Below are 135,668 nucleotides of genomic sequence, written 5' to 3'. Positions count from 1 at the left end.
GCATGGAAATTAAATTAACTTGAAAGTTGTTTGGAATTAGCTTTTTTAACTTATAATCAAACCCCCTTTTTTTTTTACACCTTTTTCCTGTCTGTTTCAAATTTTTGGACATAATAAATATTTTTTATCTACACAAATCCTCACAGAAACATCTTTTCATTCAGTTGGCTTTTAATAGATGGACCCTAAATCTCTTGTGTGAACCCCCTTCCTACGCATGTTTACTCAGCCATTTCACAGCTGGATTCTCTCCGGGCGACACTAAAATGCCTCCATAAAAAACCCTGAGACACTTTCATATCTTGTTTGGGTTATTCTGCAGTAATGTAAGTCAGAAAAGCTTTGTGTGTTGGAGAAGTCTCTCAGTGAATCCACTTAACACATCCTGGCTTGATTGGATCATCAAATTTAAACAGGCTGTACATATTAAAGCAGAATGCCTTCTTCATCTGTTCCTTGATCTATCTGGCTGAGACGGTGTCGGACTGATAATCCTATCCTAACCTTATTACATCTAATAGGACTAGACGTAATGCGATCCATTAAGGTATCACGATTAGATTCGTTTAAATGACATGCAACTTTCAAGTCCCACAAGGCAATAAATGAGAACTCAGATGTGTGGGGAGGTATTTCTCAGCAGCCTTTATTAGCCTCACTTCAGAGGTGATTTAGACAGCGTTTAAAGGGAGTCTTGTGTCTGAAATGAGTGGGCGGCTCACTGAGAGAGCGGTGCTTGCCAAATGTCATGTAGACCGTCAGCAGGACAATCAGGGAAATTTAGCTCCCTGTGCATCTCTGGAACAGAACCACAGACTTGCATGCAGTTATAGTCAAATGGTACAAGCATTCACACTCAGAGAAGAGGCAGTAGATGCACACTTCCTCTGCTACACAAAGATCGGCCTGTCAGCTGGTGGGATACCATATGTCTCAGTGTTGGCTGCACTGTAAGTTATCTAGAAACCAGTCAGAACCAACAGAAACAGACACATTGCATGGATGCTTTAATATCTGCTTTTATGCCAACAAAACAAAAATCCTTAGTATTTCATTTTAGGTGCATTTCCTGACAGCTCTATGACGTTACGCCGTACAGCTCATACAGATATTACAATAATTTAAAAAATATATCCAAAGCTATCAATTTTAAAGCTGATTTCAGGATAAATTCCTTTGATTTCTGTCATTCCTGTGAGTTATAGCTTAATATATTTTTTTAAATCTGAGACATATTGCAGCATTCCTACCTCCTTCAGACTTTCCGGAGTGGGAGCTTGTGTATTCATGAATTTATTACTACAGATGAAAAACCTCTACTAAAACCTTCAGGAAGGGAACACATTTGCTAATGGATACACTTTAGCAAAATAAAAGAAATGGAATAATTAAACCCTTCACAGTGAATTAGGATTTAAAGAGTCACTATTAGCAAAATAATCTTTTTTGAGTTTTTAACATGTTCATGTGGAATTTTTCTCATAACGGGGGACATTTGTAAGGGAAATTAAGCATAAAATTGCATTACTAAATATTTCTTTATTCAAATGGTTGTAAATCAGGAGCAGATGAAAAAATACTGTTGGAAAAAGCTTGTAGCTGTGACATAGATGCTACAATTGGCAGGCCACAGACTCCGTGCTTCGCTCAGTTCAGATGCATCCACTAGACGACTAGATCCATGTACGTCTTTGTTTTCCTTGTCTGAGCTGACATCTGGCTCTAAACTGTGTAGCTGTAATATTGCTCACCACTTTTGATGCACTGGTAATGTTAGTTTGGAGGTCTAAGAAGCTGTAAGCTAGCAGGAGAGTGTGTAAAAAGGTTGATGATGGGAAATGGGGGTGGGTCTGCTTTTCACCAGAATTTCTAACTCCTGCCACTGTGCAGAAACTATGTCTTAGAAAACAACACTTTTTTTGGATTGGACTAAAAATGACATAATCATAATTAAAAGACCACTTTTATATTCATCAAAAGATGATCGGGCGTTTGTCTTCAATGTTTATCAATTACTGCAAAAATTGGTTTGATAAATAGATAAATAAACTAACATGCTGACCTTCTGCAGAGTTGGTGCATAAAGTACCTATAATGTCTTATCTGCAGGAGATAAAGGCAAAGTTTAGAGACCAAAGAAGACATTAATTTCTACCAGTAAAGTTTCAAAGCAGATTAAGTGAACATTTAATTGAACTGAATTACTAATTACTAATCTGGGCTCTCTTTAACATTGTAACTCACACCCTGTTCCAACTTACATGGAATGCAAACCATACAAGACTCTAAGGAGAGAATAGAATATAAAAGAGATAAATGCAAAATCCAATAAATAATTATAAACATTAGCAGTGAAAGAGTAATAAAACTTGAACTAATTTACACTTTTTAGTCTTAAGTCTCTTTAAAGGATAAAACTTGATCTTTATTTTGCCTTCAACATCAGATTAACTCTGTTTATCCTCACAGAGGCTTAAGAGAAGGAATTTAATGACTTTAAACAAGAAAAAGGGGACTGTGTGTGTTTTTAAAAGTTTTTTACTCTACAAAACTAATTAGGTAAAATATGTCTTGATTACAAAAAAAAACTACTTTGCTTTCAAGGGTGCAGCTTTTCAGTCCATGCACTTGCTTTCACAATCACAAAATCATTTCTAGCTAATAAAATAAATAAACAGTGAAATTTAGTGGTCTAATCATGAGAAAGGTTTTTTATTGGTCCAATAACTCATTTTAAGAGAATTGCATCTTGTAAAATCAACTAAAAATTTGCATTGTTCCATTTAGGAAAACATTTGGTTTTATGATTCTATTTTCACTAGTTGGATGGGAAAAAATGTTCTAGATATTAAGATCAGAAGTTCAGTGTGTTTATTCAGTAAATAAAGCTATGAGGCCTGTAGACATTTATTTTCACTCTGAATCACGTCTTTTTAATAGTCAACTCTTTTTAGTGTTGACCTGTCATGCAGGTGGCTAAGGTCATTCTCACTGTGTAAAATATGGGTTGTTTTGGTCACATGATTGCACGTGTGAACGGTTTTAAAACTGCTTGTGGAATCAATGTTTCATAGGGGATAAAGATCTAGATTGTAGAATCCACATATGACGAAACTGAAGTAAGGTACTTGCATGACAAAGTACGAACTGCCTGTGAAACTCTATATTTTTTTGCATTGTAAGTACATTTCATGCACACCAAATTAGCCTCTGATAAAAGGCAGACTGCTATTCAATCACAAACCCTGCAAATTTAACTACATACTTTTAGAGATCAAATAAATCTACAATATTGAATTAGGTTGTATTAAAAAACACAAAACTCCAAAATGGTAAAATTCAAGTTTTAAACATGAGTGAATCAACATTTTCTCTGTAAAATTGATGCATTCCAGCCAACTGTTTTTTCCACAACCCTCATTGGAGTTCATCTAATATATAGATGCAACTGTTTTATTTTGCAATCAAAAAGGTAATTTAGCTGAACAATAAAGTGCAATTTTCATTTAAAATGTAAAAATAAAATGTATGTATTTTAGAAAGTATTTCGCCTTCTACCCAAGAACAGTTCCTCTTGTTAGGTGTTTAGATAGTGGATTGTGGAACCAGATTCAACACAACTGAATACTTTAAAAAACGTTTTTTTAATTATGCCTGACAGTCAACAATGTCACTTTTGGATCAAGAAATATTTTAGAATAAAGTCCTTGATCTCTGCAAGGGCTTTTGTTTGAAAAAAATAAAAAGATTGGACTGAACAACCCTTACAATAAATATCTTGTTTTCTGCAAGTTCTAACATTGTTTACTTTGAAATTTGTCTGCCTGGCGACCTGTCTGGGCTTTACCCCGCCTTCGCCCAACAGTAGGCGGGACAAGCTCCTGCAACCCTGTGACCCTGTAAGTGATATAACGGGTTCAGAAAACGGATGGGTATAAGCTGTCTGCAACTTGTGAGTCTATGAAATGATACTTTACATTATAACACAACAAGAAGTCAGTAATTTCAGCTTTTGTCTTTATGTGAGGATTTTTAAGCAGATAATGCACATTGTTCATCACAAATTCAGTTAAATATTATGCTAAAGCTATTTCATTTTTAAATTACTTACTACAAACAACTTCTCTTGAACAATATGTCTTCACAAAGCTGTTCATTAACAAAAGTTTAATGTGTTGATCCACATAAAGATTTGAAAACGTTTAGCTAGGAAGGCCGTGGAGTTATCCTGTCCGTACAAGCAGCACCCGCTGGGGGGGCACTGATTCTGTAAAGCATCTCCTTCTTCACCTTTCTCTCATCACTGGAGTTCTGGGAGGACACTTTCATCAAGTGACTTCAAGTTGTCTTCGACCCAGCTTGTAAAAATTATGTAACGTCTCCATGCACGTGTACTTTAACTCTCGCTTTGCACATTCCACATGTAGTCATTCCTTGGAAGGAAGCGGACACCGCCATGGCTAGATGTTCTCACTTTCTACTGTTTGAAACTTCAGACTTTGATTTTTTTTCCCATTGACCTGTGTGTGACCTTCAGGTTGTGTGTGTGTGTGACTAAAACATATGGAGCTAAAATCTTAAATATAGACCATTGGATCCCCAATGACTGCCATTATTGATGTTTGAGGTGAAAGATCACTGAGGTGTGGTGCTGCTCAGCCCTCTTTCTCCCACAAATCTGCACACATACAGAAAGTACTGGCTTTTAGCTTGACCCTCTCTCAGAAATGTGATGTCTTCATTCAACACTTAGTTTGATATGTTATCAACAAATGCAGATAGCCTGAATCATGGGCGGAGTTTGCACGGGCCCCAGTAACGCAATCTCACCAACTATAAACTCTCTGTGATCACAAGACACACTTGGCACAACATTCCCTCCTCTGTAACACACACTCCCTCAGGACATTGTGTTTCTGTAAAATGCATGTTCTACGTGGACAAGCACCTCATGCTCTTGTGTTGCCAGTGTGCTTGCACATCTGTAATGCGACACGTATGTTTGTCTAAGCAGGTCTAAGTAACTTTAAGATGCAGCTTTAGTATTTGAAGAAGACTCCCATATATGTTTGTGTGTATTTATAGTTATGAGCTTGATGCAGAAGGGTTCAAGATGCTTCAAGGCGTTTCAATTTATAAATGATTATAAGGTGTGTCTGCTCCGTATTTGTCGATACATATGGATGCTTTTTGTGTAACTGGTTACACTTCAGCTGCGTGATTGCCCACAATTCCATTTAACACCCCATAATCGGATAAAGTCTGGCACACCAAGATCCGAATGTAACAAAGAAGTGAGAGCAGGTACACAATTGTGGAAAAGAAAGCTAAACATGAGCCATGTGAATGTGGTCCTCGTTTTACATTTGTTATTTAAAAAGTGGGAGATGAAATCAACAATGGGGATCCTCACTTAAACCCGCTTGAATTCCAAATTTGGATTTGAAAAGTGGTACCTGATTACAAGGGACTGGATGTTCAGATGTTCATTTTCAATGTGATGCAAGACTATTCTTTACTCACACTCAGAATAAACTTTATTAATTCTTTAGTCTAATGCAATCTGAGACAGCAGTTCACTCAGGGATTTCTACCCTTAAAATGTCAGTTATGTAAACAAAAACTGACACTTATTGAGATTATTGTCTGCAGTCAAGATTTAAAAAAAAATAAAAAAAATAGTTGTAAAGTCCTGATAAAGCACATGTGTCAAACTCAAGAAGAAGAGCATAAAAGTTTTTCATTTCCTTAAATAAAAAATAAAAATTGGTGTGTATTTATTCATATCTAGGGGGAATCGGGCTTGAAATATCGGATTGGGCAACTATACATTAGGATTTAAACCCTTTCCATATAACCTGAACTGACAGAATCAGTTTAAAAAGGATTTATGCTAAAGTAACAAGCAAACATATGTTTTCTATGCAACTGTAATTGTCACTTTAAAAAGTTATAATAAATAAATAACGAGATATTTAACATTAAGGAGTAGTTACATTAATTTTTCATTACATTTAGTTACATGTATAAGTTATATCTGGCCCTTTGAGGACAACCACTATGCTGATGTGACCCTCTGTCAAAATAAGTTTGACACCCCTGTGTTAAAGGAAAAAAATTAAAAAAGCCCAATGGATTATTGTACGACAGTTAATCAATTATCGATAAATAGCTAAATCTGGAGAACAACCTTTGCACACCCACACAATGCCCATTCTAGTAGAGGATGTGTGTGTTGCAGCAGTTTATCCTCTTGTAGTTCAAACTCCAAATCAGTTGAAGCCCTTTTTTGATCAAAGCACCACCTGAATGCCACTTAAGTAAGTAATTTTCAAAACTTAGTTGTGAATTTAACTGAATTTCTATTGTAATCAACCTGTATTTAGATAGAGTTAGATGAATAGATTTGTCTATGACAGGGGTCTGCAACCTCTTGATACTCTTTGGCTTTAAAGAAAAAAGTTTACAATTGAATTGGACAATAGGTTTGTAGTTTTGGTTAGTTTTACCGATACGAAGCCCATCAAGACGACTGATGTTGTGAATTTGGGCTATACAAATAAAATTGAACTGAATTGAATTGAAGTGTTGTTGTAGGATGTCAGATGTGTAAGATGATGGTAAAAGGTATTATCAGTCAGCATGGTTTGTTATTAAAATAAACTTAGATGAAATATTTTTATCTTTTGCAAAAAAAAACCACTTTTTTTTTGCTGTTTAGAGGTACATTTCTTAAAGTACATAATTGCAATTACATGTACAGATAAAAAAAATGATTCCACACCACTGTTTTCATTTTTATTGACAGAAAACTAAGTGCAAAGATGATCATGCACCACAGTTATATAGATTGAAAATGGCATGTTTGACTTGGATTTCTTACATTTTTCATTAAAGTAAAATCTGCTTCAGCAGAAGGTTGTGTTTTATTTTAAGAGAAACTTGCAAGTGCTGCTGTCAGAATTATAGCAACCTAAAGTTTTTATATATCGGAAAATGTAAGGTATAAATTCAGTTATTGTAAATACTACCTTTTATAAATGAATGTCCAAAAATAAAAATAATACAACATAAATTAAGTTTATTTAAGTGGGACTCACTGGTTTTAGGCAGTAACTGGCCAAAATGACTCTTTTGGTATTAAAGGTTGCAGACTCCTGGTCTATGAGGAGTATGAAGCTTACAAATTTTATTGTGGAGAAGATCACTATACCCGAAAGTCAGATTCCATTAAAACAAACCCAAGCAGTCACTCAACCCCTCACGTGGCTCCCTGCAGAGTCAGAAGGTAAAACTGTGTGTGCGTGTGTGTGTGTGTTACACTGCAGTGTATCTGTCTGTATTTCCTCTGAAGCTGATACTGACTCTGCTGGGACTCCCAGCACCTGTCACTGCGTATCACACATTTACACCAACTCACTCTACAGATCTACTCCTCAGAAGAGCTGACTCTTACTGAAAACACGTCTCATGGCTTTAAAGGAAGGAGTTGCAGAGCATTTCAAACTGCATTGGTTTTGAATAGACTTACCAGTTTACGTAAATTCAGATTTCTTCACAGCAAACCAGACTTTTATCCGCTTAGGTGATGTCAGATCCTTTTTCTCTTCTTCCTCTTTTTTTCTCTGGCATACTTAAAGTAGTTAAAACACACATTTCAAAACAAAGACTGCACTTTATTAAGTCGTTTGGAACTAAAACATGCACCACGGTTTATTTTAAAAATATTTACAGTGATGACATTCACTAGACTCTTGTGGAGGTAGAAAATGAAAAGCATTTTTAGTTTAATCAAAATAAATTGCAGCTTTTTTCTGTAAAATTCCAAAATGTTTATTAAAAATTAAGAGTTACCTATAAACTGTTTGAGTTAGTTTATGCGCGGTGAAATAAGACAAAAATGTGACTCAGTTTTTCCACTTTATTAATCCCCTAAAGTTCTGGATTAAGTGATTTTTGGACAAGCATTGGATCCTCACATTATGTATTTAAGACAGTAAGATTTGTAGACTTAATTTTACACTTAAACGTATTTCTTTTCAGCACTTTATTTTTAACAGCACTTTGATCACTTATACAGAAAAAGCAACACAAGAATGTAATTCTTGATGTATTTATGTTCGGAACACTTGCCCTACTTTATTTTGAAAAGATGATCAAACATTTCTTTTGACTACATTTCTATGTTGACTATCTTTTCTCACAGCAGTACGCTGCATCAAGTAAGCTCGAGAAATATGTGTAAACCGAGTGCTGTGTTTTTACAGTGGACGTAACAGACGACATTATGTAAACAGCAGACGTAGCTGCATAAAAATGACCTCTCCAGCTCTGCCTGACAGGCTGCAGTGTTTGTGGAGCTAAAAGAGAAGAAATAGAAAGCAGAATGTGGATTCCTGCCGTTGTTTGTGGAGACGAAGATAGGTTCCAGGGACTATGTGATGAAAGAAAGTGAAGTACAAGAAAGAGCATACCAGGGAGTCACAAGTTTGGGCCTAACGTCTTTATCTTTTAAACAAATATGGTGCTTTTTTTCCTTTTCCATATCACAAGGGAATTTAGAAAACAAGCTTTTTGTTTTTATCTCTATAATAAAAAGAAAAGGGAAGCTTTGAGTAAAAAAAAATAGCTTCAGGGAAAACTAATACTCCTGCTGCTTCATGCGTGGCTTTTGCTGCAAATGGAAAACACTATTAGTAATACAAACTGCACATATTTCCTGGCTGAGCCTCCTATTTCTCCATTTATAGAGTTAATTAGTAACCATGTGTAAAGAGTCTTTCAAAAAGGACTCATTGCTTTTGCATGTATTAGTTTTTATGTTGTTTTCTATAGAAAAGGCGACAGCAACATTATTAGGTAGTTGGGTTTGGTTGACTTCTTTGACAGACTTTAGGAAGAAATGGAAGATTTATCAAAAGGAAAAGTTTTCAACTTTATTAAAAGTGAAATGTGAAAAAAAAACAAATTAATGATGTAAAGTTTGAGGATAAATCTTTTAAAAAAAAGAAGAGGGGAAACACGAAAAGTGGTTTGAATCTGTCCTGCTACGATGACAAAAAGACTTTTCTAAAAATGAAATAAGACTCATGAAAGATAAGACATAGAAGGCCAACATGACACCTAAACTATTATTTAGAGTGTGTTTCCTATTTTGGCGAATTTAAAGCATCAACATTTCATGTCAAAACTGCAGCAAACGCTAAACTCCTTCAATTAAATCAATTATATACACTTTAATAACAGAAGCAGTGAGACCTGATTGGATTGTGATCGGTGGATCTGCAATCCAGCCATTAGCTCCTGCTTCTTTTGCTCATAAATAACATGTACAAGTCACTCGTTTTTACAGGTAGTTGTGACGTGTTTAGGTCGCTGCCTTTACACCTTCTCTTAAATTAAAATGTGCAGTAGTACTGGTAAATAGGGGAAAAACAGAACATTTCGACATTCTGACCATTGACTGTATTTGAGAACTGGACCGCGTGATTGTGATGTGTATGTTTTCTGTCATGTGATCTTCCTGTGACGTCATTTCCGGGTGAGCTATTCCCAGTGCTAGTTGTGTGACTGCTGTCCTCTTGTTTGGCATTAGCCTTACTACTATTGCTTACTCTAAGGGTTATCTGGGTTAATATTCACATCTAGTACCTTTTATTAGCTAATTCACCACTGTTAAACCGCTTTCTGTTCACTTTTCTCATTTTGCTAAATAAACCACTTCTCTTTACTTAAACACCGCTAGCCTTAGCTTAGAACCTAGTATGGCCACCACCACTCCTTCCGCCTCTCCTCCTCTCTCCTGCCCCATGTGCCATATGTTTAGTGATGATCCTGCCTCCTTTAGTGAAGATAGGGGTAGGTGTGTTAAGTGTAGTCTTGTGTTAGACTTGGAGGCCAGGCTGGAGCAGTTAGAAGCGCGGCTCCGCACAGTGGAAGCTAAGCCGGCTAGCCAGGTCGTTACTCGTAGCGCGGGCCGCGCTACCAGGGCTAACTTAGCTAGCACCCCAGCGCCCTCCCAACAGCCGGGAGACAGTCAGGGGTTTGTACCGGTTGGGAGGAAACATAGTGCTAAACGCAAAAACTTAGAGCACCCGAGACTCCACGTTAGTAATAGGTTCTCCCCCCTCAGCGACACACCCGCTGAACACTCAACTCTGGTTATAGGCTCTTCTGAAGTTAGAAACGTGGAGCTCCCAGCGGCTACAGTCAGGTGTTATCCGGGGGCCAGAGTTGGTGACATCGAGGGGAACCTTAGGATGTTAGCTCAGAATAAGTCCAGGTTCCGTCGAGTCGTGATTCACGCAGGCGGTAATGATGCCCGACGGAGACAGTCAGAGGTGGTTAAGTTAAACGTAACTTCGGTGTGTAAACTGGCTAAGACGATGTCCGACACTGTAATTTTCTCTGGTCCCCTGCCGAACTTAGTCAGTGATGAAATGTACAGCCGCTTTTCATCATTTAACCGCTGGCTTTCTAGATGGTGCCCAGAAAACGGCGTTGTTTTTGTGGATAACTGGAGCGCGTTTTGGGGGAAGCCCGGTCTCATGCGGAGAGACGGCGTCCATCCCACCCGGGACGGTGCCGCTCTTCTTTCTAGAAACATTTCTGCTAGCCTTAGTCTGTTAACCTGACAATCCAGAGACGAGACCCGGGCGCAGAGCAGCAGTGTAAAACGCTCCTCTGAGCCTCCCTTAGGGTTAGTGCCGGTGCAAAACCCATGCAGGGAAAGTCAAGCAGGTCCGAGCTTTAGCTTATGTGCTGAAAGACAAATGAAAGGAGCGCGTCATAGAAACTTAAAAGTGACAGACAGCAGTTCTCACAAGCAGAATTATGTCATTAAATGCGGTTTATTAAACATTCGATCCATTTCCTCCAAGTCCCTCTTAGTCAACGAGTTAATTACTGATAACAATCTTAGTCTTTTAGCCTTAACAGAAACTTGGCTCCATCAGGATGACTATGTTAGATTGAATGAAGCAACCCCCCCCACTTATGCTAACTATCAGAAATCCAGGATTTCAGGGAAAGGAGGTGGTTTGGCAGTAATATCACAGTCTAGCTTACTTCTCAGCCCTAAAGTTAAAAATGCTTATAATTCATTTGAAAGCATCATATTGTCTTTAAGTCACCCAAACAGGAAAACTCGAAAACCTGTTTTACTCATAATTATTTATCGCCCCCCCGGCCCATATTTAGAATTTTTAACTGAGTTTTCCGACTTCCTATCGACTATTGTCTTAGATTCTGATCAAATTATAATATTAGGGGATTTTAATATTCATGTTGATGACCCCAGTGACTGCCTAGGAAAGGCTTTTGCAGCTTTATTAGATGATGTTGGTTTCACCCAAAGTGTGAATGAACCCACTCACTGTCATAAGCACACCCTGGACCTTGTTCTAACCCATGGGATAGAGATCAGCCAGCTGAGTGTCCTTCCTCTTAACCCCATCATTTCTGATCACTTTCTGATTACCTTCCAGTTTACACTGGAACATCCTTCTGTCCCAGTGAATAAGAAACAACTTAGAAGAACCTTAACTGACCGTTCTGTGTCTGAGTTTAAACACACAGTTCAGCCAGTACTTAGTGATATTCTGAGAAAATACTCTGAGACCAGCTCCCATAGTATCAGTCCTAGTATAAATGACCACTTTGTTAATGATGCCTTACAAGCCCTCAGGAGTACACTCGATGTTGTTGCCCCCTTGAAACCTAAGTTCGTCAGACAAAACCGAGTAGCACCGTGGTTTAACGCTGAAACTCGTTCTCTTAAACGAGAAACCCGTAAGTTGGAAAGAGAATGGCGCCGCTCCGGTTCAGAGCAGTCTCTGGATATCTGGAAACATAGCCTATTAAATTATAAAAAAGCTCTGCGTAGAGCTAGAAGCCAGTACTATTCAACCTTAATATCAGAGAATGGAAACAATCCAAGATTTCTTTTTAGCACTATAGCTAAATTAACTCGCAGTCAGAGCTCAGTAGAACCACATGTTCCTGTTTCTCTCAGCTCTGATGATTTTCTTACATTTTTCGATAGTAAAATCTCAAATATTAGACATAAGTTAAATCAAGTTATTCCTATTATCAGCCCAGAACAGGCTGAAGCGGTAGAAATGGAGGCATCCATAGAAACCTCTGTAACATTAGACTGCTTCACTGCTGTGGATCAAGCGGAAATAACATCAATTATTACGTCCTCCAAATCCTCAACGTGTCTGTTAGACCCAATTCCCACTAGACTTTTTAAAGAAACTTTTCCCCTAATTAATGATCCCATATTAACAATGATAAATGCCTCTCTGGAAACGGGTTACGTGCCACAGTCTTTTAAATATGCAGTTGTTAAACCTCTTCTGAAAAAGCCCAGTTTGGATCCTAGCATCTTGGCCAACTATAGACCGATATCAAACCTGCCCTTTATTTCTAAAATCCTAGAAAGAGTTGTAGTTAAGCAGCTTTACTGCCACCTACAGGACAACAGCCACTTTGAAGACTTTCAGTCGGGGTTTAGACCTCACCACAGTACGGAAACTGCACTAGTTAGAGTCTCTAATGACTTGTTATTGGCCTCAGAAAAGGGACTACTTTCTATTCTGGTCCTGTTGGACCTCAGTGCTGCCTTTGACACTATCGACCACGGTATTTTACTCCATAGATTAGAGCAGGACATAGGGATCAGAGGATCTGCTCTCCAGTGGTTTAAATCCTATCTGTCTGATAGGTATCAGTTCGTTAATGTAAATGGCCATTCCTCTCAGTGCACTCGAGTCAACTATGGAGTCCCACAGGGCTCAGTCTTGGGACCGATCCTGTTTATGCTTTATATGTTACCCCTAGGAAACATAATCAGGAAACACAGCATTAATTTTCATTGTTATGCCGACGATACGCAGTTGTATTTATCCATGAAGCCTGACCAGAATGACCAGATAGAGAAACTGAACGCCTGCATCAGTGACATCAAGACCTGGATGACAATTAATTACCTCCTCTTGAACCCAGAAAAAACTGAGGTCATTATACTTGGTCCTAAAAACCTCAGAGATGCTCTGTCTGCTCAGATAGTCTCCCTGGATGGCATAAGTATAGCCCCTAATTCCACAGTTAGAAACCTTGGGGTTTTACTTGACCAGGATTTATCATTTAAGGCTCACATATCTCAGGCATGTAGAACTGCCTTTTTTCACCTGCGAAATATTGCTAAGATCAGAAATATACTTTCTAAGAGTGATGCTGAAAAACTCATCCATGCATTTGTTACGTCGAGGCTGGATTACTGTAACTCCTTGTTAGCAGCGTGTCCTAAGAGTTCCTTAAGAAGTCTCCAGCTTGTTCAGAACGCAGCTGCTAGATTGTTAGCTGGAACCAGCAGAAGAGATCACATCACTCCTGTGTTAGTTTCGCTCCATTGGCTCCCAGTTGATTCTAGAATTAAGTTCAAGATCCTCCTGTTAACCTATAAGGCCTTACATGGAATGGCCCCGTCCTATATTAAGGACCTCATAGTCCCTTACCAACCAATCAGAACACTTCGCTCGCAAAATGCAGGACTGCTTGTGGTTCCTAGAATTAGTAAAAGTACGGTTGGAGGTAGAGCGTTTAGCCACCAAGCCCCTGTCTTATGGAATAAACTCCCAGCTCATGTAAGAGAGGCCGACTCAGTTTCTACATTCAAAGCTAGACTGAAAACATTCCTCTTTGGACAGGCTTATTGTCAGACTAGCTAGTATTCAGAGATTATTTAACTTAATGTTAGTTTGTTTAAATTAAACTTAATAATAACTATTTCTTTTAAAAGGCTGCTAGAAGTTGAAGCTGGGGTAACTATGGTGCACTGGGGTTCTGTCCTCTTTCCTTTTTTACTTCTACCCTTCCTCTCCTCTATTCTTGATCATAATTTATCATTTAGTTCTCCATGCCTCTGTTTGGTGCAGTGCGATTCATGTATTGTCCCTCTTTTCCTCTCCCCTCCTGGGGAGTGGGAGTGCTTCCAGACTCCAGTTGGCTCATCCGTGCTCCAGTTCCTGACCGTTTACCTCGCCTTTGCTCCTGCTCCTACACCTGGCTGTGGATCCTGCCTCTGGCTCATCTCTGGCTCGTCTCTGCTCTGTACCTGACCGAGTACCTCGTCTCTGCTCCTGCTCCTACACCTGGCTGTGGTTCCTGTCTCCGGCTCGACTCGCGCCTTTGACTGTCCCCACAACCACGGCTGGATGAAGCTCGTCTGCTGGACTTTTATATATGTAGTTGTAGATTTAGATAAGTTAATTCTTCTCTAAGATTTCTGGTAAATCGCCTGTCCGTCCTGGGGGAGGATCCCTCCTTCATGTGGGCACCCCTGAGGTTTCTTCGTTTTTTCCGGAATCCGATTTTTTTGGGAGTTTTTCCTTACCGCGAAGGGGGGTCTAAGGGCAGGGATGCCAGTATAGCTTAGTCAGTTTGTTAGTTCATTTTAGTATTTTTCTATTGAACTCTTTGTATTCGTGATCCTTTTGATTTCATGTTTTACTTCGAAGCCCATCGAGACGACTGTTGTCGTGATTTTGGGCTATACAAATAAAATTGAATTGAATTGAATTGAATCTGAAGAAAAGGGCGCACTTCTGGCTCCAACGAAATTAAGTCAACGTAGGCGACATTCTTTCACTATGCAGACTCCGCCATGTTGAAACCAGAAATTGTCAGTAAGCAATGATTGGTCTGAATCAGTCATTCATCATTTCTATGGCAACCACTCTCACCATTCAGAAGTGAGCTTATTGGAAGGTCATAGTCCTACCATTTGTCAATCAAATGTTTTAAATGTTTGCTGTAATACCACATTTTTTTATTGAGCCATCTGATTGGTCAGTTCATACCTTGATTAAATTGCGCCACAAAAAAATGTTGTGAAAAAATTAGGACTAGCAAAAACTGTATTAAAAAAGGTAGCTCATTAAATTCTGATAAATATAATCAACTGTTTATTTTGTAGTAGGAGTTTATGGGATTTTGGCTTCTTGGAGCCATGGTCAATTCCTATTTGGAACTCCAGGGGGTGCGGTCACTCAGTCCAGTTCTCATATACAGTCAATGTTTTTTTTTTTACATATTTTTGATGCATCCTTGTCATGTGGCTTTACACGAATAACTATACAAACCTCTGGTTTAGTGTTCCACAGGGATTCTTTTATTGGAACAAAACTTTTGCTACTTTAAGCCATGGTTTGGTTTGATTTTAAATGGATTTGTTTTCAGAGTCTGTTTGGTATTTTTAAGATGATACTCATGTTTTATTGTATTCCAAGAAATATTTTCTGTATTAAAACATTAATCAAATGTTGCAAATCTACTTTGTGATGCCAGCTTGTCAACAAGATTTCAAGAATCTTTAAAATTGTTTTATATAATCTTGCAGTATTGCCTAAAAAGTTATTTTATGGTTTTGTGTTATTAGGAGAATTGCACTAAGACACGTTCAGCAGCACAGAGGAACAGCAAAGAGATAAAACCCCAATAACATTGACAGGTTCAACGATGCAGCTTCATGGAAGTCAGATAGTTGAGTCAATGATGCGTAGAAAACTTGTGGTCACTGAACAATTGTGCACAATCTATTGATCAACGGATCAAACCACTGAAGCTTTATTTTCCGTACATCTCCATTTTGAAGAACTGTTCGTTGGCCAGGTGGACATGGAACCTGGAGCGACATCTAAAACCTGCTCAGAGCAAGAAGTTTGTGCAACCTGAGTAAGTGACACAGCTTGCTTGGAGGTGTGCGCACTGTCACTCCACAGAGAAATGTTTTGAGTGTCCAGCCTGCTTACTCCATCAGTGTTTAAGCTCCCGTTGGGCCTTTGTTGAAGGTTCAAACGTCGACTTCTCTTGCTGCACCATCCCCATGCCCTCCAGCTCCCTCCTTTGCCCCTCAGGTGGAGTATTTCCTGGAAGGCGTGCCTGAAATCCGGGCTGCGGCAGTAGATGAGCGGGTTGAAGGCTGAGTTGGAGTAACCCAGCCAGTTGAGGAGTCTAAACGGCACATTTATGCTGTCCCCTTTGTAGTAGGCCATGACAATGTTGAGGATGAAAAAAGGCAGCCAACACAAAGTAAAAGTCCCCATGATGATCCCCAGAGTTTTTAAAGCTTTGTGCTCCTTCAAGGAAAACTTAAGACGTTTCGCAGCAGTATGCTTTCCTTCCTCCTTTTGTGTGTTAGCTCTGTTTTCTTCGTTTTTCTCTCCTTTGTCGGACTCTCCGTCTGCCAGCTGTTGCATGTTTAGTCTGTCCTCTGCCATTGGCTCCAACACCCGATTATCTGCCCTGCATGCATTCATGACTGGGCTATCATCCGGGCAAGCGAGCTGTGTGGAGTAATGCATTTTATAGAAGTGGCGCTCTCTACCTCTGATCTTCTTCAGCTGCTTTTGAGCCTCCTGAAATACACGGCTGTACAGGAAAATCATCACCACCAGTGGCAGATAGAAGGACACTATTGAGGAAATCACTGCGTATCCTTTATTGGTGTGGAATTCACAGCAGTCTTCTTTTTTCATGCAATCTTGAGCTTTCTGTTCATCTGACAACCACAGCTTCAGGTAGATGGGCAGGAACGAGATGAGGGAGGCCACCGCCCAAACTGCGAGTATCGCCGCAAAGGCTCGAGCCCTGCCCAGGGGAGGGAGACAGGACAGAGCGTGAGGAGAAAATCAGTAAACAAGATTGTAATTCATTGTGGCCATAAAGCACATACGTACAGAAAAACTTTAAAACCTTAATTATTAGCAGACCAACAATTTCAACAGTTCTACTGTTTAAATTGATTTGTCTTGCCTGGAAAAATCCCTCTTTTTAATCTCAACATTTGAGAATAAGTACAAGGATCATGCTTTACTGGTTACAAAACCACTCATTTAAAACAGAAGATACAGTAAAACTTATTGTTTTACCAAAAAAAAAAGGAAAACTTCAATATCTATTATGTTTATCACAAAGGTATTAATAGTTTTGAACTTTAAGCACTAAAAGGAGAGGCCTTTACACATTCTTTGGGATAGTGGTTTATCTTGCAAGCAGCAGTTGATAGGAACCATTTTGGTTCAAGGGTGTGGTCAAACTACCCAACAACAAATGTCAAAGCATCCGAGAGGTGTACGACCAAGAATTAGTACAGCTGAATTTTATACATTTTATGAATATATCCAGCATATCATTGGTTTTTCAAAATTAAAGCACCATTTGCACACTTCGCCCGCTGCTTTTAGATTTGGAAAAATTCAAATATAGTAAAGGATTTGCCAGAGAATATCTTAAAATAAATATATGAAATATTTAAATGTCATTTAATTTATTCAGTACCAAACATAAAATGCACTGATTGCTTTATTGAGATTATTATCATTTCATATTTACATGGTAGAAGTTGAAGTCCAGGATAGAAGGGGGAAATCATCTCACTGCTGATCTATTCATCTGTGACTCAGCGTGATCCAGAAACACACCCATGTAACATACCACTTGGAAAAAAAAACGGCTTCTTTTTTTAGTTGTTCAGCTTTAGAGGCCCAAGCTGGCCCTCAGAGATCTGCTGAGGTCACGTCTCTGTAACTCTGCACCTCTACATTCATTTCATTTTTAAACTTCTGCTCACCCACATCCAAATCACGACGTGACTGTGATCGGGGGACTCCAACAGGATTATACAGATTTGTCAAACAATAAAAGTAGACGCATCAAGAACAATTTCTCCATCAGAACGGCTTTGGAAACAGGTTTTTCTCAATTGCTTTCACACATATGAAAGACAAGAAACAGAGCTCCTTCTGCAGAGGGAGGAACAAATATCCAAGCTGGGTTTTAAATGGCTAATCATTACCTCGGCTCTTTCCACCCATCATGACCTGATGCCGCTCTGTGTGCATTTAAATGTAAAGTGGGGCTCAGGTCCCTCATGGGTTAATGGGTTTTCCTGTGTGATGCACCTCTTAGCAAACTTGTGATGAGATGGTTTCAAAGTGGACTCACAACACCTGATGTGACTTCCTGCAGACGTGCATCTTAATGTGAGTCATGCTGCTGCAACAACTTTTTCATTTGTGTTCTGCTGAAACTAAAACCGTGAAAACACTCCTAATGGAACATGTACCTGGTGAGCAGGGTTGGGTAGCGCAGAGGCAACGTGATGGCGAGGTAGCGGTCCAGAGCGATCACACACAGAGTTTCGATGCTCGCTGTCACACAAAGCACATCTGCGGCTGTCCAGAATTCACACATGAAGTTCCCAAACTTCCAGGATCTCAGTAGGATGTTACTGGAACTAAATGGAACCACAACCACTCCCATGATGAGGTCAGCCACTGCCAGAGAGGCAATGAAGAGGTTGGTGACGGTTTGGAGTCGATGGAAGCGCAGGATGGCTGAAATTACCATCACATTACCTGCAGAGAAGAACATTCCTGCTGTCCTGAAAGTGCAAGTGGATTTGATCTGACTCTTTTATGGAGAGCAAACAGGAATTCAACTGACGGCTTTGTTACTTACCAAACACTATGGCCAGTACCAGAATTGCCATGGCAACAGCTAACAGCACCAGTTCTGCATCACTGTATTGGGGATTGTTTAAACCTGAGAAGCTGCTGTTTGACGCAGAACTCTCATTTGCCATGATCTGCTGTCAAAAAACAAAAATCCACACAAATCAAATTAGAGTGGTCATAATTGGATTATAGGAATTTACCGAAACAAACTTCCATTTAGTGACACTTAAAGCCTTAGTCCAGGCATGTCCAAAGCCCGGCATGTGGGCCAAATGGGAGCTGTGTCAAATTTCTACCGACCTGCAGGCTCCTGTCATAAAATCATTCAAATTTGGCCCCCAAAACTTTCTAAGAACTACAATTTCTTGATTGCGTTGGGTAAATTACGTTGTAAACCTGAAGCAACAACATGTGGCTACGTGACCTCCAGCGAACTGAGTGCCAAACGAGAGGGACAGATTTATTTGTTTCTGTGATCAAATCCCCAGTGGTTTGTAATTCTCAGTAAGATAAATATTTGTGTTATATTCCTGTTCACATAATTTACGTTTAGAAGTTTACAATGAGCACTTAATTATGAATAATAAATAACATTTCCCATGATCCCAGATTTAATGTTGACAAAGAAATTTCCCCCAGACACTATTTTATTTCCTGTCTTAAAATATGTAATTTACAGTAATTTGGGTAAAAATGTATTTAGATATGACATGATTCTATGAGAAGAAATTATAAGTGACCAATTGCAAAATAAAATTCATCAAATAGTTAATTTGCATTTAATGTTATAATTAGAGTTAAATGAATGTACCAGAAGGCTGATTGGTTGGCCCTCACACATTAAAGGCCCGTACACACCGGGACGAATTTCGCGCGCGATTTTCGCCGACGTTTAATGCCTCGTGACTAAACAAAGGGCACCAATGAGAGTGTGCACACCGACGCGAAAAAACGCCACGCGTCAAAGCGTCAAAAAAAAAACCGCCTCGGGTTCGTTTTTTTTTTTCGACGCGCCGCGTCGAAATCTACTCGACCAATGAGAATGGCGCTTTTGCACACGTGTCTGGAGCTTCTGAAGTTACAGTAAAACACAACTTGGGGGCGCTCAAACACAAAACTGTCTTGCTGAGCACACATACCAGCGAAGGAGATAGACGCCAAGTAGCGTCTACACTGCCGCGAAGAAATAATGACGGACATTCTAAAATATCCCCGAACCAAGCACCAGTTGGAGCTACTGATGCTTGAAATATTCATGTTTTCTTTGTTTGATTCCGACAATCGCGTAAATACTTGCTCTCTTCTTCTGAGTGAAAAGCGACTTTAAGAAGCCTAAAGTTGTGCAGCGCCACCTTGTGTACAGGAGTATTTCTGTTTACATTAAGCGCCATCTAACGTCAGGGAATGAAATTGCATGTTCGCTCGGCTCATCGTCAGCGAAAATCGCCTGGGTGTGAACACAAAAGACGTGGCGAAAAACGCTGGCGAATAATGCCTGGCGAATATTCGTCCCGGTGGTGGAATGTGGCCCTCTTAGCTAAACGTTCGGACTACCCAGCCTCAGTCACATGCACCAGTGGTTGTTTGGTGCATATTTTAATTTTATTTAATTTATTTTGTCATGTAGGTTAAAGATGTTCTTCTGTTCTTCACACTGTTGAACTGTTCTGAATGTCACTTTGTTTGAATGTCTTTGCTGCTGCAGACAAAAGAATTTCCCCATCTGGGAAAATCTTAAGTCTTATCTCATCTTATCTTCACAGGGGGCTGCAGGTTTTTGGGTTGGTGTTGTGTACAGACCACCTGCCCATTTGTCACCTAAAGGCAGTCTGTACCCAACTGTAAGGGCAGTTGTGACCAAGGCTTTTAGTCAGTAACAACAATTTCATAAAAGTCATTTTCAGGCAAAAACACCAGTTTCGTCTACAAAAAGTGTTTCTTCTTGGAAGAGACAGATGTTATTATGTCGCTTTGGACTCAAAGACGGGTTATTCAATCAAACGAAAAGTATGTTTGATTAAGTTAGTTTCACAATAAAATGTAGAAGCTTAATGAGATGTGTTACGCACAGCTCCTTGTGTATGGTATAAAATTTCACTGATGGGGAAATGCAGAAACATCTGGATGAATGGGTTAACTTTACCAACATCAGTTGTACTTTTCATTCATAATCCCAGCCAGCAAGACAAAGTGGGCCCCATATGGTTTAAAATTGGGCAGAAAATGTGGGCCCAGAATAGGTTTGTTTGGAGTTTCTGTGGTGGCCCCACCTGGGTTTGTCCACATTGACTCAAGTGGGCACTCAGAGGGCTGGCTCGATATGCTAGCCAGCTGCCCGGTGGACAGTGTAGCGAGCGGTGCTGCCCAGGGGCCAGGAGTGTTGGGTAACACCCAGGGCGCACACTTTTAGGCCAAATCCGAATTCCTCCACTATTCTGTGAGTTCTTCCTACACCTCCAAGTGTAGGGGCCTTTGGATGGGTAGGGTTGTCCGAAATAGTTTTTTAAGGGCTAACCCTCGTGGCGGAGGGATGCCAAGATCTCCGGCGTGAGGTTGTACCTCATCCCGCTGTGCCGTGAAGGAGAAGGGCATTTCTTCATAAGGGTGTGCTCTGATGAACTGGACCAAGTTACCCCTCCCATCTGGGGTTCAAAATAAGAAGTACATCCTGGTTCCAAGGAGGCAAAATCCTACAGATTTCTCTATAAAAATGAACTGCTATTACTCAATCATTCTATTCATCAGACTAACCATTCTTGCTCTGCTGCCTTTTTAAACATCTCATCTTAATTTTGTCATGATATTTTTCTCTGTAGTTCTAGTTATAAACTGACCAATTTGATACCACAGTAACAATATGTGGTCTTAAGTCAAATATTTAAAATGTTGACAGATTCTCCAGAACCTGCTTTCAATTGGTAGGGGTGTGGACTTTTACTAACATTTCTAGTAAACATTTTTCACTAGAAATGTTGACTCTGACCGTCATGGACCAATCACTACTTGCTGACATTGTCTGGCTCCAACATGGCGGAGTTCATATTGTGAAAAAATGGCGACTGAATTGACTTCATTTTGTTGGAGCATTTTCTATGATGACGAAACAGGCGCTTGGTCCAGTCCTCATTTACAGTCAGTGATTAAGACATCAAATCAAAGGATGAAAACGTTACAAATCTACAACATCCAGGATGAATCACTAATAAATAGCAAATTATAAATATTTTTTGTGTATGGCTTACTTTTAGCCGGCTGAAAAGTAAAATCAGATGAAATAACCGAAAATGCTGAATGTCAATCTTATTTGGTTTTCGGTACTCCTTCAGTTAATTAGCGTTTTTTGTGACTTATTCTTAATCGCTTGCATAAAAAACGACTGCTTTTTATGAAAAAAGTACATTGTATACGAATTTTCTATTTGTTTATGTTCAACTAAATCTTCTACAAACCCCAAACAAGCCTTTAAGTAAAGATTTTCTGGAACAAACAGAATATAAGTAACATTTATACATTTTCGGAGGGGGTCCACAGGAAGAAATAAACAATTAGTGTAAATAGATTGACACAAAGAAAGTTTTATTCGTCTTTACTGATCTCCTGCAAAGCAACACAAACACATTCATTACAGTTGAGAGCCCAGGTCATGCTATCTTTCCCACATACTCTCACATTGTGATGGCATGTGTATAAAGCATCAAGCAAAGTTGTTACAATAGAAAATTTTCATGTGTTAGTGAGGAAGGGTGTTTCCTGTAATAAATGTGGCGAAGCCAGCTCTCGCCCAAAATACTACATTTGTTTGTGCTCTTGTCTGCATACAGACTGATAAGCATGTCTCTATCATGTCATTAAACAGGTTGAAGTATACACTGCAGTTGAACTATTTGTACATAAAGAGATAAATCTCCCCTGAGCAAAACTCATGATTTAGAAAACAGTCTTATCAGACAGAAATACCTTCCACTGCAGCCTGCAGGTCAGTGGGAAAGAGCCTCCTCTGCATCTTCATAGAACATAACATATGTGGTCTCTCACAGAGGGGGAAGTTAAAAGCGTTTTTGGTTCACCAGGTTCAAAGGTGTTTGTATCTTTTTCACATGGTGATAACCTGAGCTTAGAGGCAGCATTTTGTTTTAAGGTGGTATGGTGTTTTTTTCTGTGTTTTTATGCAAACTGAGTGACTGCAACCAAGCAGGAAGTAAACAGCTAAACCCCAAAGCCACCAGGATTTTTACAAAAGAAGCTTGCCATGCGTCTTCAGGACAGATTGTACTGTTTGATTTAGAGCTCTGACCTAATTGCCCGACTTATGCATTCACAAGGTGCACCAGAAGTTCCCTTAAAACATATGCAGGATGCAGAGGTCTTTGCATAAAAACCAAAGTAGAAGGTGTAAACCGTTAATCTAAGCACATTTATATATCAAAATATATTTGTCAGCTGAGTACAGAAGCCATTTTAAACTGACATCCCTGTTTGTAATTATTGTATGTCAGCAGGAGTTGGATAATTATGCTAAGTTTAAGGCTGTAACTCCTTTTAAGGTGTATTTTTTGTGCTTCTGAGTTCATACTTTCAGAGCATCTGTGTTTATTTCATTTGACATCATTACACTTTCTTTTAAATTAATGCATTTGTAAAGCTGTTGGTTCAAATTCTGGCCCGCTTGCCTTTACTTTGGCTTTAACGATTTTCCAGCCCATGCGGGTGGAGACTTTAAAAAGGAGCATTGATTGAGGTGTTTACCTTGTTCTCTGCTGGTCAGAGAGCACAGTGTTGAATTTTGGGATGCACCTCAAAAGGTTCGGGTGTACAAACATGACAAGTTTGTTGCTATACGACAATCCAGTCAGAATTGAGGCAAACTGCGGTCCAGAGTAAGCAGAGCCCGGCTGACTTTCAACAGTGCTTCTGCATTAAGAGTGTTGGAAAGCGGATCATTCTGTTCGCTGAGAATTTGTCATCATTTGGAAAATGTGCCAGCTTCAGCACATTATCCACTGGTGATGGATTAGCCAGAGAGTTAACTGCACACTCATTTTTAAAATCAATACTTCATTAAATGTACTCAAGGGCCTTTTTTTCTTTGACTAAATGATTACGGCCACATTTGTACAGACAACTGCTAACCTTGAAAATGGCTTCAGTGTTCATCAAGCCATAATGTCCAAAGCTGACCTTCCTGGCGTTCTTACTGGTCACCCCTGTACATGGATTTGTGGCAGTTCAGTGCTCCACTGATTAGATCAATTGTGTTCTTAGGGGTTTCCTGCATGTCTGAGCTGCTCAAAAGTGCACATAAATTATGTAGGGACACCTGCTGTCATAAAGTACAGAAAACACAAGGACAGAAAACACCCAGGGCTTGTCAAGCTTAGCAGAATAAACAGACGACAGCGAGCCAGACTTCGAAAGGCACAGACGCTCCAATATCAAAGGCTTGTATGATAAAATAAACTATGCAAGAAAAACTCATGAGCTTGGAGTCTGACCTGTGTCTTAAGATTGAGCAGCCAGAGTTGCTCTGCAGATATCAGCTGTTACAATAAAGAAATGATAGTAAGAACCTTTGCTCTTGCTCCAAGACCTTTAGACAAGTCTCTTCTTTGTAATGTGATCTGTGTGACTTGAAGATTTACGACTAAAATATATGTAGTATATTTAAGGGTTGGGGGTTTGGAGAGCTCACAAAATTGTCAAAAGATATCAGAGACATAATTTATTTTTAAGCTTGTATGTTTTTATTCACAAATTTAATAATTTTCAGACCAGTTACTGCACCACCCAAGTCAAACTCAGTGACAATTTCAGTACCGAAAATAGCCTGGGTGTCATCCTTGGTAGATGGTGGTTTTGAGTGTGTGCGAGTCCAACCTTAAGAGGGCAGTTTGTGCATAAAGCCTAACTCACGTGAGCATGAACCATAATTCAAGTTTCAATAGTCTTACCTCCAAGTTTCGTTTCCCTTTCAGTCTTGTGATTTCATATTCCACATGTGTTTAAATCCAAAACATCCCTTCAATGATCTTGTCAGCAGCTTTGAGCTCCACTTTTTTTTGTGCTGAGCTCTGAATTTCCACTTTCATGTGTGTTATGTGCACACACACACACAGTCCGTCTTGCTCTTCCTCTTTGTTCTCTGACATGTATGTGAACACTCATTCAGGCCCCAACCATACTTAGAGCAACAGCTGAGCCTCCCACCCTCTTTATAAGCAGGGCCTGATGACATCAGAGCTACAAAGCAGCCAATCAGAGGGACAGAGACAGGCTGTAGTGGATACAAACAGCTGGACAGGACCCAATGTACATTAAGCATTAAGAAAAAGACTTTTTGATTTCAAAAGTATCTCTTTTGACTGCACTACCTATTTGGACAAACTGCAAGTCTAAAGCAAAAACAACAAACTTCTCGTTTTTTTGCAAGCACCTCAGCAAAGGGCAACTTACATTCAGTCAAACTCTGTAAGACTATATATTTTACTTAAAGACCTACTCAGATGAAAACTATGTTTTTGGTGTTTTCAACATGTTCTTGTGGAATGTTTTGATGACAAAGGACATGTATGAAAAAAATTAAGCTCAAAACTGCATTTCTGAGTTTTTCTTTATGTACATCTGTGTCATTCAGGCAGCAGATGAAAAAATTACAGTTTGAAAAACATTTGTGCAGAAAAGATTCGCTGGGACTCCAAAAGCCCCCTGCTCCAAGCTCTTAGCAGCAGGGAGTGGAAGGGGGAGCGGGGTTGCTCGATGCCAACTGTCCCGCCCACAACTCAAAGGGGAATTTTTTATGAATTACTGCCGCTCTACAGAAACTGTATCCTAGAAAATGACTATTTTTTTCTTTTTTTTTTTTTTACAATTTTAGACAAAAGGGCATAATCCTAATTAAAAGACTACTGGAAAAAGTTTGAAAATAGAGTATTGCAGTGGGTCTTTGAGTTCAGTTAGGTCAGCTGGTTAATAAATTGGTAAATAAACTGACAAACACTTTTCAAAAAAAGAGGCAAATTGCTGTTTTTAGTTTGCACACCCTCTTTTACGTTTTAATCTCAAATTCGCAAATAGTAGTTTTTTCAAATAAAAAATTATTGTTTGCACGATTTTATTTGGACATACCAATTATTGAGTTTGCAGAAAAAAAGGGAAGTACACATCAAAACAGAGATCTAGCCCAGATATTTTTTGTCTTGGTCACAATCCAGTAGGCCATGTTGTGTTTAGCTATTTTGTAACCTTGTAATGATTTTCCTTGCGTGTATTGACAGCAGGCAAATCCAAATCTGGACTAAAGAATGGAAGAAGGGAGCAGCAGAAAGTGTAAATAAAAGTTGCAACCCTTTTCAGGAATCAACTGAACCTTAGTTTCCTCTTTCGGCTATCCTGCGATATGCCTCCGCCCCATCTGCTCATGCAGAACCTGTGAACGGGCTTCCTGCTTTGATCATGTGGTGTGCCAGCACAGACAGAAACAATTTTACAGCGACACAGGACATCCGAATAAGGACGAGTTGCAGGGCATGCTGCCAAAGTGTAGAAGCTGCCAAAGCTGGCCTAAAAAGCGTCAGAGCAGCAGCTAGTGGGGAACGTTAACTTTGCAATCACGTCATTTGATTTAATTGAATAAAATCGGTTAACAAGAACCGGTTGATCCCCACAGAGTCAATTTGATTGTGGATGAAGTGCTATTCTGTTTCTGGCATAAAAAGTCTTTGTTGATGAGCTTAATTTGAAAGCGTTTGCTCCAGCACTGAACTCTTCCCCCGTTTGTAGCTTGCAATGCGGCCCAGCACACAAACAAGTCATGGCTATCTGATGATGTGAGCATCGATGCCAGCTGAGTCATGCTTTGCGGCTCGAGGGGAAACGGGAAGCAGAAAGTGCAGCAAGTTCTAACCCACTCACGTCTTTGTCCTCCTTTAATAAAATCGTCCCTTTTTACGATGTTCTTGAGGATATGTCTTTGCAGTTCTGCTGCAAGCAACCCCCATGACGGACGGTTATTTTCTGTGTGACCTTTCTAAAGCGGATGAGTCATCTTCTGAGCTTGTGCTGGTTTTGTTTGCATGGTGTTCTTTGAAGAGCAAACCACGGCACGAACAATGTGGCACCACCTTCACTGCTTACGTACTTTTGATGCTTGTCTTGTTCACACCACGAAATGTCCTTTTTTTTTTTAAAACAAAGTCTATAGAGGACGGCAATATCCTGTGGTCCAACACATTCTTCTTGGTGCCTCTTCCCTTCCATGAACTTCTCCTTCCTGTATCCCCCCTCCCCCCTTCTAATAGGATGGAACCATATTTTCCTTTTGAAGTCCACCATGAGATGCCACCATGTTGTTGCCACCCAAACTGTTTCTGTCTCTCAGTAATGTTTCTTTGTCTTGCATCAGCATGGTGGAATCTCTGGATTCAAGCTTAATAACCTAAACTAAAATGAACTTTAGAGAAATATTATTTGAAAAAAATACAATACTAAATCAGCTATCACAGCTTTAAATATATTTCAGCATTTTATATTTAATAAAGTGAAGATTGCACCAGTACACTGCAAAAACAGAATCACAATAAAGTAAAAAGACCTTGTTTAAAGAAAAATTGACTTATTTTCTGATAATTAATGTAACATTTCTTCTGACTAAGAATTCTTGGTAAGACCATTTTTCTTACCCCACTGACAGAATTTATTTCTTGCTTATTAAAATAAAAATAAAATAATCTTGACTGTTTGATTTAATTCTAGGGGTTTGTTTTTGTAGTGTGCTAACTTTGATAAAAAGGTTTGTTTTTTAAGTAAGACACGGCACCAAAATGATGCAATAGAATGCTTTCATTTAAAAAAAAAAAAAAAAAAATCAAACCTGAAGCTGTGAGTCTTAACTTTCACCATTAACTGTCTGAACATACAGAAATGACAGCTTTTTTGTGCAAGATGAATCTTTTTTGCACCATGACACATTTATGTGAATTAAAAAAATGTTTAGCAAGCTCTTGATAGAGGTAGTTTAAAAACCTGAATAAATGTTTCTATAAGTTTTTATATTTGAAGAAATTCCAGTATTTTCACCAAAAAAATAAAAAAAAAAAGACTAAAAGTTTCTTTTATAGTTGTGTTTGTATGCCCGAGCCTTCGCTGGCGTATAAGATTATCTATAATTCTTATAGACACAGGCAAAATGTATAGCTTTTATTTTTTTGAGAAATATTCTGGTCAAAAAGAAAATACATTTCTTTAAAAAGATAAATATTGACATTTTTAATAACAATTTGCGTTTACAGCCTGATAAGGAGTTATTTGAATATGACAACAAAGGTTAAAAGCCAGTTTTCTTTTTAATTTAAGAGGTTGAGGCCTTTGAAAAACTTGTTATTGTTACACCTGTGATCATTAAAAAACTTTGGCAGAAATAAAAGAAGTAAAATCCTCTGATTTAAGAAAAAACTATGAATTAAAATCAGTTATAGCTCACCTGGCAACAATTAATAAAATAAACATAATTTTTTTTTAGCATCCGCAAAATTGTTTATTTCTGATCTAAACATGAGTAAAAACCTATATAAAAAAAGATCTGGTGTTTTACTCATTTATATCACAGTCATAAACAAGTTTTTCTGCAAAAATAATGCTAGAAAAAAATCAATTAATTCTGTTTTCTGTAATGACGATATGTCTACTACTTTCACACTCAGCATGGTAAAAAAGGCATTCCTGGCACTACAGTGCTGCTATATTGTCCAGTCAGGAAATAAAGTCCCAGCCCCAGGTAGGATGTTGATGTATTCCTTCTTCAGAGAAACGCCTGATCTGTACAGCACAAGTATATCCTGTTTTTGACGCACTTTGGGACCACTGAGACTAAGAAAACAGCTTCCTGCTGCTACATCCTATAGGTAACCTGCTTCTCTTGTTGATGTTTTCATAAAACCGAGAAGGAGGGTCAAAGGGCGGGGATGCCCTGTTTAGATTAGTCTGTTTAGTTTAGTTTAGTTTAGTTTAGCAATCAGCTGTTGGATTTTATAACTGATTTTGTTTTTCACAATGAGTGAAGCCAGTGAAGACAACTGTGTTGTAATATTGGGCTACATAAATAAAACTATTGGGCTACATAAATAAAACTGAATTGAAACTGAATATTACGTTCACAAGAAAAGCGGTGTGGGGATACCCATGACCCCATGGCACCAGTAGATGGTTCCCACAGCCTCCTTTTTATAAAAATGAACTCAACCCAAACTGAATGTTTTGATGTGAACGGCTGTTTCAGGTACACAAAGTTTAAATCAAGGTGCTGTTCTCTTACGTTGTTTCATTCAGTTTAAATTAATTTCAAGTAACATTAAAATATGACTTGGAGGCGTTTCAAGGCAGCTTATATTTACGGTGCCTGAAATGTTTAGATTTTTTTTAGTAAAGTCAATTTTTTTCTGTTTTTGGCACCTACATAATACACCAAACTGCATTAAATGTTTATGTACATAGGGATGTTTTAAATAACTCTTTAAAGTACTTTAACATTTTGGAGCCTGCATAACAGAAAGATTAAAAAAACAAAACAAACTCAGGGTCCAGTTTAAATAATTTGGGTAATTATTCAAAAGGGAATAGCCTGTGTTACTGTAGACTGCAGTGCCATCACATTGTCCTCAGGTTGAGGTTAATTATCCACACTTCAGCCATTATTTCAAGCACAGCAGCACATTAGCTGATAGTATGTAGTCTTTTTATTGTTTTCTATATCTATCTATCTATATACCCAGGCTGTGTCCCACCACAGTGGGGTAGCCTAGACAGGGCACACATTCTTAACTCCCTTCTTCTCTCCCCCAAACCCTCCTCCTTCAGTGTGTGCGTGTGTGTGTGTGCGCGCGTGTTTATTGTTTTACTGCCAGTAAAATCAAATAAGAATGGGTAAACACTTTAGACTTAGATTTCTCTTTAAAAAATAGTTTGGCTCCTTAAGTGTTATTTTTGAATGTTCTGCAATGTCAATATTTGAGATGTTTCTTTGAGAGCGAGGTAGCCTTTAATCTTGTGTACGTTGGGTTTTATATCAAATAATTTTAAACTCGCCAGCAACTGATTTGGTATGTAGCATGACTGAAGCAGAATGTGATGAATCCTCTCACCATCTGTTTTACAATGGTTTCTAGAGCAGTGAGGATCACCTACTCCAGTGAAATTTGATAGTGGTGGGCTTGCTGGTTTCCACAATGAAAAAAGACAAAAAGGAAATACAGTTTTAATAAAATATGTATTAATACAATGTTTATATAATTATAAAATGATCAATAATTTTAGAAATTTAAATGTAGCTGCCCTTAAAACTAGGAGGATTTTTTTCCAATCAACAGGAAAACACAAAAACTTTAAGGTTAGATTTCTAGAAAATCCATTAAAAGTCTCAAGACTCTGTGTGAACTGAACACAGTTTTTAAATCTCGAAGTGAAATTATAATAATAAAAAAAAAAGCATAAAACACCAGAAACATCTCTTTTTTTTTCTAAAGGATACCATGTAGATTTCTGTCTCCAACTAAAGGAATAGGAAACCACAGGTTAACATGCATCTCAATGAAAACCTTTGGCACAACATCTTACGGACAACATCAATGTGACGTTGAGGGAAATCTAAACCTTTTCCGTGACGACGAAATGACCTGCTAATATCACCCACAGGTTTGACTTATCAGCATCTGTAAAACACCTCATTCATGTGTTTTTCCAGAAGTGCTGACTGATGGGAGCAAAATGATGACGTGAAAAATGTGAGGTCCACAGAGAAGGAATTGATGAGGTGGGACCCAAATGGAAGACTAGAAGCAAGTTTGATTAAAAAGGAAATTAAACTTTTGAATAAATAAACTGTAATAAACCCAGAAAAAAACAAAAAACATTTAAAAGAAGTCAATCATGACCTGAACCAAATCTGAGAGAAGAAAAAAAAGGATCTAACAAAGAGCAACTGAAATCATGGAGATAATTATGCTGAGGGACAATCAATCAAACTGAAAACAGCTGGGCTGATTACAAACTGCATCCAGGTGTGATCATGGCAAAAGGAAAAAAAAACATCTCACTGAACAAAAAAAAATCAACACAGAAAGCCAAATGAAAACCTCTAACTTTCATTAAAATAAGGGAAAACAACCATCGGGATTTATTTGACATAAAATGACCATGTTTTTTCTGAAAGGAAAGGGTAAATAAAATAAATTACATACCTACTCATTGTTGCCCCTCCCTCATGGTAATATGCTTGGCCTCTTTCTCCTGCCTCATTTCCTGTCATCTGTTGTCCTGATCTTCCTGTCTGACTTCACTCTTCATTTCTCCCAACACTTCTTTTCTTAAACAGCGTCTCTCGTGGAACTGATACTCTCCACTGCCATCTTTCATCTGCTTCTTCTTCTGTCTGTGTCCAGTCTTTCTTTTTGTGTCTTTGTATTTGAAGGTGCTGGCTGTCAGGCATTTCCAATTTTCCTTGGTGAGGATGAAATATTTTTGGGATTTTGGATCAATATCTACTGCATTGCTAGAAAGAGATTAAATTCATCTGCACCCCCTGTACTTATTATTCACTGCATTGATTTCCTGTGGAAAGTAAGAAGATTGCTTTTCGATTCTAGTTTAGTTGATCAAACATTCACCCTGAAGACACATTTGTTCATGTTGCGCCATCGTTGTCCATGGAGCACTTTTGTATGACCCTGCACGGTGCGTATTTGTCACTCTGGAGCCAACTGAAGAACACATCAGGAGCACTGTCAGGTTAAGTGACTCATCCTAGAACGCGTTAGGACAAAACATTTGAAAAAATATCAGGAATTGTTTTGGCAAAGCAGATTCTACCTACTGAATTCTAGTCGATCCATAATATGGTCTTTTGTAAAACACAACCTTTGACCTTTTCAATGGGAGTTAATAAATGGCAACAGATTTTGGACGGTCGGATCTCCCAGGGATTAAAACTGTCAATTTTCCGTGTGGCCTTGATGGGAAACCTGAAGGGCAGATTTCCAATCTCAAGTTGTCATATGTAGACAGCCCGTATGTAGCTGTGAGCTATAGATACGGGTTGATTTGTGACTAATAGATTTAGATTAGATTAGATTAGATTAATTTATTTATCCCATGATGGGGAAATTCACTTATCTGTGGCATCAAAAATAACATTTATAAGTAACAGCAAAAAAAGGACATCAAAAATGACATTCGCATTATAAATAAATACAGCTACGAAAGTGGCGTGTGATGCACTGCAAATGTGATACAATTTTTTTTTTATATACATCCAAAAATAAGTAAGTAAAAAAGTACACACCAATCAAACAACCGTTTAGGAACAAGGACATTTGAAAAACAACAACGACAACAAAAGTGAATAAATAAATGAGTGAATGAAAAACACCCCGTGGGACCCTGGTGTGTCACTGTAACACGGTGTTGTACAGTCTAATGGCCTTGGGGAGGAATGACCTGCAGTAGCTCCTTCTTGCAATGTGGGTGCAGCAGTCTGGTGCTGAAGGAGCTGGTCAGCGCCTCTACAGTTTGGTGCAGGGGGTGGGAGGAGTTATCCATGATGGATGTTAGCTTAGCCAACATCCTCCTGTCCGCCACCTCCTCCATGGACTCTAGTGTGCAGTCCAGGACGGAGCCGGCCCTCCTAACCAGTTTGTTAAGCCTCCTCCTGCTCTGTCTGTACTGCCCACCACCCAGCACACAACTCCATAAAGGACAGCTGAAGCCACCACAGTGTCATGTGTCATTCTGCACACGCCAAAAGACGGAACAAACGGAATGAAACAGCCTCTCCGATCGTCTTTTGAGGTACATTAAAAGCGTTCTCAGTGGTCTTTTAATTATGATTATGCTTTTTTATCCGTTGTTTTCACGGACATAGTTTCTTCAGAGCGGTAGGAGTTCGCTAGAAATTCGCCTCAGAGTCGTGGGTGGGACTGTTGGCGTAGAGCAACCCTGCCCCTCTTCCCTTCCCCATTGTGTAGCGGAGAAGGCAGCTTGTGGCTAATGTATTTCTAATGTAATGTATTTTCTTTACCCGGAATAACTTCTTTGCCCAAAAGCGTCTTTCCGTCTGCTTTTGGCGGCAATTGCTCAGGCCATTGGGCAGGTCGTCCAATGATCGAAGGGTCAGCGGCTTGATCCCCGCTCCCTCCAGTTTCCACACCAGAGGCTGATTTCCTCTGGTGTGGGAACGTGTGAGTGATGGTCAGAGGGACTGTAGGTGTGAACTGGCAGCCATGCCTCTGTCATCACCATGTATGAATGAGGAGTGAATGAAAAATGGACAATGGCGCTTTGAGCGCCTGGAAAAGCACAGGTAAATCTAATCAATATATTCATTTATTATTATCCACAGCAATTTGAATACAGAAATTCTCAGAAATGCAATTATGAACGTCATTTTCTTGATATTTGTCCTACATCATCAGTAAAAACAGAATACGTAAAATGCACCAAAAACAGCATCCTCTGTGGAGTGGTTCTTCATACTAACAGAAAACAGCTGCACTGAATGGAGAGCATCAGTAGTCTGCAACAACAAACACCCAAAACATCACAACTTGAGACACCGACAAGATGGACAATTAAAATGAATAAACAAAACACCCATGACATTCCAAAACTAAATCACATTTTTTGCACAGTTATAAACTATTAAGGTTTTTCTCGGGTGTGTTTAATCAATTAGTTGACTTCAAACAAGTAGAGTTTAACAGAGGGTGCTGCCAAGCTGCTCTCCCATATCATCAGCATAATTACAGTTTGGATCATAAAAGTTCAGAGGTGAACTAATCTTTATAGAATGAGAAGAATGAAATGAGGGGACGATGCCACTGCTGGCAAATTCTATTTGAATGGTGTGCACATGTAAAGATTCTGTTTTATTTAAAGCAAATTGATAATCATTATAAGGAGAATTGTAATAAAGGGCATCAGAAACTATAGGCAGAAATAAAATAAAAAATTTTTTATATGTATAAATGCCCCTCTCACCCTCTGCGGGTGGTTTCTCCTCCAAACTCGGGTCATCTACCAGAGTCCTGGGAGCTTAAGGGTCCTGCAGTATCTTAGCTGTTCCTAGCACTGCGCTTTTCTGGACTGAGAGGTCTGAGGTCTTTCCAGGTATCTGTTGTAGCTACTCCTCCAGCTTGGGGGTTACTGCCCCGAGTGCTCCAATTACCACAGGCACCACTGTCACCTTCACTTTCCAGGCTTTCTCCAGTTCTTCTCTGAGTCCCTGGTATTTCTCCAGTTTCACATGTTCCTTCTTCCTGATGTTCCCATCGCTTGGCACTGCCACATCCACATCCACCACAACGGCTTTCCTCTGTTCTTTATCCACCACTTCAATGTCTTGTTTGGTTTGCCATTACCATCCTATCGCTCTGGAAGTCCCACAGGATCTTTGCCCTCTCATTCTCTACCACTTTTTGAGGTGTTTCCCCTTTTGACCTTGGGGTTTGGGGTTGCTTATGACATTTACTGAGGGGAAAAGCTAAAACAAAGCAAAAGGAGAAGATATTGATACAAATGTTAGTTATAGCATTTTCTTTTTTTTCTCAGCCCCAACATGCATTATGATTTTAATTGTAAATGTCATTTCAGTAAAAGAAGACAACAGTGCCCTTTAAATTGAATTATGTCTTTTTTTTTTAAATAAAATTGTATTTAAAAAAATACAGAACAAGGTTTATCTCTTTTCACACACAAAAATGATGGTTTGTTGTAGGTCATATTTAAGTTCTTTCTGATGTATTTTTATTTAACAGATTACATTACCTTTAATAAAAGCAAAAAAGGGCAACAGTTTGCAAAGTGTATGTGCACTTCAGGTCGAGATAACGCCATCAGTTCTGGGCACAGCTGAAGCTCAAGTGCTTGCAGTTCCTGCAGGGGCTCATTATCTTGCAGCAATCAACGTTTGATTAAAATCTGCATCTCTGATATGTCTCTAGTTTAAGTCCAACCTGAGCGCACAACTGCATGATTCTCCACAGACACCGACGGTGTGAGCTGCCTGGCTCGCCACGTTTCATCTCTGTCAGATGCGTAGAGGACACAGAGATGACATTTGCAGGACTGTGCTGCTACTTATCAGTGCAGAAGAGACTCAGAGAATTCCTTCATGTCCAAACACAGCTGCTCCAGTTACTTTGGACAAGAACCAAAGCTGGGAGCGTCTGGCTCGACACTCATGTTTGAACAATGTGAGACAAGGAAGCCCCAGTCTGCTGAGGGACATTAAAAGCTTTAGAAGTCTAAGTGAACTCTGTATGCTTTAACAGTTTCTAAATTAGAGATTTGAAAGTAGAAGTTTCAGATTTCTTTCTTTTTTTGTTTGAATATACTGTGGCGAGCTTGAAAAAACACATACGGTTCACCTCTGGGACAAAAGGACAGAAAATGTGTTTTAGATTAATTTTCTGAGGCTTCAGAAACAAGATTTGATTTGTCTTTTGTTTAAAATAAAGGGGTGAACATATTTTTGATTTGTTAGCAGCCCTTTTCTATTTTTTATCAATAAATCTAAAAGTTTGTAGGGTGTGCTCTCACCTCTGACCTGTGGACTTGCAGTTGTCAACAACAAATCTTGCAGTAAAGAACAGGATCCTGACAAGGAGAACCCACTCATTCCTCTTTAATCATAGGAAATGGAGGACGATCGGTTCATCTGAACACACACAATGGCTGTGACCTCACCTTCAACTTCATCGCTTCCTGACGGGCAATTTGCAAACACGCTCACAATGCATATCAAGACCTTTGCAGTCTCTCCAAGTGCAAATCATGTCTTTAAATGGTAGGAGAGACTCTGATATGTAACTCAATGGGCAGGGTTGTGTTTCCTTAAGCTATAAATACACAGAATGCACAATTATTGTGCAAAAAATTGTCTTTGGTGTCTGTTTGGGTTAGTGATAGCAGCAAAACTGAGAAAAAAATGAACATATGAAGCTTTAAATCACTAAAATGAAGCTATGATAAACATCTTCAACATAAAGTAAAGCAGATTTAAGGCTCAGACCTATCTGAAGATATCTGAGGAGAAGGTAGCTGCAAATTCTGCTGTCTTTCTGTTTGAAAATTAAAGTCCAGGTCACAAGTTGGTCGTTTCTTTAATGAAATTATGCTACTTTTTGTTGCATCTCTTTTTCAGAGCTCAAAAATCACCAATCCTTTAACTTTTTGTTGTTGAGTGCAGTGGTTTCATTACTGTTTGAAATAACTTTATTGAACTTAGGTTTAGCTGACTCCAGCACAAACTAACAAAACGTCAGGGTGAAGATCCTAATTTACTGACACTAGAATACTGAACCATGAGGATGCTGAGACAGCTAATCTTTTCTTATAGTAAAACCATGAAAAAACGTCAGTTCAGCTTTGTGTGTCAAAGTTGCTGCTTTTATTCGTAAAGCTATTATTATTATTATTGTTGTTGTTATAATCATTTAACAAGAAGGTTATTTGAAAGTTTTCTGGACAAGAGGAGGAAGCAGTTCGTGTCTGAGCCCCTTATTAGGGGCTGCATGGTGGCCCAGTGAGAAGGCTCTGGTTTGAATCCTGGCTGGGACCTTTCTCTGCGGAGTTTGTATGTTCTCCCCAAGCATACGTGGGTGTTCTGTGGGCACTCTGGCCTTCTCCCACAGTCCAAAAACATGCTTCATGGGATGATCGGTGACTCTAAGTGTCCCTTGGTGTGCATGTGTGAGAGTGATTGTGTGCCCTGTGAAAGACTGGCGACTTGTCCTGGGTGAACCCCGCATTTGCTCAATGAAAGTCTTGACAGGCTCCAGCATCCCTATGAACCTGATAGGGATGTAAGAAAACTAAGAAAATGGATAAATGGATGGATGGATGGATGGATGGATGGATGGATGGATGGATGGATGGATGGATGGATGGATGGATGTCTTATAAGACGAGGCTCAGGTGTGAATGTGAGTGGGTGTGGTTTTCTGTCTCTGTGCTGCCTGCCATGGACTGGAGACCCATCCAGGGATAAACCTGCTTTTGCCCAACATGGGCTGGGACAGGCTACAGCAACCCAGTAACCTTAAAAGGGACTAACCAAACTTAGAAAATTGATGGATGGATGGAAAATATGGTCAATGAGTCAAAAACCTGAAAAAAATGAAACTCTGCAAAGTCTTTTTCTGCAACTTAACAAACCTCATTAGGTTCAGGAATTGAACATTGTCAGTAGAGAACAAAACTGGCTCAATATCAGTTTGATAAAACATTTTGAACAATGCATATTTTACTGAAGAAACACAATGCATGAAATTCTTACAAGCTCATGTATTTTCTGCCATTTTTTCCCTTTGCATTCAAAATTAGTGAACTGAATAGCTGACCGTTGGGCGGCAGGTAGCGATATTGGGCCAAAAAGACTTCAAAATTTGCATTTTCCTTACCACAAAAAATAGATGAGGAGGCATACCATGACAGCCTCATGAACATGGATCAGTGATTCTTTTCATTACTGTGATAGAAATGAAGGATTTTCACTGCAACGTCCATTTGGGCCGCCTCTTCGATCAGAATGTGTCATGCTTGGAAACCCTTGGAAAAATGCCTAACGGCTCCATCTCCTGCACACGGGGCTCGACAGAGGAGGAACCGGCTCACCTCCAGAATATATAGTCATCATCTTGACCTAATGTCAGCCTTCAGTGTGCAAACTGAAACCTCCAGGCAGCTCTCTTTGATGTGGAAGGTTACTCCTGGACATTCCTCACTCAGATTACAGCACTAAAGGTGAACTGATTTTGGATTTCATCTCAGGACCCTCAGCCGTATAAAAAAAAAAAATCATGTGAAGGAAATCTATCAGAATAGCACTTCTTTTGAAAACATAATTTTCCTTTTAGTCACCTTTGTAGAACTCTCAGAGTTTACATTTTGTAGGGTAGAAGTGTCATAAAAACTGAAATACTGAGCGGAGCCAAACCATGGCTGCAGAAATGATCAGAGTGGAGGTCTCAGTTGGGTGTATCATCTCTTTATAGATATATATTAAAATTATTTTAAACATAGTTGTTTTAGGTGACAAATGTGGCTGTAATGGACACCAACTACTAATTTAATTTAAAATTAAAATGTAAAGGGTGTGTGTTTATCATCAAACTACAAACAATTTCAATTAAGGATAAGCTGTTAGATGAACTAGAATTGACCAAATCCATTGTATTTCTGTTAGTAAGGACAAAAAAAGAAAGAATTTGCATGGAAAGGTGATATACATCCTTTGAAGAACTGCTGCACCAATAAAAAAATAATACTACACAGTACAATATTTATCTAATCTATGAGTAATTGTTGCTTTGCTGCAGCTGCAGAAGGTAAACCTGTAGTCATTGTGATCGGTGGAGTCGCTGCAGGGATGTTTACAGGCTGGTGCTGTGCCACATATTGTATCCTTTCCAAGAGGACATGACTACTTGTTGCTTTGGCAGCACACAATTTGGGTTTGTTTGATCAGATGTATTTTTACTCTTATTTGAGCCATCACATAAACAATTTAGTAAAAGGGCAGGAAAAGAAGTTTCAGAGGTTAGATAGCAAAACTGCATTTGTGGCATGAGGCCATAGAGGATATTCTGACACTCTGTAATCTCAGTTTGTGTTCATGGGAATGTGATTTTTGAACCCTAAAAAAGTTACGCTTTCCTTTAGAAAATAGTGGGATGATTAGAAATGCCATGACAACAACACAAAGGCTTTCCAGTTGTTTAAAGTAAAGATAATTGCAGCAGCTTTTTGAATTTCCCTTGTTTTTTTTGTTTTTTTTTACTAAAGAAATGTTCCTCTTGATTCTGCCCAAAGTCAAATTATCCCTGAAAAATTCTTTTGAAATTACAATTTTAACCTAAAACTATTTTTTCTACAAACATCAAAAGAATAATACTGTTTTAGTGAAGAATTTTTGTTTAAAAGTACATGTACCTTTGCCTCTCTGGGCCTTTGTGCAGACAGAGTTGACAGCCAATCATTAATCAGACCCACACTGACTGCAGCCATCAGTCATTTCTCTCAGTTTGGACACAGAGCTTCAGAAAAGGGCTGTCAGAGGCAGAGAGGTCACGCTGATTTGACAGTGATTTTCCTGAACGGTTCAAGTCTCCTCCAGCTGATGTTTGCAAGTAAAACAGGTCAGCAGATCAGAGGTCAACACGCTGCTGTCAGATAGATTTATTTTTTTCCACATTCCCTCCTAAGCTTGTTCATTATTGGCAAATGAAACCTGGATGATGTGTTTGTTGTGCAGAAACACCAGCAGGAGGTGTTTGGACGTGTCTCAGCAGGGTTTGCCAGCGTTTTCAGGAAATACCTTGCATGATGTTTTTCAATTACTGGGAAGAAAGCCAGCATGGACGTAAAGTTGACAGTATAACATGTTTTGTTGTTGAAGGGTCTAGCATGGAAGGAATAGTCCAACAGCTTGCCAAGCTATTTACTGATGTTTTGGTCTAAATAAATACCCAGACGATTTTGTAGTAAAAATATCGGCATAGAGATTTGAAAATAAAACATGTTACTGAAGAATTATTATGCAGCCTGGAAATGTTAATTGTGCCAGAGTTTGATGTTTTCTTACCTTTACCTTAGAAAAAAAATAGAGCTTGAGGGACTTTCAACCACTTGATGAAATTTGATGGGACACTGCCACCTGCTGGTTAGTGTACACATGTGCTTTCGTTCACATGATTCCACAATTTTTTTTGGTTTTTTACAGTTTGGCACTTAATGGTTCTGGTGTTTTTTTTAATTGTAATTTTAATTTGAATTCATTTTTTTCTTTATTTTTTTTATTTATATAATTTTTTGGCTCCTGTTAATTGCTGCTACCCAAAAACAAACAAAATGGTCAACTTAACTTTAAAAGCTAGGAAGAAAATTTCCTCTGGGGTCTCAAGGGGTTAAAGGTGGTTCAGAAGAAAATTTTCAAATACCCGTGGATGGACCATTTTATCTAAAAGAATAAACTTTGGAAACAGCGAGGAAAATAAGGACATAAACTTTTAAAATATGGGACTTACATGTATGTCTTAGTCATTACTCAAATAAGAATTCATGTATCTTTTTTGTGATCTTTATACTACTTCATCCATACTACTTCATTCTAAAAATTATGGTGTAAACCGCAGATGACCGGACAGCCAGATGCCAAATAATTCTGGGATGATAACAGAGGATCCTGCCAGGAAACTCAAAACATGAAAACACAACTGAGACCAAATAACACAAACTAAAAGGGCACAATTCCCAAACCTGTATATACTTGCATACATGATTGATCTAAGACTCAACAGCAGAATATAGGTGTAATTGATAATAGAGTTTGAATGCATATAATGTGAAATTTACCGGTTTGGCGTCGATTAAAAATAAAAGAAAACAAGAACCGTTTCATGCAGGGTAATTTTGTCTGTCATTCTTACTCCAAGTGTTGTATGAACCCATTTTAATTAAGCAAACCGAAATACATAAATAAATAAATAATAGATAAAAAGAGGATGTTAGTTAGTTGTTAGTAATTGAGAGCATTGCTCATAATAACCTTTTAGAAGTGTTTCTCTTCTCTGATAAAAGCCTAGTTTGGTTGGTGAATAAAGATTGAAGCCTTTTGAAACATGGTGGTGAGGGTATAATGGTATGGGGTTGCTTTTCTTTTTTTAATATTTAGATGCATATCATAAAAAAGAAAAAAAAAACAGATTATGTTGTTGTTTTTAAAATCTTTAAAGATTTAGCAGCCTGTCAAACTTTCGATCACTTTCAGAGACATTTGAAGACTCAGAAGTTGCTCTAACTAAGGGTTAACTAATAACTAATCAGATGACAAGCTTTTCATTTTCCATCTCCTTCTCTCTTTTAAGTATGTAAAAAAAACTTTTGGAATTTAATATTTATCTTGTAAAAGAAAATAAACTGCAAATAGTAATTGTTAGTCATTTTAGCAAAAGGGGGAGATTTAGTTTGGTTTTTAAGCAAAGATTAAATCCAAATTTTAAAAAGCAGCACCACCAACAAAATATTACTTTTTTTTAATCATAATTTTAATCAATAGGCCTGCCAAAAGTCACGAAATCCACACATTTTAGAAATATAGATATATGCGCTCTGGTAGGAAATTGGGTTTGCGTAAAATGCAGACTACGTTAAAGTCTATTAATGGAAATAGATGGGCCTTTCCAAATTCCAATGAGGAGTTTATGCAGACGGTTGCGGTTTTCCAAACTGCAGTTTGAGGTTCCGCCACTATCCGGCGCTCTCGCACTGAGAAAGGGCAGTGCCCGATGGGCGCTCTCCACTGGCTGCTGGATGGTTGAACCCCGTCAGGCAGCACTTGAGCCTTGGCTCTGGAGCGCGTCGGGGCGCGCAGGCGGCGGCGCGCTGAGCGGCAGCAGTGGGATGGACGGGCGGCTGCGCGCCGCGGGCTGCGCGGTGCTGCGGGGAGAACTGGAAGGCGTGCGGAGCATTAAAACGTCAGTTTCCATTTAATTATTGCCTTCACGGAGGCTGGAGAGGTGCGGCTTTGCCTCCTGTCAGTAATCCGCTTGCAGGGAGGAGCAGAGCAGAGGCTCCAGTCTTGACAGGGGGGAGAGTTTGAAGCCGGACAGGGACGCAAAGAGTTCACCGTCCTTTGGTTCTGCTGCTGGAGGTTGGCATGGACTGAGGTGTTGAAGCCGTTGGGTTTACTCTTCATCATGAGCGGACCGACGAATGGTGAGCAGTGTGTGTGTGTGTGTGTGTGTGGTGGTGGTGGTGGGGGTCTCCATTCTAATCAATAGAAACGTCCCAGGAGGGTTTATCCCTGAACAGATATAGCCAATCCCTGTTGATGGCATTGATCCTTCAGTCACTGACATTTTTAAACCTCCTGTTCTTATAGCTGGTTAAAAAGGAAAGCATTGTTTTGCAACATGGAGGCAAATAATAAAGGGGGAAGAGAAGAGATGCTGACCTTTAAGACTTGAACTAATTTTATCTCACACGAAAGCAGATTAATAAAAAATAGAAACTCAGTTTTAGATTTCTAAAACTAACTTTATTTTAAATGACCAGAAAAGTCAACAGTTTCTGCAAAAGTTTAAGAGATCTTTCTGCTGTTCCATTGGTGGTCCACTGTCAACCTTGTGCCGGCTCAAAGCACCACATCCATTCAAACGTCTGACAGAAAAGACGGCAGTCACCTTTTGGCTGACAGCTTCCCTCGAGACGAGCTGCTTGGCTTTAATCCAGGCTGTTCAGGTCGTAGGTCAGGGTGATGCTGTCAAAGACTTAAGGACACATCTGGCATTAGAGCTACTTAAAGGCCCACGCCAAGAAAAACAGGGTCTTTGGTGTTTTTAACATGTTCTTGCGGCACTTTTCTTATAATGGAGGACATATATAAAGAAAATTAAGCTTAAAATTGTGTTTCTGAGTATTTTATTCAAATTGTTGTAAATCGGGAGACGTGCCAACGGTCAGGCCAACAACTCAGAGATGAATTTATGATGAACTCCCCCCACTTTGCGGAGACTATGTCTTAGAAAACAACACAATTTTTGATTTAGCCTAAAAACGGCGCAATCATAAAACAGATCAAAAGATGTTTGGAGTGGGACTTTAAAAAAATGGCTGAAGGTCATTTTTCCTTCAAATTCAAAGTATTACTTCATTTTCTGTCTAAAGATGACCCTGATAAGTGAGATTTCAGAGGCAGTTTTAAGTAAACATTCTCATGAAACATCTGAGAGGAGCAGCAGCAGGAAACCTGACTCAGAGTTTGAAGCATCAGAAGTGAGGGCTCCTTTTAAAGATGTGAGCAGCAGAACCAAAATGTGGGGAATAGTTTGCGTTGAATTAGTTGGAGACAAATTTAGAGAAGCCAGATGGGGGAGGGGGGTGTTGGTGCAGAGGAGGGATATTCACAGTTTGGATAAAGATGAAGAACAAAAAAGAGCTGTGATAAAAGAGAAGATGCCAGTGCTGGATGCGAGAAAAAAAGGAGGTGGAAACCACTAATTCACCGTGGCGACCCTGAAGGAGTCGCCACGGTGAATTAAAAAACGGAAAAACATTTACATCAACAGAAACAAAACAAAAACTAGAAACGGTTCAAGATCTGCATCTTTTTAGCAGGATTTTCTACAAAATAAATCAAATGGAATGCGTGCACCTAAAAGGTGATTTAACACTTGCCACTTTGATAAAGTAGAACACCAATAAGCGTCTGTAAAATATTAAAAATAACACATTCCTCCTGCAGCAACTCGCAGGTGGTGCCTTTCCCTTGATGTCTGGGTTTTCTGTCCTCCTGTTGCCATCTGGCAAAAACACCAGTGCCAGCCTCCGTGCCGCACACACAAAACTCTCAGATTCTGCATTTACAACATTTTGTGTCCCACTTTCCCCACTTTTTTCTTCCTGCAAATGCACCTACAGGCCTCCGTCTGCATCTCCCTCCAGATGTCAGCGGCTTAACCTGCCAGCATGTATTTTTTTTTATTCTTTGATTGCATAATACTCCAGGATGCAGAAGCATTAACTGTAATATAATTGAACGGAGCAGAATGCATCAGTAGATTTGTTGCTGGTTGTTTTGAACGCAGCTCAGTGGAAATCCAAATTGTCAGTCAACAAAATGTGTTCAATCCACAGCTTTGGTGGTATCTCCCAACCACGATAAGAATTGCACGTCTGTTTCAGGCAGTATAAAGAAAAGACTTGCTTCACTAAGAGGGATTTGACTAGTTTTGTAAGCGAGGATGAAAGAGGTGTAATCCCAAAGAGATCCAGAGTGACCTTTTCTGTCTCTACTGCCATGTAGATATCAGGATTACTCAAAGCTTACTGACATATGCATAAAGAACCAGCTGCAGTTTAGTGTACATCTACCGTCCTCAATGAAAAAATATAAAGATGTTAACAAAAGATTGGTGGGAGGTTAAAAATGAAGTCTACAAGTTGAGTGCATGCAGCTTGGATACTTCACTTCTTCCGTTGATTCAGACGTTTCAGGTAAGACTAGTAATACTTCACAATAAGATTTTTTAGTGTGTTTACCTCGACTGGACTCTGCTGAGCCAGTTTAGCTCGTGCTGGTTTGCGGCGCCTTCCGTCCCTGAAACCAGGGTTCGAATCTGGGCTGCTCCCTATTCCCTTCTCTGCTTCTGTGCCGGTCCCAAGCCCGGATAAATTGAGAGGGTTGTGTCGGGAATGGCATCCGGTGAAAAACATTGCCATGCGACTCATCCTCGAAAGAGAGGTTGTTTCGCTATGGCGACTCCTGATGGGAAAAGCCGAAAGTCAAAGAAGAAGACATTGACTGGACTCAGTGGCCTAGCGGTAAAGTGTCCGCCCAAAAACGCAGAAATCTTCGCTCCATTAACCCTTGTGCCATCTTGGATGACCCCACCCTGACATTGACGTGTTCTCCCTACCATGACGAAGGTGGATAAAGGTGGAGAGGATTTCATGTAATCCATGGACACCAGTGAATATCACAAATCATTGAAGAAAAAAGGTTCAGAGCACTGTCTAGTGGGTCTAGATGACCCAACTCCCAATGTTAAAGTTCCTAGGATAGCACAAGGGTTAAGGGGTAGTGGTTCTCGAGAGTGGATCTGACTGATCCACTTCAGAGGGTGGGTTGAGTGCAGATTACGACAACTGATGGGGCTTTAACAAAAGAAAATTGAGGAAATTAATATTGTCTCTGATCTTACATCAAAAGGCGGTGACATAAAGGAAAATTTGCCAAATAAAAAAATAAAAAAAGAGCATATTTGTTACATAGAAACAACGATCGGTGGGCCACAAGCTCCCTGCTCCATTTTAAAGCATTCGCTTGTAAACGACTAGATCCAAGTACATCTTTGTTTTCTTCGCCAGTATTGCTTGCTGTTTTTGTTGCACTTGTTGTAATGTTAGTTTGTGGGGTGTGAGGGGGTGTGAGCTTGCAGGAAATCATGTAAACAGCGAGCTCTCAGCAACGGGGAGCAGAAAGGCCACTGGGGTTGTTTCATGTCAAGGTCCCGCCTACAACTTAGAGGCAAATTTCTACTGAATAATGTAACATTTTAATAAATATTTGCAAATGTTTATAGAAATATAGGCCAATTATAAATGAATGTTTTTGTCAAACAAAAGCGCATTTTTATAAAACGCATTAGTATATTTTAAAAGTAATATAAAATGACTTGGACTTTAATGATATGACACTAAAGATAATAACTTTGGATGACACTGTAAAATTGCTTCCATAGTTGGACGTGGAGCGGATTATTATTTTTTATCAAATTATTGGCTATTGTTTTTTTATTATTTGTCAAAGTCACACCAGTTTTCTGGAACATAGCCGTGCTTTTACTATCTTGTGTGTTGCTTATTAGGCTGCTCATCCTCATAAACGGTTTCAGGTCCCGCTGTCTCAGGACTTACTGCTGAAATTAAAGCAGCTGCATCACATTCACAGAGTTCAAGTTACTCCCAGTTCCTCTTTTTTATTCCTTTATTTTATTATAATTAAGATGAAATACAGATAAATACATTTAAAAAAGGAGTTTGAAAAGGACATAGTGTGATGTGTTCTCCCTTCTCCAGTTCAGTACCAGGCGGCTGGAGTCTATGGGGAAAACAACAACAGCAGCTCCCCGCTGTCCAGCTGTGGGAACTCGCCCATCATGTGTGACCGCTGTGGGGAGGTTTGCCGTGGGGAAGTGGTGCGGGTCAAGAGCACACACTTCCACGTTCACTGCTTCACCTGTCAAGGTAATAAACAATACAAAAACACTTTTAGCAGGACTTTTAATAGGAAAAAAAAGAAGCAAAATTGTGCACTTTTTTCTGAGTTTCGGAACTTTTTAAAGGAATAATATGTGGCTAAATTTGCAGGAAATTTGTATTTTAGTGAATTATTCAGTAATAAGCCTCCTTTAAATATCTGCACAATATTCATGCCTCAGATTCCTGCATCAGTTTAGATTTATGGGTCCTGTAAAACTCTTTCCTTACCATTTATTTCACCAGTCAATCATGAATTTTCAGACTTCTTCAGCCTTGAGCGGTTATCAATATTCAAGAGGCAGGGTGTATCCAGCCCACACAGAGACCATCCATATGCAGCCAATTACAATGACATCTATGATCAGTTGGAAACTCCCATATCTCCATCCATCATTTTTAAATATAATTTTGAATTCATTTATAAAACAAATGCATGACACAATACATTTTTGGAAACTTTTTAGTTTAATGTTTATCTGTACTTTTTAAATTTTGATAAAAATATAATTAAAGAGAATAAAATAATAGTTAAAATAATAAAATAAAAGTTTGTTAACAGTTACAACTGATGTTTTACCAGCAAAACTGTTTAAAATGAAACAGTCGACAAAATTTTAACAAATTTTGATTTAAAGATGATTGAAAAAGTAGTTTCCTACATTTAAGCATGAAAACACATCTGCTGTTTTTTTTTTTGTTTTTTTAAACTATAAACTTATTCTAGAAAGTCAACCTTAGGCTAATGCATTGTTTACCATGTTTGAATTCCACGCAGATCATTTTGTATGAATGAATATTAAATGATTTTAAAACACTTTTACAGCAATGACGCGACAGTTTGATCGCTAATAGCTTTGTACTTAGTAAAATGAAAATGAATTATGAAGGTCCTACTATTACAGCAGAGTCTCAGACAGTTATAAAGCATATTATGTCAACTGAACGGAATAAATACCTACACATATCAATATTAGATGAAACAAAAGTGTCTTGTTAGTTGATACATTTGAGATAAAGGATGGTGATAATGACGTCCCAGAATTAATTATTATTCTTGCAGATATCCTTATCTTTTTAGATTATGTATGTCAGTTGTTCCTGCTTCTGTAATAAAAACATTTATAAAGAAAAGCTTGGCTTCTTTGCAAAAGAAATTCATTACACGGCACATTGAGGCCTTTTAACTTTTCTTTTTTCATAAAATGTTTTTAAAATTAGGTTTATGACATTCCATTTGTCATAAACACTAATCAGTGTACCTTCTTAGCCGCCCTTTTGACAGTAACTGCCTTGCAGCAAGCCTCTACCGGACCAAAAAAATGACAAAAAAGTGCTGAGGCTGATGTTGACCCAGACGTTTAAAATTTGTGTGCAAAATATAAAGTTTGAATGAACTAAAAGCGCAAGACTTTAATAATTTCTGCCTCTAGTTGCTTTGCCCAACACTAATAATTCCTGACCAATGAGTAAAGAGATCTTTAGTCACATGGTTTTGTTTATAAGCTTTAGTTTGGAACAGGAAAGTCTCGTTGACGGCCGTCTGGATACAGACCAAGCACAGCGTTCAGATCTCGATCTGGACCAAATTTAGTAATCTGGGTCTACTAAAAGAATAGTTTTCCTAGTCTGAATAAACCCTACGCTTTCTAAAATATGTGTAGTTCAGTTTTAAATTGTTTTTTTATTCTTGAGTGTTTTGTTTGCATCTTCATGCTTGACTTCTACTTGTGAACAGATGGGGAAAAAAACAAACTATAGCCTGAAGTCAGCAGCAGGCTTTGCATTGCAGTCAGCAGGTTTTCACCCTAAAGTCCAACTCAAACCAGCCAGCCTCTTTTCACTGGCCGGGACCTGCACGGTCCCAAAGCATGCTGCATGACAAAACAGTCTTCTCTGCTTGATCTGCAATGAGTGATGCTCTAACATTTAGCTGCAAAGCATCAACACAGAAGGTTTTCTCTGCTTTTCATAAAACATCACACCTCAACTGCCCTAGAATTTAACCAAGGCTGAAGTTGAAACAGTGTTTTTAGGTTTGAGTTTAGATGAATGGTCAGTCTTCTGATTGGCTGATTTGATGCACTCATTTCACTTGCAGGGCCGAGGTTCATTGCCAAAAAAAAAATAACAAAAATCTTTTGCTAATAAAAAATCATTATTGTGGATGCTTGATCTTGCGGAGTCATCTCAATGACTTAAAGCGAATGGACTGTTGGCTAAGTACTAATCTGCTGATGAGGTGGACAAGAATTAAGCAGTGATTGCTTCGCAGGAGGAATAATCTGTTCTTAGAAATTGATGTCTAGACCTTTTAACTTATCAACTTTCGCTCTGAGATTTTAAATAAATATGCAAGTCTTTCAAAAATTGTATGAGAGGTTTTTAAAATAATTTTGTAATGACATTTTTCTTTCCATTAGAGCAATGTAATTTCTTGTTATGCCCCGTTTTATGTCTAGGGATACCTAGAGAATCATAACATAAAAGTAATGTGTTTTTAACAGAAACACCAAAACGTTGTCTCCAAACAAAATAACACATTCACAAACTAATAAATACCAAACAACAATAACTGTAAAAAGAAGGTGAAGCAAAAAGGCTTTAGGGTGAACTAAGGCAAAAAAAAAAAAAAACTCCACATAACTGAAATATGTCATCTTACCTGAAAATGAAAGGAAAACCCCCCAAAAAACTACAACATGCAATTAACTACAAAACAGGTGAGGAAGGGCACCACACTGCAGTGGAGACAGGTTGCAGCTAAGCTCCCTTCTCACAGGCTGGACGTCCAAATGGTGCTGTTAACGGCTGCTGCCATCAGTTTGGGTCCAATGGGAGTCACACCTTTTCCAGCACCACACATGAAACTAATCAGACACACCACACACACACAAAGATCCACAAAAACATGAAGTCCCACTCTGATATAGAAAGAAAATACACAACACACAGAACAAAAAAAATGAACAAAAGCAAATATGCCTATCCCTTAACATTTCCTGAAAAAGTACATTCCAAACCAAGTAGTTATTATTATTGTATGACAATTTATTATGTAGGGGAATGTAAAGAGGAAAATGTGGGATGTTTTTTGGTTCTAGTATATATGAACCATTGAGAATCAAACCAACAATCTGGGAGGCTTGTTGGCTGGAAAACCTGGGTTTTTGTTGTGTTGTCAACAGACCACCATGGTCTGCCATAGACAGTTTGTGATTGAGATAAATGTTTTAGAAGGTTCCTATGGTAACCAGTTTAAAGATAAAGTCCCACTATCTGTCACACACCTAGGTGTGGGAAATTGTTCTCTGCATTTGAGCGGTGAGCTGCAGACGAGCCGCGCTCAGGAGGCAGCAGCGTTAAGGGTCTTGTTTACTGGGTGATGTTAATTTTCATTGATATGGTAATTGAACCCTGGATTCCTGCGTGGCAGCCTTCCACCTTACCAACCGAGTTACCCAGCCATATATAGTCCAGATGGGTTGCAAGGCCTGCTGACTGCACTGCAAGGTTTTCTAGCAGAATGTTGCATGAGAGAAACTTTAGTGAATATTAGTTTATTAAAATATGTAATATGTATTTAATACTGATTTCTGCATCATTGCTCATATCACCACTCTAATACTTTTCATTACACCTAAACTGAAGGGGTTTCAATAAGAAAAGATGAATTAAGTCTAAAAGAAAAGTCATTTTTGACTCACTTTGATTAAATCAACATTGATGAAGGAGAGTTCACATAGGTGTTTTAGCATACTGCTGTCCAATCAAATACTTTCTTGTTTAGGAAATAGAATTATAAAACTATTAGCTTTATTTTGAAATGTATTCCCACAAAGCTCTCCTAATTGAGTTGACAAATAAACAGAATATCCACAGTGTTGTTTCTGGAATAAACAAACTGCATCCACTGCTGTTTGGCATGAATAATGTTGTCAGCAGAAATGTACTCTGTCATCACATGCAAAGCACAGTTCTAGAACATCCGAGAAATTGTGGTGTTCCACCAAGAAAGCCACTGAGGCTTGTTTGGCTCATGACAGATTAAGATTGGCCTTCAAAATAAAGGTACCCAAAAAAAGTTGTTTTCAGGGAGAGGGAGTTAAGAAGTTGTTGCAAAATTTTTACCTACAATTACTGCAAACTTGGAATTATTCTTTGGACACTGGTTAATGAAAGTGTTTGACACAAAAAAACAAACATGAAAAATGTCATAAAATTAAAAAGAATTTAAATGTATCCTGATAACAATTTTGACAAAAATGTTAATGGTTTTGCATCAATACTAAAGCAAACATTTACATTTTTTGAAGTTTCAAAACTTGAATAAACAGTGCAAAAAAATCCCCCTACAAACTAGTTTCTCCATGTCATCAGAATGGATTATGCCAATCATCAGACTATTTAGATCTTACATTTTGCCCTCTCAGTGTTGTATAAACCACCCTGATCACGCAACTTGATGGAATTCAAATAAATCCATAGTGGTGTGCAAATAGAATAGAAAAGTCACTGACAGCATGGCAGAGGGGGGTTGGATTGACAGATCGATAGCCTCATTGATACTTCCCTCGAGCCCTTCTGCTTTCCTTTCACATCACATATGATGTCATTTAACTGTTCTGCTTCCTCTGATCTCTCCTCTGACTACTGACTCAAATGTCTTTCTTTTTCTAAATGTTTCATTACGGCTTTGCTAATGAGCAAAATATATTGGTTTTTTTTCTAATAATGCTGGTATTGGGAGAAAAAAAACTCCCTAAAGTGTGTGTGGAACATTCTGCATTGCAGTTTTTGCCAAAATCTTTGCGTTCATTAGTTCTAGCAGCCACTAAAGGCCTGGGGATGTAGATTCTTTGTAGAATTTTAATCAGACTCAAATTGTTCCTTTATTACTCAGTGTTAAAGACAAATCAGTACAAAGATTGACCTGCTCAGAGAGGAAACGAGGTTGGGTTTCAGAATTAAGTGTGCCAAAAGCAAGAGTCTGTGTCTTCAATCTTTTCGTTTATCCTCAGCCAGCCACAGTCACGCATGGCTCCTCGTTTTTGTACGGAAGTGACTTCAAGGACAGACTACAGCATTGCCTACTCTCCGTTTGCACAAGAATTTGAGCCTTATAGTCCTTCCACTGTATGTTTTTATACTGCATGTATCTCAAAAGATTCCTGTCTGCAGGAGTTATTATGACCCATGGAGTTGATCCATTTTACTCTTTCTTCCTGTTGTTTCTGGCACTAGGATATTATTAAGCAACCCAGATTTGTTGTTGTTCTTCTCTTCCCAAATCTGTCTATTAAGGCCAACAAACAGGGAAGTGTTTGAATGATTTTTCACAGGTGAAGTGTGAAGAGAAAACAAAATCTGGACTTATGGAAGAATGATGTGGCTGATAAGTTTGCCTGTTTATGCAAAAGCGAAGGAAGTGATGAGGAATGTTGATGAGACAGGGAGGAGCTACGGCAGGAGGAACGGCAGCACACCTCAGATGTAAATCAAGGAGGACGTTAAAAGTAAACACACAATAATAGAGCTCTAAAGAATAAAATGGGAAAACTGTAAAAGACACGTTTTGGGGTCAAGCTAGATGACATTTGTGGGCTTTTTTTGTTTCTTCTTCATATTTCAACTCACTTGGATGACTCAAAAAACCCAGTTAAATATCTTTTTAAAGTTGCAACACCTATATGTATGACTTTGTCACGTTTCCTGAGTAGCTATATAACATTTAGATGAATTCACAGCACTCACAGATTATACACTGCAGACCGATTGTTTCAGCAGCTGTCCGAGTGGCTGGTCTCAGACGATCTTGGAGGTGGACATGCTGGATGTGGAGGTCTTGGGCTGGTGTGGTTACACGTGGTCTGCGGTTGTGAGGCCGGTTGGATGTGCTGCCAACTTCTCGGAAACGCCTTTGGAGATGGCTTATGGTGGAGAAATGAACATTCAATTCCCTAGCAACATTCCTGCTATCAGCATGCCAATTGCACGCTCCCTCAAAACTTGCGACATCTGTGGCATTGTGCTGTGTGATACAACTGAAGATTTCAGAGTGGCCTTTTCTTGTGGCCAGTCTAAGGCACACCTGTGCAATAATCATGCTGTCTAATCAGCATCTTGATATGGCACACCTGTGAGGTGGGATGGATTGTCTTGGCAAAGGAGAAGTGCTCACTATCACAGATTTAGACAGATTTGTGAACAATATTTCAGAGAACTGGTCATTTTGTGTATGTGGAAAATGTTTCACATCTTTGAGTTCATACCATAAAAAATGGGAGCAATAACAAAAGTGTTGCGTTTATATTTTTGGTCAGTGTATTATTGGTCAACAATTATGAAATTAGACTTCCCAGTGTATCTTTTAAGGTTTCATTTAGATAAACTGTGTGTTTACCGTTGAAGCTTTCTATTGATACTTTGTGCTTTAGAGTTATATGAAGTCGGGACAATTTTAAGCAACAATTTTTAACCTTTTCTTTTTTTTCTATTAGTCAAATATTTTTGTTTTTTTTAAACCACTGATGTGCCAGTTTGTTCAGATTTCTGTAACAATGAAGTTGACAGGTTTATCCATGTCTTGGATGCAATGTTTCGTGCGGATCCATCACCCTGGCCTGATGTTTTATGCAGAAAAATGTCTGTTTGGGACTACAGGGGGAGGTCTGATGATGCACTGATGGACAGGTCTGATGTGGAGATGTCCAAAAAGACACTGAACACTACTTTCCAAACATGAATCTCAAGGCTCACAGACAGGGCCGGCCCTGGTCTTCTGGGGGCCCTAAGCGAAATTTAATTTGTGGGCCCTCTAACTGGTCAGCAGCACCAAAAAACGCAACTGTTGTTGTAATATAAATGAGATATCTCTATTAATACATTTGTGAATTATGGTTGCTGCCAAATAATTGAATACAGTATATTGCCTGGATGTTGGATGCACATTAAGTGGTGCCAAACAAATTTTAAATGCAAAGAAAAAAAATCAATGACAAATGTATATAGATATATATTTTTTAATGTATTATTAGGCAGTCAACAAATGACATTCACAAAACTCCAACTTATTAAAAACAGCAACTTAATAGCAAATCAAATGACAATAAAACAATCCAACATAAAGAAAACAACAGCTCAATGAGGGGGAGTTTGGAAAGTCAGAGTCTTTCTCAGTCTGAAAAGGACCTCTTTGCACCAAATCCATTCTTACTGGATCAGAGAGTGTGGTTAGACATTCAGCTGGACCAACTGGATTTGAGGTAGGTGGAATTTTGGATCCAGTCGGCTCCTCTTCCATATACGCCTCTCTTGGAGCCCCTGGAACATAAAAGACAGAACTTCAATAAAAGCAAACAGTGAAAAGTCAAACAGTCAAATGTTTCCCCTTTCAACAGTAGATGTGGTGACAGCAGTTTCTTCTGCAGCTAAAAAACAAGAATTATTATTATACAATAATCAATGATAAAGCTAATTAAATATCTTTAGCAGAATACTAATAATACTTTAGTGGCTCATTTAAAATCTGTGTGCAGGTTTTTCACAATTTCATGATCTTTTGATATATTTATGAGAGGTTTATTGTTTGATTGTATATTTGCATAAGGTCATATTTCATTAATTTAATTATGAACAGTTTGGAGCTCCATACTCTTCAGCTGCTGTTTATGAAACAAAGGGTTTATGCAGACACTGTTTTTTTTATTACTTTACATGCTTTTAAAATTACCTGAGATGAAATCTTCAGTGAAGTCAGGAACATCTTGGGATGTGGACGCTGCACCACCTCCAATACTTTTGATGCTTTTTGAGAGCAGAAGAAACTGTCGGCTGAGACGGAACTGTGCAAAACATCATCATTATGTAGAATCAAAACTGCAAAATACAAATAAGAAATAAATGTACCTACTTATAAATAATAAAACGTGAACACTAATTTGAGAATAAGTGGAAATATAAGCCTTTTATACACTTATTTTTGTATTATTTTGTATGTTCATAATTTTAAAATTAGTACATTTCTTTTGTTTGTCATTTATAGATGAGAACCTTTATTTCCTGTTTGTATTTGGTAGTTTTTATTCTCCATATTTCATGCCAATGCAAGATTTATGACACACTCATTGTTGTAAAACTCAGACTACCTGACTACCTGTCTATAACAGATAAACAGCAGTTTTTATGCTGTAATAAACCGGAGAATGCAGAACGCACTAAATATGTGTTAGCAAAACAATGAAACAAAACGATAACGTGAGTTAAAACATTTTTCAGCCACCATATAGTTGTCATTATTTACTTTTCTTTACTTTCCGCCGTTTTAGAAGGTCATGTCCAACCTCATCTTGGAAACTTGGGTATCAAAATTATTTTCGAGTTTTCCATGGGAAATTACGACAAAGGGGGTCGTTTATGTGCAAACTTCACCTCAGATCGCTTCGTATTTTACGTAAATTGCGCAGCTGCACAGAAATGCTGGATAATGTAAAAATAAAGCCCCAACATCCTCCAAACTTACCTTGTGATTGATGTTGAAGTTCTTTATCTTTTTTTAGCTCCTGGTGGTGGATAAAGTCTCTGAGGCATGACGTTTTCTTGTTGTCGCTTTGATCAGCGTGACAAAATGTGCTGTTTTTTTTTCTTTTCCCCAACTTTATTGAAACAAAATGCGCTCGTAAATGCACACCGTGCCAGACTCAGATGCAATTATGTTGACCAATCGTTGCTAAATGGTGTAACGTCATTATTTGGGTTGCCAAATTGGTTCATGTGTGCTGACAGGGGGGATCATTAAAGTGCAGGCAACTTTCTTTTGCACAACATTCAGAGCACACGTTGGTAAGGAAGTTCTATGAAATGGGTTGCCAGATTTGGGTCTTTTTTAATTTAATTTTTGTCGCCACTTCGGGGCCCTGCTGGTGACGGGGGCCCTACGCGGCTGCGTAATTCGCGTATAGGGAGGGCCGGCCATGCTCACAGATGGGATTCTCCAAACTTCCTGGGGATAGTAGAATGTCATGTGACTGAGTGGAAATGACAGATGGGTGAAGGCAGGTGCCCTCTCATTTATATTCTAACGTTTCTCAGCCATGGCATTTTAAACTTGTGCTACATTCACACTCTAAATGCTTTCAGTCAAACATTAAGTCAGATCAATCATTTCCTGACAGATACATGCATACATGGACTATAGAGACATGTCCTCCTATGGGACTGACACCCTTATCCAGTCTAGCAAGGATGCTCTGACAGCAGAGCAGCTGGAGGCTCTGTGAAGCAAGAATTGTCTAAATTAGTTCAAATTTAGTGATGAAGAGGCTGTTCTGTTCCACTCAAGATACTTTTTAAATGGTAATCTATTGCAATTTTTGAGCTAGAAACTTTCTGCCACTGAAGCAAACAAATATTTCCATTTTTTAACATTAATAGTCTTTTTTTTCTTCAGAAATATGATAAATAAGTCTTTATTTACAAATCTACTTTAAAGATTGAGTTTATCTGGCATCAAGTTTAGCCACTGAGAATTTATTATAATTGAAAATAAAATCTGCTTAAAAAGCTAAATATATACAAGTTTTGGATCTGTTCCAAACTGTTCAATACATGAACTAAAACTATCAAAATGTGCTTCAGAGCAGCAACTGCTGCTAACTATTGCAAAAAACCTTAAAGATCCCCACTGATGAAAATCATGTTTTTTGAGTTTTGGACATGTACATGTTCACATGTTGCACAAGTTCAAGTGCGGGAGAAGAGAAGATGGCAAAAAAAAAAGTTCAGAACGGGCCGCATGTATTTAGAAAATGACTTACAAATAGTCATGGTGATTTTTTATGGCATTTCATTTTATTTGCTGTGCCAGTGAATTCAACAACCTGCATCAAATCAGTTATGAGCCGCAGGCAAAGCTGCTTGCTGGTGCAATGCAGCTTAAATTATAAAGTGCTTCAAAGCATTTTTCATGGGTTTTTCAAAGTTCTTTTTTGTGTGTAATTTTATTAAACAGCAGGGTCTGATAAACACATTGTTTTGTCCTTCCGCACATTTTACAAAAAGTGCTGATTTGGAACTAAAAAGCTGTCACTTTTCACCATTTCTTTATTGCTGAAGATAAACGTTTGACTATAGAGACTGTCAGTCGGTGTTGCAAGACACAGCTATCATCATCAGAGAGGGGGGATCAAGGGGGGAGCTACTCAGATCAGCACCAACAGCTATGTAGAGGAGATTTTGGAAGCAGAGGCTTCAGATAAACATGAAATACGACTTTTTAAGACATTTAGGTTGTTGATGTGTCGCCACAGAGAATCAGCTTTCACTGATGCGCACAGCTGAGAGTTTTAATCCAGAAATTGCCCAAAGACCCACACTGGGTCAAGCTCATTGCTTTCATTAGGAATCTTGGGGCAAACCTTGACAGTCATTTTAAATTTAAAAAACAGGTCAGTGCTGTGGTCCAGTCTATAATAATGATAATAATCCATTTTATTTAAAGCACCTTTCACGAAACCCAAGGACACTTTACAAGACAAAGGTTAAAAATAAACATTAAAAGCACAATAAATGTAAAAGAAAAATCAAAAGTGAATCAGGATGGGAAGGCAGAAATAAACAGATGAGTTTTGAGTTTAGATTTGAAAGTTGGTAGTCTATGTTATGGAGGTCAGGAGGGAGGGAATTCCAGAGTTTGGGAGCCGAGCAGCTGAAGGCTTCCCATAGTGACGAGTCGGGTCGGAGGAACAGAGAGCTGAACAGAGGAGGAGGACCGAAGAGAACGAGACGGGGGTTTTGATATGGAGCTGGTAGGAAAGATAAGGAGGAGCCAGGTTATGGAGAGCCTTAAAGGTAAACAGAAGGAGTTTGAATTTGATTCTGGAGGTAATGGGAAGCCAGTGCAGCTGATGGAGGATGATGTGACTGAAGGGAGGGGTTCTGGAGATAATGCAGGCAGCTGAGTTCTGGAACTGTTGAAGCTTATGAGGGTTTATGAGGGAGACCAAAGAGGAGGGAAATACAATAATCTATTCGGGAAGTGACCAGACTGTGAACCAGGATAGAAGCAGAGGGGACAGTGAGGGAGGGGTGTTGGCGATGACTATTACGTAGATGGAAATGGGCAGACCGAGCAATGTTTTTGATATGGGACTGAAAAGATAATGAACTATGCAGGATGACACCCAGACTCTTCGCCTGAGGGGAGGGGGAGACAAAAGAACAAAAAAAACAGTCGATGAAAAAAGTGACACTTGTGGCTTTAGAGAGGGTGGATTTGGAACCAACAAGAAGTAGCTCAGTATTATCATAGTTTTTATCACTTGAGGCTAATCAGCAAAGTCAAGCCATATCTTCCATATCATACACTGGAATAAGTGATCCATGCTTTGATTTTCTCCAGACTGGATTACTGCAAGTCTTTGAACAGCGGCATTGACCAGTCTCTGCTTCTCCCTCTCCAGGTGGTTCAAAATTCACCGGCTCGCCTGTTAACGGGGACCAGACGGTGTGAGCATATAATTCCAATATTAGACTCTCTTCACTGGCTGCCTGTGTCTTTTAGAATCATTTTAACCCTTGTGCTATCCTAGGCACTTTAACATTGGAAGTTGGGTCATCTAGACCCACTAGACAGTGCTCTGAACCTTTTTTCTTCAATGATTTGTGATCTTCACTGGTGTCCATGGATTACATGAAATCTTTCCACCTTTATCCACCTTTGTCATGGTAGGGAGAACACGTCAATGTAAGGGTGGGGTCATCTAGGATAGCACAAGGGTTAAAGATTTGACTTCTGGTTTTTAAATGCTAATGGTCTGGCACCTCCGTATCTTTTGGAACTTTTATATCTTTATCGTCATCGTCAAGTCCTAAGATCTGAAGATCAAATTCTTTCAATGGTTCCCAGGACTCGGCTTGTGATTCGGGGAGACGGAACCTCTTCAGCTGCAGCTCCTAAACTCTGGAATGCTCTCACCTTTCCTGTGAGGTCTATCAGAACTGTCTGGGATTTTAAGACCAACTAAAACCAGTTACGAGCACTTTTTGCAGAAAGATGTTGAACAAAATACAAACAAACAAATGCATTGACAGAAACCAAAATAAATCTGTTTAGAATCAAATGCCAATCAAAAAGCAACATGGTAAAGCAGAATACAATAAATTATAAAATAAAAATATTTTTTTTTCCCTTCTTTTTTTTTTAAAAGAAAAATGTTGACTTTGTTTTTCCAATTGGTGCTTTAGGAACTGAGACATTTAGAGTAGAAAAGAGTGACACTTATCAAAAAGTTAATTTAAACTGAAAAATACACATTTGTGACTGAAAATGTATCAAATACTTTAGACCAGATGAGTACAAACTTCCTTTTCCTTAAAGAAAAACAGAATTATAAAGAAATAGAGATATGCATGCGGTGAAAGACACACAACTCTCTGAAGAGGCAGAAACTTTGCGTTTGGTTTGCCTTTTGAAATCTAAAAATCACATCGTCCTCTAGAGAGGTCAAGTCTTAACATCTCTCCTCCTCACTGGTTTTCTTAGTATGTTAATGGCTTTCTGTTTGGTAACTAATGAATGTGTAAATACTGTCAGTCCAGTGAGAAATAATGAGGTCAGAATAATCAGCCCCAGTCCACGAGTTTGTGTCTTTGAGCTTGAGATGAAAGGAACAAGCAGGTTTAGGGGTCTGTTTGGCTTTATTTGCTTCATTAAAATATTTCTGAACATTCTCTTTATAAACAACTGACTTGTTAGATGGGTCTTAGATGGTTTAACACAATGTGTGATCACTGATTAGACATAAGCATGGATATGCTATGCTAAAACTTTCCTCAACAGACAGCCTCAGTTCCAGTCAGGCTAATAAAGGTCAAGCTGGCATTTTAAAGTGGTGTTAAAGCAGTTTTGCCACAAAATAGTGTCAACTAAAACCCAATGAAATACACAACAAACTGTTTTAGAGTTGATACTCCCGTTTCTCTGGGATTTTTTGAAGCACATGAACATACACCAGCATACATGTTCTGGATGGTTTTCTCTTTGGTACTAATAATTATAAGCAAATTGATCCATGTTTTAAAGACCTGTTTTGATTATCTTTTGATCTTTTTTAAAAGCATTTCCAGTGGTCTTTTGATTATGCCGTCTTCAGCCAAAATCAAAAACCTGTCAGGATGTAGTTCCTGCAGTGCAGCAGGAGTTCATTAAAAATGTGCCTGTTGCTGCAGAGGTAGCCTGCTTCCACTCATCTGTTTACACACTCACACCCCCAACCTAACATTAGCGGTACAACAAAAATGGCGAGTATTATTGGAGCTATCCAGTCGTACAGTTTTGAGCCAGATGGACAACAAAGACTCGGTTAGTCGTCTGCTGGTGAATGCATCAAAATGGAGCCGAGCGTATTTTCTACATCATAAATATGCTCTTTTTAAAATGGCATTGTTTTGTCTGCTCCTAATTCACAGTGATTTGAATAAAAAAAATAGTCAGTAATGAAATTTTAAGCTTGGTTTTTTTTATATATATCCTCCATCTTTTAAAAAAAAGCCACAAGAACATGTTAAAAACACCTAAAACTCAATTTTCAACAGAGTGGGTCTTTAATCATTTTTAAAGAAACTGAATAATAATGTCCTTTACCTCTCAAGCTGTACTTTTAACACAAAATATTTTAATCTTTTTCTTTGCTTATAGTATCTTCTTGATTTCAATTAGTCTGATTCCAAAAATCCTGACTGACAAGAAGTTACCACCGTAATTTGTCTAGAAAACAAATGACTGAAAGGCTCAGACAGTTCTGGAGTGAGGGGAAACAGAAGAACAGTCGTGGAGTCCAGTGAAGTAAGGTAGAGGAGGCAAATGAAGCCCTCCGGGTATCAACCTAACAGCTTGCGGCCTGTCTTGGTATCAGACAGAGGAAAGAATGTCAAACAGATTACTCCAGAGCAAATGGGCAGAATCTAGGTATTAAATCAGGTTTGAATTCTCCATGGTGGTTGTGGAGGTTTGCCACATAAAACATGGCCAAAAAGCATCATAAACACAATAAAAGAGATTGGACAGGCCATTTGGAATGATGTAATGAGTATGCACGGACAAAATATAATTCATACATGATTCTGATATTTTTTAGGCCTTCAGAGAAGGCCTTGAAGGCCCCGACGGTCCACCACAGCCAAAAACTTAACAGAACATAATGAGATGAACAGATAAAAAGAACTGTAGAAGTAGAAGAGTCTTTCTGGTCAGAACTTTTCACACGACAACTCAAGGGTAGAGCTTCTACGAAGAAGAGGAAGAAATCCTTCTGCTTTTCACGCTTACACCGCCTATTTAACGATTCCTCAACGCCATGAGATGAAGGTCTGGCCACAATAATCTCACAAGAGAATTTATGTGAGACAAAAGAAGACTAGCATTCTGCCTCATGACGCACCCGTTGGATCCACAGTATCTGTATCTTCCTCCTTCTGTCTGAGCCTCTTAACACTCTGGCTTAGATCTCCTCAGATCCATTCACTCTGGGTTAAGAGCCATTAACTTAATTACTCAATGGGCACTCAATTCAATGTCAGATACCTCGATCGGTTGGCTGCCATTCAGACGGCCAACCTCCTCTTTCACTCTGGTTAACTCATCTTGCTCTTCTTTCAGCTGTAGCTTGAACTCTTATTCCAAGCTTCTCTACTCAGTAGACGTATTACATTAGATTTATTCTGAATAATTGACTCTAAAAGTTGAAGCATTCATTTTTACAGAATCCATCTTGTCTTTGACGCATGATTTTGCAGGATAAGTAACAACTTTAATGGCACGTGTTAATTGCAGTAAAACACATTAAATAAACAGGCTAAGCGTCCTCCAGTTGGAGCAAATCTAGCTGCAGTTGCAGAGAAGAGCAGCAGAGCAGCAGAGCACAGGCCTAATCACTTTTGGCACGACTGGACTAGAAATAATCATTTGGTTGAAGGACTTTGCATTTGCTTAATACAAGTCATATTTCATACTGCCAACACTTACGGTACGTACACAGTACACACTTTTTTTTTATAGTGAAATGGCCTGCCTTTAAAGCTAATAAATGTTTTTTATCAGTACAAAATAAAAAAAAATCTTTAGTTTTTTTCTTTCTTTTTTTTAAAATCTAAGTAATAGCTAATACTAAGGCACATAACATAACAAGGCTTCTTAATATTTACAAGATGCGCTGAAATTATTTTGTTTTATAAAATATTAACAAAATATTTTGTAAAATGTATTCATTTTAAACATTTAAAACAAAACAAGACAAACATAGGAGAACACCATACCTAATGTAAAGCAAGGGGGCGGAAACATCATGCTTTGCGTTTGATTGCTGTCATTGACAACAAAGGGTATATAACAAAGTATTGAGTTGAACTTTTGTTATTGACCAAATACTTATTTTTCACCATAATTTGGAAATAAATTCTTCAATAATCAGACATTTTGATTTTCTGTTTTTTTTCTTTTCTCTAGTTGAGGTATAGTATACCTTTGATAAATATTAAAGGCCTCTCTCATATTTTTAAGTGGGATAACTTAAACACAAATGTTGGCTGACTAAAAACTGTATACTTATCAACAAATAGATTGATTGTGTGAAATCTGCTTTTGAAAACAATTCTAAAATCTGTGCTTTGTTGGATTTTATTTTAGGCTTCACTGCTGCTTAAATTACATTTTGACAGCATTATTTTGAGTCCGCATCATTATTAGATTGTTTTTACCTGGATGAGTGTTTGAATTAATAGAGATTTAATTGAGTTTTGTAATAAAGTATTGATTTGAAGTCAAATACTAAGCCTTGTATCAGTCAAGTCACATGTATAAGCTTTTCAATTTTATTTTTTTACAATAAAAAATGCTCTACTCTTTCAAGACTTGGTTCATTTTGGTCTTGGACAACAGATAAAGTATTTATTCATCTGCTTTTTGTACAAAAAAAAACACAATATATTGTGTAACGTGAGTCTAGAAAGAATTTATTCTTATCCTTAAAACCAGATTAGAGTATTAACCCCTTCAAAGTCAGAATTGACAACAGATTGTTCTTTACAAATCCACCCAAGCAGACTGCTGCCATGCATGTGCAGACAAGCACGCACACACAATTATGACTGTATACAACAAACTGTTAACACCTTTAGTTCAAATGCATCAATTGCTTTAATTAGGAGTGACAACTGAGTGATTTCATTTCAACAAACTACATTTTCTTTACAGATTCAGAAACAAAAGAAGGTCATCTTTCCATTTTTTCTCTTTTAAATGTTTAGTGTGTGGCTGTAACTTGGTGCACTCGGGTTTCTTCCACCACTCTGGTGAGTACATCTGCACAGACGACTACCAAAGGCTATACGGGACTCAGTGTGACAGCTGCAGCCAGTACATCACTGGAGAAGTTGTGTCTGCCCTGGGACGGACATACCACTCACACTGTTTTGTCTGCAGCATTTGCAGGTACCACAAGCATGCACTCTATGGCCATTCTAAACGTTTGGAATTTATGAATATGAATAACTTTGATGATTGATAAAGTCGATCCTTAACCTTTTCCTTGTAAAGTTTATTTTTTCAATGCATATAAAAACTATTTGAAACTACAGACTACTGACAGAGTCTTAAGGTACTATGTGAAGCCAAAACACCATATTAATACGATACGATACGATTATTAATCGTAGGAATGACGCCGACCCACCAATAGTGTTGGTCTCATTAAAGAAATTAATGTTAAGGTTTCTAAAAGAATATCAGTTTTGAAATGTTTGATTTAAAACAAACATGACAAGGGTTATGACACAATAACAGATCCTTGCTACATAAAAACGTTTTGGAATTTAGAAATTTTTCTGATTGTTTGACATTTTCTTTGCTTTAATATGGAAATGTATAGATTTTTAGTTTTACTGCACACTTTCAATATGTCTGTTTTTTCCTATTTTTTGTGATTTCTACAGAAAAAAATGACCAAATGAACAAGTCGGAATTTATTTTCTTTTTGTGCAGTTTCAAGTTTCTTGAGGAATTGATGTATAATATAATGAAAAAAAAACTCTGTAAAAAAGAAGCTGGGGTTGTAATGGTAAACTGAACATCAAACATTGCCACTAAAAAGATTTTAGAGATACATTATTTTCGAAAGTTGTAAATTAATCCCTCAATCAAAGCCTAATTAAGATTTTCTGTAACCTTTCTGATGCCAAGAGCTTCTCCCTTCTGTTCATTGTTTGACTGCTTTGTTTTTAAATGAGTTCTATACCTTTAACACTTTAAAAGGATCTTTGTCTTCATCTTTTTCCATTTTTATTCTTAATTATATTTTGCACTGTCACCTTGCCACAAACTTACAATCTGTCCAGGGTGTACTGTGCCTTCGCCCAACAGAAGCCAGGAAGGCTTCGGCAACCCTGTGACCCCAAAAGGGATACAGTAGTTTAAGAAAATGGATGGATGGATTTTACACTTTTTTAATTGCTGCCTTTTTTATTTGGGATTGTAAAAACAGACACTGTTCTAAGCTTTTTGTTTGAAGGATAGGCGTGTTAGAAGGTGGAAAAATAAGAACAGTTTAGGTAGGTAGTACTTAAAAAACAGACGTTTTTGCATGTGTTGTTATGCAGGAGTCCATTCCCAATTGGAGACAGAGTGACCTTCTGTGGCAAAAAGTGTGTGTGTCAGCAGTGCTCCCATTCTCTGAACAGTGACAAGCCCGTCATGGTCCATGGACCGAGCTGTAAGAAACAAACACGCTCACTCCTATAATCCATATGAGGTGCAAATCCTTGCAAGACCAGACTTATTTATAAATGTGGTGTAGAAAAAAATGACAACCAGGTTACTTTTCAAAAAACATAATTTCGTTTTTAGTTTGATGTTACTGAGTGTTTTTTGGCTTTAAATTCATTCCCCTTGACAAATATTGACCTAGCTAAACAGTAAATAAATAAACAGGAAAAATGCTTTAAAAAGGCAGTTTCCATGTTATTTGCAGTAAATTCCAATGACTTAAACCAGCATTATTGCCATTTCAAACATGGGTAAAGATTCACATTTAAGACAAGTGAGAAAAAGAAAGCGATGGCAGATAAGAAGTGACTGGGATTTAAATAAATAAGAGAATTGTGAGATAGACTTAGCCGTAAAGCTGCAAAACGATGTACATTGTCATATTGATGACCTGGGCCTTGACCATGACTTTGTCCATTGATTATTTTTGGAAAATACCGTGATATCTGTGACTCATCCACCCTGTAAGGCTGTTCTCTTACAAGTTTTTCACCGACCTGGTCCTAGTAGCTCCATCTGACAGAGGAAGTGTGGCTGCCAGCACAGGAAGAGAAAGGAAGGAGGAGAAAAATGAGCAGAGATTGGCAGACCAGAAAGGCAAGGGCAGAGAGGGAGGTTCATAAACACATAAATCCGTTCCGCAAAATGTTCCAGGCATGCCTTTTTTGTGCTTTGTCATTGTGACGCTCTCCTCTCGCCTTCCTCAGACTGTGCAGGCTGTGGGGAAGAGATCAGACAGGGTCAGTCCCTGCTGGCTCTGGAGAGACAGTGGCACGTCAGTTGTTTTAAATGCTGGACATGTGGCTGTGTGCTCACTGGAGAGTACATCAGCAAGTAAGTGGCTTGATCCTCCACATGTACGTTTGTCAGCAAAAATATTATGTGTTTAGTAAATTGACATTTCAAATAATTGTTGGATATTAAAGACCCACTCCAATAAAATTGTTTTTGGAGTTTTTGACATGTTCTTGTAGCATGTTTTTAATGATGGAGGAAATATATGAAGAAAATGAATCTTAAAATTGTGTTTCTGAGTATTTCTTTATTCAAACCACTGTGAATCAGAACCAGGTGAAAAAAAACGCGGTCTGAAAAAGTTTGTTACGTAAAATCTACAGTCGGCAGGCTGAAAGCTCCCTGCTTTGCTCTATTCGGATGCATCCACCTTCAGATAAATAGATCGTCTTTGTTTTCCTCTGAGCTGGCATTTGGTTCAAAACTGTACGGCTGAATAGCTCCAATGCTTCTTGCCCTTTTTTTTGCACCGGCAATGCCAGGTTGGGGTTGCAAGGTGCTGTAAACTAGCAGGAGGGAGAGTGTAATAAAGGGATGATGGGAAAGGAGGGCAGGTTTACTCTGCGCCAACAGACTGCGCCCACAACTCAGAGGCGAATATCTGATGAACTTGTGCAGCTCTGCAGAAACTGTTCTAGAAAACGAGAGTTGTTTTTTTTTTGCCAAAAATGGCATAATCATTCTTAAAAGTGAGATGGCTTTCATAAGAGATCAAAAGATGATTGGAGTGGATCTTTAAAGCTAAAGAGGTTTATTTCTTTTGTTTTTCTTGTTGTTGACAGAGATGGGAAACCTTATTGTGAGACTGACTACCACACTCAGTTTGGGATCAGGTGTGGAAGCTGTAACAGGTATATCAGCGGCAGAGTGCTTGAGGTGAGAGGATTTGTTCTTCTATGTGGCTTTATTAAGAGTGAAGATGTCAGTGTGCACATTAGGATGGATGGGAATAACAATGGCACAGTATTTCTGCTTTTGTGTTTGTGCATGTATGTGTGAGTCAACCCCCTTAAAGTGACTGACAGCTTAACTGATGATGAAGCAGCTTTGGAAATCCAACAAAACAACAATCTGCCCATTCTTTTTTTCTTTCCTATCAGGCCTGTCCGCACTTGTCACAACCAATTTGTCTTTTCAACTACTCATTATCACCCCTCTGTCCTTATTTTCTCATGTGTGTCATTCTAAAGTTCTTAAATTTTTACATTTTCTTAATTACATTTTTCAAATTCAGATATATTTTATCAAGCCCTGAAAGGAAATGTGTAAGATTAGTCTTCCTCGCTTCTCTGAGTCCCTATTTCCTTTGCAGGCTGGAGGAAAGCATTACCACCCCAGCTGTGCCAGGTGTGCACGCTGTCACATGATGTTCCTGGAAGGAGAAGAAATGTACCTTAGAGGTGAGGAAACACAGAAAAGCAGCAGAAACTGTTGTTTAGCTTGCTTTTTTAAAAGTTTGGAACTTTTTGTCTAATCTTTTAAGTCACCAATGTGTTTGCCAATGGCATAGGTTGTTTACAATGAATTTAAATAAATTTAAATAATAAATAAAATAATAATAAAATAAATTTAACGGAAAAGTTTCAAAAAAGTTACAAGCTTAGAAATTTTAGGGTTTGTAGGTCTTTGCTTTGTTTTGGATTCTTACACTTTTCTTGTATCTGGACAATTTAGATCCTTAATATAAATTTTAAAACAGTTTGATGTCAATTGTAGGGATTTTTTCCAGTAAAGTCAAGTCAACTTTATTCATAAAGCGCTTTTAAAATCTACAGAGGCTGACCAAAGTACTTAAAATGGTAGATAAAAAAAAAGAACAATCTGAAATACACATAATACAAAAGTGATGAAAATCAATAAAATCACCAACTCATACTGAGTTGTAAAAAAGACTACTTGAATTGAGGTTTTTAGAAAGTTTCAGGTTAATTGTGGAACTATTGTGTAAAATAATGAAATAATATCTGCAAAAATGTATATAAGGATATGAAGCATCTCCACAAAAAAGCTGTTTTAGATGTACATTATTAGAGCAAATTGTAAAGTAGAAAAAAACTGCTCCAAAAGGCTTCAAACTGGGGTAAAATCAATAGATGTGGTGAACCCGAAGTGTTGCAAAAAAATTGTACATTTGATTATATCTTATTTTTAATATGTTTTTTAGGGAAGTCAGCTACTACTCTACATTTTTCCGTTAAATATATATAGAAATGGTTGCAGCATATTTGAATCGGTGAAGGACTGCTTGTGAGTCGAGGTGAAGGTGGAGGTTAGCAGGAGGTTTATTTTCTAACATGCTAAAGCTTTTAGACTTGGTATAAATATTTTAAGCTAATTACTGTGACTCCATCTCCAAATAGTTCAAAATAAAGGAGATTTTTTAAATTTTCATCATTATGGTAATCATTGAGTGTTGTTGGTTTTAAGCTACACAAGGGAAGAAGAGATCAGAGAAGTTCTCTTCCAAACTGGATTAGTTTATTTGGACTTTTTTTGGTCATGTCCATAAAACAACCAAAACAAAAGATCGTATGTGGGTTTTGAGAAGAGAAAGAGGAAAACTAAAAAGTGAAAAAAAAAATAATTCTAAAATAGGTACTGTATCTAAACAAATGTATACATATCTATCATATATTGGTATGCTTGTGGTTTACATCAAAGCATCCAGTTTGGAATAACACAGACACTGGCACGCTTGTATTTTATTTTTAAATAAGTTACAAGGGTTCATTCAATTGTATTTTTGTAGCAATTTTTATTATAGAGTTTTTGAAGATTATTTGGTTTGTTTAACTGTTTTAAATTGTTCCACATCTTGACTCATTATATTGAAAGTGTATTTTGCTTTTGTTCTGAATTTTGGCAAAGAGAAAATCTCACATCCTTTTAAACTATAAGTTCTTTGTTTTCTTTTTTAATCTTCTTTGTACACTGTGTGGCGGGCAATTCTGATTGCCTCCATACATTAGTTTAAAATACTTGGATCAACTAAATCTTTACATTTTTATATTTTGAATTTACTGAATATTAGATTGGATAGATCTCTGTAATTACTACCATAGATTAGAATAGAAATTGAACTTAAGTATGTTATAATTAAGTTAGCATGTTTAGACTTTCTATTTTCATTTAAAGAAAAAGAAAATCCACCAAAAACTCAAACAGCTTTATTTTGTTGTTGAAAAGCTGACTAATCTATACATACACCTATGGAGCCTTCCTCCATCTGACACCTTCTAGTAAGTCAATTGGCTGCCATTCTTTACCTCCGAGAGCAGAGGGAACAGAATGGAATATCTGGATTTACAAACAGTGTTTGCTTTGGGTTTTCATTTAATAAAAAAAAAAAAATCATGACTCATTTTCTTCAGTTGGAGTTGGCAATTTTTCCAAATGTGTACAAGTGTTACGGCCTCCGACAGGCAAACTTGTCCCAGTCTAGGTTAAGACCAGTTGCTTCAGAGGGAAGACTGGTAGTCCCTTTAAAGCAGTCCCAGAAAAGGGTAAACATCCAAGCGGAGAGGGGCAAGAGACTCTAGCCTCATGGCCACCAATGTGAACATGAAACTCGACTGGCTGCAGGCCAGGAGCTTCAAGATTAGCCATAAAGCTGTCATTCAGGTCTAGAAAATCCTTTTCTGTAGATTCGTCCTGCTCCTGCCCTCCGGCCTGGGCAGGAAAACTTCAGGATGTTTTACAACTAAATCAGAAACCTGATTAACAGAGATTGGAACGACATGTTGGTTTATCAGGGCTTTGTCCCCAGCTAAATCATTTGTTTTCCTGAGACATCCTATAACTCCTCCACAAACCTCAAGCTTTAGCGCATATGCATGTAGCACCACAGCCTTCACCTTCTCATAGTCCAGACTCGCAATGGCTGGCAAGGATACCAGTGCTTCCTGTGCCTTTCCCAGTAAGGACTCTTTGCAACAAAAGTGGCTAAACAGTTTTAGGCCACTGCAACACCCAAGCAGCATTCTCAAACAGAGCAAAATACTCATTAATGGCCCTGTCACCTAGTGGAGGTACAAATTTGACACATTGTCCACATCAAACGGTGGCACACAGAAGGAAGGAGGTGGTGCAACTGGTGTGGCCTGTTGCAGCTCAAGCTCCTTTAGGCAGATTTGCCTGTGGTTGTCCTCCTTAATTTTTCTGAGTTCAAACTCATAACTAACTTCCTTCTTCTTCTTGATTCTCAAACAGAGCAGTTCAACCTCAAGCTCCTTAAGATAAAGAGACCCAAAGCTTTGCTGTCCGGTAAACTCATCCTGCCAACTAAAATACCTCAGATGGGACCAACACAATTTCACTCATATCAAAACTGTTGATCCTCAGTCAACCAACATGCAGGGACTTAACAAAGGAGCGAGAGAGAAAAGAGGGGGTGGGGGGATTGAGACAGGGGCAGTAGATTGACCAAAACCACAAACTGGTGTCCAAAGATGTGCAAAAAACACATTCACACAGATGATCACAAAGGCTCAAAGTGTCAGCACGAGGCACAAAGAAAAGCACCCCAAAACAAAGTGCCAATACGAGTCACAAATGCGTATTCCAGCGCCCAAAAACCCAGGCAGATGACAAAGACAATACAGGCTGTATAAAGACAGACCTCCAAGTAAGTATTGCCAAAAAAAAAAACTCCCACTTGTCAAGCGGGATACATCCCGGATGAGCCCCCAAATATGTTACAGCCCCGACAGGCAAACCTGTCCCAGTCTAGGGGAAATCACAAAGGGGCCATAGCATATGAAAAATGGACACCAATAAGTTAGGGAACATAGTTTATTCAGTGGAAGAAATAACCTGGGTCCTGTAAAACAAAAAATTACTGTGCTTGTCCCAACAAAAGACAAAACAGAGGGATTGGAGCCTTGGCCATAGATAAAATAAGTCAGGGAGACAACTGACCCAGCCACCATGACTGTCGGAGTCAGCAGCTCCCTGCTAAGGCTGCTTGACAAAATCTAACTAATGAAAAGAAATTAACAAAGCCCATAAATAAAGACTACCGACGTCCAACCCCAAACTAAAATAACAAAACCCAACAGTATAAGACTGCTGAGGACCAATAGGGAATAAAAAAAAAAGAGAGAATCAATACACAACTGCTCCTCAGCCTGGTACCCTGCTCCTCAGCCTCGTCCTCTTCTCTCTGCATGTCTGTCTGGTTGAGGCCCCCTCTGACTTAAATACCTGGCAGGTGCTGATCAAGATCATTGGCCACACCTGCCAGGTGAGCAGAATGACAGGGGATGCAGCAGCAGCAGCAAGACGTAACAGTAAGTTAAAAAATGATATGAACTTTCAAATAAACAGATGGACATTTTACATAATAACCAAACCAAATGGACACTGAAGAATTTGAAGATAGAAAGCAACATTCATTCAGGAGTAGGACATCCGTGGAGATAGATGCATATAAAAGTGCTCTGGGAAATGAATTCAGCTTTGAAAATAATTCACCCAGAAACTCTAAAAATGAACAAAAAAGCACAGGAATGACTAAAGGAGACTTCATTTGTGTGTCTAACAGAATTTGAAAAAGTTGGGATCAAATGTGGAACCACTGTGCTGTAACACGTGTCTGAGGCTGTTCCTGCTGCCACCCAGGCTATTACCTCCTGTTCACCTCATTATCATTCTGCTGCTCTCCAGCTTAGAGAAAACAGTTAAACCAAGCATTTGTATATGTGCATGCACACGAGGAGGTTTCCTACGGAGGCCTTTAAACAAACACTTTTTTCTTTTTTGTGTGTTTGCTCGATTTGGGGTTTTCGCATTTATCTGTCCATGTTTGAAAGCCGGTGTGTTGTGTCTCAGTCCATGCTGGGCTCATGTGGTCTGCCCCAAGGTTACATTCACTCCGTTTGATGACTCCAGACATGTAGGAGTGCTGCGCAATCACCCTTGTGAGACCCACTCAATTAGGACACACACGCACACCAATAGTGACTCTCACAGCACATGCTCACACATCCCTGCAATCAATCTCTTGACCCGTGTTTGGAATAAGAAGTGGTGTCAGTATGTGCAGCCATTAGGAACCACTTTCTGAAAATCAGAATGATAATAAATGCATATCATTAAATAGAAAAAAATGTTTATTGTATCCTAATCTTAATCTGCTCCTAAATAAAATCATGCTTTTCTTTAAAAAAAAAAAAAGCACATTTTTAACCTGAATGTCAGAATTGTTAAAGAAAAAAATAAAATTTCAGTGCAGCAGCATTTCTAAGACATGTACTGCTTATTCCTGGTTCGTTGCTTCTATAAATATTTTTAATCAATTCAGTTTACAGCTTTGTTGACACTGTTGTTCACTCAGTAATAATCAAAGCATCACAAATAAGCTGTGCTTACTGAGAAACATGTTAAAACTATTTGCTATCTCCCAAAACTGGATCTGTTGACCTGTTTGTGTGTGAATGTGTGAATGTGTGTGTGTGTGTGCGTGCGTGTGTGTGTGCATGGGTGAATTGGACTGTGACTGTAAAACACTTTGGGCCTTCAAGGAAGGTAGTGAAGTGCTATAGAAGCATACGTCATTGACCATAACCTGATTCCTCTAAATTACATGGCTTTAAAGGATGAGCACGACAGATTTAAGGACTGTTTAACTGTTTACATGAGTTCATATCACATACATTAAATACTATGTAATAATGGACCAAATTGACTGACAGTTCTTGAGCCAAAAGCAGTTGACACTACAATTTTTAAAGCGGTGGTCACTTTGCACTGTTTACGTATAATCTTTACTCTTATATAGACTTTTATATGTTTTCTATAATAATTAAAAATTGACTACATTTATCTAATGCTTGTCCAGTAACAAGAATTCCATGAAAGGAACAATGTATTTTATTGTTAGTCACAGCCAACTGATTGTTGGTGCTAAAGAATCTAGTTTTGTCTGCCAAAATAAGGTTGTTGTTTTGTTTTATTTTTTCTCCAGAAACAAAAACTCCCACACAAATTTAAAAAAGCATTCACTTGCAGCCCTTACTTTCACCTTCTCTTGTCCATGAAGCTCAGCAGAATACGGCTGCTCTAACTGGACATGCAGACGTTTTCTTGTGGCATTATTACACTGTAATAAAAAGAACCTGGGGGTGTTCAAAATATATGCTGTACTTTGTAATGCAATTTCAAAATGGTACAAATGTAGTTGTTGATGTTTTTTGTGGGATGAAAACTGCCTGCTTTCATTCTGTTGTATGACTGTTCTGGATGTTGCATGAAGACTAAACCAATGACTCAGTTAATAACACATCTGCATATAGTAAACAAATGCAGGTCAAAATATAGCAGAAAATAGTTGTATATTATATCCTTTTTTTGCAAAGCAAACAATGTTTGTGGTGGAATTTCTTTTATTTAAAGGGGATCTCAAGGCTGTGTTTAGCTGTGGAGCATGGGTGGGACGGGGGTGGACTGAATCACTGCGCACTGTTTCTGTCGACAGTATTGATCTTGTGTGCAGTTTGTAAGAGAGGACGCCTTCGCGCCGTGTGTTCGTGCTTCTTTTGTGTGTGAGTATAAATGCAGGTTAGATTTATGAGGGTGCTGGTCGGTGAATCTGAGAATGATGATCAGCTGAGTCCATGCTGCTGCTCTGGAAATGAGGAAATGATGCGAGCTGGAGTCTGTCTGCCTTTGTGTGTCTGCAGGCTCATGGCGGAAACATTAGCATCATTAGAACTACCACATCCACATGTGTACAACATCCTGGCATTAGTGGCTTATTGTTTTGAATAGGTTCTAATAGGCTTTATTCATTACCTTTCTCCTCTCCTCTTCGTCTGTTGGTCTGCCTTTCCCTGCTGCCATTTTCTCTGTACTTTTCTTTCAAATTTATTTCATATCTTTCTCTAAGTATTTCAAAAAATGCCCTACCGTGATGACAAAACCAGCTAAATTAATTATATCCAATGTGTTCTGCAGTGGATTTGATCTGAACCTTAAAATGGGTTGAAACCTCAATTCCGAATTTTTCTTTTGTTTGTAATTCAGCCTGACACAATTTAAAATTTGTACAGTGTAAGAATTATATAGTTCAAACACAATCATATTTTTTAAACAAGCTATAATTATTAAATATTTTTTCTCTTAAGATACATGATAATAGATCAAAGTAAAAGCAAAGGTTCTTAGTTTTCCATTCTTAATATTTACGATATTGAAAGTAATAAGTGACAATTTGTTCATCCTAATTTCCTTTTTACTAATTATAAAGCAAATATTTCAATTCTTATGTAATCTTTCTACAGATGAGAGAAACAAACTCACATCACAGGCCTCATAAAGGGAGGTGTTCCTCTGTAATAAATGTGGCTTCCATCACATAATTAGGATAATGAGTCAAATCAATGTTACCATTCAGCCTGAACATTTCCTGACAACAATGTCAACATATAAACATGGCGGTTTGGACTAAATTAGGTTTGATTTGTTAACAACAAATTTTAGAAATGCAGTTGAGTTTAAATAGACAGTAATTGATTGGAATTTTACTGTAATGAAGCTATTTTCTTTTTCTGTATCATACTCTGGCTTTTACCGTACAATACATGGATGTAAATCAAATCAACTAAAAAAAAAAAAAATCAAAGAATACTACAGTCAACTATCTTTTTATATTATATGTACTTTTTGTTTCTTTTTCTAATTTTGTGATACGTTTGTGTTTGTTGGCAGTCTGACAGGAGCTGCTGTTTGGTTCTGGATCAGAGTTATTAGGATGCTAAATTATGCACAAAACAGTGGAAGTGTGAACCAAAACAAACCAGAAACAGGCTTTTTGGCCTCTTTAGCAGCCATCACTTATTCCCTTTAAGGACAACACACCTGCTAAGTTGGGGTTCTGCCTTTTCAGTGGTTGGATTTCTTAGACTGATTTTAAATAAAAAAGATCAAAAAACAAAGCAAAAACATAGAAAATTAAATCAAATTCAAGGCATAGAATCTCTATCTGATACCTTTAAATTGTGTTTAAAGTGTAAACTGACAAGAGGGTGACCATGTTTGTTGCAACTGTCTCTGTCTGGTGGACTGCAAACCTCACCCTCCCCTGAGAGATATACAGACCACCCCAACCTTGAACAGAATGAAGCCAGTACTGAAACCAGGCAGATAGATGAACCAATCCAATTGGGCGTGTACATCAGTCTGAACAGAGTGTCCAAACATTGCTCCCCAGAGTTTATTGTTAGTATAGCCATCTTGTTTATCTGGAAGTGGAGACCAGAAGAGGCCAGACACACAGCCAGGACAGTCATCTTCCTGCCCACCCATGTTTGTGTTGATTCATGTTGGTGCACTTGAGGGATGTTGTTCTACTCTTCATACAATTCCATAAAACTGGTGGTCTGCACATGGCAAATAAGTCAAGAGGAGGTTAAATGTGTGTTTATATGTGTGTGCAGGTTCAGAGGTTTGGCACCCTATGTGTAAAGAAGCAGCTCGGCTAGAGAGAAAACTGAGGGTGAGTGATACTCAGAACACCATCAACTTAACACTTATCTCTACTGATTTTATTTTGGTATTTCCAAACTGCAAAGGTCACATTTTGTGTGGTAAATAAATTAAACTATAATATATTTAAAGTATAAACAGATTAACTCAAGTTATCACAGTTGTTTCTCCTACATTTAAATAAATACTTTAAGCCTAATATCATCCCTCTAGCAACCTAAATCTTTCACATTTTTTATCAGAGCTGAATCCCTTCCTTGTGGTTATATTTTGAGTGGTTACCCTCATATTCTCCCTCTTTCTCCTACGTTTGGCCCACCAGCTGAGACGAACCTCTGAGACTGCTTCCCTCTCCCCCTCAGGCTCATCTCCTGTCCTCGGCTCGCCTCACCGCCTCATCTGTGTGAGCGTCACTGTGGTTTGCTCTTACATACTTATTCTATACGTATAAAATCGTTGATTTATATCTCCTCAAGGGAAATTAGCAGCCATCCACTTTTCTATGAAGCACCCTTTTCTTTTTAATTGCCTCTCTTTGTGTGGATTTGTTTGTCCTCCCATAGTCTAAAGCTAACAGTGACGTCTTGGACTTCAAGCATCTGGCAGCTTTGCCCAAAGTCAAAGCCCTGTATGACATCCAGAGGCCGGACATCATCCCATATCAGACCAACCACACACAGCTATCAGTTGACACCTTGGAGAGATACAACTGTGGTCAGGTACACACAAGAAAATGAGTTGGTTTTAATCACCCGTAATTTCCGGACTATAGAGCGCACCTGATTCTAAGCCGCACCCATTACATTTTTAAACGATAAAACATTTTGTGCATACATAAGGTGCACCTTTCCATAAGCTGTATGTGCCCACACTGAAACATCTGTTGTAGATTGCGGATGTGTTTGTGCTGAAACCGTACGCCACATGTGTAAGAAAGAGGGGGGAGAGCGTGCAGCGGAGGGAGGGGAGGTGGGAGGGGAGAGCTCATGCCCGTTCCTTCCTCCAACACACGCAGCGCGCTGACACACACACATACTCATTCTACAACACCTATATTTTTAGTTCCATAGTTAGATAGTTAGTAGTTAGTTGTTACTATTATTTGTAAATAAAGAATAGTGCGTTATAATTATTACTTGTACATTATTAGCGCCGCCGCCGGAGGGGGGGGGGGGGGGGGTTTAACCACGACGCCGCAACTCCTGCCGCTTCATCAAATGGCATGGTAAATGGCGTATACTTGTATAGCGCCTTTCTTCCTACAAGGACAAAGCGCTTTACAGTCACAGACCCATTCACCCAGTCACACACACATTCACACACTGATGGCGGCTCCGCTGCCAAACACAGGCGCCTGCCTACCACCAGAGGCAAGGTGGGGTTCAGTGTCTTGCCCAAGGACACTTCGACTCATGGGCGTGCAAGGCGGGAATCGAACCTACAATCTTATGATCATGGGTCGACTGCCCTACCGCTGCACCACAGCCGCAGTGATCAAAAATCCCACACCGTCACAGCTCTATTGCAAACAATGCATGTGACGCGGCAGTAACACAGTGGCAATATGGTAGGAACAGCACTAACAGGGCTGGTTTAAAAAAAACATTCCAGTAAAAGTCACTGAGAGCAGCAGTAACTTCTGCGCGGCACGCGCCTCCTTTGCACTGAAACCATGGAAGTCTTCCTCCTCAGTGTCGGATTGGAATAGCATCAGATATTCTTCACCACACACTCTCTCAGTGTCTCCTTTGTTGTCGCTCTCAGTGTCACTCCCATCCTGAAACAAATTTTCTCCTGAGCTTGCGCTGTCCTCTCCGTCACGCAGCAGACCGGCTTTTCCAAACCCGTTGGTGATGGTGGATTTTTTCACACTGCTTCTAACGATTGTTTTTAACTTGAAAGCTGCGTCATATGCATTTCTACTTGCATTTTCCATGATGAGGGTCTGTTCGTGCTATTCATTCACAAAGTGGGAATTTACTTTAAACTTGCGTCTTCCTGACACATATACTGTATTCCCCCTGTCTCACTCCTACCCTGTCTGCTGGAGCGCCCATAGCGGCCGTTGGAAAAAATGCATAAATTAGCCGCATCATTGAATAAGCCGCAGGGTTGAAAGCGTGTGACAAAAGTAGCAGTTTATAATCCGGAAATTAAGGTAATCTAAGATAATAGGAAATGATTAGAACCATAATCTAAATTCTGTTTTCTTCATCCAGTCCTTAGGATCCTTATCACCATACTCTAATGTGAGTATTCCACCAGTGTTTCCTCTCTTTAATTGAAAAGAGTAAATATATTGAGTTGGTCAAGGATCCAAAACCGTGAGCCCTTTAGCTCTTCTAAGAGGAATTCACACTTGCAGGCTGCCTCTGAAATCTGAAATCCCCTGCAGGTCCTTGGTAAAACTCTAGGGGAAAACTCATTGCATTGCTGTGGTAAATCCAAAGTTACACATTGACTGCCTCAGATTAAAATAAATTCTGTAACAGAATCTTGGTTGAAAACAGGCATTCTCTAAACAGTGGTTTAGTTTTCCTAACAAAGCTTCAAAAAAGCTTTTTTTACGTCAGTTCCATCACTCAATAAAATCTTTTACTGGAGTTTTTTATATTCATTGTTAGTAGAAAGATGCCAAGTCTGAATTTGAAATTTAGCAGATGTCTCATAAGTCTTAAAAATTGAGAAAAAAACAAGCAAATGCATTTAATATTTGAATTTGAATTTGAAATGGTTTATTTCAAGCAATCAAATAGAAATGATGCACAAAAGCAATACAATCATCAGTTATACATTCATACAGTAACTAATCAAACTTCTTATAATTAGGCATATTAATAAATATTGCTTGAAAGGGAGTGGAAGGAAGCGAACTTATATAATCCCACTCCGTTATACTATAACAATTTTATTACATTATTTATCAATATCCGGTTCATAACTTTTATCAGACAGAATTAAGAATCGTAAAGTATCAAAAAAGCACATGACAAAGATGAATTACTTAAATTATTATGTAAAAATAACTATTTCAGAAATCAACATTGCAAATGCAGATCAGTTATATAAAATATATGCAGATTATGTTACTTAAAGTCATTCATATGATTAAAATACAATACTATATCAGTAAAATACACAACACTGTTTCAGAGATTTTCATAGCAAAATTTCATGAAGTATCAAAAGTTAAAAACGTGCAAAATTATGTTACATTAGGAAATATTTTTGAATCAATTTGAAACACATGACAAAGATGAATTACTTAAATTATTTTGCAAAAAATAACTTTTAGAAATCAACATGGCAATGAAGCATCTAAAATATATGCAGATTATGTTACTTATAAAAGTCATTGATATGATTAAAGAAATAATACTATATCAGTAAAATAGACAAAAAACTGTTTCAGAAATTTTCATAGAAAAATTTGATTAGAAGTCTTTTGGGTGATTTGAAATACTCCAAATGTCTGCTCTGTCATAATTTAGGGCTGTACCATCTAAAAAGCAGAAAAATGTCCCTCTTAGGTGCACTTTGTTTTCTTTATCTTTATTTTTTTCTTTAAATTAAAAAAATCATAGCTTTGCCCTTAACGTACACATTTGCCTTCGTGGATCAGAAAAATACACTAAGTCATTTGTTGGCTGCACTTAGTTCTTCAGACTTAAAAGAACCAACAATTTTTTTCGTTTAACGGCATTTGCTTTTCTCACACACAACGTTTCTCTGTGTTTCTGTCCAGGATCTGTTGGATGGAGTGGAGCTGAGAACGAGGCGTTCCTCCAGCTCTGCTTTCACAGACTCACCTGCACACAGTCGCCATGGAGGGTCCCCACTGCATTATTACATCCCAGGTAAGACCTCCACCTGTAAATAAACTTGAACACACATTTTCATATTCAAACTTTATTTGGTATGTGAGTGGCTGCAGCATGGTATGGGTCATCTCAGACAGACGTAGCCCACATGTTCATTGTTTGTGTGTCTTTCATTAAATCTGTGTTCCTTTTGGGGGATTTGGAACGTTCATGTTTTGGTTTCTGTCATTGTGCTTGCCTGCATGGACCGCAGGCAGCGAGAGTGGCAGGAGCTCACCTTATTGCAGTCAGCCAGAGCCCAGGTGTACCACACCCACCACCTCCACCTTCCAAACCCTCAGGCATTTCCATGTTCCAGGTAGGAAGTTGTCCATAGTTTCAACCCTTGGCCTGCTTACTAACCCAAAAACCCTGCTTTAAGTTTAAACCACCGTCCATCAACTTTACCTTCTGTGCATTTTGCATAAATAAGATAAACCAGATTAATAATGTGTTTATTTGCTAAACATAAGGTGGAGACACTGTAAACATCTAAATCACTCTTATATTCTGCCAATTGTTGTAATAGATGATAAAAACTAAAATAAAGTCAACACACGTTTTGATCCAAGCACCAGTATGTGTTTCATACTTCTCTATCTCTTCTCAAGTTATGCAACCCTTGTGCTATTCTAGGCACTTTAACGTTGGGAGTTGGGTCATCTAGACCCACTAGACAGTGCTCTGAACCTTTTTTCTTCAATGATTTGTGATCTTCACTGGTGTCCATGGATTACATGAAATCTTTCCACCTTTATCCACCTTTGTCATGGTAGGGAGAACACGTCAATGTAAGGGTGGGGTCATCTAAGATAGCACAAGGGTTAAGACAATACTTTTCAGAAATTAAAATATTATTTTTATACCTTGTGTTATTCTTTTTTTTACTTTGGATTATTTGCAATCAAGGACACGTCTAAAAAGTATGAAAAGTAGATAACTTGCAGCTTTATTTTTTCTTCAATATAGTTCTAATTTCGATTTTCTGAGCAGTTTATATTGTCCTTAGAGTTTTGTTAGAGGAAAATTATTATTTATATTTTTTTTACAAAGGTATACTGCAAAGGAATAAAAAAAGGATTTCATTTTTCTTACCCAAAAGTCCAAAATGTCAGTTTTGCTAAACTATTGGGTTTATTTAGAAAACATAATTTTTACAACTATTTTACTTAAAAAAAAATGTTTTTTTTACATCACATGTGAAACAACAAAAGGCAAGTAAAGTGCTCTGTGTCTAACATTTGCAAAAATGTATTTTATGTAAAACTCTTTTTTAACTCTGTTTTAGTTCAACAGTGAATCCAGCCTATGTCTTACTAGTTTAAATGCTAGTGTTTTCTTTTCTCTTGACATAAAGAGCTTCATCTGTTCACTGCAAGCTGTGCACATCTGTCCATCAAATCATTCATCTGCATTCAGTCTTGTTCTTCACATCTCCTAGTCATGCATGTTTATTTTTTAAAGTATTTATTTCCCTTGCCAAACTGTTGCAGTACTTTTTTTTTTTTTGCTTTCCACAAGAAAGCAAAATGTCTTTGGCACATGCTTTTATCCAGAGTGCTGCTCGGCATTGAAAGGACACGCAGAGGCTCCAGCGGGAGTCAAAGCTCTGGCAGTCGAGTATTTGTCACGCTCTGCTTGGTGACTGAAAACATTTATTTCTGTTTGCTTTTTGGAGTGGTTTTCTTTAGCGTGAAACTCTTGGTCATGTCAAGCTCCTCTGGTACACTAACAATACTTTCATAATTTACATACATGAGAAGTAATCCTTTGAAATCAGGAGAATCCTTTCAACTTATTTGATTAAACTTAACACGTAATTATGTATTTATTAACTTCCAACATATATTTGTACTATTTTTAATGATTCTTTTGTGTTGTTAAAATCTGTTTTTATCTGTTCTCAGCTTCAGAAGAAACCAACATCTACAGGAAACCCCCGATCTATAGAAGACAAGGTAGTTTCTGGCAATATTGGATTTTTGATGTGCTTGGTTGGCCATCCATGGCAGGATTGTTTGCACAAAAGCTTTACTTGACAGATTTAGCTAAACTCTCACAGCTGATGATGGTAGGAATCTGGAACATCAAATGTTTTGATGCGTTGTTCTGCTGGTAACAGTCTAAAGATACAGACACAACAGGCATTTGACACACATTCAAGAACGCACTAAATCCAGTTTTTTGAAGGCATGTTTAGTCTATTGTGTTCACACTTAACAAACAGGGAGGTCTTCTTTTAGCAGCGCATGCACCCTACAGGTGGAATAGGCTTGGTGCAAAATGTCAAAACGGTGCAAATCTTGTAAATCTTGCTTTTCTTGCACAACTCTGTTCCAATATATGAAATATTTGGTGTCTTATAATTCAAGCCAGGCACAAACCATAGTTATTAATTTCTGCTCCATGACCAATTTTCAAACAGTTGGCACTTCCGTGAATTAAAATGGACGCCATCCATATGCTACTATCAAAGCTGAGTCATTACGTTAGTCAAAGTTCCAACTGGTTTAATTTGTGACTCGCACTCAGTGGCCATGCGCTTTGTACATAAAAGCTGAAAATTGTTGTAAAAACGGACATAGCTATGCGTGACCGCAAGAGTTTTAAAATATAAACATCGAAACACTTGTCTACTCACATTTACATAGACTTTTAATTGGAAGTAGCAGCTTAAACGTGCAGTGTCGAGGGAGGTGTAAACGTAATTTAAAGGTGTTTCAGCTTCAAGCACTTTTATGGACCACAGTGGAGGAGAACAGTTTAGATTCAGCTTTTGAAATTTTACTTTGTTATGAGGTACAACAGCTGAAACAAGCAGCAAAGTAGTAGCAGACCTCACTGTAAATGATGGTCGATAGTCAGAACTTTGGCTGTGTTTGAGCTGATTGTACACTTTCATGCTAAACTACACAGATGGCTCCTCTACTGTGGTTAAATTTTCGAAATTGCAACATTTACGGATTACAAATTGCTCCTTTTATCTCATTAAATGACATTATTATCTTATTAGCTTTCAGCGTTGCAAGATTCTTGCGTACAACGATCTTAGAGTTAAAATACAAATCGAGGAAAGGGAAGACTTTAGCAACACTCCTGTGCTGTCCTATTTAACAAATATGTGTGTGTTTATGCTGCACCTTTCATCAAATCTGGTAGATTACTTTGTATTATCATTATAGATTAAAGATATTCTGGATAAAGGAATGATTCCATCAAATAAACAATAAACCTTTTACATTTTTGCTTCAGTATACGAGACACTGATTAAGTGAGCCATGAAAAGCTGTTTCAAGCATCCCAAAGGACGCCTTGCCTCCACTCACAAAGAGCACTTTTTGTTTGCCTTCCCTGAATTGAAGTTAGAAGTTTGTTGCCACGTTAAAATCTGATTTCAAATTAAGCTGATGCCTCGGGGTGGTAAAATAAAACTGATAGAAGCCCTGCCAAATCCAGACTGCAGGTGATCAATCAGTGCAAAGGCGGCAGATCCTACAAAATTACAGTTCATCTGAAAGACCTCCACATGATTTAAGCTCCAGAAAGTGCTGACAAACCGCTCTCCCCAGCTGGCAATCTGATCTGGCATGGATGGATGAATTTATATTTCAGCTTGTTACTGAAGATTTTTTTTATTTATGTATTCTTGGATCAATAAGCAGCTAAACAAGCTCTTTTAGTACCTAAGTGTGAGTGATCATGAAACCTATCTGCAACCCACAAATGTTTTGGGTTTCTTTGATAATATTGGAAAATGGGAAAATAAGCCAATATAGGGAAAAAAGGAGTTTGGTAGAAAAAAAAGGAACAACAGTTTGTTTAGAAATTTGGCTTAATGTTGGGCTTTTTAAATAAAAACATTTTTTTCAAGAAACCCAGTCTTAAAAAACATGAACTTGACTATTCTAATTTTATTTTTATTTTGTGTCTTTCCAAAACTAAGCTAGCCAAAAATAATTATTTATCGATCAAGTGCAGAAAATGTGTGGATTTTAAATAATCCACAAATGCACTAATGATTGATTTATTTCTTAGCTTCATAAAAATAATCTACGATCATGTCACAATGTGATGTGACTAGAGTGGCCTGGTTTATATAGGAGGCAGATGTCTCTTCAGTTCAGGTCCAGGTTTTTATTTGCTGGTCTCACACCTTGGCTGCACCGCTCACACATGCTCTCCCTTTTTACACTGAGCTCCTTCTCTTTTATGGGCTTGCCTGGCCACGCCCAGGAAGGAAGCCATTTTAAACAAACGTTTCAAGTAATTACAACAAAAGATAGACATGTTTTGTAAATCATACAGTTAAAGTCCTGCAAATGAAGACAAACATAAATAAACAAACACCACAAATCATAACAAAAGGCATATAAAAAGAAATCCAAATTTTTTCCACTTCCTGTGCCCAAATACTAAACAGGAAGTGAAGGACTTTGCCACCATTTTGTTCCTTGTGCACCAGGAAGAGAAAGTGAGAAACATTACAAAAATCAAACCAGTCTTAAACATTTTGTATGTGTCTCAAAGTGATTAGCTATGACAGACAGGTGACAAGGAGATACAACTACTTTGTCACAGATCAACTTTAAACTATGAGTTTAATTCAGAGCAACACTGACTTGAACATGTTTGTGTAACCGTTTTCTGGTCTCTGCTCTGCGTTGTGTGATTTTGTGCACCATCAGGAAGCCACGAGACACCGGAGGAACTTTCTTGGAGCAGTTTTCTTTATTTTCTGCATGTAACAAAATATGGTATGGAGAGAAATTAGACTCAGTAGTATTTGTGCGTGCGTAATTCTTGATTTGTGCGTAAATTAGGATTTGTGCATAAATTTGGATTTGTGCGTGATTTGTTACTCACATAATACTTTTGTGTATAAGTTAAAAAAATATAAAATGAAAAAAATACAAAATGCAATTTACGTATGCACAAATTAAGATTACAACAGCTTGAAACTACTTACACACACACATCTTTAAAAAACACGCACGAATCCCTTGTTACGCACACACGAAGCCAAAGTTACGCACGGATTTACCCTGAGACTGTTTTCACGTCTCACAAATTCGTCTGTAAGTGCTGCGTTTAAATACCAGTGGAATGCTCGGTCATTAGAATCTTCCTATCAGCCTTCCCTTCTAAACGTATTTCCTTCAGTGGGTGTAGCAGGCCTTTAAAAAACTTTAAAGGAAAATAAAAATTATTATCTGAGAATATGACGTTCACTTTTAAACGCTAATATATATATTAAAAGTATATTATTCTCCGAGACACTGAATTGATACAAAATGCGTAACAGGAACGACCAGTAGGGGGCACTGTTTTTTTTCTTCCGGAAAAATCAAAGGCAGTCAGACTGAGAGAGTCACGGGAAGAATGGCGGCCCATCTCGGTGGTCAGCGCCCCGAAGTAAGTAGCCTCTATGTTCAACACTAACATCTACTGTCTTTATGTATTGATTGAGTCAATGTCTGGATACGTTTAGAAGGGAAGGCTGATAGGAAAATTCTAATGACCGAGCATTCCACTGGTATTTAAACGCAGCACTTACGGACGAATTTGTGAGACGTGAAAACAGTCTCACGGTAGATCCGTGCGTAACTTTGGCTTTGTGTGTGCGTAACAAGGGATTCGTGCGTGTTTTTTAAAGATATGTGTGTGTAAATAGTGTCAAACTGTTGTAATCTTAATTTGTGCATACGTAAATTGCATTTTGTATTTTTTTCATTTTATATTTTTTTATCTTATACACAAAACGTATTATGTGAGTAACAAATCACGCACAAATCCAAATTTATGCACAAATCCTAATTTACGCACGCACAAAGCAAGAATATGCATACACAAATCCTAATTTACGCACAAATCAAGAATTACGCACGCACAAATCCGACTGAGTCTAATTTCCCTCCATAATATGGCATCAACACGTGCTGCAGTCAGATAATGGCCCAAAACTAAAAATATGAAGTTCACATTAGCACCAACATTGAATGCAAAGAAACAGATCTTCATCATGCTCACCTCTTCCCGATTAGAATGGCAAAAAGGGAAGAGGGGGGGGGGGGGGGGGGGCATCAATTTATACCCAAGTCTAAAGGACCCTGATGGCATGCTAATCAATTGCCAGATATAAAATAAATTAAATAAAAAAAATACAATTTTGTGTAATTATATAATACTTCTGTAAACCCGTTACATTTGCACATGTACACATGCATAAAAACCTATTTGTAAAACACTCAACAAAAATAGATTTAATAAAACTCTTCCATTACTCAATAACCTAACATTTTAAAGTTAGAAAAGTACTACAAAGTCATATTTAAAGTTTTTAAGCTTACTTTAAAGTTTGTCAATTTTGGAGGACCTTTTTTTTTTTAATTCCATACATTATGTGGTACTTTTCTAACCTCTAAAATGTACAGTAGCTTGACCAATCACATCACAAACCACACACACGTTTTCTCTGGCTTTTCAGTTTGTTTGTAACCCAAAGTATTTTTTAAATTCATTTTGTCCCACTGTTTTTCTTCTCTGAAAGAACAAATAATTTCTTTTGGTTTGTTCACAAAGCATCTCCTGTTTTGCTAACCATCCAATGGAAGAAAATAGCTGATTGTTATTTAAAATGAAAGTATTTTAACTTTTATCCATAATTACAATGACAAAAAAATACCAAATCTTGTCATTACAGATAAAACTGGGGAAATGTCTGATGGAACAAGTCTTCTGTTGTAGAGTAAACTTTATGGTTTCTATTTCTCGAATCTTCCTTCTCTCAGATGTTTCCATCTCTCCAAAAGCAAATAAGCTGAAGCCCAATGAGAATCACGTCAAATCCAACCACTTTTCCACCTCCAACTACAACAGCCTTTACCACACAGCCTCCAACTATTATCCATATATAGGCTCTCCCAAAGGTAAATCTTTCTTTGGTAATGAAACAAAATACCACAAGGCCAACTGATTGCTTTTAAAAGTGGAAGTTTTTCTTCCTTTCCTCTCGTTTTACTTTTTATTTGCTGTTTTCCATTAATCCTGCTGAGTTTAGTCTCCAGGATGAGAAGGTTTTCATCTGGAGGAGAGGAAGATGGATGGAATCAAAATATAAACAAGGTAAGTCAGAAAGACATTTCCTTCCTGTTTATAATTTAAGTTATGGTTAATTTTTAATGAGGCTGTTAATTAAAGCTTCTTTTCAACCCGCCTCACTGGACATGACCACAAAACATCCCTCCTCCACTGTTTCCTGCCTCTTTCTGCAAACATTAATTGTTCAATTACAACAGCCCCCACATTTCCGTCTCATGACTCTTTGTTCCATTTTTGTTCTCATCTTGCTTTTCTTTCCCACTCAGTCATCTGTTTGCTCCTTCTGTCTCCCGTGTTGTGGCCTCCTTTCTCCTCTCTTTAATTCAGCTCTTTGCTTCTGCTTTGTGATTTCTTCTCCTCTCCTAATGTAGGGAATTGGAAGGATGATCCTGAAGGAGGAGATGAAAGCGCGATCAGCCTGTCACGAGAATGGCCACTGGGGGAGTACACGCAGCTCCCGGTGTAACAGCAAGGAGGCGCTAAACAATTTGGAATATAACTCTCTAAATGGTTGTAAGTCACTCTTCATTTATTTATTTATGTTGATAGAACCTAGATGGTATGAGATCTTTATAAAATAAAATTAAATAAAACAGGCCACATTAGGGGCAAAAAGACTTTAGTACCAATGGTTGCTCTGTGACGTGTTTCTACTAAGTCCTAGTCACCATGGGGGACAGAGCATTCAGTCGCTCTGCCCCCCAGCTTTGGAACTTCTCCTCTCCAATTCCATCACCCTAACTCACTTTCAAGCTTCACAGTGAAAATAAAAAAACATATTTTTACAAAAGCTTACTCCTGATTCTATCACTTGATCCATCCTTTGAAATGTATTTTAATTGCTGTAATTAATTTGTTATTTTTGCTTTTTTTTGTAAATATCTTTTTATCGTTTTTAAACACATGAACAAAGTTAGAAGCATTGAAACAGTATATATTGAACGAAAAACAAAAGAAAAGAAAAAATCAAGAAGGTACGTGGTTAGTCAGGTTGAAATTTTTCCCTTTCTACTGAACACAAAGTTCACTATATGTCATAACCTTTTCTTGTTCTGTACATATACCATTTTGCCCAGTCCTTCAGAATTGTTCTTCCTTCATTATTAGTTTGTATGCAAGTCTCTCCATTGTTTGGATTTCTTTCACAATATTCATCCATTGCGTGTGTGTTGGTGCTTCAGCCTTCTGGCAGTTCTTAGTCATGGCTTTCTTTGCTGCCACCAGAAGAGCTTTTACTGGATTTTGGTCCGCTTTATGTACAGTTCCCTTTAAGTAACCCAGATACATCACAAGACAGGTTCGGGGTATCTTATACCTGAGTGTTTCACATATAGCAGAGTGGATGGTGTCCCAGAAGAGCTTTATTTTCTCACATTCCCAAAAAATATGTGTCTGATTTGAAAACAGTTATTTTTGCTTTTACTCTTTCAAAATAATAATAATAATAATAAGTATTGTTGTTGTTGTTTATTTTAACACATCTGTGACTCAATCTGTTTCAATGGTCTCTGAATACAAAAAATGCTAAGGAAGAAATGCTTAAAGAAGATGTATAAAACAGAAGCCGTGGTGGATCTCTTTTGGTTTTATTGCTATTCTTGATATTTTGTGGTTAAAACAAACAACACTACTGTTTTAACCACAGTAGGTAATGCTGAAATGTGCTCTTATTGTGTTTTCTATTGAGAAAAGAAATCTGACAATTATATGAAAAGTTTTGTATTGTCTCATGATTGCACTGCATTGAATATAACAAGTTTGTTTTAAGAAAAAACAAACAGTTCAAACCTCAAGAAACACTGGAATGCATTAAAATGACAAACAGTGGTGTGTCATTCCCATAAACAGGTACACTTTTTAAACATAAATGGCACATTTTTGAGCCCAGCTGATGCTGCATAATGTATTCTGCCATGTTTCATAATTTATGTAATGAGGGTTTTAATGTTGATGAGACTTCCTTGATATGTTTGTATGGGATGTATCCTCCTCACACAGCTGATGTTTTATAGATGTCCCACAGCAGCTGGATTTATTATTTCCTCTCCATTAAAGTAACCCTCTTTTTTGTGGTGGATGAGTGAGGCCTTCTGAAGGCAGACTCATTTTCCAATGCAGTTATAGGCAAAAATATCCACCACATGCAGTCAAGTCACAGTATAAAACATTTAGAGGGCAGCCAATGTTTATATAGCAAAAAGCTGCATCAGCACTTGGTTTTCAGGCAAAAAAAATGGTGATTGAAGTGTTCCGTTCCGCACTTTAGCATAAATGTATGATAAATCAGATTGTCCTTTTGCCTTAGTTGGTCAGGTTATCAAAATAAAAAAACAAAGTACATTTTAAAACATGAATGTTTATTTTTTGATTCTACCCAACCATCAGAAATCAAGCCTTACTCAATCTGTGATGATTCAATTCAGAATAAATTGTTGAAGCTTAAATCCCCAAATTTGCAATATTTTTGGTGAAGTTTTGGTGCAATTATGACATCTTAATAGGTTTGCATCATCTACCTCAGTGATTACACCAAGATATCTCTTTTAGAATAGAATACATAAAAGAATAATAGAATACATTCTATGAGATGCTTTGAGGGTCCACTGTGAGTCAGCAGGTGTTTGGGAGCTGTTTTATTATTTTTTCCCCCAAAGAACATAGATCCTCCTGTTCACAGAAAAACAAAAATAAAAAGTTAGTAACCAAATGACTTTAAAACAAAGGGGACTAGAGTAATCCAAAAAACCCACTTTCTTGCTAACACACTGGGGAAGCTTTGTAGCTACAGGTTAGTTCATACAACACACAAAGGGGGAGGCAGAAAAGTAACTAAACAGACAGTTTAACAAATTCATTTTCAACCATAAATGGAAAAAAGGTGATGAATTAACAAAATCTATTCTCCAACATAAACCAAAAAAAACCTTTTAAAACCATTACGAAATCTTCTCACTGATTGTTATTGGTAGACACCTAAAGTGAAAACTCATTACAAAGGAATATATAGTTTTTCTTCTAAAACAAAAATCATGTTGCATGTATTTTTTTTAATAATAAATAGAAATACCAAAATCAAATACTAACTCCTTATTGGTGGTGAGTGGCTCATCCACCTCCTATGCTTTAAAATGTTGGAAACCTATTTTACAGAGGAGCTCTTGATCAAGAACATTTCAAATAAAACAATAAAAGAAAATCAAACTTTGTACATGAGATTGTGTCCTTCTAAGGTTTGAATCTAAATCTATCTCCTTTCCCCGCCCTCCTCTGTGTCACAGCTCCCAGATCCATCTACAGTGCAGACGGCAGTAAGTACATCCTCAATCTGTTTTGATCTATGTGTTTGTCTCGAGGGGGTGGAAACTTGCTTGCTTTTTTTTACTTGCTTTATTCTGTCAGTCCTGCAGCGGCAGAGACTTAAGTGGGAGATTGTTATCAGCTCACACTGACACACAAACACAGCTCCATCTTGTGGGTTACAGGTGGAAAGATGAATAGCACTGATGCTTTAGTACAGCACTTTTACAGGAATCGCTGACTTAAATCTACTCAGTTGATATTAAAAATATCAAACAGATTTATCTTTTTCACTGGTGGGGCATTTTTCTTATTTTCATATAACCTACTTTGTTAAAGATGCATTATTGTAAAGCTAAATCTGTCAAACTGAATCTCACTGATGTCCTGTTGAAAGAAGGAGCTGCAAAGAGGAAACTCATTATTGTTCTCGCATGAGCTTTGCAGTGACTCTCCTGCCGGTATTCTGCCGCGTCGTGGTGTCTCATGTCATCTCTTTGACATCTCTGTGTAATTCAATTCCGCTGAACATGAAAGCCAATAGAAGAGATAGAAACCGAAGACAAGACACTGCATGAACACGAAGATGAGCAAGGAGACAGAAAAAAAAATAGAGTTAAGAACGTAGCCTTGAAATAAAAAATAGTGAGGGAAAGAAGTTTGAAAAGATGAGCAACAGAAGTCCTTGTGGGGGTTTTGTGTGGCTCTGCTGTCCTCCGCTGCTGCAAGAATGCACAAAAAATGATGCTCTGTTGCCCTTGGTTACTACCAAGAAGCTGCTCTTCCTGCTGGACAAATAAGAATTAAAGAAGATATTTATAAAAAAACATACAGCATAACAAAGGGAAAAATAACAAAATCTTCACTTTGTCATATAAAGTGGTGGTGGACCCATAAAAAACTGTATCCTATGAGAAACAACAACAAAAAAACATAATATCATCTGACAGGATAAACTGAAAATCATGAAGTTTTAATATAGGTGAGAAAAACAGAAAATAGATATACTTGAAACAAAACATGAACAATAAGAAACAGAAAACTCCAAATCTTCACACAACTGTTGTTATTTTTGACTGTTATACCATGCAACAGATTAAAACGTCAGATCATTTCTCGTCGAGTCTCAACACTAGAAAGGAGTTCTTCAACAGCACAACCATTATTCAAGGCTGACAGCAGCAGTATGTGGAAAAATATGTTGCGTTATATCAGAAGAAAACCCATTGCTGTAATGCGAATGTGCAGGAATACTTCCCCCAGTGAAACATTCTTAGAGAGCGCTGGAAAAAGACGGATTAAAAGCCTTTTTTCTAATCTTTCAGAAACATGTCAGTGAGGCCCTGCTGAGCGGCTAAGAAGCTGCTCAGATGCCGTTCAACTAGAGCACCCTTCCAAATCCACCCTGTGTGAAAGCTTAGTTAGCTGTACATTAGAAAATAAGTAACCACATACAATGCTAAAGGAAAGCAAGCTTGCATTAATCATTTCTGTGTGACATTTACAGAAATAGTATACAAATCACCTACAACCACAATGTACCTTTATTAAATACATGTTTTCTACAGAAAGAGGTTTGTGAAGAACCCAAATGGCTCGGTTGCAGCAGCTTCTTATTTGTCTTTAATCTGCTTCTTTTAGGGTGTCAGCATAACAAATAATCTGCCACCATCTAACCCAGGGGTCTGCAAACATCAACACTTAAAGTGCCGTTTAGGTCAATTTATCAGTGACCACAACCTAGTTGGAGCCACAAATGTCTCACATCATCCTTTAGAAAAATAAGACACTGATTTGTATTTATGCTATTGTAGCTACTGTAATACATGTAAATGCATTTTTTCTTAATAAATATAACATAAACGTAAAGAGAAAAATCCTTTTTTCCAAATAGGAAATAGCTTGGAACTTTTTATTGAGGTTCACATGACTTTCTATTGAAATAAAAGACTCCCTGTGTCATATAGGGTCATCTAAATGTTGTAGTAGGTACTGCAATGTCCGCAGTTTAATATAAAAAAACAATTTATTTTAGCTTTTGAGGTGCATCTCTTCCAGAAATAATAAATCAAACTAACAAAAATTAAAACAAAGCTAATTAAGTGAACATCACTGCATTTTTCCAAATAATAAATTCTTGAAATTTTTTCAAAAATAGAAAATCCATTTTCTAATCTGATGTGCCTCAATCATGAATTCTGGCATTTTTTACTGACCTCCAGTTGATTTTCTGTGGTACACGGCACTAAAACATCTGTCAAAAGGATTCTGTTCGACTTTGTTAAACTTTGAAGCTTAACCGCTTGATGGACTTTTGGAACATTATGGGTATTGTAGTCATGGAGTGACATTAGGGTCACTCATGTCACACAGGTTGGATTACTTTACTTTTTTTTACATTTCTACTTCTAACTTTTACTTTACAATTACTTTTTAACAATAAAAACTTTTTATTTTTCTTTAACTAATCAAGTAACAATAATGACTTAAACCTGGAAAACTAAACTGAGAAGACACCAATCCTGATAGGTCTTTTATGCTTATTTTGTCAGATTCATATACCTCCAAATCTTCTTCTCTCCCCGGTTATGGCAGAGATGGACTAAACAGGGTAAGAGTGCATGCTTCTTTGTGCATGAAAGCTTATGTTTTGTTTGGGGACAAAAGTTTTGTATGACTATTGTCACTGTTTTTCCAAAAACACTTGTATCACGAGTAATGTGGTTGTTGATTTTTTTTAAATACTATATTTAGACCAAATGAAAGGAAATTTTTAATTAGCAAGTCATAAATTCATACACATATTTAGCAGGACGTTTCATGCTTACAAGAAGTCTAAATGTCAGAACTACATATAGAAAAATCCTAATTTGTTTAATTATACTGCATGTCTGATTCTGTATGCGATTTTTTTTATGTATTTAAAGGTTTCACTTTGAGTTGACATACAAAAATAGGAAATTCAAAAATGTCAGTAAGTGTACATGCACTCTCTAATTTATTGCATATTTGGCACATACAAGCTTAGATTTTATTTTCTCTCAAATAACCAATAAGAGACGTCTCAATGTGGGATAGGTCTCGATACAAGCAGGAGATGCAGACAGACTCAGACAGGCCATTTTTGCCCTTTCAGTGAATGTTAATCTATGGCAAAGGCCAGACCTGACACTCATTTGTGTCAGTTTACATCCTGAGGCCAAGTAGTAAATGGCAATAGTTAAACGATGACTTTTAACTTTGATTAGGTCATACGTGCAGTCACATAGTTTGAGAATTCTCAGTTTGTTCATTTCTAACAACTGTTAAATTGATAAAATCTCATTTAGGGATTTGAGATTTTGTCTAAGGAAAATGTGCATCTTTTTCTATTAGGAGATTTCTATGTTGGCCTTTTTTAAAATTTATTTGCTGTTTTGTCCTTTTCAAACTGTGGCAGTTTTACGGCTATTAGTGCAGACATTTATAGTTACTTCCATCTGCTCACATCCATGTTTTCCTAAAGAGCTGTGTTTGTTTTCTGACAGCCTGGAAGTGCGGGTGCAGATTATTACCAGTATGACAGCAGTAATGCAGTTAATTGGCAGATCAGAGGTAAGCTGGTTCAGTTTTAATCTGTTTATCCATATTCTTCGTATTCTCTTCTAATGTATGCCCTCTTAGACGTGCCCCTTTTAACTTGGCCAGTTTTAGTACACCAAAGGCGCAAAGGGAGTGCAGCAGCTCTTCGTGATATTTTCTCTTTCTTTCTTTTCTTTCAGAATACAAAGTAAGCCAAAGCACGTCAGTTGGTGAACGCATCTCACTCACTAACACCCACTCTCCTCTCTGATAGTTTGTAAAGGGAGCTTACTCTGTTTTTGGGCAAATATCAGCATTTTTTTTTTAGTTTGTAAGCCGTTTAGGGAAAGATAATTCAAAATAAAATTGTTCATCAAATTACGTTTGGTTTGTTATAAAGACATATTGATAATTGCCTCTTTGCTCTCTTCAGATCTACCCATATGAAGCTCTTGTTGTATCAGTGAGAGGACAGCAGCCCCTCCCTACTGATGTGGACCGAGCCAGATTAGAGGTAAACGGCTATAAAAGTATGCTTCAGAATTTACTGGATGAATGTATAGTCAATCTAAAATACTAATTGGCATTAAGCCTCAATTATTTTAGGTCAGTTCTGTAAGATAATGAGTTTTTAATTCATAATTTGTTTAGTTTAGAAGGAATACTGAAAGTTCCAGGTCAAGCATCTATCTCATAATAGATGTTGCAAATAAAGGAGCATCATATTTTTGGAATGGGACCCAGAAATGCTGCACAAGCTTTGCTCCAACAGATTTAGACATTGTTTACAGAGGACACAAGCAATGAAGTCCAAACATGAAGCTAAACTAAACATGTATGAATCAAGTATTACTATATAAAACCAGGAAAACCTTACAAAATCACTTTTCTGAAATTTGATCATTTATTCTTTCATATTTACATAGACTATATAACACAAAACAAATAAAATGTTATGTTTCCGGACCCTTAGTCCAGTGTTTTTCAACCAGTGTGCCGCGGCACACTAGTGTGCCGTGGGAGATGGTCAAGTGTGCCGTGGAAAATTGCCCTCATTAACTGATCTAAAAACATTTCCAAACTCCAGGATTTCAGCTCTGTGTTCATCCAAACAGGCCCTGGTAAAACACTGAGGAGTTAGGAATATAAAAGATCGTAAAATACTTTTTCTTTGCGTTTATTTTATTTTATTAAAGACATTTTGATAAGAATGACCGTCCCGCGATTCAGCTGCACCTTCGGCTATATTTGGGAAAAGTCCCGTCCCTTTGACTGTCTCCACCAATCATTCTTCAGGGGCTTAATCACATGTCATCAGTCTGACCAATCAGAAGTGGTTAAAGTCTTCACTTCCTTGTCCCGATTTAGCTCGTAAAGTCGCTCAGTTCTAACAAAAATACCAGCTAAAGCTCGTATTTTGCTCTGTAGCTTTCCACAGAATCCGGTATCAGACCGTGGAACAAGTGAACAAAACAATGAAGCTCCGAAAACCGATCTCCGGCCGTTTTATGCACTACATCTCCCATGATGCATTGGGTTGTGAGAGTGACAGCACACAAGATCTGTCGTTAAACGTCTTGAAACCAACGAACACACCTAAAACTATTTTTAAATCTTCTAACTTAACTTTTATTGCATCTTTTAGAAAAAAACAGCTGCAGTTTCCAGCTTTTTCTGCAACAATTATCTCAAAAATGCATGTGAGATTGTGGAGGGGCTGTAGATCAATACAGACTATGAGTTTCTCCTTCTTTTTTTTAAATTTTTGGATGCTGGTGTGCCGCGGCTCAGAAAAGGTTGAAAAACACTGCCTTAGTCAACACTTCATCTAGGCAAACAATCCATTTACCTGTACAAATGAGCTCTATGATTCCTGTTTAGTGCAGAACTCGACATATCAAGGAAAATGAGCATGAATGAAGCTTTCCCTGAGTTACAGGATGGCCCATGCTGAGTTTGTCAGATGACTCATGAACAACCAATGCCATTTAAGAAGAAGAATCTTCGATCTGATCATACAATAATTGACCATTACCTCAATAATGCAATCCCAGCAGTCAGTAATTGTCATAGCAGATTCTCTAAATGGGAACCCTAAAACACTGAAAGATGAGTACAGACATATTTCTGCAAATTTTTCTGAAATCCAACAAAAACCTCATCAACAGAAAAAAGCGTTACTCAGCTGGATGATGATTTGCTTATGTGGTAAAAAGTACTTTTGTTGTTTTGTTTTGTTTTCTTTCATGTCAACCAAAGTCTTTTGGCTCAGGCTAATTTTTTTGAAAACCATGTAACTATTTTTATGCATATTTTGTGACGTGATCTTTCCTCTTACAGCGTCACCTTTCACCAGATGAGTTTTACAGAGTCTTTGGCATGTCCATGTCTGCCTTTGACCGTCTCGCGCAGTGGAAAAAGAATGAACTGAAGAAACAAGTCCGACTCTTTTGAAGAAAGCTTCTACTCAAAAATGACTTACCCTCAGAGGTATAAAGCCCTGGAAGTGTCAGCAGAAAAACCATCAGCTTCCTGTTCTTGATATGCACTAGGATTTCTTAAGCAATACCCGTGAGGTCAGCCAACTGGGCCAAACAAGGAACAACTGGGTGAGAGGAGACGAACTGAGCAGGAGAGCTGAAAACAGGACTTAGATTTCAAGTGATATGCCAAAAAAATGGATACATAGCAAAGCTAACTGGGTTTTTTTTACCAGCAGATGGCAGTGTGTTCCTATAGTCTGCAAGTACATAGACATGTGACCTGAAGATTTGCTCATATTTATGATAAAAATGGGACGAACCTGAAGAAAATCAACTGCCTAGAGGACAAAAGAAAATATTTAGGTTTATCAAGAGAAACTCAGAAAACAGCACCTAAGATGCAGCATTTCAATTCATTACATCAGGCTTATAAAGTTCAGGTATGCTAAAAAGCAACGGTTTTTCTCCATGTTTTAGTTTTAAAAACCATTATGAAGTATTTTTTAGCTGATTTGAAGCCATATCTCTGTAATAACCTGTTTTTTGATAGCTTAAACATTTTTGTTAACTCACGTGTCTGAAAACTGATTCTGAACTCACTGCAAATGTAAATGAAGTTTAGATGTTGAAGATTTTGTAACATTTACTCAAGAAAATTTAACGTAAAACTCCCCACGGCACATTTTTCACTTACACAGCGCGGAAAATATCCTTATCCAAATAGTCCCAAACAGTGAGAGCATGGAGAATGAATGGAAACAAGGAAAATGTTTACAAAATGTTAACAGATTAGTATTAGGGATTTAGGTCATTCAGAGGTTATTTGAGTAATTGAGTAAAAGATTCTAATATGAATCAAAGAGACACGGAAGAAAAAAAAGGATTTTTTGATGAAACATGCAAAGTAAAAAAATAAACTATTCCAATTTTTGGCAGGTACCTGTAAAAAAAAAGTGAGCGGAAGCATGACGACTGACATAAAAGGTGAAAACAAAAGTCTTTTCTCACTGACCATGATGCAAGTGCACATTTTACCTATTTGTCTATATTAGTTATTTTAAACGCAGACATGTTTGTGTGTCACCAAATCCACATTTAATACATTAGCTATGAATTGAACCACAATGTAACTTATTTCCTATTGATTTTATTTGCTATTTGTCATTTGCACCACTATGTGTCTGTCAATGCAAATTCAAAATAAATGAATGAATGGTTTATAAGTATTAGTACTGTTATTTATGAACTTTAAATTGCACACAAAGGTGGATAAGAAGATGAACTGACTAATGCTCTTAGTGTAGTACCTGTTTGTATCATAGTATAAAGTGGCATTTGTTTATATATGTTCCATGTTTACATTTTTTGTCATGAAGGAAAAAAATAGTTTACAAGCAAGTAAGTTGTTAGCTGAAGAAATGCACGAGGTTGAGATTGTATGCCAATGCACACATAAGGGAGATTATCAGGAAAGGCTAGTTACTGCTCTCCTTTTTTAAAAAGCTTAAAGTGTAGATGAATAAACTTTCACACACCAGAGACATGGATCTAATATGTTTTATAAGCAAGACAGTGATTTCCAGAGAGATTTGTTGTTGTTCTTTCAACCTGCCTGAAGTGAAATATGATTGAGGAGGACATAGTCATTTAAATGGGGACAGTCATATAATTAGTCATGAGAATGAAAGGTTAAACTATGAAACATTTGACTTGAAACATTCCAACTGTACTGATTAAGAAATATCATTGATTAATAAAATATTTAGATAAATGGGATTATTATAAAGAGAAACATTTTTATGACAAATGGAAAACAATGCACTTTAACTGTAAGGATTCTTTATATAAACCTTGTGTCTGTTCCAGAGTTTGATGTCAGATGTTCAGAAATGTGAGACTAAGAAAATCTCTGTCATGGAACTAGAAGTAACATAGATTTACAAGTCATAGAAAGAAACAAAATAGGAGGAGAAGGCACACTTTATGCCAATGCAAAGTTAAGCTGTAGAAAACTGTTAAAAACGGTTGAGAAAAACTTTGAAAGTTTAAGCAAAGAAATGATAGCTTCCTGAGAATCAGCCTGTTCATTTCTGACCTTTAAAGACTTTGTTTTATTTCCATAAGAAACCAAGCTTTCCATTATCCCAGATGAACCAATCCTTACATTGACGTGTTATCCCAGCATGACACAGGTGGATAAAGGCGAAGAGGATTTCATGTAATCCATGGACACCAGTGAAGATCAAGAATCAGTGAAGAAAAAAGGTTTAGCACACTGTCTAGTGGGGTCTTGATGACCCCGCTCCCAATGGTAAAGTGCCTAGGATAGCACAAGGGATAAGCACATCAGGTCTTAGTAGAGAATTTCAAATGAGTCAAAGGACACAATCCAAAAACGAATGTCCCCTACAGAAGACATAAACGCACAGCCTGGTTCTCAAGAGGATAGTGGAAAATCTAAAACATGTACGGTAGTCACTTTATGTGCATATGGATGCTGCGATCCATCCACATATTGACACATTTACAAGACTGTAATCTAGTTGATGTGTTTGATAAACTAAAAGATAATAAAATACAGATAGTTAGTCTCATCTCCACCGTCAAGTGAAACGTTGGAAACCTTTTAGGGTACCGTTGACATTTTGGTCTCTTTGCAAAACCATTCACAGCATACAGTACACACAGAACCTACTGCTTTTGACAAATATCGCCAAACTAAAAAGTTAAGGACCTAAAATGATTCAAAGTTAATCACTCACACTTTTATTTCAACCAGGTTGGACTTTGAAATTCTCTTTTTAGATGTTTTAGCACTTGGTCTATTAGGTGGCTTCTGCTGGTTTAAAACCTAGAAACAAGGCTTTTAGTAGGAATAAGTATAAGAGCTCACATTATCACTATATTCAGAACCTTTTTAAAATTAGAGACACCCACACTCATGGATGACCTCATGAGAATAAAGCTCTTCAAAATGTTCACTTAGAAGTCACACAAAAATCAGATGCATATTTGCAATGTGGGTTTATAAAATGTGCAGTTTAGACATTAGAGATTGTAAACACCATTCCAATACTGGCTGGATTTTGCCACATGCATTATTGGTTGTGTTTTGGTTTCTCAGTAAAATCCTAAATTATACAATTTTGTTTTATTTATAATTAGAAATATTTGATTAAGAAAGATAAACTCTATACATATGTTTACTTTAAATAGAAGGGGGTAAAGGGGCAATGAGTGAACCGGAAAATTTTGATTAAAGTAGAAGATGGTTGAGTAAAGAAACACAAAATGAGAAAAATGTGTGTCTAAATCTCAGTAATAAATACTGAATTAATTTTGCCCTTTCTATGAAGTTATTTAACACTTTTTAAAAAGATGTGTTCAAGTGGTTTATTTTAGGAAGAAAAACCTCCTAAACAGAACTGTTTTGTGTTTATTAATCCAGTACCCCATCAAGACACATATGTGAGGAGGCCCACATGTATGTGCTGGCTATGCAGAGAGTGTTTGTGAATACATAGGAGCCAACAAAAGGAAACCAGATGTATAGGAATGTATAGGATTGTATAGGAATACTATTATTTTGTTTTATTTGTTAATTATAATAACCAATAATATAATAACAATAATTAATATTAATAATTACAATAACACTGTTTTAAATTCAGAAACTAACTATTTAATATAAATGTATTCTTGATAAATTTTTGTGGTTTTGATTGTTTTCTTCTTCTTCTTATTATTATTATTATTGTGTAGAGTTGTCTGATTCTGCTCAAGAATCTAGGCTTTGGACTATTATGATAATTTCGGGTCAAGTGAGCTGATTTTAATTTATCATTTCAAAAGTTTTTTTTAAGCATTTTCCGTACTTTTTAACAGAGGCTGTCAGTAAGAGTTTCCAATTTTGGATAATTGCAAATTTTAAAATCAAAAATCTCTTAAAGTTAATGACCCACTCTGATCACCTTTTGTAAAAGCGTTCGGTGGTTGTTTTTTTTTTTTTTAAACCAAGATTATGGCGTTTTTAGCAAGAAAAAAAAAGCCGGTGTAGTTTCTGCAGATGTCATTGGTCTCAGAGTTGTGGGCGGGACTGTTGGCACAGAGCGACCCCGCTCCCCTTCCCCTTTCTGCTCCTAAGAGTTTGAAACAGGGAGCTTGTGGCCCGCCCAGTGTATTTTCTGCGTCACAATATAATCATTTTTCCGTCATTTTTTGTCTGCTCCTGATTTAGAACGATATGAATAAAGAAATACTAGGAATTTCAATTTTAAGCTTGTTTTTCTTGATATACAGTATGTGCACCATCATCAGAGAAATGCCACACGAATGTTATAAACAGATGAATATTTATGTACCGGCACTAGGACCCAGAGGGATCCTGGCTGATGAACAAGTGGCCGCCGAGTCTAACTGTAAACTGTAGCGGCCACTCTGACTCACTGATCCGCGCACAGAACGACAAAAGCCGCCGCTGTGTCTGCGGACAACTCCGAAATGTAGAGAACTTTGACTCAAACAAGCGAGGGATTACAACGGGAACCGAAAAAGGAGGTGAAAAGCGGCATGGACTCAAGACGCAGAAGCGGTGAGTAAGATTTTATTTTATTTAAGTCAGAGAGAAGTCTAGAAATTTTTTTAGACAACCAACGCCTTAGAAAATCACTTAGTAAACTTTACGCTCAAATCTTTCCAACAGTCTTTAAAGTTAACTAAACAAAAGTACAAATAAAGCGTGACTGGGACTTTTAACACAAAAGACCACTTAGGAGAATATAGACAAAAACAAAGTAAATATACGGTTTGTTAATTTGCTCTTTGATCAAACAAACCGAGCTCGCCTCGCGCCCTACGCCACTGTTGGAGCTCGCGGCCGTGATGTCACTCAGCCACGCGCCGGTTGGTGAGCGTGCCTGGATGGAGGAGGTATCCTAAGGTAAAGTGATGCAATCTGATACCAACACAGACGTGCCCCGCTGGAAGCTGCGCCGCTGGAAGGGAGGCAGCGGTTCAATGGTCGCTGTGTTCACAGCTGCAGCAGGAAGCTGTGCTACTCCGCCACTACAACAACTGGAATGATGGGAAACCTGGAAAAAGTAGACCCAAAGCGGTTACCTGCACTACATTGAATTAGGGACAGTGAACATCCGATTGGTACTCCTTTATAACTAATTTAAATGTCAACAGTCAACTTTGGTGCACATATGTCATCTTAGTGTTTTTCAAAAAAGCTCTTGAAATGTGTACTAAAATTTCTTGCCTTTACAGGCAACCTTTTGCTCAGATTCTGTCTATTTTATACACATAAGGTGATCATCTTATCTCTATAGACCTTTATTGAAACATTCATTTGAAAGGGAGTTATAATTTTACCAAATTAGAAAATACGTTTTCTTGTTTGAATATATGGGATTTGATTTCAAACATTTTAATTTAAAAACATTTTCTATGTTTAGAAAAAGCACATTTAACTTAACACATTTTTTAAACTGAACAAAGCTTGAACTTCAAGCAATTAAATTCAACTCTGTTCTATCAGCATGGAGTGGAGCCGGAAGCTTGTTGTTTGCCAATTGTAGCTTCTACATCACAGCTGCAAGGTTTTTCCAGCTGCATCTTTTTGTCTGCTCCTGTTTCACTATTGATTTGATAAACAAACTCAGAAATACATTTTTTAACTTAATTTTCTTTAAATATGTCTTCCAATTGTCTGAACAAATGTTGCATTTTTTTAGTATATTCAGATTTTGAACCCTGCTCTGGTTGGTCCTTAAAGATTTCTTAGAATGAACCCTGAGCTGCAACTTCCCTTTGCAGGTTTCTCATACCTGCATGAATTTAGAAGATAAACTTCAGCCTCAGTACTGGACATGATAATGTTACAATGCAATAAGTATGATTTTTATTTACTTTCCAAAATGAAAGTTATCTACAATCTTGTAGGCTTATTTAAGGAGGTAACCCCCAGTGTTTTCACAGTAATCAGGTCTAATATTTGACTTTTGGGGTTTTTTTTCTTACACATTCCTGTTTCCTATCTTATGAAAGTGATAAGATACTAGAAGAATGTGAAAAAAATAACTCCTGCACTATATCTCCACAGCTGTGTGTTTTTACTGCTCGACTGAACCTTTTAAAGTGTTGGCTGGAGCGTCTAACCATGTAAAGCTGTGTGACACCACACACTGTTGTCATGAAAATCTGAGTTACAGGATGCAGAGTCTCTGAAGCAAACCTTTGTCTGAGCGAGAGCTTCTGGGGCCGCTGAGCCTTGAACTCTGACCAGAGGATGGGCGTCTGGAGATGACGCGGGGGTCCTTTTTGGAGAGAGGAGTGAATGCCATTTAAGTTGGGGGACAGAAAGTGGAGGAAAGTTAGAAGAAGAGAGATTTCTTTCAGACTTTGAGAAAGACAGCAAAGACGGCTTCTTCAAAACAACAGTCTTCCACACTTTGAAATGGGATTGGGTAAAACAAAAACACAAAAATCAGGGTATGGTTAAATATAGATTTGGAGTTTTCAAAACTATCTATCAATTTTGTTTAGTTGAAAAACCAGATATCATAAAGTGATTCAAATTAAAAAGATGAAACTTCTTGTAAAAAGAATTACGAAATTCTCATATTTAAAAACCAACAGAGTCGTTTTTACTAGGGCTGCACGGTATGAGGTGTGACATTAGTGATCAATATTGCGTTAACGATAGAACTTGTGATACATGAACAACTAGCTAAACAACTAATAAATCATTTCTATTTCATGGCAACAATTTGGTTAGAAAAAAAAGGTAAAATTAAACTCCAAATGACCCACGTCTAACAGGAGGGCTCCATCTGATTGGTCAAATGCGTAAAGGGTTTTATTTGATTAGCTTAAAACATCACGCTGCCTTTAAATTGTTGGTGTGTAAACATTTAGGGTCACAGTTTACGCCTTCTTTCGTGATACGCGTATTACACAGGTTGATATCGTGATGACGATAACTTGGGATTTATTGTGTAGCCCTAGTTTTTACCAAAAAGATTTATTGATTTGATAAATCCATATTGTCATTTGTACATAGAGACTTCTGCGTGTTGGTTTAAATGAATCAACCCAGTTTTACTTCTTAAGCTCGAATTGATCTTCCTATAATAAACTGTGGCAGTTATTTTTTGCGTCAGGCTTAAAATTTGTCTCTTTTTCATGTAAAGCACAAAAAGTAATTTTACCAAAAATGAATGGTGTCAGAAGAGGTGTGAGTCTTGGTGTTGAGTGAGGGGTTACAGTAGTGTAATGGATGGGAATGAAAGCCGTGCGTTTGGAGGACTGATCTCCAGGCCTCCTGTCCAAAAGCACAGTGTGGTGAGATAAACGGAGGCAGCAGCAGTTGTTTTCTTCTGAGCTGCAACCAAACAGGCTAAATCAGTCCAAATGATAGTCGCATGGGCCGCATCCCATGACTCTCCTCCCCTTCAGAAGTCTGTGTGGAGACGCACAAAAATGTACGCAGGAGCGCACACACATATCACTGGATTTATTTGTGTTTGTGTGTTTATTAGTAGGAGGAAGGTGAATGACCGGGGAGTGTGCCTTCTGTTTTTTAGCCAAATAAATTATAAGTAGGGGAAAAGACTTTGAGGAGGAAATGTGTGTGGGTGTGTGTCTGTGTGGAAAGGGGGGTAACAATGACCCCTCTGTGGGTGAGAGGAGCCACAAGCCTCCCGAACAGCTGATTCTCAGCCTGTGATGCCTCCAGCCCTCAGAGAGAGGATGGCCTTGACGGCACAGAGATAGACGTTAGGAGACCAAAAGTCTGCGCCACGTTTACTTTGATGGAAAGACAGAAAGCATCGGTTTATTGTAGAAACACAACAACTACAGATGTGTAGCTTGAGTACGTTTTACCATGAAAAATGCAAAGGAAGAGTTTGTGACGGTAGAAGATGTTTTACACGGAAAGCGCAACAGAAATGTGAGGAGGAAGAGGTGAAGGGAGGATGACAGAGAGGTCTCAGATCATTAAGGAGTGGACAGAAGCTTCTGTTGACAGCCTTTTGTGAAAACCACAGCTGCACACTCACACAGCTGCTGGAGGTAAACTCAAACCTCGGCTGCCTATGAATCAAGACGCCGCAGCTGTGTTCCGCCACTCCCCTAATTCTTTTGTTTTCAATTCCGTTGTTTGCTCTGGTCCTGTGGAGCATTGTGGCTCTCTAATTTTGGCTCTCGCAGAGACAATGAAGGATTGTTGAAATGAAGGCGCCGGAAGAGTCTTGTGGGAGAGTTGAGGCTTTTTATCACTTGAACCGTCTTTCTATTCAGTCTGGATCAAGAAAAATAAAACTATTTTAATAGTAGTTTCAAGTTTTCCTTATTTCTTCTGTTTCCTAAGAATTTAAAACCAAGGGCCTTCCCATCTACAGGACAGTTAGGACTTTTTGCATGTGTGCTGTTAGTAATAGCTTTTTCACCAAAACACTTTTTATTTTATTTTTTTTAAACTTCATTCAGAAATAAGAAGTTTTAAGTGATAGAACTAGTGTATTGCATTCATTTGGAAAAAAGAACAAAACGAGGGATCTTTGTTCTAATTTTTTTCGTGTTTAAAATGTGTCCGTACATAGATGTTTAGTTTATGTGCTATCATGGAGTGTTTATTTTTGTCTGTGGTGATGCAGAAAATGAGGTACAGCTGGAGTTTTTTGATAGATAGGATCCGCCTGTTTTGAGCTTTGCCCTGACGTTAATGCTTATGAAGCTCCAATAAAGTACACGAAAACACCCCAGACAAACCTTATCAATTTCTCAGTAACTCATTATGATTCATCTCAAAAGCATCCCAAGTACTCATTATTGTTGAAATAAACTCCACAGAAATCCCTAATTTCATAACTTTACTCTTTCTCTTAGAATGAACCAGTGTGTCCAGAAAAAAAATTAAGGGGTGAAGAAAGGAAAAGAATTAGTCAAAAATAGGGGAAAAACAAAAAACAGCGTGGGGACCGAAACAGAACCCCCAAGGAGAAACCTTTCTGTGTGGAGTTTGCATGTTCTCACCGTGCACGCGTGGGTTTTCTCCGGGGACTCCGGCTTCTTCCCACTGTCCAGAAACATTCAGAGGTTAACTGGTTACTCTAAAATGTCCCTAGGTGTGAATGTGAGTGTAAATGGGTGTATGTGACCCTGTGACAGACTGGCGACCTGTCCAGGGGGTCCCCTGCCTTCGCCCGGAAGTGGCCGGGATAGGCTCCAGCAGCCCCGTGATCCCAAAACGGACAAACCGGAATAGAAGATAAATGAATGAATTAAAAAACGTATCGCAAAACAAAAAACATTATCTCAAAAAAGAGAAAAAATTATATTGAAAAGTTAGAAAAATGTTCTTGAAAAAAAAAATTATATACATTTTTTTTAAATAACTTGAAAAACATACAATACACGAAAAAATTATATTATGAAAAGCACTGTTTAAAAAAAAAAAAATGTATTTGGATGCATTACACTTCCGTACTTAAAGTCCTGTCGGCTTTTTAACCAGGATTTTCTACACAAATGTCAACATAGAAGTAGGTAAAGGTTTGGCATCCATAATACCTTTCTATACATTCATTAAGTTATAAAACCTAAAGTACATTAGATATTTCATCCTTGATAGGAAATAAATACTAACTTGATCAAGACCTTTAAGAATATGGTCCACCTAATGATGTTCTTTCTGCTTTTCCATATTTCCTGCATTGAACCCTTTAATTATAATCCACCTTAAATGAATCAGTTCAGAGTTTAAAATGTGAAAACTTGTGAGCTCTTTAGTGACATGGATCATACTTATGACTGTTTTAGCTTTCATTTAAGAATTATTTCAGATTATTAAGCGGTGAATTGCTACATGAAGTCTGCTATCTGCATCCCGTCTTGTCTTTAGTCTTTATTTTTGCGTTTTCATTTCCGTCAGGAAGGGAAACTTCCTTTCCCCGTTCACCAAACTTTTTCTCTGCTCAGCTCTTTTCCCTCCTGCCTTTCTTTGTTGGCTCTCAGCAGGCAGGATGTGTGAGAGTGTTTGTTAGGGCATTTGGAACAATGTCAAGGTCACCAAGCACACAAACAAATGTACACATCCACACAAACGCACACAGGATGCCAGAGCAGAACTTTTAAAATGTCTTACTACCAAAGACGGTTCTCTGTGCTCTCCATGCCGATGCGGACAGCTGTTGAATTTCTGCCCCCTGTCAGCTGCTGTGACGAGGCTGAGCTCCAGCTTTCAGACTTTTCACACCCTTCACCAACTGCCAGCTCCGCCCGGCTTGTACAGCACGGCATGCTTGTGTTAAAAGGATTTTTGATGCACTTGGTGGAACAGCAGAAGCATTTCAGCCAGTAAAAAAAAAAAAATGAATTTACCATCAAGATTTCACCATCATATGACGGTTTCACGCCAGAAGTATTTAGTTATTCAATGAAATGTTTTGTTTGTTTCCAGTCGTGATGGACCAGCTTGTGAGTGAGCTCAGCGGTCTGCTGAAGATGCTTGATCGTGAGACGGTCAGTCCAGCCACTGCTGAGAAGATGGCCTCCATACGGAACATTCTGGATTCACTGCAGCTATCAGGTATAACGAGAGGTTACATCACAGCTACACACCCAGTGTTTCCCATTTCATCAGTCTGTTGGTGCAGAACTACCCCACCCCTCTTCCCGTCACCCATAACGGAGCTGTCTGTTTGCATGCTCTCCTGCTAGCTTACCATCCCTCTTATTATGTGTGGGGGGAAAAAGCAGTAAAAAAAAAGAGATGTTTTATAAGAGAGTGATGAAACAAAATAAGAAAAACCCGAGCAGCGGTGGGGGGATCCCCACTTCCCTGCTGCCACCACTCCCCCGTCTGCCTGCCGGCCAACGGTGGCGGGTTGTGGCGGGGTGCGGCCGGCAGCGACAGGTGCCAGCCAGTTCATGCTTGGTACAGGTGGGGGGACGCGTTCGCTCCAGCCCCTGGATCTGTCCACTTGTACCCCCCTTTTGCCCAACAGCACTGATCCTCAAAAGGGATAAAGTGGGTTAAGAAAATAAATGGAAAATAACAAAATCGGAAAGCGAACATGGAGAAAAAGTAGGCTAACTTGTGGCCAACTGTAGCGGTGGTTAAAAAGAAAGAAAGAAACTTCAAACAAGGAAAGTTTGGTATTCTGATCCTACTAACGTGTTTTTTAAAAATATATTTAATGTAATATTTTTTTTTCCTCAGCAACAGTCGGCTGCCAGTTAGTTTACCTGTTTTTGTTTTGGAATCCTCCTAATATCAACTAATTATGACAGGCAAGCAGTTCATGCTTTCTGGACTAATTTCCACCACTTGTGGGTCTGAAACTATTCACTGGTGCGTTGTTTACACGATCAGCTGTTGACATCTGGCACAGACAAAATGCTGCTGCAGATCGCTGTATCACGATCTGTTTTATATAGTTATAGTAACAACATCATTTCCCCGTTATGGGGTCATTACCATTCTAAAAAGTTCCATTTCATTTTTGTTTAATAATTCAACTTCAATACGCATGCGTACATTTAAAAATCCATGTCTTTGGGATTCAATGTATAAGCCTGTGAGCCCGTTTTTGACAGCGAGTTGACCGGGAAATTTCATATTCAAGACGAGGAAAATACTGATTCAAAACAAAGACAAATCATATTCACAACAGACGTGTTAAACTAAATGTTGTATTCAGAATTTTTCTGCAAAGTTGTGCACAAAGTATTAATATGTGCACAACTTTGTCTTTATGAATAAGTTTCTTTTTGACCCCTTCTTTACCACTCCTACTCCTAGATTTACTGTAAATGTTTTGTGTTAATAGTTTTTCCTAATAAGTTCGTATTTTCTTTTGGACTAATTCTTTTGTAAATCTTCTTTGCTGCAGCTGCTTTTATTTGGACTTTATAGGGATTAAGTGTTTTACAGAAATACAATTGTTATCAATATATCTACATCTCTCTCTCGCTCTCTCTCTCTCTCTCTCTCTCTCTCTCTCTCTATATATATATATAAATATATATAATGTGTGTATATATATATATATATTATATAAGATATATATAAAGATTGCAGATAGGTGTCTATGAAGAGCTTTGTCTCAGAAGAAGGAGCATGCTCTGTAGGATGTCGGTGGGGATAAAAGGATTAATGTAAGAGGATAATGAGACGCAAAGTTAAAGCAGGATAATGAGGCAAGGTCAGAGTAAGGTGGCCGACAGAATATCCTGCTGCTTGTGTGTAATAGTGGGCCCAGACTGTACTGAAAGTGAGGTGTCCATCTTTCACCTACATTTTAAATCTGTACTAATTCACAATTTCTTTTCATAAGAAAGTCCAGAGATAGTTTCGATGTGCGCAAACATTCCAGTGCTTCAGTAACTCCACCCTATTTTTAACGCAGTGTTTGTGTTTTTTTGCAGTGAATGGATCAGATGTCTACATGAACAGCTGTCTCTATGGAAACGGCACCAGCTTTGTAGAGTCTCTGTTTGAAGATTTTGGTAAAAATGCTTTTTCAAACACGTGCAAGCCAGAAATGAATCGTTCCGTTCATCGCACATAATTAACAATCATTTGTTTTTCCCCCAGATTGTAATTTGCACATGCTCAGTGCGTCACCGGTGGAGCAGAAAGAACATAAAGATGAAGAGGAGAATAATCATGTCAATAAATCTGCAAGTCATTTACTCTACATAGCTTACTTTTCTCAGCTTCTCTTGAGTTTTCGCCTACAATCGTGGTTTAAACTTGAACTTTGACATTTTCAGACACCAACTGATACCCCCCCTCCTCTGCCAACCACCCCGCTTCCTGATGACTATTATGAAGAAGCTGTTCCTCTAGATCCTGGATCCAGTCCGCAGTACTTCACCACCACGGTGAACTGTCAGTAGTTTATATGCAAATAATCCCAGATCTGAATAAATAAACCAAATCCTCAAGTTCTTTGTTCACTCCCTCTCCCCACCTCCCAGCTTCCAGGAACTCTGTGGAGGACGCCTACTATGAAGACGCCGATAAGAACTACCCAACCACCAGGATTAATGGACCTCCTAAAAATTCCAGTGAGTCTGTTCCTCGTGCTGGAAACGTAATTACGCAGCGATATTCTGAGGCCAGAAGTGTTTGTGTGTCATGCTTTATCACTCGGTGTTTTGTTAATTAATCATCCGTTCTGTTTTCGCTGCGCAGACAACGACTCAGATGCTCTGAGCAGCTCCTATGAGTCTTACGAGGAGGAGGAGGAGGAGCCTAAGGGGCAGGACTTGTCCCAAAAGTGGACATCCGAGCAAAACATGGACGGGCCGGTGAAAGAATGCCACATCTGTGCCTTCCTGCTGCGGAAAAAACGCTTCGGCCAGTGGGCTAAACAACTTGTAGTTATTAGAGACAATAAACTCCAGGTAAAAAAAACAAAAAATGACAAATGTTGATTCAAACCTTGGAATTGGAAGGTCCAACTACTTCTCAAGTCATTCAGTACCAATGAGGAGCAACACTTTCTCTTAAATGTAAAGTGATTGAATTTATCATGTGGCTTTCCTTGTAGATTTTTTAAAAACGTTTTCTTCTTTTTTTTTTATAGTGCTATAAGAGCATCAAGGACACGTCTCCCCACACAGAGCTCCCTCTGAATCTCTGTAACGTCATATACGTCCCGAAGGAAGGCAAGAAAAAAAGGCACGAGCTGCGCTTCTCGCTACCTGGAGGTGACGCTCTTGTGCTGGCAGTTCAGAGTAAAGAACAGGCCCAGCGATGGCTTAAGGTGGGTTTGACTGCTACTGCAGTGAAAATGGGGGAGTTTCTGGTAGTGACGCTTCTTTTCTCCTTGTTGCAGGTCGTCCATGATGTTGGGATTCAGTTCAACCACTCGGAAGGACCCAATGGATCCACGTCTCCAATCATACAGAGAAAGCTGGAGCTCGATAAGGTTTGTTCATGTTACTTTGTCTGGATTTTCAGATGGTTTAGAAAATCCGTTTTGGCAGTGTGGTAGTTTTTATATCACTTTTTGATTGGTGTGAACTTATTTCATTTTGCTGTTTTTTATTATCTTTTCTTACCCACATGACAATAATTCATTTAGTTTCTAGTTCAAAGTTGTAGAGAAGATTGCATTTTTGTGGTGGCTGAATCATTCCATGTTTCTATGTTCTGTGAAAAGTGAATGCACATGGACACAGCAGCTGACTAAAAAACAGGTCTTACAATCTCAAATGACATCAAGCAGGAAGGTTTTTTTTTTTTCATTTGCAATGTTCCAATTTGGCTAACAGATTGGATAATACGATGATGAATAAAGACTTTTCATTTCCAGATGCTGCAGTCAGACAAACAGGCATCAGACTCGGACAGCGGGCCAACAGCAGACAGTCAGTCTACTGGACACAGACCAGGCCGGGACACCACTGACTCACTCAGTAGGTGAAACCTTAAAGGCGATTACTTCATAAAGTTGTAATTCTTAAGTTGGATCCGTAAACTGGTCGTAATATTTCAGAAGTGGCACTTTACCAACTTCTGACATCAAGGAGGCTCTTGGAGGAACCTCATCGTTTGGTTCTAAAGTTTTTAGAAGTGGTTTAAGTTCTTACTAAAAAGAGACGTATATAGTGATGTCCCAATCAGAATTTTTATTTTGTGCCTGATTTTGAGTCATTTGATTCTGAGGATCTGCTGCTGATGCAGAGTTCGGATCTGATTCTTTTGTAACACATTAAAAATAAGAACAATCTTTGTAAACAGATAAAAAGTTGTCCCTAATTTTGATTTTATTAACCCTGTTTTATCATTTCACTCTTAAACAGAGCACTTTTGGGAAGTAGCTTCAACAATCAAGCAAAAACAGTCCGTTCCGTCTCATGTCAGAAGGTTTGGTGACTGTAGCTTTGGGATCTTCAGAACTATTGAACATTTTTTATCAAAGGCGATTCAGATCTCAATTGAAAATTCGCATAAACTATAAACCACTTACTTTCAAAATGATTGTAAGATAAATATAATAAAAATGAGGTTTCATGGTGAGCTCATATACATTTATTCATTTTTATTAGAGATTGTGGATTTCTTTTTTTTGGATCCCCCTTTCCTGCAGCTTGCACTTTGTAGACGATCCCTCGTCAGCCGTCTCACTGTGGGCTTAATAGGAATTAAACAGAGAGATTATTTTCTTTTCGGTGACCTTCTAGGTTTTTGTTTGCGTTTAGACAAACCAATAGAGACGTTTGCTGTCTGTTTTAAACGTTTATTAAAAGAGTTTTTGAACCCTGAAGTCGGAAATCTGTGAATATCTTTGCTCCACAACTGAATTAATGCGCCTGAACTTTATGCCAATAAAACATTCATGATATGCAGGAATTAAATAAATATCCAGTCCCTGATCAGGGTACAACATCCGATTCCAGCCGAGTCTGAAGCGACCCGATTTCTAATCATCGGATTGGGACATGCTAGTTTTTTTTGGTAGTTTTTCAAAAGTTGGGCTAAAGAGCAGCTGCATTTTGCATCTCCTACCACATTTACTTCTGTCCAAAGAAATATAGATTAAAGGGATTTGATTTTAAATAAAAACCTAAGTAATTCTCAGTCTTTTGCATACATTTTGATGGGCTCCATTGGAAATACGATGTTTCCTCTCTGTCCTGAAATCGCCTTTTCTCCAGAAGTAGATAAAAACTTCAAAAGTTTTTTCTTTTGTTTGCCTCAAAATGTCGATGATAAACCCTAGAAGATCAGGTACGTGGGGTCAGGGAAAAAAGGGCTCAAACGGGTTTTGTCAGTGCTGCTACAACCTGTTTACTCGCCAAGTGTCTCCAATACTGGAGAGAGAAGGGGAGACAGGAAGTGAGGCCTGAGCAGAAAGGACATCCTTCCTGTCGTCTTCCTGCGATTGTGTCCCACTGACATCATAGGAAGCTGGGTGAACAGAGCGCCGCTGCACCTGGTTCAAGGACCTTTCAGAACTCTCATAGTTTAACACAGGAAAGAGGTTTTTTCAAATGGTTTGGTGTTTTTTTTTTACCTAAAAGATCTGATGATGTCTTATTTATCTGTTGTGTTGTGATAAAAATCCAATAGGTTAGTGTTGAGAGTGCTAAAATAAAACAAAAGTCTTGATGTAACTGATGCTTTGAAGTCGTCATGCGTTTGGCCTCAGGCAGAGGGAAGCGTGGTGCCTTCTCCGAGCTGACGGGGTCGATGAGCCGAGCAGCCGGCAAGAAAATCAATCGGATCATCACCTTTTCCAAAAAGAAGAATGCTTTGCCGGGAGAGGCTCCCTTATCTTCAGGCAGTGCTGACAACCCCCGCTGTGGTAAGGGCGCAGACTGATCACAACACTGCTGTTTAACTGTTTCCCTGACGGTTCCTCAATCATTAATGATTGAAAAGGAAATCATTTGTTGGTTTTTGGGAATGTGATGGTTGTGGTAAAAAAAACTCATTTTTCATGGAGGTTCAGAGCCAGAGAAGCTTCTGTTTTTAAAGCTCACTGTGCTCTCAGACAGTTGTCCCGCGGCAACACGGTCACCAGAAAAGCTAGACACCGCTGTACATGACATTCAGCTGGAGGCGATGATGCAATCTCCTAAACTGAACAGGGTTTAGGAACAGTGGGGGGTTATTTATTTATTTTGGTTAGGTAATAAAGGGACTCGTGGGCCTTTCTGAAATACTTTCTTTTTGTTCTAGATTTTGGTTTTGATTAGTTTGACAGATGCTTGTGGAATCAGCAAAACAACTCTGCTGCTCTTACTTTTTTTTAAACTGACAGCTGTGTAAAATCTGAATCTTTATGCAAGTTCAAATAAATCATAATAAGTGCTCAGAATCAGCTGTTCAAAAAGCAAAAATAAAGGTGGATTTTAGGAAGAGGACATATTTTCTGCACAATTTAGGCAACAGACTAAACATTTTGTCCCAACAATGCCTGTAACATTTCCGCAGGCCATCTCAGCGTTTGCCTCAGTGGCGCCTGGAAGGAGCGGTGGTGCGTGCTGCGAGGGGGGAACCTGTACCTGCAGAAGGACCCCGCAGATCAGCGGCCCCCAGTCATCGTGGTGCCGCTCAAGAGGGCGGAGGTGGTGCCAGGCGGACTCGGACCCAAACATCCCTTCTCTTTCCGCATCATGCAGGGAGGAAATGAACTGGCATCTTTAGAGGTGCAGAGATTCAAGAGTCGTATTGTTTTATTTTTCCTGCTCCTAACATGAAGATTTTAATGATTTTCCACATTCTCCTGTTTTTCCGTTGATTAAAAAACCCCAAAGGGTTAGATGAATATATTGAAGGATTGACAAATGAATATTTGTGTTCAATATTGTTAAGATTGTGCAAACTCAAAGAAAAAGTCAAAACCTACTTGGGAGTTTCTGAAATTATATTTTAACCTATTTAAAATAGATTAACAGCCGCCCTGGAAGAAGATAACAATTATAGGGAATTAATGAATTCAACAAAAAACACTTTACAGAATACAATTGTGGATAAAAAGACTAAAACAAATGTAAAATCACCTGAAAGTTATAATACACAGAATGTATTTAGCCAAAAGGTGAATATTAAACTTAAAAAGTAAAACCTTAGTTTGATTTGAGACTTTTTAAATGGAGAAATAAATACTGATGTTTGATGTTGCACAAAAAAAAATCAATGTAAAGTTTTGAGGTCAGATGATTGTGAAACTATTGTTTTTAACGGACTTTGTCTTTAAACTTACGCAAATGTTAGAGCTTTAAAATCCTGCATGATTTCATCAAAATACTTGGAAGAGTTTTACTGATGATACTTTGTGAAAGAAAAAACACATATTAGCTTAAGAACATTAATTTATCTGATCAAAATGTCAAAAACATGGAGATCACTTTAAGGGCAGCATCTTTTTTATTTTTTATCCTCAGCTTCTGATGGTCCTCAAAAGCTGGTTGGATGCAGACATTAGACTAAAACTTCTGGAGGCTTTGGGGTTTTAATGTGTGGTTGCCTCCATCTATCCATGTTGTTGAACCACAAAGAGATGTTGGGCTTTCTTCCTAATGCCTCTTAAATCCCTGTCAGTTTGATGAGCGAGAAAGATCAGACCGATTGACGGTTCAGCACTTTTAAAGCTGTCCTTCTGCATCATCTCAGAGTTATCGTCTTATGAAATTCAAAGGGATTCAAATGCGTATCAGTCAGTACTAGTTATTTTCTTTGTTCTTTTGGTGTTTTTCTGCATGATGCTTTGGTTTATAAGAACTTTTTTTTTTTAAAGGGATGAATCCACTTCTGGTTTGATTTTAGAGAATATTTCAAAAGACTGTTTTGGGTTCTAAATGCCACCCAAACACAATCTTCACATTGAATCTCCAGAAAATGTAATTCGCCTGTAAAAAAACAAAAACAAACTTTAAAAAAAGCTATAAAAACGTAAAAAAAAATTTTTTACTTCCTTCAAAAAATTGTAGATCTAAATGAACCAGATGGCGGTTGTGTGTGTTGAAATACTGCTACTACATTTGTTATGCACTTTAAATAAAACCATCTCATTTTCTGTAAAATTCTATTTTTTTCCAAAATAAAAGTCAACCTAAACTTAACTATTGGCTGTAAAATAAACTCCTACAAATATGACAATAATGTTACAAATGTCTTAAAATGCAAACATTTCTAAAGATTTAGAACCATATAGAGCAGTCAAACATATGATGGCAGCAGAGGGCAGTTCTCCTGTTGAACCTGCAGTGTTTGTGTTTGTGTTTGTTAGGCCAGCTGCTCTGAAGATCTTGGCCGCTGGTTGGGTATTCTCTTCGCAGAGACGGGCAGCCCTGCTCTTCCTGTTGAGTTACACTACGACTACATTGATGTGGACACGCTCACAGATATCCGGCACGCTGCCAGACAGTCTTTCTTGTGAGTCCCTTTAAAATATCATATATTTTTTTTGTCATTGTTTTTTTTTAATTTTTTTATTGGGTCTGGGTATCACTGCTAAAATATTGAATTTAATACAATTTACAGGTTCAGAATTATTATATCTAGTTGTTTAAATGTTACTAAGATGAAATGCAACAGATTATCAGTTTTTGACCTGAAAAACAAGCTTAACCCTTTGTTCCCTGAGGTGTTGGCCTTCTGTCTGACTCTGCCTCCTGTAAACAGGGGCTCACAGAGTTAAAGGTAAAAGCAAAGGTTTATTTTAACAGAGGTAGAGCATTTTTCTCACCTAGACCTTCCTTTTCTAAACTACCGTGCATAAGCACGTTACAATTATGTGTTCTTTTTTCTGATAGGTGGGCAACAACCACATGCATAGACTCCAGAACTTACGACGAAGTTTATGAAAGTATTGAGGTAAGAATATTTATTTCCCAGCAGACGTAGTAAACAAAATCCCTACAAGCATTCAGAGAAGTATGCTATTATACTGCTTTATTGCATTTGTGTTGGTAATTGTTGTCACACTGTGGTGCAGGATGAGGATGCTGAAGGCAAATCGAGCCAAGTGAGACGTCACGCATCCTTCTCCAGCCGGGACTCCGAGAGGACTGAGCAGCAGGCTACCATTAAGAGACACACCTCCAGTGAGCCTCCTTCATTTCATAATTCATAAAGGTTGCTTTATAAAAATTACATGGAAGAAAATGTGCCTGCAGCTGGCAGCCTTCACTTGATTTTGCTGAATGACCGAGAACCTGCTTTTAAAGAAATGTCATGTTGAGTTTTGTTTTTTCTGCTTTTGTCTTCCCACAGATGTCGTTCAGTATGGACGCTATGGAAAGACGCGCGCAGAAGAGGATGCTAAACGATACCTGAGACAAAAAGAAGAGCTAGAGAAGCAAAAACAGGAGCTCCGAAACACACTGATCTCCCTCCGCAAGGAGAAAAAGGTGTTGAAGGAGGAGGTGAAGAGTGGACCAGGTCAGCCAAAAAGCACATGCAGGCAAAAAAAAAAAAAGGCAGAGCCAATTAGCAGAGCGCATTCATGTCATGTGTGCTTGTGTGTTTAGGTCACGATGCAGAAAAGCGGTTAGCTCAGCTGGAGACTCTGTGCAAAGATAAAGAGGAGGAGAGGGTGGAGCTGGAGCTCAGACTGACCGAAGTCAAAGAAAACCTGAAGAAATCTCTGGCAAGAGGAGCGCTGGCTCCTCCGAATAATAAAGATAATTGCCCAAAGGTGAGCAAAGACGCATCTTATTTAAAGCTTCTAGAAATCCTCTTGCAAAAAACTACTGCGGATGAAGGAGATACAGTTGTAAACAAAAAAATGTCAAATAAATCTTCCATCAGCATATAACTGACAAATATAAATTCTGCTTTAGTTTTTAAAGAGTAAAATCTGACTGTTATGTATTCATTTTTTCTGTTTCTGTGTTCAGGCGTCGGGAAACAACAAGGAAAAAGTTTACAGTGAATCTGTGCCTGTTAACGCTGCGTCTGAGCTCCGCAAACGCCCGCCATCTTTTTACGCCTCCTCTAAGGGGAGTGTCATGCAGAAGGCAAAGGTGGGAACCGAAACATGTTTGTACCACATGAGCAAAAACACACGGGACCATTTATGGATGAGCCGAGATGAGAAGCTGCAATACTCTGCCGATTCCCGTTGATCGTGTTCACAGCCAAAGAGTTTTTGTTCCATGCTGTTTTACTTGGGGGTGTTGTTGGATTATCAATCTGTTAGTAACATTTATTTAAAATCCACTTAAAACAACTTAAAGTCAAGTGAAGTGCTTAACACACAAGACAAGAGATGCATTTGGAAATAAAGAAACACAACAATCAAGGAATAAATACAAAAAGATAGAGGTAAAATCCCTAAAAATTGACTCAAATTTGAGTATAGAAGAAATCAAATCTACAGCTGATGCAAATGTAAAGAATAAACAATGTTGTTAATTGAAAGCAAAGGTTGTTATGGTCATTTCTTTGTATGTATGGTGAGATAATAATTGTATGCTGCCTTGTGGTTTTCAGGAGTGGGAGTCGAAGAAGGGGACCTAAACTGAACAGACTGTCAGAAAAGAAAGAACAAAGAACAGCGAGAGGATGTGAACACGAAAGGCCAAGAAAAACCATACAGACACTAAAGAGAAAAAGAAAGGACGATAAAAAAAAGGTTTTAAGAAAGCATCCCAGCACTGTAAATATGACAGTGATTTTCCATTTCAGTATTGAAGTAAACCACTATAAAGAAAAAACATTTTATGTGTGTTTACAGTTTACAGTAAAGTCCTGCAAAGATGCTTACAAAAACTCAAGAGTTACAGGAATATTCCAACCTTTATCTTTACACAAAACTTAAAACGTTAAAGTTTTTTTTCCTCCAAAGATTAAAATGCTTTATATCTAAAATGATCATTTTTGAACCAAAAGTGTCTCAAATTTGAGTTGTTCTAAAACATGTTTATTGTGTCAATGTGAAGTGGTTGGTTTAAACCATCATTTGGGTATTTTTACTTATTTAACTTTTGCACTTTATCTTTTTTGTATTTTTTGATTGTATAAATGTTATGAAGATTATTTATTCTCCCTAGAAAACCTTCTGTCATCTGAGTTTTCTTACTTGTTACTGCAATTAGAACATAAAAGGGGGAGTAAATAAATTATCACTATTTTAAGAATCTGTCTGATTGTTTCTTTATTTATTTCACATCTAATTTCTAAACAAAAAATATATATATATATATATATATATATATATATATATATATATATATATATATATATATATATATATAAAACAAGAGATCTAACAGTTAAAAAGCGACCCCTAGTGGCAAACCATAGAAAAGCAGCTGTTTTAACAAAATCCATTTTACTCAATTCACTTTTTGCAATTTAAATAATAAAATAAAATGATAAACTAAAATGTATTCACTGCTGCATGTTTTGATTCACCAAAGAAGCCTCATTTTTCTTCCGAAAAAGCGTTTCCATCCACAACATAAATATTTTAATATGTAGTAACTACACAGTCGATATGCTTCACCATAGTTCTCACTGATACAATAGAAGGCACATATAGACTCTTTCAAAAGGTGCTTTTCTCTCATTACAGCAAAAAAAAAAAAAAACTGGTCGAGATTTAAATAAATCATGGAGTTTAGAAAGATCCCACAATTTTTTTATTTAAGGTAGAATCATTTGACTTGGCAAAACTTGTGAAAAATATATCGAAACCTTTAAGGCTTTTATTTTTCATCTGATAATAAAAATCAGGAGAGTGGCGATAGTTCTTTACAAAGAGTTTATTTAGTGCATTTCTAGTTTGTCCACAGCAGGAACAAAAATACGGAGTTAATCTGTGCTCCCATTGGTTCGCCAAAACGCCGGGCCGACACCAACGGTCCGCTCGTGTTCTGGTGCAAAACAATTGGTCCAGCAGTGTTGGAACAATCTCACATTGGTTCACTAGTGTTCTGGTATCACACTATTGGCTCACTAGTGTTCACTTGTGGTCAGGAACACTTAAGACCGGGAGGAAAAAGAAGAGGGGGAAAAAATAAAAGGGACCGTCAGCATGCTGCTACTGAGCAGAGGTCCACGAGCTTCCATGCAACAACAAACAAACAAACAGCAAGGGACAACAATATCAAACGGAAAGAGAAACAAGAGCATTGCTTGTAAGAAGTAAGCATGGAAGCATATACAGTAAACCTTGGAATAACCTGCTAAAGCCCTCAGGAGGTTCGTCTCATATATAACAGATTTTAAAAAGGTAGAATCTCTCCCAGTGCTCACACACACACTCACACACATACCCACACAAACACTGTAAGCACACTATGTACCCAGCACCTCACTCTCAGGGACACCTGCATGCCAACAAATGGTAGATCCTTTTCAGTGTGCGAGGAACGTGGTTTTGAAAATATGACTTAACCCCGTGAGCTCTGTGTAAACATGGCGTCCTGTCGAATAAAGACTTTCTTCCTGCTTTTGCAACTCCCTGGATCTGTCTGGCCTCTTGCCTCTTCGTAGCAATAACCGAGTTAGTTAACACTTGGACTCTTTGGTTCTCTGTAACAGTCTGTTTATCGTGCGCTGGGACCGGGGGTCTCCCTTCCTCCTCTCGGACTATCTGGTTATGATACAGCAGGAAGAGAAGAGAAGTGAAGGGCGAGAGATGCAGAGGTCCTGTCGTTCTCTGCAGGCCGGGGCAGCAGAGCCAGACCGATTGATTGTCCTTGATTTATTTACATCACAGTCAGTCACAGTGGGCTTTGAGAAGTGGAAAACTCCCTCTCCCTCTGTTTTTGTTCTCCGCCTCATCTACCCCTCACAAACCGGATGTGTGGGCATGACAGCCTGAGTTGTGTGTGCATGTGTGTGTGTGACTGTGTGAATGTGTGAGGGGTGGAGAGGCTAGGATAAGTCATTGTTGCTGGGCGTTTTCCCTCTGCCGTTGAGGAGAGCTGAAGCGCTGCGACTCTTGGTTGGCGTGCCGCTGCCTGATCGTGAGAGTTCAGTCAGGTCGTGGAGGGAGGGCTCCCTGTACATGGCCACTAAACGAAAAAACACACAACAACAATCAGGAAATCACCCACCACTAATATGCATTCAGAGTGCTTTTCATCTCATCGGCCACTTAAAATAAAGTCACATTCAGGCGGTGAGAGTACATTTAGCTCTGAGAGGAAGACTCCATCTGTAACCTCTAACTTCACTTTGTCCACTTGAGTGCAGTAAATTATGTTTTCTTGTTCATTGATCAAACATAAACAATTAACACAGAAAGAATAATTTAATCAAACAAGCAATTAAAAGCCACTGAAGCGAATAAGAACCGGTTAGAAGCTGTTTGGCTGATGCGCACAAATCCAATTTCTGACCCTCTGCGTGGCTTAGAGGAGCTCTCCTTAAAATCCCAGGCGGAAAGCCTCCAACTCTTTAGCTACATTTCTGCTACTTCTTTGCTCAGGTGGGTTTTCAGGGCTTTTTCTGTTATTAAAAGCAGCTTTGTGCCGCTGTGTCAAACCTGGTGTACCAGGGTGTACCAATGACTCAGACAACAACGCTATAGAACAATCTGACACTGAGGCTTTTTTCTCATATTTCTCCCCCCGTAGGAATAATGTTTAGTGACATTATTATTAGTTTGTAAGGAATCCTGATGTTCTTCTGCAAATTTCCTGGGATTTAAATTTCTTTGTTTAAATTTCCACTGATGAAAACTGTGTTTTTAACATGTTCTTGTGGAATTTTTCTGATGATAGAGGACACTATGTCCTGGGAAACAACACCGCTTTTTTTTTTAAATCTTGGCTTAAAACACTATAATCATAAAAGCAATAGGATCCCTTTTAACATAGATTAAAAAAAATTATATTTCTTAGAATTTGCTCAATTTAAGCGATAATGTGACAATTTTGGTTTGGCCTCAGAAAAGTGGTGGACTATCATGTGAGGATGTGAGGCCTGCACGTTGAACAAACTTTAAAATGTCTTGCAGTGATAAATTCTGCTGAGCTGAGGCAAAATCTAATAAGAAAACAGCTTTGTGAAACTAAATCCCCGCACTTTGCCTTCCCATTTAAACCCTAAAAACACAAGATTTTGTGCCAAATGAAGATAGAAAAAACTATCTTTGAATTTAAAGAATAAAGGCTTCATTTCAGCATTTACGTCTTTCCTTCAAAACACGCTTTCTTCATCCGTCAGTGTTACAAAGCGTTGTGTGAAAGGTCTGCAAAGTCACGAAGCCCACACCAAAGGGGCTTTATTCTTTCGCAATCAAGACTGGGCTCTTGAACAGCTCGACAAACCCAGCTGGCACCCCAGACGTTTGTATGACTTTTCAAAAGAAAAAAGAAAAAAATGCCATGCAGCAGCCCTCAGAACAGCTTATTCTAAAACTTTTGTTCAATCAGATGACCACCTCAGGATGGAGGCCATATTTGGAGCTGAAAGTGAGACGAGAGTCTTAAAATAGAGCCATTGATGTAGCATTTGTGTAATAGGTAAGTGCAGGGGTGCTCAATCCTTGAAATCTACCACTCTGCCTTTGAGTTCTGATTGACTGAACACCTGATCCAGGTAATGAGTATCTAAAGGTGCAGGAAGAGCAGGAAGCGGGCAGGGTGGTAGATGTTGAGAACCAGGATTGAGCAGCCCAGGATCGAGTCGTGCATTACCTTTGAGGGGTTTGGGTATGAAGTGTGCTGCAGCCTTGTTTTTCTTCACATGGTTCCCCTTCATGACCTCGCCTTCCTTGTTGAGTCCAAGGTACCAGGCCCGTCCAGAGGCCTGCTGCCGGTACATCATGGAGGAGTAGGTGACGTAGTAGTTCTCAAAGACAGACTCCTTGAACTTACACTCCGGAGTGAAATGTTCCTGAGTGGGAAACGTTAAAAAAATTTAAAAAAAGGAGAAGGGAGTCATGAAACGAGGACACTGAGCTGCATCAAAAACAAAGAACCTCCATTACATACATCACCAGGTTGGCTCTTTTAATTATTATCTGCAGGCTCCAAGAACACATCACACCAACGTGGAAAGCAGACATTTGCATTTCCTTATTCCTGCATCTCCATAGCAACTGGCTACTCCCTTGAATACCAACCAGCCCACTGGGAAAGATGGTTCCCAGGCTGCCGGGGCAATCAGAGATACAGAAAGGGCCTTTAACAGTTATCATTCAGGCATTGGTGATGTTTGAGGGGGGCTTTATGTGTCTCTCCACATATATAAATATTTTTTGTGGCTTGGTTTGAATACAGCTTTTAATATCAGGCCTGAAGATGAAGTGTGATAACAGTTATGACAGAAAAAGAAGCTGGATGTGATAGATCAGATATTTTGGTGGGAAACGTTTTTTTTTTTTTCTTTGACGGGGGCACGGTTATTACTTTGAAGTTTTCACTCTTTCTATATTTCCTCTGTTGGTTTGGGCTTTTTTTTTGGTCTTGCAGTTTTGTTTGTTTAGATTGCTGGGAGTTCTTGTTATTTTCCACTCGTACTTCTTCTTATTGCTTCCACACCACCCACCACCAGTGCTGAAGAGCTAAAACGAGGCGCCTGGAGCACAGCTCTACAGCTAACCGTGCCTTCTGGCCTGTCTGAAAATGAACTGTATGTGCACATGGAGCTGGCAACAACATGAGAAGCAATTTACAGAGAAATTTTTCAATCAAAGAGTGACCGCGTGGAAACAAAGGAAGGCTCAGGGAGGATCTGAAATCAATCGTGAGAGACGGATGAGGCTCGGACACGACATCATTTCACCCTGCAGTTATAACGCTGGCAGTTAAGGTGCTAATGTGATGATAAGATGATAATGGCTCTGCTGTCACTGCCAGCGTGTTTTTCATTACTCAAACGGAGGAGAGCTGTGCTCTGATCGCCATCATGGTGATGTGGGGACTTACGGAGGTGTAGAGGAAGCCTTCGTTGTTCATCGCCAGGTAGAGTTTTGTCTGGACTCCCTGGATGGCCACGACACGAAGCCCCACAGGGATCAGGTTGAACACAGCTGCACAAAACACACAGAAAATGGGCACAACAGTTCTCATCAATATGAACAACGCCACCATTTTGCCACAAATATGCTCTTTCCTGTTTAGTTTTTACTTCATTCAAATAAAATATGCCTTTTTTTGGTACAATAATAGTGTTTTATCAAACTTGTGACAATCTTGAAAAATCCCAACAAACAGCATCATTTACTTGATGAGTAACTTAAATTGTCATCAGAACAGCCAGATCTTTTTTTTTAACACAAGCAGTTAATCTAACCCTCTGATAGGTGAGAGAATATGCTTTCTGATTCACTGATTCTTTTTAATTAGTGAAAGTGACCCGGTGTGCCATGGCTGTAGGTAGAATTTGGCTCCTTAAGCCCTGGTCTGCTGCATTTTGTAAATCATTTTAGTCAAAAACCAAGCTAAGAACAGTAGCGGCGTTATATGACCACCAAAAATTGACTGATTCCAAACATTTAGTATATAAAAAATAGTACTTCTATTTCCAATCCCTATTATTCTTTATCTGTCATTAAACATATAACTTTTTCCACCCTTGATCTTCAGAAATTAGAATATTAACACCTTAAATAAAGCCAAAAATAAAAGTTCAATTATTTTTCTAAGCTGTGTTCTGTGCTCCATCACTTGAAATTAACAAGCACGGAAAAAATGTACAAATTCATTGGATTTTGTCTGAGGTTGCTGCAAAGGGACCGGACCTAATGCCGTGTGACATTTATCCCAGTCTCCATAAAAAATGCTCATCTTTGCCACTGACAAGCTTATACAGTAATGTGACTTTATGGTAAACACAGTAATTAGCAGCCAAGCATGACACGTGTGTTTCCGTGGTATCTCATTACTGGGAAATTCACCATAAGACAGTTTTTTGGCCACAGTGGCTTGTTTACAGACTGAACCTGACTGTCATCATGGATTATCCATTTAACCATTATGGACACATTTATTCTTGTACAATGATTGGCAACATTTCTTCAATCAATATTTAAAAAGGGGACGGAATTAGGGGGAAAACATGGGTGGATGAACAGCGGAGCTAAGTCACCATACAGTTGGGGGTCTGGGTTTCTACGGTTATGAGGGAGAAGCTTCTATTGCAAAATCCTTGTTTTTACAGTGTAAATTTACAACTTACACTGTAAAAACTGAATTTCAGAAAGTAAAAATACTCTTATGTAACCCCTTGTGCTATCTTAGATGACAAAGGCGGATAAAGGTGGAAAGATTTCATGGACAATCCATGGACACCAGTGAAGATCATAAATCATTAAAAAAAAGGTTCAGTGCACTGTCTAGTGGGTCTAGATGACCCAACTCCCAATGTTAAAGTGCCTAGGATAGCACAAGGGTTACACAAATGGTCTTATTTTCTGTCTTGGACGAAAAATAATCTTATCAGGACAGTTTTTCAATAACAAAAATTGTTAGTTTGAGAAAACATGTCTTTGGTGCTACATTTTTTTTTGTTCAAATAAGAATTCTTGGTAAGACTTTTACATTGGCAGAATTTCTCGCACAGGCGCATTACAAGATCTCTTTACTTATTTAAAGTAAATTGGCCAATGGGGTTAGAACTTTTGACTTTTTTCTAAGGGGCCTGCTTTTGCTGTGTAGAAAATATTTACGTGTTGATGAATTTGAATAATTATGTGAAATCATAACAGTCTTTTTTACACTCTAAAATATTAGCTATCAGAATGATTGAAGCCCAGATTCACTAAACCGTGCAAACCAGTGTGTGTCTACAGCTTCAGTGGGAGTGTTCTGCTCTGTGGGTGAGATGCTACAAATAAATGCACAATTAGTGTGGAGTTCCAAACTAGCTAACCTGCTATTACCCAAGAGTCTGAAACAGAGAGGACAAAACCTGCACGAAATGTAAAGCAGTTTATTAAAAGTGTATATAAGTGTCACTCTTTAGCAGCGGTCTTTTTTAAATCACATTTGTTGGCTTTTTTGAGCAACAGGCCGAATAAAGACAGGGGTGCACTGCTCTTATGTTGGGATCGTGGAATCGACTGAGTGACAGCTGCCACCGACTTGTTTCACCATCTATTACTAACCAGCAACACATGAGGTGGAAGACAATGTTACTCTGTTGCACCACAGTGAAATTGTAAAAGTTGCAGAAAATCCTTATATCATGAGTAGCAAGACACAAGCATAACAGAAGAGGAAAGACATTGTAGATTTGATCCACCACAGAGACGTGTGATGCAGCCCAGTGGTTTGGAAAAAGCTGTCAACAAACAGGTTTTGTGTCATGCATGATGCGAGTCGATTTCAGCATTAAAAATATTTGGCTGTGTAATGAATAAGGTGATCTGTGATTTATGGCAGCCATAAATCAGGTGCAGAAGCGAGCGCGCCGCTGCAGCCAGGGAGCTATGAAAACGTTTTCCCGTTGGTGTGAAGAATTCATGCTTTTGCAGAAAACTCCATCTCTTCAAATTCAGCTCTAGTTTGGTTCTTGAAAAACCCAAACGACAAACACAACATGGCTAAATTATCGAAATATATAGATCACATAAGGAAGGACAAACCACTAGAGGTGGTTAGATAACAGCTTTTTGGAAGGACCAAACTAAAATGCTTAAGCTATTTACCTTGTTTGTAAACAATCATCAATAGTAAAATCAAAGACATATTTTCCCTGGAGCAACATATTAAATTGCCATTTAAATAGGAAAAATACACTGTAATCATTACACTCAATTAGCTGCAAAATCAAACCGTAATAGAATGCTTTCATCTATTGAACAGATGAATGTGAACTTGACTTTTTACCAGTAAAAAAGGAATAACAGATGGACAATTTTTCACACAAGTGAGTGGAGCACAGACTTCTCCTTTCATCCCACCAACACCACAGCGTACATAAACCCCATCGAGCGTGAAATCAGAACCATAAATGCATATTCAACGGGTTTGTTGCAAAAGTCACTGTGCCAAAACAGCATAACTGTTTAAAACCTGACTTTATTGAGTACATTTGAGTCCATGAAAACTATGAGAACCCTATCTGTCGATTTGCCTGCTTGAGAAAAATATTTTTGATTATGTCTGCCCCTTTTTCAGCATTTTGCAGCCCCTAGATCTTCTTTTTTCCTTTGGTGATATAAGATATTCAAAAAAGTCTGCCCTGTGATATTTGTTGGGTTTTTTTTTTCCACTGCATTTGCAGTGATAGTAGAGTGTAAATACGTAATGGAACTGTAATACAGATTTAATTATTCTTTGTGATTTTCTGACTAATTCATTATTAGTCATTCAAGCAAACATGTCCTTTTTAATGACTGCAGTTGTATGGAGATGTGGATTACAGGGATTATCCATTCTAACCCAGTCGCGGGTGACTGATTTCATGTGGGTCGTAATTTTACATGATGTACGTCTCTCATTGAATTAGGGGAAGGCATTTCCATGTCTTTCTTTCGGTGGCCTCAGAAAACAAACAAACAGATTCATGTGAGATTCTGGCAACTCCAACTGCGCACGAGAGGAAGAGTGATTACTGTCTGTTCTGTGACAACACGCTTCAATTAGCTGTATTAATCACCCATTGTTGTCCAGGTCTGTGCGTATGAAGAAGACGCTCGGAGAAGGTGAAAGAGACTGTTCACCAGGACCATCTGCTATCTTTTCATTATTTCTGCGATTGGAAAACTGCTGTTGTACTGATAATTAGTTCATCGAAGCGGGAAATATTTAACACAAATAGATTGCAGCCTTGGCACCTGACATTTGAAGGAAGGCGCTCTTCTTCCTAATTAGACGAGCACTTGACACGTTACGAGTGACTGCCTGAATTCAAATTCCCCAGATCACACACCTTTCTACGGGGTAAAGTTGTTTATCAATTTAAATTTAACTGGCATAGAAGTCTAAAAAAAGGACATGACGGTGGTAGATTGAATATGAAGAACTGTTCTCAAAATGCAGGAAAAAATATGAAGATTGTTTTTTTTTATCATCTTTACTGTTCAGCAGGGAATCTCAGTCATCTTTGTTGTTATTTTAGAGTGAGATGATGAGAATACAATTTATGGCACCTTAACCTGTTGAGCTTTGCTGCAAAAAATACATTTTTGTAAAGAAAGAATAGAAAAAAATATCATTTGACATATTTATTAACTCTTTGATGTTGTGCAAACGTACATGAGAAAGCAAATTGTTTGTAATTTGATTACATATTTTGGATTGGTTCTCCCTCAGAGTGAAAGGCTGATTTTCTTCTTCTGGTAGATATAGGAGTTAAGAGTTTTTGCAAGGTATTCACTATAACAATTATAACAACTTTGATGTCAGAAATTGTATCAAATATTTAACTGATTAGAAATTACTTACTTTTACTGCATTCTTGGATTAGTGCTTCAAATCCAGTTTTTGGGTTATTCATGTTGGGATATGGGTTACTTTTTGAAGTAATATTAATATTTAACATTATAGTGGTTTCATTTTAACCCAATTTATGAGATTTCTTTGTCCCTAAGTTAAAATAACCCAGAAAAGAATGAGATTTTAGTGTGTGAAGACTTCACAAAGACGAACAAATGAAACTTTTTAGAAATGTTTGACTAATTTGGGCAGAATTATGACTGGACTTACCATGAGAGCTGTCTTCATCCTTGGTTCCATTGACTGTACCATCGGGCTGCATCTGGAGCTGGAAGCCCTGGCGACTGGAAAGCCTGGTCACTATGCCCTTTAACTGGGGCTCTGAAAGGGAAAAGAGGAGTCATGTTACCTGTAGTCCAACTATTATACTCTCATCTATCAAATACAGCAGACTCCAACAGCTGGAGGAGTTGAAGAGTCATTTAGTTAAATCTAAACCAGCTTTTTTTGACAGGTGTCACACGGTTGCTTTTCCCTGAACAACTTCCATGAGAGATGAAATAAAGTTTTTTTTAAATACAAAATTAGATGTTTGATGATTCATGAAACGTGGATGGATGAGAACCAGAAGGAGACAGAGCTGAAACGGTTGACAGTGATGAAGGATGAGCCTGCCTTGGAGATGAGGGCAAAATGGTGTTGGATGGTGATGAAGATGATGGCTGAGATGGTGTGGCTCCAGGGTTTTGAGGACTGGCAACCCCCCCTTTTCCCCCAGACCTGGTGGTCGCTTTCTCTTCCGTTTCTTCCTGGATCCAAACAGTTTGACGCGCGAGAAGACGTTCAGCTTGCTGGGCTTGTCGTTTGCGCCTTTGCTGTTGCTCGGGCTGCTGCTGCCGCGGCATGCGTTCGCCTTCTCGCGCTCCCTTGCCTGCCGCTTCTGGCGGATCAGGGAGCTGGCGATCGCCGCTGCCCGGGACATGCTTCCACGATGAAGAGAAACCAGACTGTGCGTCCCGGGTGGAGGGAGTGTTCGTGGACGACGCGCCGGGAGAGGGGTGGGAAGGGGAGCTGGGGGTCTACGCCACCCACGACTCAGTTCTCATCTCACACCGGCCGTTGCAGGCTCGCAGATTTCCTTGATCTTAAAAGGTGACAAGAATCCTCCATCTGCGCGTCCGGGCGCGTCATGGAATTCGCTAAAGAGGTCCAGTACTGCGCCTGTGATTGACTGTTAACGACGCCGCCTCCCATCCCCCAGAGGGGGGGCTAAGTGGCAAAAGCTGTCTGACTGCCCCCACCCTGATGATTCTTCTGAGGTTTGCAGGAGAATGAAGACGGAATGAAAAAAGCACGTCCAGTCCGAAACACTTCCAAGACTCCGAGTCTTCCAAACTGCTGTGAACGGCACCGGGTCCTGTTGATGATGACTGCAGCCTCTTCCTCTTCTCCTCCTCCTTCTCCGTCTCCACCTCCTGCTCTGTGCTTCTCCCTCGGCGATGCTCCGTTCCTCAGCGTTGTCTCTGACAGAAATGCAGCAGGCTGGATGTTTGTCAATGAAAGGCGCGCGCCAGGAAGCGATCCTGGTGCAGCCGTTCATAAAACTGCTGCAGCCCTACCCGCTCAGAAGAAGATGAGCGAGTGGGGGAGGTGGGGGTGTGCGTGGTCAGGAGGTGGTGTCGGAGGAGGCTGAGAGGTTTGGGATGCTCTTTCATCATTTAGGGCACCTGTAGCCCTCGTGCCCCCACGTGGCGTGATATTTACATGTCCCGCTGATATGTGATGGAAAGGAAAAAGAGGAGGGAGGCGGTTGGAGGGAAGTTAATGAATTGGAGAATAAAAAAAATCAAGAGGGAGCTGGCCGACAGGTGATTGAATGAGAGGAGAAATAACACAAGAGGGGAGGAGGGGGGAGAAAATGAGATATTGAGTGTGCCTGTGAGGGAGGAAGCGGGAGATGGAGATTGAATTGGATTAGAGTAAAAGGAGGAAGAGTGAAAGAGAACTAAACGAGGAGAAAAAGACGCGCAGAAAGTGCGTAATGAAAGGGAAAATCGAATTTGTGTGAAGCCACAGGGAGGCAAACAGCATGTTAAAAGTAGAGGGCCAAAGTGTTAGAACGGGTGGAGGAAAGAGGGGGCTCCCATCTGGATTTGGTGCAGAGGTCCGCGGCTGCTGAAAGCTGAAAGCCTGCAGCTTGCAAGGATGTGAATAACAGAAGGAGCACTTCCATCTGGGTGCGACGTCTTTCTAGACGCTTCGTTTGCAGCAGGAATGGAAAAGCACACAGAGCAGCAATCAGCCGCTTCATGCCCGCTGGCCACAGGCACAGTCCCTACAGGAAAACAGATGCACAGCTGTCGGAGCCAGATACAGCTGCGATGGCGCATGGCAAATGCAACTCACAGGAGAAAGAGGAGGAGGAGGCGGACAAAGGGCCAACAGACTGAGCGGAGGTCGACCTGCATGTGGCATCTGGCGCTGAACAGCAGGTGGAGCCGGTGGATGCTGTTATCTCGTGAGGGGGGCGCAAAGACGAGGAATACACGACAGAAATGAAAAGGAGGGGAATAATTGACGGTTGGGATGAGCCAAAGAGGAAATAAAGTGATGGACACAAAGTGAGGTCAGCAGGTCACCTGAGGAAAGCCTTGAAGCCTCAAGAAATTCACCCAATGATCAAGCTGTGAGGCAATATTTGCAAAAAATAAACAAGAAATCCTTCATACCATTAAAAAAACAGCTAAATCGGGACTATCCCTCTCAACTAGAACACTGCAATCCCCCTAAAATCATTCTGACTTCACCTGCAGCAACAGCTATTGTCTTTGTTCATCCAAAAATGTAAAAGAGACAAGTCTTCCTCTTTCTGTTCCCTCTCCTTTCCCCGGTATTTCAACTGTGTAAGATTGGTTGTTATTGTCGATTTGTGGAAATGAAAAGAAATAAAGAAATTACAAATGTTTGATGTCAAACGGTTATATGTGAAGATCAGCAAATGAACATTGTCACAAATTGCACCGGAATTTTGGTTGGAAGATAAAATTCCTAAGATTTGGCTCCAGCACTGCAGTATATAAATAAAAATAACAAAGTAATTCTACTAAAAGTTTAATTAACAACAAAGGGATTTTAAAAGAATAGAGTGGTGCTTTGCACACATTATTATTCATGTTAATATTAATGGACGAATATGACTATAAATTGCATAGCTCCACTGTAGAACAGCAACATCAAGATGCAACAAATAGGCTTTTAATTATCTAAAAAAAGAATGCAATGCACTTATCACCTGAACTCCTCACAACCAACATAAAATTATTTTTACATTTTAACACTGTTTGAAAATATTTAAGGTTAGATAAAAGATCAACTACTGGAAGGATAATTTAGAGTTCAGAGACTTAAATGTGTTACTTAAAGCAGAAGTTGCTCCTCCTGCGTGCTGTTAGTGATTTGAGTTACTTTACATGAAATTCAAAGATTTATGTTTTTTCGTTTTTTGAACCAGATTCAAGATGTAAAATCTTAGACATAGTGTGAACTTTTGGATTCAAGGGCTTTGAAAAGTTGCTCTCACAGTTCAGAGAAAGGGTGCGTCCTGTTTCAGCACCACGGACAGCACTCTTTAAGATAACCGTAATTGATTCCATTTAAACCAAAATAAAGCATTTTAGTTCAAAAGTCTCAGAAAGAAATGACTGCAGCTCGCTCCATCAGAACACAGAACTTTTAACGAAGACTAGAAACTTTTAAGAGAGGTCCAGCTCATTGTAAAGCAGCACCCTTCCTACTGTATTCAACGTGTTTCCATCCATATTTGAAGGTAATAAGTTCAGATGATTCCAAATTCTGTTTACAATTCCTAATGAGAGAGTTAAAGCGAGCCCCACTGGCGCGTGTCCTCCCAGCCTTACCTGAGGCTGATCTGCGGAGCGGAAAAGCCATGCTGCAAACGTGGAGCTCCGCAGCCCTGCTGTGCTCATGGCTTATCCCGATGAGCACTGCACGTTCAAATACGGATTGCAGAAATTTAAACCACAGAGGTCTCCACGGCATTGGATCCATTAAGGCACATGGCGTTGACAGGAGATCATTATGGAACATTAGAGGCCATTAAGCCTTTGAAACCAGTCATCAATGATTCATTTCGAGGCCCCGCTGATCTGGCTTAGTAAGTGAGAGTTGGAGCCAGCACTCTTTTCCCAAATCCTAGGAATATTGACAAGTATAGTTTCACTCATGGAAGGGAGTGACATCAAAGAAATGCTAAAGTGGACCAAAAATACATGTTTTTGCCCCTGAAATTGCTTCTTGGCAACTAAATTTGCTGATTTTGTTCTTGACTTAGAAGCTTTGAAGTACAAAATCAGTTCATCAAACACAAAAAAAACTCTGTATCATAAATATTTATCTTGATCTGTAATGAACTTGATATTTTAATGCCTATTGTAACAAGACAGACCCAAAACGCTACAGCTCGTGATATTTTAGCATTTCTTCCTGTCCTGTCAATTATCTTTGATGCATGCCATCCCATGTTACATCTGCACACAACCACAACATTGTCAGCATTCTTCATGTTTCCTGTAAACCAGAGGTGCTCTTCACACATGTGATCATGTTTCTGGGCTAGAATATCAGACAGAGAATTCACTGCTGCAAACACTTTAGCACCGAGAATACAGAAAAATCGTTGAAGACAGCAAAGCAGGATGTTGCTGCAGAATGTGCAAACTCAGCAACTTCAACAGTAAAGCTGATAAAAGAGCAAATGTAAGTTATCTGAGACAGCATCTTCCATGAGACCCTGTGTCTAATTAGGACTTTAAAATCTCACTCAGATTCCACAAGCAGCATTTCAGAGAAAAGGCTTGTAATGGTTTAGTAATAAACCACACAAAAATGCATTAACTCTCTTTGACCAGGAAATGACTTTATACTGAATTAGGCATGTGGATGGAGATTTCCTCCTTATTTTCCTGCAGATCTTTGCCAATCATTTGCTTTAGGATGTTTTAACTGTTTTTTCATTAGAATTAAACAACTAATAATATATTAAAAACAATTGTCTCTTTGGCTTATGTCACACATAACCAAAGTGAGTGAACCATGACCAAAAACAACAGGTAGCTAAAGTTTATTTATGGTAGTCAAATATTCATAATTAAAACTTTGTATCTTTTCACGTAAAAAATGTCAAAATACAAGATGTCATTTCAAACATGTCATGTCAGTAATAATCCACAAGGTGGCGACATAGAAAATGTAACTAGTGTAAGTAGAAACTCAAACTTGTGGAAATGTTTGTGATAAATATGCATGTGAGTAGGAGGATGTTTCAAAACAGACTTAAAAGCTTGTATTGTTAAACTTTAAACCTAAACCTGTAAATCAGTCTGCTTTTATGTAGCACTTTTCTACTTTAACCTGATCACTCTAAATGCCTATGCACCACAAACCACATTCATCAAAACGACTTCAGCATCACTAGACATGACTAAATGCTCTTTTGGCTGCCGACCAGGACCACACTTCTCCTGAGCTTAACATCAGCACAGCTGCATTGAAAGGCACCTGCTCTGTTACAGTGCCTGAATACAAGTATGCATGTAATGTTTAGGGAAACCTTACAAATCTGCTTCATAGTCAAAAGATGCTAGGATTTCCATTGTAAACCTTATAAAGACCATAATTATTCCCTACTATAAAAAGAACACAAGAGAATTATTAAAGAACAACCAACATTGGACTCCACAACAAGAAATAATGATTTTTTTTGTCTCATAAATAACCCTCCTGCTATTTATTGACTTGGTCAGTTCTGTATATTGATGTCTAATCTTGAAGCTCTCTACTGCCATCTAGCGGTTAAAGAGTGTAGTCTAACTCTTCGTGTCAAGGCCACGTGGTTTCCCTTCACTCAGTCTCTTTTCACATCTGTAAAAATTGTGTAGCCAGTTTTCACAATATTTGTTATATGGCTTTTTTTAAGTTTTGCATTGAATTTCATGGTAACATGTGCATAATTGGGAATTTTGTCAAGTAAATATGCCAACAATGCAAACACAGACAAAAGGACTCAAAAGTAGCCACGTTTTCAATATATTTTTTTTTTATTTGTGTGTAAAACACATTAATTAATTAATAACAATTAATTAATTAAATTATATAATAACATAAATGTAATTTTTTCCCATGTTTTTTCATATTTTTATATTAAATAAATAGCTAAAATGCACATTTAGGGACTTTTTCTAAAGTAATATTGCCAACAACTATAGTGCAAATTGTTCATTTAGTCAATAATGTATTTAAAAAAAATCTCAATAGCAAATTAATATTTAATAGAACCTTATTTCGGTAAATATCAACAACAGTTTTGCGGTAATTGTGAATCCGCGTGTTATTTTTCTTTTAATTTAATTGACAACTAATTTCTTTATTTGCACTTCCATGAAATCCTACAAAGTTAATTTCAGAAATAAAACCATCACTGATCATATCTTAAAGGGCAACTCCCTTTTTGTTTCCATGGCAATGATAGTTTCCCAGTTTTCATTGCGCTGCCTCCCGCGCGCGCTGATGCTGTAGTGATCGAGGAATGTCTCACTGTATGGAAACGTCCCAATTCATTAAAACTACAGGAGGTTTTTGTGAGATGTAGTCATGTTCTGAACGGAACAGTGAGCTCAAATTCGCAAATGTTTTAATGTAATCTATGAAACCTAAACGAAAGTTTAGAAGATCTACGCAGAAATCGCGCGGCAGGGAAATGTTGTCTTGAGATTCGCATCATAACCTAAATTCCTAAAACGTCCACGCAGGTGCGTTCAGCTGAAAGGAGGACAATGGAAGTGAGCGCAACGTGCTGATCTCAGCATCAGCACAAAGCTGCACCCGACATGAGCATTGTTATTACAAAGAAGAAAAGAAAAAAAAAGAAACAAGAAGGAAAGAAAGAATGCACATGAAATGATGCTCTCCGCAGGTAATGTGAGGATTCCCCTCATGTTTTTCTTTTTTTCCTCCTCCTGCGGGTTCTCCCCTCACCTTTGGTGGCATGGTCTTTATCCTCTCTGCTTTTCGTTTTTCCGCTCATGGAGGAGCTCCTCCGCTTCTGCTGCGCGCAGAAGAAAACTTCCGTCAAAAGATGAAAGAAAAAGCTTTTACTTTCTCATCTCCAAATTCTCTCCGTTCCGGTCCAAACCCGCCAGTTCCCCCTTTTGCTTCGGAGCCGGACTCAATCAAAGAGACCCCCGAGCTTCTGCGCGCGCCCGGTGTACGCTCGCGTGCGCGCTGAGGGACAACGGATGGGGGTAGTGTGCACGAGCGACGCAGGGGTCGTTCACGGTCACGGACGTAAAATGTAAATCATGAGGAGTTTCGAGTTGCTTAAACATGGCCAATTCAGCCGCAAACACGCGGATGTTCATTAGTAATAAAATCCATTTGCGTTTAACAGGTTTTATTGTGAAGTAACAAAACATCAGAGGACTTTAAACATCTTCACTCCTAAACGCTGTTTGTTGTGATCTTATATGGTCTCAAGTAAAAAAAAAAAAGTAAAAATGAAATACTGCATTTTAGATTTTAAATTTGGGGATTTGCAAATGACAAAATAAGTCACAAACAATTGAAAAGGTTCATAAAAATGCTAATCAAAGATTTTAATTTATTTTTGCTATTAAAAACTCTTCAGGCATTTTTTATCATCTTTTTATTTCCTACAAACGTAAGCAGTAAACACTTTTTTTTATGACTGCCGCTTCAGGCTAAAGAAAATTAAAGAAATTTTATCCTCTGGAAAAGTCAATTTTTATCCAAATGACGCCATAAATTACAGATCACGTAAGTTTGGTCTCTTTGGATTCAACAAGAAGTAAAATATGGGGGAAAAAACTCATTTTATTGAAGCGATTGCAGGTTGAAAAACATGAAGCCATTTCCAACAGGACCCATTGATGAGCTGGCTCTTTTGCATATTGTTGGTCTGCTGAGTTTGCAGTAAATCTGTTTATGTGGCAAAAAGTGGCCCTGTGGCAGATTCATTAAGATCCAATTGTTTCCTTTCTGTTGATCTTAGAAAGAACAATGTGTTTTCTCTCCACAAAGGAGAACTTGTAGAAAACTTTTTACCATTTTACACTCCATCAGATTAAGATTGACCAACAATATCATAATCTAAACTGTCACAGCTGACTGAAATGTTTCTTAATGCATAAATACAAAACAAACTATATTTTCAAATGTGTGTCTTTTTTTCTTCATATTAACAATATATTGATGATTGAGCTTGTAATGTTGCTGTTTTACAGACATTATTTTTCTCTTATGAGCTACCATGTATTCCCCCCCCCCCCCCTCCGAATGCCTATCAATGAGAATATGCATCGGCTCCAAAATAACCTTCATTTAGCATCTATGAAAGCAAAAAAACACAAGTGAAATATAGTTCAAAATGTATTATTGCATCAGCTCAGATTTTTCCTAGCAGAAATATTTTCTGGAGAATGACAAAAGACAAAAAAAGTGAAGACGCCTTCTGTTTTTTCTAAACCTTCAGGATCTCTTTAAAGAAGGTAATCAGCACTTATTAAGCTGATATTTAATTGGTGAGGTATTTGGCAGATAACTCATAAAATATTTTTTGAATTTAAATTATATCCAACAATTTAAAATGATTTAAGATAAGTTAACTTCTTAAAGACCCACTTCTATGAAAATTGTGTTTTTAACACGTTTTGTGGCATTTTTCTAATAATGAAGGTAAAATAAGGAACTTTGCATTTCTAAGTATATCTTTATTCAAATCGTTATGAAGATGCAACTGCAGCTTTCGTTTAAAAAAAGTGTAGTTTGAAAAAGATTGTGTTTGTTATGTAAAATATCGAATAGGTGGGCCACACGCCCCCTGCCCAGCTCCAGTGAGATGCATCCACTTGTAGTAGCTAGATCCACGTACGTCTTTGTTTTCCTCGTCCGGACTGGAATCTGGCTCAAAACTGTATGGCTGGATAGTTCCAATGTTTCTCGCTATTTTTATTGCACCAGAAATGTCAGGTTGTGGTTGGGAGGAGCTGTAAGATAGCAGGAGAGACTAAACAAAGGGATGATGGGAAGCTGGGGGGGGGGGGGGGGGGGGGTCAACAGCCCTGCCCACAACTGGGTAGCAAATTTCCAATGAACTCCTGCCACTTTCGGAAACTGTGAAAATGACACAATTATTTATTTACAGCGGGGAAAATAAGTATTGAACACGTCAACATTTCTCTCAAAAAACACATTTCTAATCGAGCTTTTGACACGAAATTTTCACCAGATGTCGGCATCAACCCAAGTAATGCTCACATAGAAAGAAATCCAAACATTTATGTCCATAAATGAAGGTATGTGTAATAAAGTGAAATGGCACAGGGAATAAGTATTGAACACATGAATAAAAGGAGGGGTAAAAAGGTCTGGTGAGCCAAGAAAGCAGCTGGAGTTTGTCAGTATTCAGAAGTTTAACCTGCCCCCTAGTAGTGCAAAGAAATATCAGCTGGTATAGTCCTGATTGATGCATTTTAAAAAGGTTTCTCACCAGCAAGGTTAGACAAGAAGCATTGCATGATGGGTAAAACCAAAGAGCTATCCAAAGACCTACGCAACCTTATTGGTGCAAAACCCACTGAAGGCATTGGTTACAGGCGCATTTCTAAACTTCTGAAAGTTCCAGTGAGTACCATTGGGGCCATCATCCGGAAGTGGAAAGAACACGGCATTACCATAAACCTGCCACTGCCAGGTGCTCCTCGCAAGATTTCAGTCAGAGAAGTCAGAACAATCATCAGAAGGGTTCTCCAAAAGCCCAGGACCACTTGTGGAGAGCTTCAGAAAGACCTGGAATCAGCAGGTACCGTTGTTTCAAAGAAAACAATAAGTAATGCACTCAACCGCCATGGCCTCCATGCGCACACACCACGCAAGACTCCATTTTTGAAGAAGAAGCATGTTGAAGCTCGTTTGGAGTTTGTGACACAACATTTGGATAAACCCATAACATTCTGGGAGAAGATACTCTGGTCAGATGAGACCGAAATTGAACTCTTCGGATGTCATAAGACACAACATGTTTGGAGGACAGATGGCACCGCACATCACCCCCAAAACACCATAGTTTGGAGGTGGGAGCATCATGGTGTGGGGCTGTTTTTCAGCATGTGGTACTGGTAGACTTCATATCATTGAAGGAATAATGACTGGAGAAAAGTATCGAGACATTCTTGATCAGAATCTGCTGTCATCTGCCAGGCTGCTGAAGATGAAAAGAGGGTGGATATTTCAGCAAGACAACGATCCCAAGCAAACAGCCAAGGTAACACTCAACTGGTTGAAGAAAAAGAAAATAAAGCTGCTAGAATGGCCCAGTCAATCACCAGACTTGAATCCAATTGAAAATCTTTGGAAAGATTCACAGAAGAGACCCCCGGAACCTTGAAGATTTGAAGGCAGTTTGTGTGGATGAATGGGCCAAAATCACACCTGAGCAATGTATTCGACTGGTTTCTCCATACAGGAGGCGTCTTGAGGCTCTTATCAGCAACAAAGGTTTTTGCACTAAGTATTAAATAAATTTCCGTAAGCGTGTTCAATACTTATTCCCTGTGCCATTTCACTTTCTTACACATAACTTCATTTATGGACATAAATGTTTGGATTTCTTTCTATGTGAGCATTACTTGGGTTGATGCCGACATCTGGTGAAAATTTCATGTCAATAGCTCGATTAGAAATATGTTTTTTGAGAGAAATGTTGACGTGTTCGATACTTATTTTCCCCGCTGTTTTTATTTTACAACTTTTGGCTAAAAACACCAAAATCATAATTAAAAGACCACTGGAAACACCTTTACAGCAGATCAAAAGATGATTGGAGTGTGATGGCTTGTTTGGTTGATCTTTTTAACCTTGTGAGCTTCAGTTGCATCTCTGAAGATGAGAAATTGCACTTAAACTCCTTGTGCTTGGGAAGATCTGTTTGGTAATGTAAAAAAAACATTGACCTGCATTCAAACATCATCACATTTGAAATGAACTTCAGTCACACATGTTCTTACGTCATTTGTTTACCTTTTCATGCATTTTTTTGGAAGAT

General features: G+C 38.4%; 4 protein-coding genes and 1 long non-coding RNA gene across 30 annotated transcripts; 2 read left to right on the top strand and 3 right to left on the bottom strand.

Annotated features, from left to right (window-relative positions):
* Positions 1-15,152: 15,152 nt before the first annotated feature.
* On the bottom strand, positions 15,153-24,707 carry LOC101159524 (beta-2 adrenergic receptor). 3 transcript variants are annotated; one of them, XM_011483234.3, is made up of 4 exons: positions 24,470-24,707; positions 18,526-18,655; positions 18,131-18,422; positions 15,153-16,653 (listed from the first exon to the last, which is right to left on the bottom strand). In XM_011483234.3, exons 2-4 carry the CDS (start codon positions 18,647-18,649, stop codon positions 15,615-15,617), a joined length of 1,455 nt encoding a protein of 484 aa, XP_011481536.1. In that variant the 5' UTR covers positions 18,650-18,655; positions 24,470-24,707; the 3' UTR covers positions 15,153-15,614. The 3 variants fall into 3 exon arrangements, with proteins under 3 accessions (XP_011481536.1, XP_020564384.1, XP_020564385.1); XM_020708725.2 differs by having other exon boundaries at positions 18,526-18,652; positions 24,470-24,701; XM_020708726.2 differs by lacking the exons at positions 18,526-18,655; positions 24,470-24,707 and adding an exon at positions 18,423-18,525 and having other exon boundaries at positions 18,131-18,341.
* A 16,134-nt stretch (positions 24,708-40,841) lies between these two features.
* On the top strand, positions 40,842-94,938 carry LOC101159285 (actin-binding LIM protein 3). 22 transcript variants are annotated; one of them, XM_078930685.1, is made up of 25 exons: positions 40,906-41,038; positions 41,117-41,279; positions 45,144-45,311; positions 61,626-61,809; positions 62,973-63,085; positions 63,646-63,753; positions 63,846-63,972; positions 64,716-64,809; positions 65,246-65,333; positions 73,368-73,426; positions 73,739-73,819; positions 73,980-74,135; positions 75,636-75,665; positions 77,162-77,273; positions 77,488-77,595; positions 79,184-79,234; positions 84,065-84,202; positions 84,334-84,398; positions 84,746-84,887; positions 87,653-87,682; positions 90,224-90,282; positions 91,199-91,265; positions 91,433-91,440; positions 91,666-91,746; positions 93,573-94,938. In XM_078930685.1, the coding sequence occupies exons 2-25, from the start codon at positions 41,261-41,263 to the stop codon at positions 93,684-93,686; spliced, it is 2,202 nt and encodes a 733-aa protein (XP_078786811.1). In that variant the 5' UTR covers positions 40,906-41,038; positions 41,117-41,260; the 3' UTR covers positions 93,687-94,938. The 22 variants fall into 22 exon arrangements, with proteins under 22 accessions (XP_078786820.1, XP_023818308.1, XP_078786815.1 ...); XM_023962540.2 differs by having other exon boundaries at positions 40,898-41,279; positions 63,649-63,735; positions 77,491-77,595; XM_078930689.1 differs by having other exon boundaries at positions 40,898-41,279; positions 63,649-63,735.
* On the bottom strand, positions 52,509-53,983 carry LOC111948644 (uncharacterized). Its single transcript, XR_002874599.2, has 3 exons — positions 53,845-53,983; positions 53,056-53,167; positions 52,509-52,646 (listed from the first exon to the last, which is right to left on the bottom strand). It is a non-coding gene; the product is annotated as an uncharacterized LOC111948644 (long non-coding RNA).
* A 3,155-nt stretch (positions 94,939-98,093) lies between the features above and the next one.
* Positions 98,094-115,330, top strand: afap1l1b (actin filament associated protein 1-like 1b). Its single transcript, XM_023962533.2, has 19 exons — positions 98,094-98,306; positions 104,184-104,312; positions 106,154-106,234; positions 106,323-106,408; positions 106,502-106,619; positions 106,709-106,798; positions 106,926-107,137; positions 107,320-107,499; positions 107,572-107,664; positions 108,052-108,154; positions 109,891-110,046; positions 110,679-110,893; positions 112,477-112,622; positions 113,003-113,063; positions 113,185-113,293; positions 113,463-113,630; positions 113,720-113,886; positions 114,089-114,214; positions 114,684-115,330. Exons 1-19 carry the CDS (start codon positions 98,285-98,287, stop codon positions 114,708-114,710), a joined length of 2,289 nt encoding a protein of 762 aa, XP_023818301.1. The 5' UTR covers positions 98,094-98,284; the 3' UTR covers positions 114,711-115,330.
* A 612-nt stretch (positions 115,331-115,942) lies between these two features.
* Positions 115,943-131,846, bottom strand: fgf13b (fibroblast growth factor 13b). Of its 3 annotated transcripts, none has more exons than XM_020708719.3 (5): positions 131,585-131,846; positions 124,802-124,912; positions 120,077-120,180; positions 118,844-119,042; positions 115,943-117,214 (listed from the first exon to the last, which is right to left on the bottom strand). In XM_020708719.3, exons 1-5 carry the CDS (start codon positions 131,631-131,633, stop codon positions 117,075-117,077), a joined length of 603 nt encoding a protein of 200 aa, XP_020564378.1. In that variant the 5' UTR covers positions 131,634-131,846; the 3' UTR covers positions 115,943-117,074. The 3 variants fall into 3 exon arrangements, with proteins under 3 accessions (XP_020564378.1, XP_020564379.1, XP_011481530.1); XM_020708720.3 differs by lacking the exon at positions 131,585-131,846 and adding an exon at positions 128,449-128,543; XM_011483228.4 differs by lacking the exon at positions 131,585-131,846 and adding an exon at positions 125,312-126,137.
* Between the last annotated feature and the right edge of the window lie 3,822 nt (positions 131,847-135,668).

This window comes from Oryzias latipes, chromosome 14 (genome assembly GCF_053564925.1).
Source record: "Oryzias latipes strain Hd-rR chromosome 14, Olatipes_Hd-rR_3.1".
NCBI lineage: Eukaryota > Metazoa > Chordata > Actinopteri > Beloniformes > Adrianichthyidae > Oryzias > Oryzias latipes.
The sequence above is the reverse complement of the archived record's forward strand: the minus strand, read 5'-3'. Positions and strand labels throughout refer to the sequence as shown.

Excerpts from the sequence above, each read along its gene's own strand:
- LOC101159524 (XM_011483234.3), bottom strand. The coding sequence starts at position 18,649 with ATGGCAAATGAGAGTTCTGCGTCAAACAGCAGCTTCTCAGGTTTAAAC. Across the intron at positions 18,423-18,525 it reads GGTACTGGCCATAGTGTTTG|GTAATGTGATGGTAATTTCA; the intron begins GTAAGTAACAAA and ends TCTTCTCTGCAG. Across the intron at positions 16,654-18,130 it reads TACCCAACCCTGCTCACCAG|GGCTCGAGCCTTTGCGGCGA; the intron begins GTACATGTTCCA and ends TCCCCTGGGCAG.
- LOC101159285 (XM_078930684.1), top strand. Across the intron at positions 45,312-61,625 it reads TCACTGCTTCACCTGTCAAG|TGTGTGGCTGTAACTTGGTG; the intron begins GTAATAAACAAT and ends TTAAATGTTTAG. Across the intron at positions 77,596-79,183 it reads CAGGCATTTCCATGTTCCAG|CTTCAGAAGAAACCAACATC; the intron begins GTAGGAAGTTGT and ends ATCTGTTCTCAG.
- afap1l1b (XM_023962533.2), top strand. The coding sequence starts at position 98,285 with ATGGACTCAAGACGCAGAAGCG. Across the intron at positions 106,235-106,322 it reads GTCTCTGTTTGAAGATTTTG|ATTGTAATTTGCACATGCTC; the intron begins GTAAAAATGCTT and ends TTTTTCCCCCAG. Across the intron at positions 113,887-114,088 it reads ATAAAGATAATTGCCCAAAG|GCGTCGGGAAACAACAAGGA; the intron begins GTGAGCAAAGAC and ends TTCTGTGTTCAG.
- fgf13b (XM_011483228.4), bottom strand. The coding sequence starts at position 125,513 with ATGTCCCGGGCAGCGGCGATCGCCAGCTCCCTGATCCGCCAGAAGCGG. Across the intron at positions 119,043-120,076 it reads AAGGCTTCCTCTACACCTCC|GAACATTTCACTCCGGAGTG; the intron begins GTAAGTCCCCAC and ends TTTCCCACTCAG. Across the intron at positions 117,215-118,843 it reads CATACCCAAACCCCTCAAAG|TGGCCATGTACAGGGAGCCC; the intron begins GTAATGCACGAC and ends TTTTTCGTTTAG.